Source organism: Syzygium oleosum, unplaced genomic scaffold (genome assembly GCF_021117445.2).
Source record: "Syzygium oleosum isolate NSW1041296 unplaced genomic scaffold, Sole_v2.1 Sole_v2.42, whole genome shotgun sequence".
NCBI lineage: Eukaryota > Viridiplantae > Streptophyta > Magnoliopsida > Myrtales > Myrtaceae > Syzygium > Syzygium oleosum.
In genome coordinates, this window is record NW_026607526.1 from 1,604,429 (window position 1) to 1,706,532 (window position 102,104).

Sequence of the window (102,104 nt, forward strand, 5' to 3'; positions counted from 1 at the left end):
ATGCCTTGATGTATGAATTCTTGTAGAGACTTCTTCTTGCTCTAGCTGAGCTGATGCTATTTGCTGAACATAGGATGTGTGCGAGGCACATATATGCAAACTGGGCAAAGATCTACAAAGGGGAGAAACTACAGAAGCAATTTTGGATGATAGCTAAGAGCACTAACATGGCTGATTTTAGAATTCACAAATAGTAGCTGCTTGACTTGACGAAGAACGATTATGAAGCACTTTTCCAAACTGAACTCAAGCATTGGTGCAAGACCTTCTTTAGTGAAGAATTCAAGAGTGATATCATCGATAACAATCTCAGTGAAGCCTTCAATGGCAGAATTTTAGAGGCGAGGTGCAAACCAATCATCAGCATGCTTGAGGATATTCGAGTGATAGTCATGATAAGGCTGCAAAAATATAGAGATGAGGCTGCGAAGTGGACTAGACAGTGTGGTCCTGGGATTGCTAAAAGATTGGATGACAACTTGGCGAGTAGTAGGTTCTGTCATCCTATCTGGAATAGAGATAATGGCTATGAGGTCATGGAAAAGACAAACAAGTATGTTGTCTAATTAGACAAAAGAAATTACTAATGTCGAGCTTGGCAACTTTCTGGAATTCCCTGCGCACGTTCCATTTGTGCCATCCAAGCGAAGTACCAAAATCCCAAGGAATACCTGCATGGTTGCTACCACAAAAGCACATATCTTGCTGCATACCAATACATGATGCAGCCTATTAGAAGTACAAAATTCTGGGAGCCGACAAATCATGAAGTTCCTCATCCTTTGCCACTTAAAAAGCAAATAGGAAGGCCTAAAAGGAGACGGAGAAAGCAAGAGGGAGAGTCTGGAAGTAAGAAGATGAGCAAGTCAGGTGCAAAGGTGAGATGCTCATATTGTCGTGAGGAAGGTCACAACAAAGGTGGTTGTCATTTGAAAAAGCAACTGATGTTGCTTCAACAGCCAAGTAGAGAGACTCAAATTGGATCAAGTGTAGCGCCAGCACAAGAACCAGCTGAAGGGCCTATTGAAGGGGTTGCTAAAATGCCTGCTGGAGGGCCAGTTGATAGACATGCTAATTGTCTAGCTGAAGGGCCTACCGAAGGCCAAGTTCAAGAACCAGCTGAAAAGCCAACTGGAGGCCCGGGTTCAAGGGCAACCTCCTCCTTGACTGTTGCACAGGCTAGGAGAAAATATCCAGTAAGCTATACAATATATGTATTTGTATTAATCTTTAGTGAGCAAACTTTGGCTTTAGTTGATATTATTTTGTCATTATCGGGTGAGAAGAAGACCAACTGAACAAGCAGCTCAAGTTACTCAAAGTGAGGCACCATATCAAACAAGAGGGGTCCTCGGCAGAAGATTAAGGCAATATGATTATGGAATTTATACGGACTTCGATACTGGAATGACTATTTTGCATGTAAATTTTGTACATCTCATGCATTTCATTTTTGAGTTTTTCACTTTCATGACAATATTGCTTCTTCTCATCCATGATTATGTTGTTATAGCTTGGGAGGAGTTCAAAGCTTCTTATATCTCAAGTTGGCCCAAGTCAAAAGTCAAGGGTTGCACCAAAAACAACCCAACCAACGTCGCAAGCGGCTGGTCCGAAGAGAAAAATGGTGGCTATAGAGAAGAGTGTTCGTAAACGGCCACCAACAAAGAACCCAACACTAGTTCCTGATCAATCAGCACATGTTGACAGCTCCAAAATAGCCACCAACACCAGTAAGAGGAAGACAATTGCTGTACCAAAGAAGAAATCTTGAGCAAGAAGACCAGTAAAACAACCTGCTGGTCCAGCAGTTGAAAAAGATGCAGCTGGAGCAGTTCAAGAAGAAATAGCTCTAGCTGTTGAAGAAGATGCAGCTCAAGCAGTTTAAGAAGAAGCAGCTCCAGTTGTTGAAGAAGATGCAGCTCCATTAATTCAAGAAGAAGCAGCTCCAGCAGTTCAAGAAGAAGCAACTCTAGCTATTGAAGAACCTACATCTTCAGAAGAACAACTTGTAGCTCCTCTAATTCGAAAGATTCAAAGAATTATGAACCAATTCAAGAAACTATCGAAAGGAAAAGAAAATTGTGGACTTATCACTATTGACTAATGGGAGGGTGTTGAGGTAGTTGTTAGTTTTTGGAAAATTAGGGAGGTTTACCATATTGACTAATGGAACGTTGATTTTTTGTGGTTCTGGAATGTTATTGACTAATGGGATGTTGTGCATAAAGACTAAATTCTATGTTTACCATGGTTAATGTGGTTGTGATTTCCATATTTTTGCACACGTGTTTATTCTGTTTTAGTATAGTACTGGTATAGTGGGATGCTTGCAAGTTGCACAAGTAAGTTAATATTCAAAGAAACTGGTTCAGTATGTGCTGTTTGACACTAAAATTCAGTTGGTGGAGAGGGTGGGAATTGGTGCTACCAGTGCTGATTTTTTGTGCTATTTTCAAGTGCAGTATGGTGCTTGCACCAACTGCTGATTTTGTTCTGTTTGGGAGTGCAGTATGGTATTTGCACCAACTGCTGATTTTGTACTGTTTGGGAGTGCAGTATGGCAATTGCTGATTTTGTCATATTTAGGAGTGTAGTATGGTGCTGGCACCAGCACGCCAGCACGTGCTGGTGCAAGCATTTTGAACCGGTTTTTTGAAATGGTTTGGGGGCTGTTTCGTGCTGGTGATTGAATATGGTTTGGGAGCTGTTTGAACCAGTTTATGAGTATGGTTTGGGGTGGTTTGGTGCTGGTGAGCAGTGCTGGTACAGTTACTGCTTTGGTCCTGGAATGATCTGGTTTAAAGATTGGTTTGTTGGAACCAAAGTCTCCCCTTTTCAAAGAAACACATGGCATGACACTTAAGTGATCCACTTTCGGTTTCAATCTAATCTATGAATAATTTTATTTGGACGGAGTAGCTTGTAAGCACAATAAAAAAATAAAATGAATCTGTCATGCCTCGAACCCCACGAGCGCGCAACATCCTGCAATAGTCATTATGATGCGACGTCCCAAGATGCGTCGCCGACCCAACATTTTATCTTTTGATTACGCATGCGGAAGCTAAACAAAGATTCGCCCGGACAATAACAATAAACAAGGATAGATAGGAAAATGGTTTACAACATTGAAATCAAAATACCATTTTAACATTTACTTGATTAACCCCTGGGAATATTTTTTTACAAGCCCATTTCGGGCATTTCCATAAAAGTCGACAAAAAGATGTCAGGCTGGGGTCAATCTACTTCACCAAAAGTCAGCTTCCAGGCACCCCGAACCATACCGGATGCATCAACATGCTAAGGGCCTGAAAAATGTTTAATAACCACAAATGAGATAAAAAAAATCTCAATAAGTTAACGTCTAAGCCCCGTTTAGAAGGCCAACTCACCTCGGGCGTCCCTAATCACGCGACCATGCACTGGACACAAATCATTAACCAATCACAGGCATCCTTACCTTGCCTTGGCACACATATTATGCACAACATAGATAGTCATATGTCACAGCGATGCATCAAACATATCACATACCCAGAACGTGTAATGAGATTTCCCATGCATCAATGCATCACAGTCGCGCGTGTCTCAATTATAAGGCAAAATTCACTTGGGCACGTCCCATACCATGCCTAGCAGTTTCTACCCCATAATCAAGTACTATGCATCACACGTATTCCATTTGTTACAACCCCTCTTGGCCACTACACATCAAGCGATACGCAGCGAGATGGCAGTCTTCTGGCATAACCGGGCATCGTCCCGCCCCGTCGGGCACGATAACGTCAAACGATACATAGGATAATACTGCAACATCAAACGATAAACAGTAAGATAGCATCCCGTAAGGAGCATCGGATCCACCCTCGGGCCATAATCCGGCATCCGGAGTATCGGTAATCCAGATAATCTCCAGGCATCTGATAAATCGAGTATTGTCAAGCGATCTACAGCAAGACCCCGATAAATCAGGCATCGTCAAACGATCTACAGCAAGACGGCTCCAACGTGTGATCACACGAGCACACGAGCATTCATGCCAATTCTTATCTTTTCATTTAGCCAATGCATCCATGAATCGTGCTCACATCAATGCCACGCAACAATAACAAGTGGTCACACATGCAAATGGTCAATCGACTTTGTTAACCTCATTTTAAAACATGAATTTACAAAAGCATTCAACATCGGATCACAGCCAAATAAACATTATTGAAAAGCTAGGTAATTGTGGTTACTGTCTCCATTAGGCCGGAAATCGAAAGCCAAAGATTTCAAGTAAAGACCGGCAGATTATGGAATTCTAGTAAAACTGGACAGATTTGCATGATTTGGGAAATCAACTTCAAAAGCATAGCAAATAGTTCCCAAAAATTATAAAATTCAAATATGTTATAAAAAAGACCTTCACAAATATTTTCCATGAAGAACACAATCCCAAAATCCATATACAAAGATCACTTTTGATGGCTCGGAAACAACCCAGAACTGGTCTGCCGGAACAGGGGAACTGAACCACAAGAAATACTCGTTTTACAAACCAAATCCTTTCAAAACACTTTGAAATTTTTATACGTTGTAGACATGGATTTCATTTACAAATCTTGTGAAGGAAGTATGATCGAAATCGAACTGAAAATTTTTATAAAAATCTGAGAAGGCACGAAGGTCACGGAATCCACAGTATAAAACAGTTCTGATTCGGTAAGAAATTGGACCTTCGTGTAACCCATTTAAGCTCAGAAAAATATGAAATTTAATTATGTTATATATCAAGATCTTGTGAACAACTTTTATGAAGAACACTTTTCAATATTCTAACCACAAAATGCTCTATAAAAATGGAAAACCAGGGACATACAGTAAAATCAGTTCTAAAATCAAGATAAAAACTCCAAGACACACCTTCAACTTTGAGATCCACCACTTCTCAGCCATGAAAATACCACACCAAGAGTTCGAATCACATCCAACATCTATTTCAACTTAGTCCAGCAATCAAGACTCACCAATGCTCATCCTAGAAATTCAAACACACTAAAACAATAACTAGCTAAACTACCCTACGCAAGTTAAACATCCTAAACAAGGGATTAGATGTTAACTTACTCGTCTTAAAAACGACGACAACGCGAGGACGACGGCAACGACATGAGTTGTCCGTGGTGGCCTCGGCTTGACACGGCAAGCGGCAAACGGCGGTGAATGGCACACGGCGATCCACGGGGCTCAAGGGTGGTGGCGTGAGGATGAGGAGAGAGTGGCGTGAGATGAGGAGAGAGTAGCGTGAGAACTCTCTCTCTCTCTCTCTCTCTCTCTCTCTCTCTCTCTCTCTCTCTCTCTCTCTCCCTATTTATAATAGCCCAAGCAACGAAGAGACAAAATAGCATCATTACCAAATCTTCCTAGATTTTATCATCATTATCAAATCTTCCTTCATTAATGGCTAGATTTGGCCATCGTTACCAAATCTTCTTAAAATCTTAGCCATTAATGAATATGAGTCAAAAGTCATGATCAAATAATGTGAAAATCTTGGCCATTAATGAAATGATCTTGAAAATCTTTGCATTAATGAATAAGAGCCAAAATATCATCATGAAATGCCATTAATAACTTGATCTTGAAAATATTTGTATTAATGGACAATGGACAAAATAACATGATGAGATGCCCCTAAAGTCCTATGGCCATTAATGCATGTCATGATGGTGGTGCCTCCAAAGTCCAACTAATTAATGCAAGTCATGATAAAGGGGGTCTCAAAGTCCAAGTTCCATCCAACGGCCAAGATCAAGCCATGCTCTCCAAGTTCCATCCAACGGCCAAGATTTAATCTAACAAAGAGGTTTCTAGAAGGGCAAGTTAGCAAAAAAATTTCGATGGCCAATTCGTAAAAATTATGAGGTGACGTCCTAAGCACTCGACACGCAAAATCTGATCATAATTTGTGGCTGAAATCGATCAATCGCAACTATAGTTTATCTTGAACTAACGGACGGCTACTAGAAATAAATTATTCGATAGCCTTTCCACTTTGGTTAGTATTTCCTGGGTGATCAGGCCAGAGTAAAAATTAACTAATAGAGCGTCGATGAAATCACTATTCCATAAATTCACTAAATTTGATCGAATTTTCAGGATATCACAGAATCTTTTTGTAGAGATTTCGTTTGGAAAGCAACCAATTGAAACTCCATAACATAAAATACTGAGAGAGATAATTGATATTTTTGAAACTTGAACATTTACTTAGCAAATATACTCGACAAGTTATCCGAGAACACTAACCGGCGTCATCTATTTCCAAAAAAAAATTAAAAGAAGAATGCATATCAATTAATTTAATTTTCACTATCCTTTGCAAAGTCGAATGCAAGCAAATAATCTTAGTACTCAGTAAAAACTTCCATAGTTACAATTTAATGTAGGGTAAATGACACAAACAGTCTTTGAACTTTGGCTCATTGTATAATATCGTCTCCGAACTTTAAATTTGTTCAATATGGTCTGTGAATTTTAGCCTAATGTGCAATATCATCCATTAACTTATAATTCAATGTGATCCATGGACTTTTGATATATACTCAATTTAATCAGTGCTAATAGTTTAGGGACTATATGAAACAAATCAAAAGTTCATAAATAATATTACATATTAAATTAAAATTTAATAATCATGTGGTATATTTGAAGATTAATTGTATCATTACCCTTTTAATGCATAGGCACCTTTAGATTACGTACGAGGGAGACATAAGATGAAGCCAATCAGCCTCGTCATCAAGATTGCCGTACACGTGTCCCTGTTTCTTATCCCAATCACCTTATCCTTTGCCCGAGAATAATGGTACTTATGTCGAGTGGATTGCGGTAATCAAAAGGCATCTTCAAGGTGCCCCCCCATGAGAGAATTTGCGAAACGATTCTGCTAATGACAAGTGTGCGGCGAGAGGCCATGATTATATCATCCTTTGGAAGACAGGAATCGCGCGATCTCCTACGGCCGTCGCATTATTAGATTTAGCCCTGCGGAAAGAGCAAAGAAGAAGACAATGACGCACTCCTCGCCTTTTCGAATAATCACGTGTTAGCAGCCTCGCCGCTCGCTTGTCTTTGGCCTCGGATTATTCTTCAGTATCTGATCCTAATAGTGGCACGGACCAAGTCACTCCACGATTCGAAAGCTTATGGATCACTTTACAAGGTCATTGGCACGTGCCAGTGACCCCGATTTATAATAATTTACGTGTAATTGATGGAATTTGAACGTAAATATCCGATATGCCAAATCGTCTTTCTTAAGCAAGAATTGTGGTCTCTAGTAGATACCGGTGGTCACGATGTGACATCACGGATCGATTGTCTTTACCCCACATGCCAAGAGTCCGCTCGCTTGGCGACATGTGTGTATGCATCTTGGTTTTGATTAGTCATTTATGCCTAGTGTGATTGTTGCATGATGTATTCGTCACATATAACACGTTCTTCTTGTTAGAAAGGTATTGGATCTAAATTGATGTAGAGTTAATCTGACAAATAGGGATTGGGAAAACAAACGAAAGCCTGTTCTTGGTTCCAACTCAATAACAAAGTGATCAAAGTTTCACCAAAAAAAGTTCTTTGAAAATGGATCGAGTGTGGATGTGTGTGTAAAGGGCGTGCCAGCTCTTCAAATCAAAATATTACGTAGAAAATGCTAGTCGATCTAATTCTAGATTTGGGAGTTATTTTCTCCCGATCTAGATTTGCGAGTTTAATAAATATGCTTTCGGGGATTCCATACTCACGTGCTCTCTTCGTGTATAAGTCCTTAACGGTGATTATAGGAGTTCTGATGTCTTGCTAAACCATGAAGATTTGCTTTCAAATATTAGATATGTGTTTGTTTAACATGTTTTGGTTCTCTTTCGTACGGCGATGATATAGAGGAAGCTGAACCTAGATGCGCATGGCAAACTCGCCGTACTTATCGGAGAATGAATTTCCAACAGATGCTCACTGCTGACGAAGATACGAGATTCAGTAATCAGCCACCGATTATTTTACTTGACTAATCCGTTCTTGTGGAGCAAATGTGTGCTTTACATCGCTGGTTCTTTGTTAATCCTCCTTATTTTCTGAATTTGACTTTGTTTTACAGTATTCTAGGTGTTGTTCTATTTTATTTGCTCTGTTATGAAATTTATGTACTTTATATTCTCTTTTTTAAGTAATAAATACAATTTTCTTTCAACAAAAAAAAAATAGTTAAAACTGAAATCGAAGTACATTGCTTCGAAAGGACAATGCTTCGTAGGAAAATTGGTATGGTTTCAACATAGTTTGAGCGACTCTTTTCTCTTGGTGTTTTTCATATTCATGCTCCTCGGGTTTTCTCTAACGGTTACGTGAATCCTTCCTCGTGCATTGGTCGATGTTTCCATGATTTCCTTCGTTTTCCACTATTTTGCTAACTTCCATGGCCATCGTGCATTTTGCAACAGCTGCCTCTTCTCGTACAAAGCCAATTCAACTTTATAATTGCTCCCATTCCCGTTCAAAAAGATCAAAGGTCATGTTTCTCTCCTTTGGGCAAGATATTCATTAACATGCTTCAGGTCAGAGCAAAGTGAAGCAAGCTTCAGATCGAAATTAGACCGGTTGAACTCGATGTGACGTGACCATATATACGTCGCTCTACTTCCTGAAATAAACCCAGGCATCTTTGCATACTTCAGACGCGGATATATGATTGGATTCGTCTCTTTGGAAAGTGAACACGTAACATGTCATAGTTTTGGAGTTTGTCTCCTGGGCTGAAGATTCGCGATTGTAGGTTAGAAGCAGTATCATGTCTAGTAGGACTACCGTGTCTGGACCAAACAAAGGTCCCGCAGGCACAAACCTAGTGACATATATGCACGTAGACATATGGCTGTACTTGTCGCTATGGGAACTGGTTTAGCCGACATTGTCAAGACCCAAGAAGTAAATAGCCACCAGCTCCAGTGCAGCTCCGAAGCCCCCGTGTGGACGTGCGCCCTGCCTGCACAAAAATCATATCATTACAATGTCTCGTCAGAATGGAGAGAAATAATCTTCACCTTGATCAACTAGCTGACCAAGCACTGAAACACAACGATTTCAACAACAATTGCAAAAGAAACCGACCGATTTCAAGAGAACAATGGTGACAAATTGGATTACCTAAAAGACTCGATGTATTCTTCACAGGCCTTTACTTTAGTTCCACATGCCTCTGCACGCTTGGCGAGAAGTTCATAATCATGGACACGCTGAGCTCCTGATATGATCTGCCCGCCTGGGACAGAATAATACAAATCAGAAGTTAGGAGCCGAATATAGGTTGAATGCAAGGTTTGCTGGTCAACTATATCACAATTCATGTGTAGAGACACATGAGATTTACTGGGTGTTGGTAAGGGGCGTCCGGATGCAACTTTATAATAGGGTCCATGCAAAAGAGAAACGAGAATGCATGGAACAAGTTTTAAACCATCTGAGAGCTATGAAAGATACGTCTCCATATAGGACTTCTTGGTATACAAGAATCAATTGGAACATATAGTTGTCATTGTCCTGAGATTTCAGGACTTCCCTTCCAACCGATTCCCTCCCTATGTCTCTTTTTTGACAATTTGAACATCCATTTTATATAATTTCGAACCAACTGCAAGACCAAATAATCAAGACAGCGGCATAATTTCCAAACCATCAGTCAGAAAAATTTAGTGAAGGTATAGAATGGCCCAAAACTTTACCTCTAAGAAAGACATTAAATTAATTACTGTAGGCAGGATCATCATAGCATGGCATTGTGCTGAACGGCCTAACAGCCAAAGGATAACGGTGAAGTATATAAAACTCCATGCCATACCTAAGAATAAAGGAAAGCTCGGTAAGTTAACCAAACCAAAAAATAATTGCAATAACAATCAAAACCCTAACTTAAGACTTTAGGCACATCAAAGATTATTTAACTTATTACTTTTCAAGAACCAGCTGACCCAGTTTTCTCTCTACTTCCACGCTCAAGTGATCAAGAGGCTCAATCTCAATGCCAGCATCCTGTACAAGCATAGTAATGTCAGAGCAGCAAGCGAAAAGTTTAGCAATGCAGGCATGTAGGTTCACAGCCAGACCGACTACTTCAAGAGCACTCATCCACAAAAAAGTAACTATTACAAAGATATAAACAAACGTAACCTGCATTTAATGGAAAAAGCAACCTCAAGGATTTTGGACCAAAAGCAATTAGAGTCAGGATGCTACTATCTTTATGTATTCAATCTGTAAGTTGATCCGATCTATACATGCTATTGGATAATGAAATGACTCCAGAAACCCTATGCCCTCATTTCGAGGGAGACAAGAAATCAAACTCCAAACAGCAAAAACTAAGAAGCAACCAACCCTTTGCTGACTAGGTAAAATATCAGTGTGAGGGTGATTCTTTAGATTTAGCTAATCATAGGAGCTTCCTGCTTAATGGACATGATTTTCCCAACAGATTCTATACTAAATTTCACAAAGTCCAAAGTTCCAGCAGAAAAAATATCCATCAGAAAATATATGCTGAAATATGGATCAAAATAAATGCTGGAACCCAAAAATATAAACTGCATCCGTCGGATCCAGAGCAAATTATTTATTAATGAGCATGCATTAGGAATGCTTTGACATTTGGAAAGCACATATAAAGAAGGGGCTTTGAGTGCATCCGCTCGAAGTAGGTGGAGTGTTTAGTAAATAGTATTCTCCAAGCCCATTCCAAAGAAACTTTTGTTTGGTGAAAACTATACTTACAATAATCTTTGTTCATTTCTATTAAGAAATAGCTACTAATTTAAGAATCATCTCAAGGTTGGTATTATCTTCAACACAATTCAGGTCCTGCATTGAGAAAACCACCTTTACAAAACAAAACTTTGGAGTAAAAGGACTTCATATTTCTCAAAGCAGAATGTCTATTTTTAAAAATAGACTCCTGGTATTGAGCCCCTTAATATACATAAGGAATGCAGAGATGCCTATGATTGTGGGAGGATGGACCTACTAAGTAGCTGATGATTACTAAGCTATTCAAATTTACTTGACCAAGCCAATGGTCTACCCCAACTGACTTACACCGCATATCATTGCAATTCTCACTTTATCACGGTTCCTCTTCCAACGGAACAAGTCATTAGGTAAGAGGAATGATACCACATTCTGTCAATTTCATTCAGAAGCAACAAAGGAAAAATCAGTTAAGAGCACCCATGCTCCTACTTTGACAGCTATGATTCTCGGGATTACGGAAAAAATATAGACCATATAACCTTCAAAGGTTTAAAATGATATCCGCTTCCAACAGCTTCGAGTTCCTTCTTGCAATTCGCATTCAAAGAGTCGAACATTGTAACGAACATACGGTCCACAATGTCCATTACCTGCACATAGACGTCTATTTCACAGAACTGAACTAAAGCACAAAAAGAAATCCAAAAGTACCCAATCCCACCTCATAATAGTGTTTCTTAATCTCCATTTCAACATCAACACCAGTATATTCACAAATGTAGGAGTCTTCTACCCTAAACGCAGGGCCAATCTCATAAACACGCCCATAATTGGCATGAACATACATTTGCATGTACAGCTCAGGTAACTGAGCCATGCATGCGGGATAGTTCAGCTTAAGAACGGCAGAACCTCCTTCAGTGAACGCAAGTACGGGTTTCGGCGTAGTGACTTGATCAAAGCCCTCAGAAACCAAGAACCGCCAAAACAATGAGCTTGTGAATTTCGTCGGGAATGGGATATGGAAAGCTCACAGTTTCAACTTGACTCTGTATTACAATCGATTCTGTCCTATGAGGCGTGCGCGGGTCGAGGGCTACGAAATTTAAACTCCTGAAACGAAGGAGCTGCTCTCCTGCCTGCAAATTTTGCAAACACGGAACATAAACAGGATAGCCACCACACACACAAGCCGACGGATGAAATGATTCGACAGAGAGACCTGGGGAGCCCTCTCGATCTCGGCTTCGTCCTCAAGATTGAAGGGAAGGCTGGGCAAGGGATTGCTGATGCAATAGAGCTAGTTGACTTGAATCTCCACCTGCTGGGAAACGCCCACGATGGGGGAGGAAGGGACCGTGACTGATCCACGGACGTCGATGATGGATCCCGGAGTCACGGAGGCCACGAACTCCACCATCTGCCTGCTGACCGAACCCTCCCGCTCGGTCACTACGCACCGCACCTTGTACGAGTTGTACCCCTTCCCCCTCACCAGCACGCTCCTCCCCTTCATCCCCTCCGCCAGCGCATCGACCTCCGTGTACGGCTCCCCCACCGCCTCCTCCTTCGACTGCAGCTCCGGCAGCGCCACCTCCCCGTAGTTCTCAGCCAGCGGATCCTCCGCATCCGGCGGCGATGATGAGCCCATCTTGCTTGCCCTGGGTTGCTCCGGCGACTTGGTGGAAAGAGGGATTCGAACGCGGGAGAATGTTCTGGAAGGGCGGGAACTGATCGATGGACCGTGATGCGTCTTAGGGATTTTAATCATTTTATACGAGGGATTGTTCTCAGGGGTATTTTAGGCAACCTAGGTGTATATTTTAACGATGATATAGGCGGCGCTACAATCACAAAAAATAAATAAAATAAAATAAAATAAAAAGTATCCAAACTTGTTTTTATTCAGAAAATTAAAAGTAATCTCTTCTTCGTCATCATTGCAATTAGGAAAAATTCTAACTAAGCATCGAAGCCATTTTCTTTATAAAAAAATTTAAATAAATCTTTTTTTCAAATAAGAGGTTGAAATGATAAATTCAATTTCAAATAAATATTTGAGCTTACCGACTTGATTTTTTCGATGATCGGAAAACTTTTGTCACATTAAAGATTTTGAAAAAATTACAATCCCTAAAAAAATAAAAAACCACGTATTGCTTTTTCTTCTTTCTTTCCAACTTTCCTCTTTTTTTTTTTTCTTTCCCATCCGTTTCTTAAAGTTTCCCTTCTCTATCTTCTCGTTTCCATGACTCTGTATTTCGATTGCGTATGTCATTGAAGGGATGGGTGCCGGTTCCGTTTGCATGCTTGAGTAAGATTGTGTCAAGATTGGGGAAATCTGATTGTTAAAATGTTTAGAACTAAATTTATCACATTGAAAATTTTAAGACTAAATTAGACGCTTTACAATAGGTTTACAACTTTTTTGGATAATTTTCCCAATAAAAAGAAGATGGAATTTTAGATTGCAGAGCTAGTTGAGGCCTACGATGTCTGTGATCCACATTTCACTGCATTTGGCCGCGTGATAGGGAAGCAAACCCAAATGCTTGTGTTCTATGTTGATTGTGTACTTGAGAATCCTGTCGGATCGAACTCAAGTTTGCCAATTCTCAGCTCGCGAGCACAATTTGACAAGTTACCGAGTTTAATTCTGTTATGAAAGACATTTATCAATCAAAAAGTGACATTGATATCATCAAAATTACATCGTACACCTACGTTATTCAAGCCTTTCCGAGCTCAAGCTCGAATTCCTTTTCATATTGGTTGTAATCAAGGCGAGTTGAGTTTCGTGCATAGAATATGCGAGTCCAATCAAGCTCGAACTTGGACAATATCGGCTCAATCACACCCCTAGTAACATCTTTATTTTTCTTTGGCTCTCTCAATGTTGAGATCATTAAAGTAATTTTCACGCGGATAGGGATTTTGCATGCTGGTTAGTTAACATGCTACCAATTAATTTGCGTGTTGCCCTGATGTTATTCATTTCAAACAAACCAAATCAATCATGAACCCAAGTCATAGGTTTGGTTTGGATTGCGATTTGTTTTGGGTCGAGATTTTTCGAAATGTATAATAGTTTGATTTGGGTTGAAAGTACCTTGAAAGCAAATCAGACAGAACCAAGAACATCCTACAAATAGCTGCGAGCCTCCAAGGGTTCAAATTCAAATCACAACGCTTCTTTCAATTTGACATTACCAAAAATGTTCGCACTTTTCAAAGAATCTCACACAAACACTATGGCGAATTCTAACCCCCCAAAACCCTTCTATCTTGTCTTTCTCTCTCCTCTCTTTGGTTTGCACCTCAACATGTCACGGACCGGATGTTTTCAAGGTGCAACGTTCACTGGTGGGGGTTGAACACCAGTTCCCGCACATGTTCATTTGTGACTCGAGAGGATTACCAGGAGGGCTATGTGTGTTGTGGAATGGAAATGTGGATGTGGAGTTACAAGTCTTGACATCGGGCATTGCTCGTAACAAGGCTAGTCCTAGTCCTAAACCCTGATAAGTCGTAAACCGGTATTTTGATAATTAGTATATAGATGTGCAGGTAGACGTAAATAACAAAAGAACTGCATTCAGATAAACGTTACCTCATGCTCCTATGAATTACCAAAATCGATTGCATCTGTGGCATCATCTGAAGAATTTAAATGCACCTTGAAAACTAGCCTAGGCCATGGTGGGAAATTTTAAATAAGTATTGTATCATTGGGAGAAGGATGGGAGGAAAGAAGCATAGAACTTTTGTCTGGAAATATTAAGACAGTTCTTAGATAGTTGTCAGTGATGGACCTAGAGAACAAGGTATGCTGCTTCATGCCATCGAATAATAGGGATGGGTTGGCAAATGTTCGAGAAAGAATGGATCAAGCAGTTGGCTTGGATCATAGCCCTCTAACCTTGACTCACTCTATTGAACCACCCGGGAGGGAAGAGGAGTTTCAATTGAAGAGTTTTGGCAGGAACACGACGAGCCTCCAGGTTTAATGGCAAAGGAATGGAATGATACTGCTGATTCTTCTCACGACATTCATGATATAATCAAAAGAATCTCCTTGACGCTGACGTTCTAGAGTAGAAAAAGGAAGTTCAAGAATGCTAGGAAGGAGATTGAAAGCTTACAATGACAGCTTTACTTGGTTGGCAAACAACAGAGCAGACCAGCTCGATAGGGAGAGACCGAAATCTATTCAAGCAAGAATCGACCAGCTTTGGAGGCAAGAGGAACAGTATTGGCATTTGAGGTCTAGGGTTTGATAGCTGTAATTGAGTGATCACTATAGCAAATCCTTCCATGCTTGAGCTATCTAAAGACTGTCTACGGAATAAGATTTCTCTAATCACAAGACGCCGAAGGGACTTGGTGTGCTACGCCTGAAAGACCAAAAGAAATGATAACCTGAGTTCTTCAGTGATTTGTACTGGACATAGGGGTGATTTTGACGCGATTAACGGTCAATGCCCTCGGGTGGTTGTTTTTGGGATGGGAGCGGCGAAACAACGGGACTTGACATGAATGGATCGTTCTATTAAAGAAATTGGGAGACTGTTCAAGCGGAACTATTCTCAACAACATGAGTTATTTTTGGTATGGGCAGTGTGATAGCAGATTGAACCGATATCCGGGAATTAGCCTCCGCAATTTTGCTTATAAAGTGATAGCAAAAGTATTAGCTAAACGATTAAAATCATTAAAGCCTCAATTGAATTCTCCGTTGTTTGGAGACTATTGCAACATCGGAACACCTATTCCGCCAGTTACTATATGCCCAATGACCTTGAAGGTCCCAAAGAGTTTTGGCGAAATGTGGCCAAATGGACCTTAAGATTTTATTGTTAGCCCTTTTTTTTCAGATTCCCTTGGCATATTCCTCTTGAGAATTTTTTTTTTTGGGTAAAAAAACTCTTAAGATTCACTTGGCATATTCCGCTGTCTTTTTCAGATTCCTTTTTTTTTTAATATTAAAAATTCACTAGCTTGTTTGATATTTCTTAAGATTCTATTTCCACGTAGGATGTGTACAATTGAACAAAACAAATCTTGAATTGCCAAATTTCGGGAATCCTCGAAATAATTTTTGTTGGGAGTCACCAAGCAAGAGGCGATTAGGGCAATACCAGAGCGCTTGCCATCCTCCTCGTTCTGATCCTGCAATGAATAGGGGGAAGGGCTCAGCAGATGCAGCAGTGATGGGCGGAGACGCCGCCTCGGGTAGCAGCGACTACTACTACGATGTGTACCTGAGTTTCAGAGGACCCGACACTCGCCATTTATTCGTGGACTTCCTGTACCAGAGCTTGGTTGATGCTGGAATCCGCTTATTCAGAGACGAGGAAGAACTTCTATTCGGTAAAGATGTTGGCGAGGAGATTCTGAGAGCGATCAACAGCGCCAAGATCTGCATCCCCATCTTCTCCAGAAACTACGCTTCCAGCAAGTGGTGTCTCCGGGAGCTCGCGGCAATGGTGGAGCTCAAGGCGAAATCGGGTGGTGGGAAAACGATCATCCCCATATTCTACGACGTGAGCCCTTCGGATGTTAGGCTTGGAACCCCTCTGTACCGCGAGGCCCTATCGAGGCACGAGGAGAGACACGGGTCCGAGGAAGTAAGCGCGTGGGAAGATGCTCTTAAACTGGTTGCTTCATTACGTGGATGGGAAACGGGATCTAGCAGGTAAAAAGGCCCAGACTTTGTTACAGGATGGTATGCAATCCTAAATCGTTTTCTAGAATAGCAATGCTAAACTTGAATAGAACAAACCGATTACTTCGTTTCTGATGTTGCGCTTTTAGTAGAAATAAACTTCAAATAGTTGATCCGCAGTTCAATAGTAGTGGCTTTTGCTTTGTCGGATAGTATCGGGCCAAATGTTAAACTAGCGCCCTTTCTTTTCTAACTGAAATGGTTTACTTCTGTTGCAGGCCGTCTCACATTGTCAGAGAAGTCACAGGAATCGTGGTCAAGCTGAAGGTAAACCTTGTACATGTGAATAAGCTCTTACTTATCTCTCATTTCTAATTATCCGTAGTTGATCATGGGAATTGCTTGAATATATTTCCTTGGTAGATTGTTCACCTTAAGTATGGGATGTAAGACTATTCACAGTGGTCTTATATATAGGAGATTCATGGCATGTGAGACAAAAAAACCTTAGAGATCCGGTTATGGATGGAATTAGTCACGATTTTTTATGGTTTTTGTATCTCTAGAGAGATTGGGATAATATCGCAATGAAGAAGGGGAAGGACTCAGCAGATGCAGCAGCGAAGGGCGGAGACATTGCCTTGGGTACCAACTATGGCGATGTGTACGTGAGTTTCAGAGGACCAGACACTCGCTCTGTATTTGTTGACTTCCTATACCATAGCTTGGCTGATGCTGGAATCCACTTCTTCAAAGACGAAGAACTTCAACCCGGTGAAAATATTGGCCAGGAGCTGCTGAGAGCAATTAACAATGCCAAGATCTACATCCCCATCTTCTCCAGAAGCTATGCTTATAGTGCATGGTGTCTCCGGGAGCTTGCGGCAGTGGTGAATGCATATAAGAGTGGTGGGAAGATAATTTGCCCCATATTCTACGACGTGAAACCTGCTGATGTTAAGCTTAGAACCACTCTGTACTACAATGCCCTAGAGGAGCACAAGAAGAGGCGTGGGTCCGAGGAAGTAAGCATGTGGGAAGATGCTCTTAGAGAGGTTGCTTTATTACGTGGATGGGAAAACGGATGTAGCAGGTAAAAGGCCCAGATTTTGTTACAGGATGGTTTGCAACTCATAAATTTTTTTCTCGCATGTCAATGCAAAACTCCAATTGAACAAACTGATTACTTTGTTTTTGATGTTGCGTTTCAAGTAGAAATAAACTTCAAATAGTTGATCCACAGTTCAATAGGGGTGGTTATTGCTTTGTCCTATAGGATCAACCCAAATGTTAAACCCGCGGCCTTTCTTTTCTGATTGAAACAGTTCACTTCTGTTGCAGGCCGTCTCACGTTATCAGACAAGTCGTTGGAGAAATCGTGGTCAAGCTGAAGGTAAACTGTGTGCATGTGAATAAACTCATATGTAGCTCTCATTTATATTTGACAGCAGTTTATCACGGAAACTGCTCGAGTATATTTCCTTGGTAGAGTGTTCACCTTCAGTATGAGATGTAAGAATATTCACACTAGTCTTATATATAGGAGTATGCATGGCATGGCAAACAACCTTACCTTAGAGGTCCAGTTATGGAAGTAAACAGTCATGATTTTTGATGATTTTTGTATCTCTAGAGAGACTGGGATAAAATTGCCAACGGAGTATAATTATCCAAAGGTTGATTACATTCCATTTAATGCTATATCCTAACTTGTTGAACGGTTGAAGTGTCGTATCAACATAGGTGGGATCATTTACTAGTATATGACTGGTGAATTTCTGTGTTGTTTCTGAAGTGCAGCAAGAAATAAAAGGAAAGTTCAATCCAATTGTTACACTTTTTCATTTCCCGCAGCAGCTTTCTTGTTCATAATTTATTTGCTCGCGTAGGAGGTTCAAAAGAAAGATGAAGCAAAAGAACCAGTGGTACTTATTGACAAACAAGTGGGAATTGACAAACAAGTGGAGGACATGATGGACTTACTTAATTTAGAAGTCAGTGATGTACGAATAGTTGGAATCTGGGGGAAGGGTGGGGTTGGCAAGACGACTCTTGCCAAGGTCATTTATGAGCAAATTTCCTCTCAGTTCGACAGTTGTAGTTTCCTTGCAGATATTGGGGCAACCGCGAAACAACTTGGAGGTGTTCAGCTTTTGCAAAGAAAGTTTATGTCTGATATCCTAAACCGAGAATACGAGGTTGATCAAGTTGCGAAAGGAATTGATTTTTTTAAAGGAATATTACGAAATATGAAAGTCCTAATTGTTCTGGATGATGTGGAGGTACGGTTGCATCTCCACGAAGTTGTTGGAGAGAAGCTTGATTGGTTTGGTTATGGATCTAGGATAATTGTCACCACTAGTGTCATATCTGTTCTTCCAGAGTTCATATCTCGAGGGTTGGCTCATGTTTACGGTATCAACGTGATGAATAATGATCAAGCTCTTGAGCTTTTCAGAAAGCATGCACTGCAAAGATATCTTTTAGTTCCAGCTTTTGATGAAATTGCAAAGGGTATAGTCAACTCTGTGAATGGGATCCCATTACTTATCGAACTAATTGGTTCACTCTTGTCCAGAAAAGTAGTAGAAGAACAGATTGCACTTAAGGAGCTAATTTTGCAATTTAGCGTGGATATTGAAAAGATTTTGATGGTTAGTTATGAAGAATTGAGCAAAGAGCAAAGAGAGATATTTCTTGATATTGCATACCTCCCTGCTGATGTGGATTATCGAATTGCTTCATTTATGTGGCATAATCCCAAATTTCCCCCCTCCGATGGAGTTGCTGCACTCCATGTCATGTCCCTGGTAAAAATTGGAAAAAATCATGAACTAGGGATGCACAGGCTGTTAAGGGAGTTTGGCCAACAAATCATACGAAAAGAGGATGATCTAGATCCAGGAACGCGAGGCAGGTTATGCAATTTGGAATTGGCCTGGAATACAGAGAAGATGGAGGTACAGTATCTTGTGTAATTCTATAGCGGAATGCATGCCTTACCCTGTTCTCGAGCCTTGGAGTGTTGAGAAATTGTCCTTTCTCTTTAATGTTGACTTATTTAGCTCTTTCTCATTTTTTTCTTCACTTGATATTTTTCCATTATAGGGGACAGACCACCTCAACTTTTTCGCAGAAGATTTTAAGAGCATGCCAAACATAAGGTTTCTTATCTTGGATTGTGCAAAAGTTGTTGGTGATTTTGCCAATGTTTTTCCAAATTTAAAGTGGCTCCAGTGGCAAGGATGCACCAGAGATTTTGAAGCTACTAATTTTCATGTCGAGAAATTAGTCATTCTTGATCTTTCATGGAGCAAAGTCACTGAAGACTGGGGAGGTTGGAGAGGAATCAAGGTAGATTAAGTTTTGTTTATTTCATTAAACTGTTTCCCTGCTGAATAAGTTTTCACCAGAGCTTTTTATGAAGACTGATTTAAGATATGACACTTTCCGGCATATGGCATGTACAGAACTGAATATTACTCTTGAAATATTTAAGGAAATAATTGGTTGCCTGCCAGGTTGCCTGCCAGCAACAATTAGAGGGTGTGTGGACAATGTTGGTGGTGGAATCTTAGGTTGGAGTGAGTCAAGGGAAATGATTTTCTGGTTGTCGAAAGGGCAAGCCATTCTTCAGAATCTAAATAAGCATCTTCTTTGACTATGAAAAGATTTTCCATCAGAAATCTTCCTAAACTATGCCAGGATTGTAAGGTCGGAAAAGATATTTTCAAAAATTGTTTTTCTTCAAAACAAGCAGAGCCTTGGACTTTATTTCCTATAAAGATTTGTTCAGCGTATGAACTAATGTTTCTGTGTTATTTTTGCAGATGCCGCAGTTGAAAGTCTTGAATCTTACTGGTTGTGCTGACCTATTAATAAGCCCCAACTTGTCCTCTTTCCCAGACTTGGAGATATTGATACTCGAACGATGTTCTCAACTAATGAAGTTAGATCCTTCCATCCATCATCTAAAACGCTTGACTTCCTTAAATTTGAGGTTCTGCAATGAACTCAATATGTTGCCAATTGAACTGGGTCACATGAAAGCTCTTAAGAAGCTCCTTATTGATGGGACTTCGGTACAAGATATTCCTGTGTCGATGGGTTGCATGGAGAAACTGGAGATTTTTAGTGCCACCAACTGTCTCCAATTAATTCACCTGCCTGATTCAGTTGGTGACTTGACAGCTCTTTTAGAACTCTCACTGGAAAATGCAGAAATTACTCGAATCCCTGACTCAGTTGCAAAGCTGGTGAAACTTCAGACCCTGTCTTTAAAGGATTGTCGTTGGATAGGAAGACTTCCGGATACAATTCGCAATTTGGGAAACTCATTAGAGAAATTGGATATGACAGGGACATGCATATCTGAATTGCCCAATTCAATAACTTGCTTGGAGCGTTTAAAAGTTTTAAAAATAGATTCTTGCTTCATTAGAGAATTGCCTAGAGAAATTGGAAATTTAGTCAACCTTGAAGAATTACATGCTTCCCATTGTAGGAGTTTGAAGGGAGCCATTCCAACTGCTATTAAGAGTCTAGATCATCTGAGGATACTGAGATTGGCACATTCCAGTATTTCTGGCATTCCTTTGGAAATTGGAAGTCTTTCTTGTCTTCAGACACTTGATTTACTTCAATGCAACGAGATTCAAGCGCTGCCAGAGCTTCCCTCCAGTTTAACTTGTCTACGTGTAAGTTCTGAAAGGATGAAGACCTTGCCAGATCTTAAGGATTTAGTGAAGTTGGAGGAGATATGTCTGGGTGATAAAGATCCTAAGGATCTCATATGTGCCTCAACACGGATGAAGCGAACATCCAGATCAAGAGATCTCTTCGTTGTGCCCATTGTACTTCCAAAACTGAAGATGTTAGAGTTGTCTCATTCTCGAATCAGGGAACTGAAACTCGGGCATGATTCCCGCTCATGTACACATCTTAAGAAGCTAGTTCTATCTGGTGTGAATCTAGAAATAGTGCCGGAACTTCCCTCGTCATTGTCCGTTTTATCTATTCGACGTTGTTCGTCTTTGAGACAACTGCCAGCAGTTCACCATCTGAGGAAACTATCCGAACTAAATCTCATCCAATCCGTGGTAGAAGAGATTAAGGGGCTTCAAGGACTAACTGCTCTGGAAATCTTGAATATAACGCACTGTGAAATACGTAATCTCAATGGGCTTGGCCAATTAAGAGATTTACGAAGTTTGATTTTGTCAGACTGTGATTCACTTGGTGGATTGCCTGATATATCAAACTTGAAGATGTTGAATGTCCTAGTAGTCCAAAGATGCAGGATGATCCCTGATGTTAAAGGCCTCATGGAGTTAACCTCCTTGGAAGTGCTGCATGTTAGTGAATGCGAGGCAGAAAGCACACAGCAAGTACAGGAAGCATTAAAGCTCGCGATGGAGCGTTCAATAAACAGTTGATGTCTTGTGCTCCTGGAGTGGACACAATCAAAACCATACAGCTGTGGACGGCAGCATCATTGAAGTCCACTGCGCAAATGAGTTGGCAAACTGGCTCCAAAATTGCTGGAGCTGCAATTGGAAATTTGGCACCAAAAGTTTTTCAAGTGCTCCATCTGTCAAAAGTGGAACCAAGTGCCCTAAACATGCACCCTTGCACGACCTCAAAGGTGATCAGATCCTTCATATTCCTTCCTCTTTTACCAATCCATCTTTCTGTCCAGTCTCTCTCATTCGACTGGTGACTTAGTCATTTCTGTAAATTCGGAATGATCTAACTAACTCCAAAGAGATCTGGAAAATCTGGAGGCACTGCAAGGAATTTTCCTTTGTCAAAGGCATCTCCAATTCTTACACGGTATACATCAGCACAATTTAGGGGTACAGTTGATAGCTTTCACATGTGAACGAAGCACCCCACCGGCCCCCCCCACCACCACATCATACAGCTGGTTGTCTGACATGTCATGCAGGAGATGTAGATACAAATACTGCATTTAGTGCAAGACATGCTCAGTCGAGGTAATAATACCAAACGATTTTCTCGAGATTAATCATCTTGGTCTATAGTACCCAAATTTACAATTCATTTAACTGTAAGATGTGCACCTCTTTTGCTCAAGCGCAGTTAGTAGTTAAGCAAAGCACCTAGTTACCGATGTTCTTTTACTCATCACCTGTGGAGAAAGAATTATGAGCCTTGTATGTTTCATACAGACTCTTCTTCATGAAAAGATGTTGCTTCTTGGGTTCAGATTAATCTGAGAGGTAGCCTACAGTGGATGTCTATTACAGCTGGAGAACCTGAAAACATCAGTTCCATCGTGCTGGGACTCACATTTGTATCGAGAACATTTCAATTGTTTTCTTGCTGATGTAATGCGTATGACACACCCCAGATGACATGGATGACCCTACTCAAATGAAAGCATCGTCACAATAACTACCAAGAGGGACATTTATCTCAAAACACAGATGGCAGAGAGGGCAAGCTGGTTAGAAAGGATCTAGTAGTGATTGTAAGTGGTTATTGATTTCGGCTTCTTACCTCATCTTGGTTTAAGATCATCAATAGGTTGTTTTAGGTAACTTTCGTTTAGCTTGAGCTTTTTGAGTTGGTATTGGACATCGGCACACAATTTTGTTGATCCTATGTCTGCTTCTCCCCTTCAACCTAATATGGCTTTTCTCAATCTAGTCATTTCCAAGTGCCCGCTGTCTTTGGCAGAAGCTTTTGTAATTTGACTCCATGAGTAAATGTGAATGGAGAGAGTGAATGGAGAGCAGGGAATTCTAGTATCCAGGTTAAGAGCGAGAAGCGTGCATTAAGCCTGTGAGGGAAAGGTGTTCTCTGAAAGGAAGAGCTTGCCTGGTTAAGTTTGGCTTGCGGCTACAGGGAATTCAGAACAGATGAAATCTGAATGAAAGTTGGTAACTGGAACATCTCATTGGTTTTTGCTGGGGGGACAATAATAAACATGTCATAATCAGCAGCTTCTCGCCTGTTATTAGGGAAGAAGCTTCAGCATTATGTAGCAGCCTAGGAGGACATGGTGGAACTGGAGATGGAACTTTTGGGTGAGTTTTCACTGGCCGGTGGAGAGAGAGAGAGAGAGAGAGAGAGAGAGAGAGAGAGAGAGAGAGAGAGAGAGCATAAAATATGGCTAATTTAATGAAAAATTTGGTCCTTGAGGTTCCTCCCAAGCTTTTAAATTATAGTAGAAATACAAAGATCTTGGATATCTTTGACAAATATGGTGCCGGTTTGTTTATCATTTCAAAATCCATACCGATGCGGAGAGTTTCTTATCATTAAGGGCTTGTTTGGTTATCAGGAGTAAAAGCAGCTGAGTGAAATTAGAATCACGATTCTCTTTCTTGTCTTGTTTGGTGAATTTGAAAGAGACTGATTGGAAATGAAACTTGATAAAGAAAATTGTTGCAATGTTGCATTTTCATTACCATGTAGGAAGGTCGTGGAGGAAGGTGGGGATAAGTGAGAACAATAACATGCCCAAAAAACGACAAGTAGATGATGGATCATTAGCTGAAGTCCTTGGTTCGGTAACTTTTAAATGAACAATGTGACTTGCTGAGCACACTTAGCTCATCTGCTTATGTCTTTAGAAATGCGAAACAATCAAATTCAAATTATATAAAGCTATATTCCAATTTCGATCTTTCACCAATGCCAGAAATTTCAAATTAATATAAATTCTCATCTGTCGTAATGCATTTCGATTTCCTTAAAATCTTATTTTGATTGTCTCCTCCAAAAGATTCCAGAAGTCAAATAAACCATGGCCGGCACCATTTCCACAGCTTGAATGTCTAAACACAAAGCATTTGATGGTGATCAGACGAAAATACCCTTAGAAACCACCCCCTTTTTGTTGGGCACGACGAGGACGACCACACCGTAACGAGCAGAACTTAAATGTGCGTCTTCCTGGACCACTCTGCTTTGTTTCTCTCCCGGATCTCTTTCCATTGATAATTTGATATGAAGAATCCTCATCTGTGCGATCTTCTCTGCTCAATCCATGAATGTCGGCTTCGAACACATGTATGGTCAGAGTCTCCTTCCAATCGACCAAACCTTGCATGAACGACAACACCTCAGAATCAGAGGGAGTCTTCATATCTAGAAAGGTAGATTTTATAGAGTTAATACCACAAAAAATTTTCAAATTGGTACTGTTGACACCTAAATTTTGGCTCACCATTTAGAAATAATTGCATTAAAAATTAGGGATCGACGCCGACCCCTAAACAAAAATATTCATTAAATTGCATATAGTTTTTAGGAGTATTTATCATATGGTCTAATTGCATTTTGCATACTAATTGGACCGGTGTCGGATGGACTTGAATGAATAGTTATGCACTTAATCAAGCTAATTGAACTAAGCCCGCAAGAGCTAAAAAGGTTGGCAAAAAGCCCATGCTATGACCGAAAGTTTGATGGACTTAGAAAATTCTTCCCCACGGCATGGTCAGATAAATGAAAAGAAAGAATAGTATGCAGGGCACGTATCGTCTTCACACGTATCTTTGATTTAAGGGCACAAGTGGATGGATGATGCAAAGAATAAAAGAAAATATTTGGCTGAGCTGGTGCTGTGCGGACAAAGGGAATAAAAGGAAGGCAAGAAAAGATCTTTAGCATTATTCACATATAATAAATATTGAATAAGAGGTAACATTGCGCGTGGGACATATAGTTGATCTTAAGCAATATATCTTTTTGACAATATTTGTTATACACAAAGAAGGTAGTCGATAGGTGACTTTTCATTCATATATTCATTTTTCCTCTTTTGAAGAACAAAGGAAGACATTACAAAAGAGAACCAAAAAGCGAAAGAGGGGACTCTCTTTCGATACAGACAAAAAAGAGAGGAGAAAACGGGAGAGAGTAAAAAAGGGAGAGAAGAGTCGTCCCCTTTCTTGGGCGTGCGTCTTCACCGCCAAGACCGAATTCCTCCAACTCCACGACTCGGTGCTGCTTCCTTGGCGACAATCCAACGTAGACGAGCTCCCTGTTCCGGCGACGACGTTGCTGTTCTCTGCTACTGATCCGTGATGCCCCCAGTTGAAGAGTCTCGCCTTTGTTGTTGCACCAGCGCTGACGAACCCGCGCTGGATCGTGAAGACAACTGCTGTTCTGATTTTCACCAGTGCGACGTCAGCTGCTCGCCCGTCTAGCCCCGATTCACGACGCTTGCACCCAACCGCGACGACGAGCCGTTGTTGTTAGCTCGACGATGCTGCTGTCCCGAAGCCCTGCCGACGACCAGTTGCCTCAATCCGACGATTCCCTTTTGCTGTTGCTGTTCTTCGTGAGTCGTCCAGATCGTCGGCATCCCGTGCTGCACTACCCAGCCACGACTTCTGCAGGCTTGGCGAGAGACCAGTCACTGGGTCCTTGTTTAGCAGGTTCAGTGACGCCCTGCTCCTCACCGACACGTCAAGCAAGCCCTAACATTCCATGGTCAATATCCGAGGAGTCAACCTACACAAAAATCATTCAGCAAGTTTCCCAGAGAAATCAAGCGACCCGCGCTACCGCGAGCTTTGGCCGAAACACTACTGAGCCGAGTCCCGTTAGTGATCCGCAGGCCACCGTCCTCCTGTCCAAACTTGAAAAGCAAATATTCGAATTAGGTAAAAATCTCATCTAATTTGATTTTCGAGTATATTATTTTCTTGTTTGAAATATTATAATCTTGTGTGAATCTTTAAGCGATACTACCGTATTCACGAAATTCCCGAGTAAACTTTAAATTAGAAATTATTTCTTGATTTCATAATGTACATATGATCCTTAGTCCGATTTTATGCCTGACATATGACTCGCGATCGCACGGAAAATCGTCAATCCAATTTCCCGCCCGAGATATGATTCGCGATTGCCTGAAAAATTGGCCAATCCGATCCTCATGCTCGGGATACGATTCGTCAATATATTGTTTCTAAATTTAAATGGATATGGATACTATTGATTTGGTGTCGTGTTAATTTGATTGCTATTTCTTTCCCTTTTTTTTGTTGTTTGAATGGAATTGATTGTGTTTCCATAAAAAAAATCAAAAAAAGATTAGTCAATAATTCGAAATCTATTTTTTATATAATATTGCATATTTAGAGTAATTTTCTCATTCCGAATTTAATAAAATACCAAAAATATATTCTTAGAATAAATTAGATTTTCATTGCTAGGATAGATTGTAGGTTTAAATTAAAGTATTTAATTAATTTCGAATTTCATGAAAAATACAAAAATATCATATGCACGTCATATAGATTAATTGCATCATGCTTGCATGTCATCTTGCCACGTTATTCATACCTTGCCATGTGTCATTGCTTGCATGCCATTAGAAATCCTACGTCTAGGTTCATTTGCGTGCCATATTAGAGATAGTACATTTAATTGTTGTTAGAATTTAGGCATTTAAATAAATCGTATGTCGCATGTCATACTAGACGTAGAATGCATTGCATAAAGTTTAGTTTTCGTTAAATCAGAGAAAACCCTAAAAACAAATTTGAGTGAATTTGTGTGTTAATTAGAAATTATATTAGAGTTGTTAGTGTGATTTTCTAACTAACATTACATATGCTTTCATTGCTTTGAGGTAAGTCCCTATCGTGCAATTTATTTATTGCTATGCATTATTGATTGTTATTTTATTGGTTGTGCACTCACATGATCACCTCATATGTTAGTAGATAGGTTTAAAATCAATCCAAGCTGCCTGCAAATATTTTTTTTTAATAAAAGAGAAAATGTATCGAAAGGGCATTGGAGTAATCTAATGTAATCAAGTCCCTGAATCCATAATCTCTGGTTCGTAGGAGTAAAGTAATTCTCCCGATACTTTACTTGGGTTTCTAACCGACCCACCAAAAAATATATTAGTGGCGATTCCTGATCGAAACGATTTGCATGTTAAGGCTCCGTTCGTTTGGTGGAAAATATTCTCTTTTTGGAAAATATTTTCCCGGAAGTCATTTTCCTGAAAAATGTTTTCCTGGAACACAATTTTCTGGTGTTCGGTTAAAATCTGAAAAAATTTCGGAAAATATTTTCTGGTGTTCGGCGACCGCCAATCCGGCGGCGACCGGCGGCTGCGATCGGCGGCGGCGATCGGCAACCGGCGGTTGCGATCGGTGGCGACGATCGGCAACCGGTGGCGGTCGGCGACGGCGGCAGGCGACGGGCGACGGGCGGCTATCTCCCGGCAGAACCGGCGGCGCGCGATCAGCGTGGCAACCGACGACCGATGGTCGGCGGCGGCCGACGACCGATGGTGATCGGCGACGATGATGATCGACAGCGGCGATTAGCGACCGGCGGCGGTGATCGGCGACCAACGGCCAGCGGCCGCGGCGACGGCCGACGACCGAGCAGTGACCGGCGATCGAAGATCCAGCGGTGGTGACAGCGGCGGCGGCAGCCAGCGGCAGCCGGCGGCCGATCGGCTGCCGGCAGCCGGCGGCATTATCGACGCGGGGGCCGGCAGCCGACCGGCCGGCCGGTGGCGGCCGGCTGCCCGGGGACGGCGGTGGCGACCGGCTGCGGGGACCGGTGGCGGCGGCCGGTGGCGGGCGGCCGTGGCCGGCAGCGGCGACCGGCGGCCGACGGCGGTGACCGGCGATCAACTTCCTCTCCCACGGAAAACATTTTCCCTCCCATGGGCAATTTTGCCTTCACCTTGGGGGAAAATGATTTCCTCTTTGTGAAAAGAGGAAATCATTTTCCTTAAAACATTGAAGGATTTGGGAGTGGGGAAGGAAAATGTTTTCCCATGGAAAACATTTTCCGCCCCCAAACACTGGAAAACGGGGAAAATATTTTCCGAAAAAATATTTTTCCGGAAACAAACACAGCCTAAGAACTTAAACCTTAAGTCGCAAATTTGTAAGAGTTTAGGAGAGCCCGAGTTAAGCTTAGACTTAATCCCTAGGTGGTGCACCCAAAGGTTAGGTCGCGACAGGTACACTCGAGGGTACCAACCTATGCTTACGACTACATCACGGGCACGGGCTACTATGCCCAAGGTCATCATCTTGCGTTTTTTTTTTTTTTAGTCTCACAATTGCTTCTACTTGAACTTCATCATCGAGTTAAAGGATGACGTATCCATTTCAACAAAAAAAATGATAACCAATAACATGGAATTCAAATTTCTTGATTCCATACTTAATGGCTAAAATTTCCTTAAAAGTGGAGTGATAAAACCTTCCACTTGTAAATCCACAAATACGCCTCTTGCCTTCAATTTCTTCTAAAAGAATAGCTGCCTAATATTTATCACTAGCATTTATCTGGAGGATCCTTTGGCCATCGGAAGGGATTTGCAATGGCGGCAAATCTTGAAGTTTCTCTTTGAGAGCTTTGACTGTAGTAGTCTGAAATTTTCCCCGAGGAGGACGATCTTTCTTGAGCATCTTTTGAAGTGGATGTGCAAGCTTTGAAACTTTTGGCACAAACTCCCTTAAGTAATTAATAATATCAAAAAGATTCTTATCAGGAAATTTCAGCAATTATCTTGCAATATGCTCCCTTTTATAGTAAGAACCATCCTTGAGGTGCATTCCAAGGAACTCAATTTCTTTCTGAGCTATTACCATCTTCCTTTGTGGAAACATTATGCCATACTGCTTGACAATATTAGCAAACTGGGCTAGTAATTTATAGTGAGATACCTTACCGGGACTGAATAAGAGGATATCATCAATGTAAATTTGGGAACTAGCACTAATAGGTTGGAAAATCCTGCACATGACTTTCTGGAAGAGAGAAGGTATAGTCTTTAGACCAAAAGGGAATATCTTCCATTGATAATGCTGACTAGGAATACAGAACATTGTCTTGTGGTGATCTTCTGGTTGAATTCCAAACTGCCAAAATCTTGCTTTGAGATCGAACTTAGAATAGATCCTTGCATTTATCAGGCACGAAAATAAGTCTTTTCTGTTGGGTAGAGGAAACTTATCATCTTGTAGAAAATGATTAAGAGGCTTTATTACCAATATCTTTTTTCCTCTATTTTGCTTAGCTCTTTTGTTGACGTAGAACGCTTCGGATGCCCACTGAGAGTGAGAGGGCTCAATTAGTCCTTGCTGAATCAATTGATGGCATTCTTGATGGGCTAGAGCAGCATCTTCAGGATTCATTCTTGAATGGGTCACCTTTGTTGGATTGATATCTTCATTTTGCTCGAAAGGCAATCTGACAAAGAACTCAAAATTCTGCCATAATGGATTAGAAAATTTCTCTAGAAACTCGGAGTGAGTTTTTGCACAAGAACTCAACAACTATTGTAAAATTGGTTCCACGTGGGCTAGCTGCAAAGAATACATTATTTTGCTATCGACAAACTTCTTGAACTGGTCTTTAAAGCATAGACCATTCGGAAGTATCTAGAGAGCAGGGAGTTGATTGAGAATATCCCATCCAACTATGAGGTCTTTGTTTGGATATGAGTAATCAAGGATTCTAGTAGTAATGGAGCATTTAGGGAAAAAATGAATTTTTATGGGCTTGCTTTTTACTTTTGTAGAGAATCCCATTCCAAATGCAGACTGAAAGTGTTTGATATGTGGTTCCCAAAATTCATCAGGAAGAATTTTAAGATCAAGGATAAATGCACTATCTTCAGTATCAATAAGTACGATAACCTGGATAGGCATATCATACTTAGTGGGTATGATATATATGGGTATGTATGGATCATGAGATGAGGTGATTTTGAAGCTTTCAAGGGTTTCGGAGTTTGGATTGTTAGGGTTGGCTTCAATTGGTGGGTCTGTTGGCTCTAGAGGAAGTTCTGTATTAAGGAAGTACAGACTATCGGTGTCACTAGATATTTCATCCTCACTGTCAAAAGTTCAAATAGCACACATGGTATTCTCTAATTGTTCATCTTCAAGAGAGAAGACGGATTCAAGATCATCATTGTCAAGAGAAATACCTGTTATTTTCTCAAGCTTCTGGATCATCTAGATATGTTTTTTTTTTGGCTGCTTTGGGATACCTTTTAACAAAATGCCCTTTCTGTCCGCAAATAAAGCATCTGTTTCATTTCTTCTTTCTCTTTGGAAACTTCGACTTGCGGAGAAACTTGTATCTCTTCTTCCTGGAAGATTTGAATTTAATCTTCTTGAAATGCTTCTGCTTCTTGTAGAGCACTCACAGTTGGTATTTTCTTTTGGACATTTAATTTGCAGCTTAGGCTTTTGGCAAGCTTTATCAAATTGGGCATTGGCTTGAAGATAGGACTTGATGATCTGCCTCTTTTAGCACAGATCATCAATGGCTAAATGAACTTCTTGCTGAATTTCTCCAAGTGTAGCATCTAAAGTTCTTCTTATTTTAATTTGAAAATTTCTTTCAATAGCTGTGTCAAGGTCTTTTTGGAATAGACATCCAGAAGACTGTCTTCAGGGCTGGATCAGCTCCTATATCATAGAAGATCTTTATCATTGCTTTGAAGTGTCGATCTAGATCTTTTCTTATATAGGAACATCATTTCCTATCAAAGAATTCTCGTCGTTTCAATTCTTTATGGTCATTGATATCACCAATACAGTTTTGGTGAATCAAACTTAGGGCATGGTAGAAGTTTTCAAATGCCAGAAAATGATTCTAATTAGTTGGGGTAAGGCAGTTCCACCAACCTTTTAGACATCCAGTAAACCCAATAACAAATTCATATAGAATATCCCATTTTGATAGTTCTAGGATTAATGATATGGTAGTCATCAGGCATGAAATTCTTGTAGTCGATCTATCCACTTTGAGTATGGAAGATCATCCAAAGTAAATCCAACCTTTGAGGCTGTGTTTTTACTTTCTCCTTGAAACACATTAGACAAGCTCAGTGCAATTGACTCCATATCATCATCTTCATCTGTCATCATCACTCCATGCTAAACTGGAGTATCTTCTAAAGGTAATGCTATGGATGGTTCGAATAAAGTATCCGAATCATCATTGGAACTCTCTTCAGTTTTATCTAGTTCAACTACAATTGTTACTACAACTGGAAGAGCTTGCTGGTGCTGTTGTTGTAAAAAAGACATAATGGGATTAGAGATCATGAATGCTAAAGGAGGATCTCCATCCTTGGATTCTGAAGTTTTTCCTTTCTTTTTCGAGTCTTGAACATGATCTCGCAAAGTTCTAATATCTGGAGGCACCAAGTTCTGCCTAACTGAGATCTCTGCAAATATACTCCTAGTAGAACTCAAAGGGGCACTAGTTAGCTGCAGAGTTGGAGCAAAAGGATTAGCTAGTTGCCTTGGATGCTTGGGAAGACCATGCTCTTTAAGTTCAGCAATTTGCTGTTTCACCTTTACTATTTCTTCCATTGGGTTGTCCAAGTAGTGATGCTAGATTCGTCCGGCTTCAAGATTAGAAAGCCTTTTTTCAAGATTTCTAATCATTCCTTCTATCTTGATGAAAGTTTCTGCACCCTGGTCAACTAGCTAGTATACACGACCAAGTCATTCGTGTATAGCACCAAAACCTTCATGCATTGTTCCAAGAGTTGAGCCAATTTGCTGAAGAGCAGTAGTATGAGAAGCAAGCACCTTGTCCTGGATAAGTGCATTCTCAGTTTACCAATTAAGGCCAGCTTCTCTTGTAGAAATCTTCTTGGAATTTCCACTAGCATCAACTTCCGAAGGATTTGGCACCTTAGCAACATGTTTGTACCTTTGACTAGAACTAGTTATCTCAAATTCTTGCTCTATTTGAGGTATATGTGTCAAAAGGGGAAACTCGACGGGAGGGAACATACACACGGCCAAAAGTTGTGTGGCCATATTATGTTCAAGCTTTTGGATTTTTTGGTCATTTGGCACTAGATCAATAGGAGGATAGGCTTTTCCTAGCTTGAGTGGTTTTAGATTACAAGAGAAAATTTTCTTAACCCACATTGTAAATGGGCTTGTAACATGGGGAAATGGGTTGCCGATTTGGCTTTATTTTTTGGGGCTTTGGTTTTGGTGGTTCTTTAGGTTTATGGTTAGGAGGCGGTGGTCAAGAAACTGGAGATAATATTGGAGTAGGGTTAGGCACTGCGTAGGATACCATAAACTGCTACCTTCCATTGTCTTCACCAAGAGAACCTATGGAAGAATCTCTATCGAGGTATCTCTAGTAGAAAGGATCTTGGGCTTTTCTCTTTTTCTTCCTTGCTGAAGGATGATCATTTTCTTCTTCTTCCAGAGGGGCTGTACAAAGTTCACACTGACAATCCACATCCCAGTAACAATGTCCTGTAATCGGATTTTTGAAGTAGTAAATAGGATTACCACTTGCATCAAACGAGTGCACCGGAGGACCTGTTTGGAGTTTGTGGCTAGGTCTACCTTTTTCATCTTTATGGTGGTCCTGGATAAGTTGGACCATAAAAGAGTGGAGAAAATAGATCTAGACGCTTCTGTCTTTTGTTCCATGCGGTCAAATTTAATAACCACATTGCCATCTTTCTTCTTGGTAAACTTTGGCTTAGTAGATTGGACTAGACGAACATCCTTGTGGAGCTTTTCGTAGTTAGTTACCCAGGTTTCTGGGAGAAGTTTAACAACTCATCTCTGGAAATTTGTCTAGGAACATAAACACATGATGTTGTATGGTTGTTATCCACGGAGATCATTAAGGCTTCTTCTGATGCCGGCAGAGAAAGATTTATGGCATGGTTCTGGACCCTATACACCATTTGATAGTGCAAGGTAGCAACAACAGAATCTGCTACCTGAGGAGCTCCGATAATTTGAAGTTGGACTTTCAAGGCAGTAAAAAGTTGAGGATCGAAAAGTGCCATATTAAATTTGGAAAGAGGGTGACAAACACCGTTCCAGCATTCAAGGTTGTCTCGACTGTCCCAATATAGGTGTGTTGGTAGTCAAGAAACCTTGTATCTAGAAGAGCCATTTGTGTAACAACGGGAAGACCTTTTCGACCATGGAATGACAAAGCAAGATGGATTGCATCATAGTGCAGATGAGTATATCCTTCCTGAATCCACTGTTGAAGGAATTTAGGAGGAATTTGGAGAGTAACAAACTATTCTTGTTGAGTAGCAGGAATACGATGTTGATCAAACCAGGTAGACTGAACATATTCCTTCACCTCTTTTGGAGTGTGGTGGATTAACTGTCTAATAGAGCGAATAGGAGAAAAGGAGGACGGCTGTTTAGCAAAAGCAGCATAAGGATTTACAAGAGGGAGGGTAGTAGGCGAGATCTTCTCAGCTTCATTGAGGTAAGTTACCTCATAAAGCCAATTGATCTTAGATGCTTCAGATTTACGAAATGGACTAGATGGAACTAAGGAGACTATAACATCTACTAGTGGCGCAAAAGTTTCTACTTGGTTGTTTTCACTCATGGTATGGTAATGTTTCCCCTTCAAACACTGTTGGTATGACAAAGTTCAAGAGTTAAGTGCATTGGAAGTCCTAAAACTTATCATGAATTACAATTGAATTCTAAAACTTAGAAAAAGTGTAATCAATTCCTAAAACTTAATTAGTGCAGTTGAAATTCTTCCGTTAACTTCGTCCAACTTGGCTAACGAAAAATATTATTTTTAATATTTCCCCTATTCTATGTGGCGATGACATGGCTAAAACTAGTCATGTTAGTCCAAATCTGATTTTTAATACATAATTTATTTAAATTAAATTAAAAATAACCTAAATTCTTTTTTTTGTCATAAAAAATTTAAATAACCTAAATTCAAAAAGAAAAAGAAAAAAGAGAGGAAGGTTTGAACAAGGCCCTCGCTGCTGCCGTACTACAATTGTTAGGAAGGGCCGGCGATGGTGGGGGGAATGGTTGGTGGAGGTCGCCAAGCCCCGACCAGAGGCCGGTGACCACGCCGACCTCAGGCGAGGGCTTGAAGGCCCTCGTCTAGGTCTGGTCGACCTCCACCAATGGCAGCCCTTAGCAGACCTAGGTGAGGGCTGGCGAGACCTGCCGATCGAAGGCGAGGGCCTAGGATTACTAGCATAGATTTGGGCAAGGATTGCCCGCCACTGGTCAGGGCCCGACGACCCTCGCCAGCCTTCCCCCCACCATCACCGGACCTTCTTGGAATGATAGGATGGCGGTAGCAAGGCCTACGAGTTCTCGTCGCCTGTTCTCACGTTCCCTTTTTAAAAAAAAATATTTAGGTTATTTTTTAATTTAAGTTATATAAATTTTGTATTACAAATTAGGTTTGGACAAAAACGACGTCGTTTTAATTTTATATTTCGTGTTTTAGCCACGTCATCGCTATGTAGGAGAGTAAAAAAATTAAAAAAAGCCAAGTGGGTGTTTTTCGTTAGCTAAGTTAGATGAAGTTAACAGAATGACTCGATTGCACAAATTTGATATGTTTTAGGATTTAATTGCACTTTTTATAAATTTTAGGACTCAACTGCACTTTTGTGATAAATTTGAGAAAGTCGATAGGCTCTGCTTTCCGTGTTTGCGAGTCTCTTTCTCTTGTTTTTTTGGGGGGGCTTATGTCTGTGTGAGGACTTTTGATTTAGCTAGTATATGCTTAGCTCTGCATCTTCACTGCGAATTTTTCTTTGGACTGCAATAAAGGATTTACTGGAACATTTCTTGGTCTTGATTTGGTCTTCAAATCAGCTGGATCTCATCTCCTTTTAAGGACATCATCAATGAGCCTAGATTGAATACGGCCTAACTCTTTTTCTTTTGTTGTTGGGAAAATGACACAAATAGTTCATGAACTTTGGCCCAATATGCATTTTGGTCCATGAACTTTTAATTTTTTCAATATAGTCCATCAACTTTAATCTAATGTGCAATGTGGTCCCTGAATTTTTAATTTGTTCAATATTATCCCTGAACTTTTAGTATATATTCAATTTAGTCCACGAACTATATGAAAATATTCAATGTAGTCATTTCTATTAATTCAAATTTAAGAACTATATTGAACATTTTTATATAGTTCAAGGACTGAATTGAACATGTACCAAAAGTTCAGGGATTACATTGAATAAATTAAAAATTCAGGGACAATATTGAATATTAACCTAAAGTTCAGGGATTACATTGAATAAATTAAAAATTCATGAATTAAATTATATATTGAGCTAAAATTCAGGGATTGTTTATGTCATTATCTCTTTATTGTTTTTTTAATCTAAAGCAACTTTATTGTCTCGTATCAGAACATCCTAGTCAAACCAGTCGGCCTTATGCTTCACACTTTTTGCTTTCGCTATCCACACCCACGTTCTCCACTACCCTTCCCCTTCTATCTCTCCGAGAGAAAAAGTTCAGAACATAGAAACTCCCCCTAACATAATTCAGGGCAAATTGACTTTTCAACCCTTTCTTCCACCCTCTAACATTGACTTCCAATCAATTTTTGAGATAATGTCGCGGAAAATAAAATTCTAAACAAATCCAAATGTCATCTATTATTGAAGGTTTATTCTCTGAAAAGCATACGTTTTTACGAAAAGTCTGAGAGGTGTGTGATGTTAGAAAATTCGGAGGTGAATACTACTTTCAAAGCCCCGGAGGACGGGGGTTGTGTAATTTTATTTGGGATACATTTATTTTGCGAAAAAAATAATTTTTAAAATTGATTTTTTTTGTTATAAAAATGAATGAATGAAGAATATTTTTCTTGTCCACGAATATGTTTAGATGTGGATTGTTATTAATAATGAAAATATTTTTCATTGACTAATTATTTCAAGCGATATATGCTACCATCTTAAGAAAATTTTTCAAATCATTTATTTTCCACGAAAGAAATGGAGAGAAAGGGGCGATTTTCTAACACTTGACTAATCCGTATCACAATCAAACACACGAAGGTGTATGTTATTTTGGTGCACTTCGCTCTTCAGCATTCACTCTCAAGCATATCTGGGAAAAGTGTTAAAAAAAGTCTTAAACTTATTGCATTGATGCCAATTCAGTCATAAATCTTTCAATTATACCGATTTGCTTCTAAACTTTTTACATTTGTGCCAATTGAGTCTATCTATTTCATTTTGACCGGAAATTGTTGACGTGAATGCTGGTGCGACACTAATGTGGATATTTTTTTAATAATTCTTTGAATTTTTAAATAAGTTTTTTTGGCTTTTTTCTTTTCTTTTCTTTACTTTTTTTTTTCGTTTGGTTGTCGACCGGCCCTAGCCGGCCATAGGCGAGGGCCAGCGACCCTCGCCATCATTGGGCGAGGGCATCGCGGCCCTCGACAGATCTAGGCATCGCGGCCCTCACTAGATTTGGGCGACGACTTGCGTGCCCTCACTTTGGCTAGTGAGGGCATCACGGTCCTCGCTCAACGCCCTCACAGAGTCATAGGCCACAGTGAAGGCGTAAAGGCCCTTGCCAACATCTAGCGATGGTTGCCAGCCCTTACTTGTGGGTGGCAAGGGTAAGATAGTCCAAAGGAAAAAAAATAAAGAAAAGAAAAGAAAAATAGAAAAATATTTTAAAATTATTCACGTCAGTGCCGGTTGTATCACGTAGAATAACCTCAATGTAAAAGTTGTGGTCATAGGAATATTAGTTGCGGAAATAGTCGTATCATTTTTAATTTTCTTTACACAAAAATTGAAGAAGGTTACATTTTAACTTAAATTGTCTGGATAACCTCCATAAGCTATTTTGAAAATGGCAAAATAATCTAATATTACTAATGCATTAGTAATGTTGGATTATTTTTGTATAAAGAAAATTAAAAATGATACGACTGTTTCCGCAACTAATATTACTAAGAAGTCCTTCATTAGAAAAGAAGAAGAAGAAGAAGAAGTGCTTCATTGTTTGATAGATGCACATCGTGTCATAAATAGGGTCGTTGAAACAGGAGTGCTATGCTGTTATCAAGGACGAACATGCTATTGGGAGTCAAGGTGCCTAAAAGTTAGATGAGCATGCGGAGAAGGCGAACAAGTCCAATAGAACGAGGAGTTCATGGGAACTTCAATGGTCCATGCAAAGATAAACAACTGAGGAGAACTAAGATCGCCAATAAGCTTGAAATGACTAAATGATGGTAGGTAAACAGTCACATTTCAGCGTAAAGCGTGAAAACCTTGGAAGAACCGGTGACAGAGGCTGCTCCTTCTATCAATAGAGTGGAAGACGGGTCCGCGGAGATTGCTTCTATTACCTGAATAAGAAAACCTAGACCTCTTTTGAATTGATTAGAAATTCGAATTACAGGCAAATGACTAGTTTCAGAGTCTGGAGGCTCACCTCAGAAAGCCTGGAGGCTCATCTCAGAAAGCCTGGAGTTGAATCAAGGCAGTTTACTTCTTTTGTGCAAACAGCCAGATGGTCAAACGGTGGACAGACGTAGAAAAATCCATTTAGGGAAACGTCACCTTTGTCAAAGAGCAGCCTGCATGCCGGCGATCGTGATTCCACATCCAACGACTCTTGGATGACCTCGAGGAGTGTCCAACGGCAACTTTGAAGATTGGAAGTCTTTAAGAAAGGATTCAGAGCTTGCTGAAGGACTTGGAGGAACTTCTGAAAGTCATCTTGCTCTCTTATTGTCTTGAATTCCTCTCGTGCTCCCAAAATGCACCCGTTTGTATTTGTGATTCTCTCTAAAAGCTCTTTCTTGCTTATTGTAATGAGTGATCAGAAAGTGTTGAAGTATGATAAAGGTGCTTGCAACTTCATAAATTTATCTGCTAGCTTTTTAGCTAAAGCAACATCTACTTCTATTTGTAATATCCTGAAGATTACTAGTCGACACCCGATTGATTCAAGTATATTAATTCGGGAGAGTGACTAGACTTAATATGAGCTGGAACACCATAAATTTGCTTGCATACTTCTGAATCTCAACGCTTTATCTGTTTGATAGAAGTATTTGCCATGCATAAATTGTGTTTGCTCGTGCCAAAGTTTATTCGCAAGTATTTTGCAAAAAAAAATTAAATTTATTTAAGATCACCTATTTACTCCTCTAAGTTGTCGTGTGAGCCTTATAAAAACCACATATGTCACATATGTCAATGGAAAAAGGAAAAGAAAAAAAATAAATGGAATGTCAACATTTGTAGAAGTGAAATTCAAGAGAACAAGGTGTAGGCTTAAAGTTTGGGGTAGTTGCGAAACCAAAAGGTGAGTGGATTTGCACAATTTTTTCAGATCTTATTAATGAGTGTATTGAAAAACTAATTAAATATATTTGATAATGATATATTTCATTTTGGTCGGATAAAAAAAACAAGACCTTTTTTTTTTGGTCAGATTAAAAAAACAAAAGACCTAATGACGAAGTCTTTTCTAATGTTTTTTTCTCTGTCGTATGGTGTATTCCTCGCATGAAAGTCCTTCCCGTCAACGCGGCTAATAACCTGGAATCGCTTCTGCAGAGCAGGCCAGATTTCGTCTGTCAGTGAGCTAGAGAAGGAGGTGATGGACTGTTTGCGTTGCCTGTGTTTTACAGGCAAAAGGAGAAGGCCGGTTAGTTCCGCTTCCCGTGTTTGTGAATTTCATTGTTTGTTTTTGGGTTATGTCTGTGTGGGGAGGACTGTTGATTTAGATGATATATGCTTAGATCTGCATCATCAGTGCAATTTTTTTCTTTGGACTGCAATCAAAGGATTTACTGGATGGAACATTTCTTGATCTTGATTTGGTCTTCAAATCAGCTCTTGATCTTGATTTGGTCTTCAAATCAGCTAGATCTCATCTCCTTTCAAGAACATCATCAATGAGCCTAGATCGGATGGGGTCAACTCTTCTTCTTGATTCTTTCCTTTTTTTACTCTTTCTGAAGCAACTTCATTGTCTCAGATCAGAACATCCTAGTCAAGGCTTTATGCCTCCACTTTTTGCTTTTACTACTCTGAGGAAATTATCTAAAACGAAGTGGCAACTTTGTGATAGAGTTCGCCTTTTTCATTTTACTACAGGGGTCGGTCTCTTCACTGCCTCCTCCACCCCCCCCTCCGTCGCTGCCCCCGCCACCATCGTCGCCGCCGCATCCGTCGCCCCTGCCTCTGTCTCCACCGCATCCAACGCCCCTGCCTCTGTCTCAGCCGCTGCCGCCCCCCCTGCCGCCGCCGCCACCCCTGCCACCACCTCCGCCTCCACCTCTGCCTCCCTCATCAAGAAACAATTACGAAGTTTTCTTGAGTTTTAGAGGTCCCGATACTCGCCAGGGATTTGCAGATTGCCTCTACAGCAGCCTGATTAATGCAAGGATCATTGTCTTTAGAGACGATAATGAACTTGATCCTGGAGATAATATCCCTGATGCATTGGTTCAATCCATAAAGCAATCCAAGATATCAATACCTATTATCTCCAAGAATTATGCATCCAGTAAGAGTTGTCTCATGGAATTGGCCCAAATGGTGGAATGCAACGAAGCAGACGCTCAAATGATCGTGCCCATTTTCTATGATATTGACCCCGCTGATTTAAAATACCAACGTGGATGTGTTGGGGAGTCCTTCAGCAAGCACGAGCGCCGTGGAATTGACCGCGAGGTCATTACAAAATGGAAGGAGGCTCTCGAAAAGATTGCTGATATGAAGGGCCATGATCTGCAGAAAACAAAAATTGGGTAATCAACTTTTTACTGTCCTTTTAAAGTTATTAGCTTTAGCTCTATGAGAATTTTGCCAAGCACAATGTTTTTGAACTCATTAATTGGATAGGACTAGATTTGATAATGAGGTAAATGTACTTTCCGTGCCGTTTTTGTTGTCCACTGCATCGTCTTTGTTGGTCAATTTAGTACGGTTTATCTGGATTATTTCCTTCGTAATTTTCAAAGACTGTTGTTAATTATTCTGTAATCTCATCACGATTCCTTATTTTCATCATCACATTTGGCAGTCAGGGTGCAATCATAGAGAGAGTTGTTTCATATTTTCTGGACTGGTTGAAGAAGAATGATTTAGATGTGACTGACGGTTTAGTGGGCATGGAACCCCACGTACGGGAGGTTATGAAAAAGCTTGGTGTCATCTATGTCAATGAGCAGGCAACCGGAGTATATGACAAAGATGTACGTGTACTTGGAATATGCGGCATGCCAGGGATTGGCAAGACTACCCTTGCAAAGGCTGTGTACAACAAAATCCATCGTCTCTTTCAACGTTGTAGTTTTCTTTCAATTATTGGAGAAAATGGTGCATCCAATGGACTCATCATGGGCCTCCAAGAACAGCTAATCTCAGACCTCCTAAGGAAAGAACGTAGAAGGCTAGGAACTCTTGACGAAGGGACTAACGTCATAAAAACTTCATTTAGGGAAATGAAAGTTCTCATTCTCCTTGATGATGTGTATAGTTTTGACCAAATCAAGCATTTAGTTAGGGAATTCAAATGGTTTGGCCCAGGAAGCAGGATTCTCATGACAGTTAGAAGAATTGACGTTCTTGATGGTTACCGAGATGGAGTGGCTGATAAGTATGAGGTTGGAGAAATGGGGCTTCGTCAAGCTCTTCAACTTTTCCGCATGCATGCTTTTAGTACTCGCGAAGAGGAGGATGAGTATGATTCTTTGTCCAGAGATATTGTTGACACTATTGGAGGGATTCCTTTGGCAATTGAAGTAATAGCGTCATACTTGCATAAGGATAAGGGGGAGGGGGAAAGACAAACATGGGAAGCTACATTTGATAGCTTAACAAGGCCGCCAGAAGATAAATTTCAAAAAGTGATCCAGTTAAGCTATGACTCTTTGCATGAAGAGACGAAAGAGATATTTCTCGATATAGCATGTTTTTTCATTGGAGTGGATCAGAGAATTCCCCCATACATGTGGCGTGCATGTGAATGTGATCCAAGACGAATCAAAATTCTCCGTGACATGAGTTTGGTCAAAATAAGAGAAAACAACGAATTATGGATGCATAGTCAAATAAGAGAGTTTGGCAAGGAAACCGTTAGGATGCAAGATCGCCACGAGCCTCAAAACCGAAGTAGGTTATGGAATCACACTGATGCACTTTCCACGCTTAATGGAGAGGAGGTATACTTTTCAAGCATAAAATCTTTTAGCCTAAACACAGTCAACAATCTTTTAAGATACCACCTTTCCTTAATTTTTCTTTCCCAAAATGAAGTGTGAATGGCTATATTTCATTTCCCGTTTTACTTATTCAGTTCCCTCAATTTGCAGGGTCCTAGTAAGGTGGAAGCCCTTGGTCTCACGTTTGATAAGGGACAAAGTGAGTGTTCTAGATGTGAAAGATTTAGCCATCTACGGCTCTTGAGGTTCTTGAGATTGGACCAGGCTACTGTAGGAGGGAGTTCTGAGAATGTTCTTTCAAATTTAAGGTGGCTTGATTGGCAAGGGTGCAGCCACATCTCTGAACTACTTATTTTCCATATGGAGAAACTGGTCATTCTTGATCTATCTCGCAGTAAGGTCACTGGAGGTTCACAAGAATGGGGACAAGTCCTGAAGGTAAAGTGCATATTTGTTTATGTATCCTGGGATTATTAGAATAGCTAGCACCAATTGAGCCTATTCTGTCCTCTTTTCTCGCAGAAGGCAAAGGAATTGAAAGTTTTGAACCTAAGTAGCTGTCGCGACCTGAATACTTTTCCAGACTTCCGTGCTTCAATGTACTTAGAGAGATTAATCCTGGAACATTGTTCGGCACTATCCCAAATTGGTCCATTGATAGGTAATCTAAAGAAATTAGTCTCCTTAAATCTTAAGTTCTGCACATTCATCAGCGCCTTGCCGCAAGAACTGTGTCATATGAAAGATTTGAAAGAACTTCTGATTGATGGAACTGCCATTAGTGAGATTGATTTCAAACCAGCCTCCATGGAGAAACTTAAAATTCTGAGCGCTTGCCAATGTAAACGTTTGGCTCATATATCAGACTCTATTGGTCACTTGGAATCTCTTGAGCATCTTCGACTGGATGGTGCCGCTATTCATAGGCTACCAAATTCTATTGGATCCTTAAAGAAACTTCAGAGCCTGCTTCTAGGAAATTGTCGGAATTTACCTCGGCTTCCTTATTCCATTGGGAATCTCGAGTCACTGGAAGTCATGGATCTATCAGGCACCAAGATTGCTAGATTACCCAGGTCTGTCAAGCATCTGAAAAATTTGAAGGTGCTGAAGATGCGGAAAACTGACTTAAGAGAATTCCCCAAAGATATAAAAAATCTAGAACGGCTGGAAGAGATAGATCTTTCACAATGCAGGAATCTGAAGGGGCAGATTCAGTGTGATATCAGTGAATTATCCTCTTTGAAGATCTTGAGATTATCATCTACCGGGGTTTCTGGCCTACCCTGGAGTGATGGCAGGATTTGTGATGAAGAAACACTTTCATTGCTCTCTTGTCTCCAACAACTAGATCTAAGTGAATGTGACCAAGTTCGGACTCTGCGAAGACTTCCATCTAGTTTAAGCATTCTTCGCTGGGGATCAAAAAAAATGAGGATGATGCCAGACCTTTCCTACTTGAGAAACTTGAAAGAGCTGTGCTTGGGTGATAACTTGGGTGATGTTACTGATCCAATGCAGAATTCTTCCTCTGAGCCACCACAAATTGGATGGTTAACAAGACTAGTGAATCTAGAAATCTTGGAGTTGTGCCTCTCAAAGATTACCACGCTACCTGAAAATTTTAGTGAACTTCAACTTAGAAAACTTGTTTTGCACTACCCAAACTTGCTTGACCTCCGACAGCTACCCTCTAGCCTATCAGTATTGTGCCTTCAGCACTGCAAGATTGATGATTCACAATTTTCTATGGTGAGAGGTCTATCTGAATTAGAACTCAAACACTGTCACTTGGCAGAGACTGCAGAGACTGTCACTCTTGGAGATTTGGGGCGATTGGAACTTCTGAAAATATCCAACTGCAATGTGCGAGCACTTGATGGGCTGGAAATTTTGCCTCGTTTTAGAAGGCTCACTTTGTTCAACTGCCTTTCATTGACCGGATTACCAGATCGAACAAAACGTACATTTGAAATCGATGGGAAAAATTTCCCAGAAGAACAAATAGTCGGCAGTTATGATTCCGACTTATGAGTGAAGATCTTACTGCAGCAACGGATATCCGGTCTATCTTCAATAAAAAGTTGGAGGCTTTTCTGAAAGATGCATATTGCTACTTTCTGCTGTCCTCGACTTGAACATCTGTACAACTCCATGAAGCACCAGTTGGTCTTTTTCTCTTTTGGCTAAAACAGTTCCTGCAGTCAAATTTCTGGGTAGTGTCCTCTTCACCTCGTGGGCTTGGAACTTCTCTGTTGGAAGGCCTGACCTTGCGAGCTTGGACAGGCAAGTTTGTGCTATGAAATCTTTTTTTTTGGTCATAAACTATGAAATCTTTTACTAGCTTTTGATTGTAATTTCTCAATTCTTTTAATTTTTTTAATTCTTTTAGTGAAAACGCATAAACAGTAACCGGAGCACAGAATCCAACATTAAACTAACAGAAGAAACATTGATATTAGAAAATTCAATTTGCCAGAGCTTTGTGCATGAAATCACGAAACATTCTTGGCATTTTAATTTCTCTATTGTTCGCTCGTTTTTGTCATTCAGAAGTAGGTTGGGACAGATTTACTAGCAATATACCGGGTGGGCTGGGATGGATACTCAATATCAGAATGCTGATTGGGCAAAAGACTCTACTTGGTGGAGGAGGAGAGATGGCTGGCTCTTTTGTTTGAATGGAGATTTGTAGCCTTGAAGTCCGGGGGATGCACGTTGAGAAGATAAGCCGATGGGACTTGAGCGCGCACGCGTGGAGTCGTATACTGCTCCTTCCTTTCTGGGCGGAGGCTTAAAAGATTGACAGGGGAGTTGCAGCTGCAGTGTAGCAGAGTTTAACTCTCGATCTGGATCAATGTCGGTAACTTTAAAGTAGCAATAAGAGCGCTTTTCCCCTACCCATGTGTCGGTGTTGCAGCGAGCGTCAAATGGGTAATCATTGTCTCATAGCTGTTCTAATCAGTACACCGATCCCGAGTCCGTATTGTGCAACTTCCATCAGGCACTGCATATTTCCAACAAACATTGCTGTGCTGCATTATCCGCTGTGCTTGAGCTCTCTTATTCGAAGGCTTATTATGCGACGGTCATACGATGTTAGCACTTCCACAAGCCAAAATAATTCGGTTTGTGTTTTTCAAAAATGATTCTCCACCATAAAAGCTTATTATACTTCATTTGGCCATGTGATAGGGAGGAGAACCCACATGCTTGTGTTCTATGATGATCATTTTCTTTCTCTTTCTTTTTTTCTTTGCTACTGAGAACGGTGATTCGTGGATGATTTTCCTGAGGAAGCCTCCAAGATGTAACTGGAACTAGAATACATCGTAGGGTCATCTTGTCATCTTAGACTTCTGCTCTAATGAGGACTGTACATGTAGACGATAACTAGATATAGAGAAAGTGAAAAGACATGGGAACTCTTCTTGTAGGAGAGAGGAAATGCAGAGTGCTTTCAGGTATCCTTTCGAATATGTTGTTTGATATGGATTTCGATTATGGATATTTACTGTGTCGCGAAAATATTGGAACATCTTGAATATTACCATCTGTCCGTCATTAAGAGACATTTGGCCTCGGAGACACCCTAAATATTTTCGCGTTCCCTTCGAGCAACAGCCTTTGGCCGCCGAGAACACTGTCTGTCATGACAGCCTTTGGCCGCGCAAACTCCTCCAAATTGTCTGAGTGACTGTAGTTTGGCTTTTGGCTCTGCTCAGAGCGACGAATATGTGCATGGAAGCTCCACGGGGTCGAAATAACTACGCAAGTAAACCTTGCTAGCAGTAGATTCATTTAATCGCGAACAATTGGTCGAGAACATCTCCGGCACTCGCATTTAGCTGCGTCAATGAATGTGCCGACTGTGCCAATCTATAGCTTATGCCGGAGTAACCTCACTTTCATTTTCCCTAACGTCTTTTTACCTTTAGCGATTAGATTTATTCCATAAGCAAAATTTGTATATTATTTTTTAGATTACTTGCCTGATAAAATATTAGTCCTTTATAACGACCTCCACGGTTTGGCTCACTCGCATTGCAGCCGTCCAACCTCCCTGCGCACCGTCGCCCTCCACTGCTCGCCTCCAGTCCCTTCAACGACGAACCTCTCGCCGCTGCTGCCGCCGCCGCTGCCGCCGCCGCTGCCAGGTCCGTTCTCTCTCTCTCTACGCCAAGCTCAGAATGTCGCAATTTAGGGGTTCCGATAACCGAAAACCCCCAGGAGAAATCTCGTACTGCCGGTGACGAGGGCGGTCGAGAAATGGAGCGGAGCTTGTATTTTTTTTTGGGGGGTTTCTAGCTTTATTTTTGTTAGGGTTTTTTAGTGGCGTATCGACAGGGACTGTTGGAATTGGAGTGTGGCATGGAGTTGTTCGGTGCTTCATTCTGAAGAAGTGTGGTGGAAGAAGGTATGGCGGAGCGCAAATGTAGTGGAGATGCTTTTGGGGGCAAGAGGGCATTGGACCGTGACGATGTTCGTTTCATATTATTTCGAATTGATGAGCAAGAGCGAATGTTGAGATCAGGAATAAAAAAAGGACTTGATGTGTAGGATGCTTTCCTTCAGATGTAGCGCGGCAAGAATTGATGTTAGGTTTTAATGTGTGCGAACGAGCGAACTAAAAGTAGGTTGTGGAAGCATTTCTCCGAGACTATGTGGGGAGTGTTCTCAGAGGGCTTTCGCGTCGTGAATGCTGAATTCTAATTGAAAGTTGTGTACGACGAGAGTCGATTTGTTTGCTGTTGCCGCAATCTTCGTCGAATCGGACAATCGGTTTTTTGGCCTTTACTTTTTATATGTTGATTTTCTTTGCTGTTATTTCATAGCATGTTGTCTGTTAATTGCTTTGCCGAGGCAGCATTTCTCCGAGATTATGTTGAATTCTAATGCCCCAATACCCCTCCATCTCGTCTTTCTCTACCCACTCTTTGGTTTGTACCTCTACATATCACGGACCGGAGGTTTTCAAGGTGTAATGTTCACTAGTCGGGGTTGAACTAAGCACATGTTCATTTGTGACTCGAGAGGATCACTAGGAGGGCCGCGCGTGTTGTGGAATGGAAATGTGGATACGGAGATACAAGTCCTGGCATCGGATAGTGCTCGTAACAAGGCTAGTCCTAGTCCTAAACCCTGATAAGTCTTGAGCGGGTCTTTTGATGATTAGTACATAGATGTGTTGGTAGACAAAAATGACAGAAGAAATGCATTCAGATTAACGTTACCTCATGCTCCTATGGATTGCCAGAATCGTCTGCATCTGTGGCGTCATCTGGAGAACTCAAATGCACCTTCAAACCCAGCCTAGGCCGCGGCGGGAGATTTTAAAGTAGTGCTGTATCATCGGGAGAAGAAAGGGAGGAGAGATGCACAAACTTCCGCCCGGATATTTTCAGACAGTTCTTAGATAGTTGTCTGTAATGGACCTAGAGAGTGAGCTATGCTGCTTCGGGTGGTCGAATAATAGGGATGGGTTGGCAAATGTTCGAGAATGAATCAATCGGGCAGTGGCGAACGTAGAACAGGAAAACCTCCTTCCCAAATGCTGAAATCTGGGCTCTTCCTACAGTGGGCTCCGAACGTAGCCCTCTGTCTTAACTCGCTCTGTTGAACCAACTAGGAGGAAAGAGGAGTCTGAAGAGTTATGGCAGGAATAAGATGAGTGTCCAGGTTTAATAGCAAAGCAATGGAGCGATACTATTGATTCTTCCAACGACATCTATGATAAATTAAAAGAGTCTCCTCGGCACTGACATCCTGGAGTAGAAAAAGAAGTTCAAGAATGCTAGGAAGGAGATTGAAAGCTTACAATAACAGCTTACTCAGTTGGTAAGCAACAGAGCAGGCAAGCTTGATAGGGCGAGACCGAAATTTATTCAATCAAGAATCGACCTGCTTCGGAGGCAAGAGGACCAGTATTGGCATTTGAGGTCTAGGTTTTAATAGCTGAAATTGAGTGATCACTGTAGCAAATTCTTCCATGCTTGAGCTATCTGAAGATTTCTCTATCACAAGACATCGAAGGGACTTGGTGTGCTATGCCTGGAAGACTAAAAGAAATAATAACCAAGTTCTTCAGCGATTTGCTCTCAACATAGGAGTACAGAAATTTCGACGTGATTATAGATCAATGCCCTTGGGTGGTATCAATTGAGATGAACGCTGGACTCATTAGACCTTTGTTGATGGAAGAGATCCGATATTTGGGATGGGAGCGACAAAAGCACCTGACGGAATGAATGGATTGTTCTACCAAAGAAATCGGGAGACAAGAGTTATTTTCATATGGGCAGTTTGATATCTCAGATTGAACCAACCCCAGATTACATTAGTTCTCATAGTGCCACTGTGGAATGTATAACTCAATATCGCCAAATTAGCCTATGCAATTTTGCTTTTAAAGTGATAGCAAAAGTATTAGCTGACCGATTAAAAAACATTAATGCCTCAATTGATTTCTCTGGTGTAAGGCGCCTTTGTTCCGGGGAGTGAAATTCAAAATAATTTTTTGTTGTGCATGAAGTGTTGCACCATTTACCAAGGTGAAGGAAGATGAAATTTATTGCTGTGCTCAAATTAGACATGAGGCCTATGGTCGGGGCTTATTGGATGAAGCTAGGATTCTGCTCTGTATGTTTCTACTGGATCACACATTGCGTGACTGGTTCTGGTGTTTCTTTCGGCATCGAGTTCAATGGAGAACTACTCCCGTATTTCCTACGTTGCGAGGTTCATGACAAGAAGATCCATTCTCTACTCGTCTGTTTATCCTAGTTGCAGAATCCCTATCAATCTTAATCATAGGTTGGCTCAAAGGAATAAGATTGACCTCGGAATGCCCTGTTTTGTCCCACTTATTGTTTGCTGAAGACCTGATCTTCTTCCTTGAGAGATCTATCGGAGAACGTTAGGAGCTGTTGAACATTTTGAATCAATATTGTCATGCGTCTGCGCAAGCAACTAACCTAAACAAATCTAGGGTTCCCTTGAGTAAGGCTTGTCCAGAGAGTCATCAGATAAATGTTGCAGAAACTCTCGGAGTACCGCTTTTACAAGGTGCCAGACGATATTTAGGAGTGCCATCCCATGTTAAGCTGTGTTTTGTTTCAAAATACCAATATTTGTCTGTGGAATGATTGAAAAGAAGATTGCGAACTACTGGTGGTCCTCTCCAAAAGGCATAAATGGAGTCCATTGGAGAAGCTGGAAAGTTATGATGCTATCTCTGAGCATTTCCTTGAACACGTTGCCCACAAGATTTTGGCAATTCCTTTAAGTTCGAATGCAATTGAAGATAGCCAAATTTGGCCCTTTAATCGAATAGGAAGATCCGGCATAAAAAGTAGGGAAAATGACATAAATGATTAATCGTCACAGAGGCGACTGTGACGGTGCCGAGATCGCGGACGCCGACAGCGGCATTGCTGATGCCGCGACTATAGCTTCCAAGTGTTCCACCAAAGTTGCTTCCCCCTTGTCTCTCTCTCTCTTTCTCTCTCTCTCTTTCACTTGGCCTATTCCTTTCTATTTCTCCAGATTCCCTCTTTTTTTTTGTTTTGATAAAAGCAATAAGTTTTGTTCTATGATATTTTTTGGAGAGCTTATTTCCACGTCGGATATCGCATGGATGTCAGCGGGGGCCACGGACCAACTTTGAACAAATGAGACAGACAGACTGGCTAGCTATATGTTGTAGATCGAGGATTCGATTACAAAGATTTGGACTTTGCCAAAAAAACAGAGAGGGGATCAGGGCAAATCCCAGAGCGCGCTTGCCATCCTCCTCGTTCTGATCCTTGCAATGAAGAAGAAGGCGGAGGAGGACTCAGCAGGTGATGCAGCAGCAGCACCACCGATGGGCGGAGACGCCGCGAAGGGGAAGTACTCAGCAGCTGATGCTGCAGCAGCACCACCGATGGGCGGAGACGACGCGAAGGGGAAGTACTCAGCAGCTGATGCTGCAGCAGCACCACCGATGGGCGGAGACGACGCGAAGGGGAAGTACTCAGCAGCTGATGCTGCAGCAGCACCACCACCGATGGGCGGAGACGACGCGAAGGGGAAGTACTCAGCAGCTGATGCTGCAGCAGCACCACCACCGATGGGCGGAGACGACGCGAAGGGGAAGTACTCAGCAGCTGATGCTGCAGCAGCACCACCGATGGGCGGAGACGCCGCGAAGGGGAAGTACTCAGCAGCTGATGCTGCAGCAGCACCACCGATGGGCGGAGACGACGCGAAGGGGAAGTACTCAGCAGCTGATGCTGCAGCAGCACCACCACCGATGGGCGGAGACGACGCGAAGGGGAAGTACTCAGCAGCTGATGCTGCAGCAGCACCACCGATGGGCGGAGACGCCGCCGCCTCGGATACCGACTGCCACGATGTGCACCTGAGTTTCGGTGGAGTCGACGGTCGCTACTCCCGCTTGCCATTCTCCTCCTCGGATACCGACTGCCCCGATGTGTTCCTGAGTTTCGGTGGATTCTACGCTCGCTATTTTTTCGTCGAATCCCTGTACCAGAGATTCGTTGATGCCGGGATCCGCGTCTTCGGAGACGACGATGTATTTCGAATCGGTGAAGAAATTGGCGAGGAGATTCTGAGAGCGATCGACGGGGCCAAGATCTGCATCCCCATCTTCTCCGGATACTACGCTTTCAGTGTGCGGTGTCTCCTGGAGCTCGCGGCAATGGTGGAAAGCAAGGCCAAGTCGGGTGGTGGGAAAACGATATTCCCCATATTCTACGACGTGGATCCTCGTGATGTTAGGCTTGAAACCTCTCTGTACCGCGACGCCCTATCTATACACGAGGAGATATACGGGTCCAAGGGGACAAGCGCGTGGGAAGATGCTCTTAAAAAGGTTGGTTCATTACCTGGATGGATCACGGGATATAGCAGGTAAAAGGCCGAGACTTTATCACAGGAGGGTTTGCAACTCATAAATCGTTTTCTAGTATAGCAACGCTAAACTCTAAATAGAAACAACTGATCACTTCGTTTTTTGATGTTGCGCTTTAAGTAGAAATAAACTTCAAATTGTTGTTCCGCAGTTCAATAGGAGTGGTTATTGCTTTTGTCATATAGTATCAGCCCAACTGTTAAACTCGTGCCCTTTCTTTTCTAACTGAAACGGATTACTTCTGTGGCAGCTCGGCTGACGACATCAGAAAACTTGTTGAAGCAATCACGGTCAAGCTGAAGGTAAACCGTGTGCATGTGAATAAACTCATATGTGACTCTCACTTTCTTACTTATCAGTAGTTGATAACAGAGTGCTTGATTATATTTCCTTGCTAGAGTTCACCTTAAGTATGAGATGTAAGACTATACATGCTAGTCTTATATGTAGTAGTGGGCATGGCATGGCATGGCAAACAACCTCACCTTAGAGGTCCAGTTATGGAAGTAATCAGCCATCGTTTTTGATGAATTTTGTATCGCTAGAGAGATTGGGACATTATTGCAAATGGAGTATAATCATCCGAAGGTTGATTGCCTTCCAATTAATGCTATATCCTAACTTGTTGAACAGTCCAAGTGTTGTATCAACATAGGTGGGATCACTTACTTGGATATGATTGGTGGGTTTTCTGTGTTGTTTCTGAGGCGCAGCAAGATATAAAAGGAAAACTAAATCCAATTGTTACACTTTTTCATTTCCTGCAGCAGCTTTCTTGTTTACAATTTATTTGCTCTTGTAGGTGGTTCTAAGGAAAGACAAAGAAAAAGAACTAGTGGGAATTGACAAACAAGTGGAGGACATGATGGACTTACTTGATTTAGAAGTCAGTGATGTACGAATAGTTGGAATCTGGGGGGAGGGTGGGGTCGGCAAGACGACTCTTGCCAAGGTCATTTATGAGCAAATTTCCTCTCGTTTCGACAGTTGTAGTTTCCTTGCAGATATTGGGGCAACAGCGAAACAACTTGGAGGTGTTCGGCGTTTGCAAAGCAAGTTGATGTCTGATATCCTAAACCGAGAATACGAGGTTGATCAAGTTGCGAAAGGAATCGACTTTTTTAAAGGAATATTGCGGAATATGAAAGTGCTAATTGTTCTTGATGATGTGGAGGTACAGTCGCATCTCCACGAAATTGTTGGAGAGAAGCTTGATTGGTTTGGTTATGGATCTAGGATAATTGTCACCACTAGTATCAAATCTGTTCTTCCAGAATTCATACCTCGAGGGTTGGCTCATGTTTACGGTATCAGCGTGATGAATAATGATCAAGCTCTTGAGCTTTTGAGAAAGCATGCACTGCTAAGAGAATTTTCAATTCTATATCTTGATGAAATCGCAACAGGTATAATCAACTCTGTGAATGGGATCCCATTACATATCGAAGTAATTGGTTCACTCTTGTCCAGAAAAGTAGTAGAAGAATGGACTGCACTTGAGGAGCTAATTTTGCAATCTGGCCAGGATATTGAAAAGATTTTGATGTTTAGTTATGAAGAATTGAGCAAAGAGCAAAAGGAGATATTTCTTGATATTGCATGCCTCCCTGCTGATGTGGATGGTCGAATTGCTTCATTTATGTTGCATAATCCCAATTTTCCCCCCTCCGATGGAGTTGATGCGCTCCATGTCATGTCCCTGGTAAAAATTGGAAAAAATCGTGAACTAGGGATGCACAGGCTGTTAAGGGAGTTTGGCCGTCAAATCATACGAAAAGAGGATGATCTAGATCCAGGAATGCGAGGCAGGTTATGCAATTTGCAATTGGTCTGGAAAACAGAGAAGGTACAGTAACTTGTGTAATTCTATGGCGGAATGCTTGCCTGACCCTGTTCTCGAGCCTTGGAGTATTTTTTAAATTGTCCTCTCTCTAATGTTGACTTATTTAGCTCTTTCTCATTTTTTCTCCACTTAATACTTTTTCCATTATAGGGGACAGACCACCTCAACTTTGACGCAAGAGATTTTAAGAGCATGCCAAACACAAGGTTTGTTATCTTGGATTGTGCAAAAGTTGTTGGCGATTTTGCCAATGTTTTTCCAAATTTAAAGTGGCTTCAATGGCAAGGATGCACCAGAGATTTTGAAGCTACTAATTTTCATGTCGAGAAATTAGTCATTCTTGATCTTTCATGGAGCAAAGTCACTGAAAACTGGGGAGGTTGGAGAAAAATCAAGGTAGGTTAAGCTTTGTTTATTTCATGAAACTGTTTCCCTGAGGAATAAGTTTTCACTAGAAAGCTTTTTATGAAGACTGATTTAAGACATGACACTTTCCGGCATATGGCATGTACAGAACTGAATGTTACTCTTGAAATACTTAAGGAAATAATCGGTTGCCTGCCAACAATAATTAGAGGGTGTGTGGACAATGGTGGTGCTGGAATTCCTAGGTTGAGTGAGTTAAGGGGAATGATTTTCTGGTTGTCGAAAGGGTAAGTCATTCTTTAGAATCTAGATAAGCATCTTCTTTGACCATGAATACATTTTCCATTAGAAATCTGCCTAAACTATGCCAGGATTGTATGGAAAACATATTTTCAGAAATTGTTTTTCTTCAAAACAAACAGAGCTCTAGACTTTATTTCCTCTAAAGATTTGTTCAGTGTACGAATTAATGTTTCTGTGCTATTTTTGCAGATGCCACAGTTGAAAGTCTTGAATCTTACTGGTTGTGCTGACCTATTGATAAGCCCAGACTTGTCCACTTTCCCAGACTTGGAGGTATTGATTCTCGAACGATGTTCTCGACTAATGAAATTAGATCCTTCCATCAGTCATCTAAGACGCTTAACTACCTTAAATTTGAGGTTCTGCGATGAACTCAATATGTTGCCAATTGAACTGGGTCACATGAAAGCTCTTAAGGAGCTCTTTATTGATGGGACTTCGGTACAAGAAATTCCTACGTCAATGGGTTACATGGAGAAACTTGAGATTTTTAGTGCTTCCAACTGTCTCCAGTTAAGTCACCTGCCTGATTCAGTTCGTGGCTTGACAGCTCTTTCAGTACTCTCACTGGAAAATGCAAAAATTACTCGAATCCCTGCCTCAGTTAAAAAGCTGGCGAAACTTCGGATCCTATCTCTAAAGGATTGTCATTGGATAGGAAGACTTCCTGATTCAATTTGGAATTTAAGAAACTCATTAGAGGAGTTGGATATAACAGGGACAGGCATTTCTGAATTGCCCAATTCAATTACTTGCTTGGGGCGTTTAAAAGTGTTAAAGATGGATTCTTGCTTCATTAGGGAATTGCCTAGAGAAATTGGAAATTTGGTCAACCTTGAAGAGTTGCATGCTTCCCATTGTAGGAGTTTGAAGGGAGCCATTCCAACTGCTATTAAGAGTCTAGATCGTCTGAAGATACTGAGATTGGGACATTCCAGTATTTCTGGCATTCCTTCGGAAATTGGAAGTCTTTCTTGCCTTCAGACTCTTGATTTACTTCGGTGCAACGAGATTCAAGCGCTGCCAGAGCTTCCCTCCAGTTTAACTTGTCTACGTGTGAGTTCTGAAAGGATGGAGGCCTTGCCAGATCTTAAGGATCTAGTGAAGTTGGAGGAGATATGTCTGAGTGATAAAGATCCTATGGAGCTCATGTGTCCCTTAACACGGATGGAGCCAAAATCCAGATAGAGTGATTTCTTAGTTGCGCGCATAGTACTTCCGAAACTGAAGATGTTAGAGTTGTCTCATTCTCGAGTTAGTGAACTGCAACTTGGGATTGACCCAAAAAAAAAAGATGTGCAACTTGGGCATGGTTCCCTGTCATGTACACATCTTAAGAAGCTAGTTCTATCTGGTGTGAATCTTGAAAATGTGCCGGAACTTCCCTCATCATTGTCCGTTTTATCTATTCAACGTTGTTCATCTTTGAGACAATTGCCAGCAGTTCACCATCTGAGCAAACTTGCAGAACTAAATCTCGACCAATCTGCGGTAGAAGAGATTAAGGGGCTTCAAGGACTAACTGCTCTTGAAATCTTGAATATGACGCACTGTGAAATGCGCAATCTCAATGGGCTTGGCCAATTAACAAATTTACGAAGTTTGATTTTGTCAGACTGTGATTCACTTGGTGGATTGCCCGATATATCAAACTTGAAGATGTTGAATGTCTTAGTAGTCCAAAGATGCAGGATGATTTCTGATATTGAAGGCCTCATGGAGTTAACCTCCTTGGAAGTGCTGCATGTTAGTGAATGCGAGGCAGAAAGCACACAGCAAGTACAGGATGCATCAAAACTCGTGATGGAACGTTCAATAAACAGTTGATGTCCCGTTCTCCTGGAGTGGACATTCATTAATTTACATGGCTCTTCAGACACAATCAAAACCATACAGCTGTGGGGGGTGACATCATTGAAGTCCACTGAGAATTGAGTTGGCAAACTGGTGCCAAAATTGCTGGAGCTGCAATTTGAAATTTGGCACCAAAAGTTTTTTGAGTCCTTTTATCTATCAAACCAAGTGCCATGAACAAGCACCCTTGTACGACCTCACAGGTCATCAGATCCTTCATATTCTTCTCTCCCTCACCAATCCATCTTTCTGTCCAGTCTCTCATTCAACTGGCGACTTAGTTGTTTCCTGCAAATTTGGAATGATCTAACTCCGAAGATATCTGGAAAATCTGGAGGCACTGCAAGGAATTTTCTTGTGTCAAAGGCATCTCCAATTCTTAGACGGTATACAAAAGCACAATATCAGGGGCACAGTTGGTAGCTCTCACATGTGAACGAACCCCCCATACAGCTGGTTGTCTGGCATGTCATGCAGGAGATGTAGATACAAATATTGCTTTTAGTGCAAGACATGCTCAGTCGAGGTAATAATTTTCTCCTGAGGTTTCTCATCATAAACAGGTGTCTATAGTTCCCAAATTTACAATTCATTTGACTGTAAGAAGTGCACCTCTTTTGCTCAAGCTCAGTGGGTAGTTAAGAAATGCACCTATTTTCCAATGATCTTTTACTCATCACCCGTGGAGAAAGACTCATGAGCCTTGTATGTTTCATACAGACTCTTCTTCATGGAATGATGTTGTTTCTTGGGTTCAGATTAATCTGAGAGGCAACACTATACAGATTTTAGTCTTTAAACTAGCCCAGAATGCATGAGTTTATTACAGTTGGAGAACTCGAAATTATCGGTTCCATTGTCCTGGGACTCACATTTGTATTGAGAACATTTCAATTGTTTCCTTGCCGATGTAATGCGTACGACACACCCGAGATGACATGGATGCCCCTCTACTCAAATGAAAGCATCCTCACAATAACTACCAAAAGTGACATTTATATCAAAACACGGATGGCAGAGAGGGCGAGCTGGTTAGAAAGGATCTTGTAATGATTGTAAGTGGTTATTGATTTTGGCATCTTACTTCATCTTGGTTTAAGATCGCAAATAGGTTGTTTTAGGTAACTTTTGTTCAGCTTGAGCATTTTGCATTGGTACGGCACATCAATGCACAATTCTATTGATCCTAGGTGCACTTCTCACCTTTAACCTAATATGGCTTATCCCAATCCAATCATTTCCGAGTGCCCGCTGTTTTTGGCAGAATCGTTTGTAATTCGACTCCATGAATAAATGTGAGTCGAGATAGTGAATGGAGAGCAGGGAATTCTAGTGTCCAGGTTCAGAGTGGGAATTGTGCGTTGAGCTTGTGAGGGAAAGGTGTTCTATGAAAGGAAGAGCTTGCCGGGTTAAGTTTGGCTTGCGGCTACAGGGAATTCAGAACGGATGAAATCTGAATGAAAGTTGGCGACTGGAAGATCTCATTGGTTTGTGCTGGGGGGACAAGAATAAATATGTAATCATCAGCAGCTTCTCGCCTGTTATAAGGGAAGAAGCTTCAGCATTATGTAGCAGCCTAGGAGGACTCGGTGGAACTGGCGTTTTTGGTCGATGGTTTATGAAATACCATAAAGAGATGGAACTTTTGGGTAGGTTTTCACTGGCCAGTGGGCAGAGAGAGAGAGAGAGAGAGAGAGTCGCGACACCATAAACTATGGCTGGTTTAATAAAAAATTTGTTCCTCGAAGTTCCTCCCAAGCTTTCAAATTATAGTAGAAATGCACAGATTTTGGATATCTTTGACAATTATGGTATCCGTTTGTTTACCATTTCAAAATTTACACTGATGCAAAGAGTTTTGTATCATTAAAGGGCTTGTTTGGTTATCGGGAGTAAAACCCGCTGAATGAAATTATGATCATGATTATTTTTCAGGAAAATTGTCCAAAAAGTCCTAAATCTATTGTACGGCGGCTAATTTAGTCTTAAACTTTTTAATTTTGCTAATTTAGTCCTAAACCTTTTAAAAGGTTATCAATTCAATTCTCAACCTTTCAATTATGCCAATTTAGTCATCAATTTATTGACTATTTGCTAATTTAGTTTTAAACCTTTTAACGAATTGCCAATTTAGCCTTTCTGGCTAATTTTGGCTGGAAATTGCTGACATGACGGTCTAGTCGGCATCGGCCGTCATACATAGCGCTAATGTGGATAATTTTTTTAAAAAAAATCTATTTTTTTATTGATTGTTTTATTTTTATTCTTTTCTTTTCTTTTCTTTCTTTTTTTTTTCCTTTCTTCTTGGTTGAGTCGGTGAGTCGCCGGTCAAGGGCTGGCGGAGGTGGTCGACCACTAGGCAACGCCGGCCCCAAGGTGAGGGCTGCAAAGCCCTTGCCGGCCGTGGGCGAGGGCGTCGCGGCCCTTGCCAAATCTGAGCGAGGGCATCGTGAGCCTTCGTCGATCACAGTGAGGGCGTCGCAACCCTCGCCCGCCCTTGCTGTGGTTGGCGAGGGCTTGGGCGAGGGCTGGCGACGCCCTCGCCCAAGGGCAGGCAGGGGTTGCTAGTCAAAATTCGAATAAAAATAAAATAATCAATAAAAATTAAATTAATCAATAAAAAGTTTGAATTTTTTTAAAATAAAAAAATTATCCACGTCAGCGATTTCCGAACAAAATTAGCTGGAATGACTAAATTAGCAATTCGTTAAAAGGTTTAGGACTAAATTGACAAATAGTCAATAAGTTTAGGACTAAATTGGCACAATTAAAAAGTTTAGGACTGAATTGACAAGTTTTTAAAAATAAAATAACCAATAAAAAAATTATCCATGTATGCGTTACGTCAGCGATTTCCAGTCAAAATTAGCTGGAATAACTAAATTAACAGTTCGTTAAACGGTTTAGGACTAAATTGGCAAATAGTTAATAAGTTTAAGACTAAATTGGCACAATTGAAAGATTTAGAAATGAACTGACAACTTTTTAAAAGGTTTAGGACTGAATTGACAAAATTAAAAGGTTTAGGACTGAATTGGCTGTCGTACAATAGGTCTAGGACTTTTTGGACAAATTTCCCATTCTCTTTCTTGCCAATGTTTTGTGAATTAGAATGAGACTGAATGGAAATGAAACTCGAGAAGGAAAATCGTTTGCATTGTTGCATTTTCATTACTATGGAGGAAAAGAACAAGGACAAGTCAAAAAAAAGAAAAAGAAAGTGGATAATGGATCATTAGCCACTGCCTTTTTTTTCTTGTTCGACACGACGTGGATGACCACGCGTAGGCCTCCTTACCTCCTCCTCCGGCACCGTAACGAGCAGAAGTCAAACGTGCGTCTTCCAAAGCCACTCTGTTGTGTCTCTCCCGGCTCTCTTTCCATTGATCCGTAGAATCCTTCTCTGCTCGACCTTTCCACCTTCTCTTTGCTCAATCCAAGCATGTTGGCTTTGAACACATGTACGGTCGGAGTCTCCTCCCAATTGACGAAACCTTGCGTGAACGGCCTCACCGTGGAGTCACTTTTGGCTTTCGAGTCTGTCTTTGAGATTGACTTCCCCCATCTGACCTCGCCAAGATGGTGTAAGGTTATACTATCTTTGAAATGGATAAATATAATTTATAGAAACTTCTGTCTACTTATTAATATAATAAAAATTGTAAATTGTGTTATTATACTAAAATAAAAAAAATGTTTTTTAAGTACAAATGAGTTACAATTAAATAATAAAATAACAAAGAGAGAGGACGGTATGGATTGTTTGTATCCGTAGGAACTAGTCAAACCCAATATTTGAATACCCCGTGTTATTAAAAAAAAGAAAAGAAAAGATAAATGAGGGGCAATAAATTAATGCATAAATGTCTAGCGATGTCAGGACAAATTAAAAATTAACATTGGCCACAAAAAGTTGCAGCCGTATTCTTTTCTTTTTGTGACCCCCGGATTTAATATTCACATAATAACTAGATGCAAGAGAAAACAAATGAATTTTTCATATTTGAATGTTAAGGTCTATCAACAAAACAAAATCATATTGATACCCGGTGAATCGTAATGCAAGCTAAGGGCCTTTCTATCTTGGTATACCACATCGATGTTTTTAAAGATTTCAAAAAGATAAAAAGGAAAGAAAGAAAAAAAATCGAACTGGAAAATCTATAAACCAAACGAAAATTGATGTTTGTTTTCTTTTTGGTGATCTCTCACTTGGGTTTAGCTTAGTTTAGCTTCCCAATTAATACTATTAGAAATTCCAAATTGGTACCCCAAAAACTAATTTTCATCTCACTAAAAATTTTAATTTGGTACCCCAATAATACATTTACCCAAAACTAATTTTTGCTCATAAAAAATCCCAAACTAATATCCCACAATACAATTACCCAAATCTAATTTTCGTCTTACGAAAAAATTCAAATGGGTACTCCTTACCAAATTCTGCCTTCCATTGGCATTCCATTCAATAGCATATTTGTCAATACATGTGGCAAATAATTACTATACGGATCTACCATGGAGCGTGATAGATCTGATATAAAAATTCATGTGTGTTGACAAATATGTATTTCAAAGGAGGGTAATTTTGGGTCAGGAGTACCAGTTTGGGGGTTTTTTTTTGTGAGATTGAGGTAAATGTGTCATAGGGTGTACTAGTTTGGGATTTTACTGGTATTAACCTCTTTTTTTTTTAATGAAAATCTCAAAACTAATTATTTTCTTTAGATGGATCTCAAAAACTATTAACCTGTGGAAGGTGATAAAGTACTTATGGACAATGGGAAAATTATCCAACAACTCCCAAACATGTTGTACTTTTTCTAATCCAGTTCTAAATCTTTCAATTTTGCTAATTGAGTATTAAATCTTTTTACGTTTTGCCAATTGAGTCAATCCGATCAATTTTGGCAAGAAATTACTAACATGGACGCTGACCATCATACGTGGTGCGACAGGTGTTGACATGGATAATTTTTAATAAGATTTTAATATTTTTTCGAATTCATTTAATCTTTTATTTATTTATTTTTTCTTCCCTTCTTCATCTAGCTGGTCGCCACGCCTCACTGATGGCTGACGACTGACCAAAGGCAAGGTCGACCTCACCGGTCCTTGCCAATGGAAGAAAAAAAAGAAAGAAAAGAAAAAGAAAAAGAAAAAAGAAAAAAGAAAAACATAATAAATAAATTCAAAAAAAATATTAAAATGTTATTTAAAAAATTCTACGTTAGTGCCGGCTGGGCCACATAGGATGGTTGGCATTTATGTCAGCGATCAAAATTGGCCGGATGGATTCAATTGGCAAAATGTGAAAATGTTTAGGATTCAATCGAAAAAATTGAAAGGTTTAAAACTGAATTGGCAAAAGTGCAATAGTTTTAGGACTTCTTGGACAATTTTCCCTATGGACAGTACTCAGTGATAGAGCTAGAATTTTAGTGGAGGGGGCGAAATATTCAACGTGATTGATTTGAAGGTTTAATTAATTTTTTTTATCATATTAATTGTAGGAAAGAGAACCATGTAATAGCTTAGAAGAAAAATGTAAAATAATAAAAGATAGTTTGTTTTGGACTGAGATAAAAATACTAAACAGCACTATTGAAATAATCGTAGTTAATGGTGTATTTTAAGTTTATTTTACGAAAATTCATCATTTTTAAGGACACCAAAAAGCTAATAATAAGAAAATCAGTATCCATAAGAAAAATGCACACGTTACCTGGGTGCAAGAGAAAACGACAATTAATTTGATGCTGTAGAATTATTTTGCTTTATATACATTCTAATGTAGCAGCATCTTAATGTCCATGTTGTACATAGAAAGGATCTAATATCAAGAAAACTTAAATTTCCGCATCAACTTCAGTAGATAAACAATAATGCTAGTGAGGATAAAATGAAAATGATGCTTTTAAGCTCCATTGTTTATGAGAAAATAACTTTCAGGAAAATATTTTCCGTATTTTCCGACGTTCGATTTATGGAAAATAAACTACTCAAGGAAAATATTTTCCCTCAATGGAAAAAACACCTTCAAAAGTGAGGGAAAATATTTTTATCTTTTATGAAAAGAGGAAATTATTTTCCCTCCTTCTTTCACCATTCATTTTAATTATTTTAATAATTTTTATTAAACTTCTAATTTTTAATTATTTGTTCTTTTTTTTTACTTCTTTGCCATGGTTGGTTGCCGGCCATGGCGAAGGCCGGCGACCGGCCGAAGAAGAAGGTGAAAAAAAAAAGAACAAAAAATAAAGAAAAATAAAAGAAAAAGGTAATTAAAAATAATTAAAAATCAATTTTAAAAAAAAAATAAAAAAAATATTAAAAGTAGTGCATGGAGGAAAATCTATTCCATACCAAATAGCGGAAAGTATTTTCAGGATCTTTTTTAGATTTTAGCAGAATATCGAAAACTTGTGTTATTTTCCTTAAAGGTAGCTTTCTGAAAACGTTACATATTTCGCGAAACGATCGGATACTTAGGCTCCGTTCGTTTCCGGAAAAATATTTTCCCGGAAAACATTTTCCGCTTTTTCCGGTGTTCGGGGGCGGAAAATATTTTCCGTGGGAAAACATTTTCCTTCCCCACCCCCAAATCCTTCATTATTTTGAGGAAAATGATTTCCTCTTTTCACAAAGAGGAAATCATTTTCCCCCAAAGTGAAGGCAAAATTGGCCATGGGAGAGAAAATGTTTTCCGTGGGAGAGGAAGTTGATCGCCGGTCACCGCCGTCGGCCGCCGGTCGCCGGCCGCCGCCGCCGGTCACCCGCCGCCGATCGCCCGCCGCCGGTCGCCCGCCGCCGCCGGTCGCCAATCGCCGGACGCCGCCGGATCGGCGGTCGCCGAACACCAGGAAATATTTTCCGAAACTTTTTCAGATTTTAGCCGAACACTAGAAAATTGTGTTCTAGAAAAATATTTTTCAGGAAAATAACTTCCGGAAAAATATTTTCCAAAAGGAGAATATTTTCCGCCAAACGATCGGATACTTAGTTCCTATGTTTTTCTTTAGTTTTCTCTTCTTCTTTTTTTCAGTCAAAATGCCTGCTAACGGAATTGAACGTGGTTGAGAAAGTGACTATCAAAATAAAGCTATTTTGATCGTTTTAAAATTGGACTTTATAAAATGAAAAGGACGGGCAATTTATTTAAAATCAGACTTTATGTATAATATGGACGTGGGACTTTTGCCCCACTTTCGGTCATTCATCATAGAGGTTAGTGTGGTAATTTCCGTTACCTCATTTTCTATGCTTTCCGTACCCACTTTCTCTACCACCGGACCTTTCTCGCTCCCCCGATACAAATTTTTAATGAAAGGCTAATTTCTTAAAAAAATCCTAACTTTAAGTTATATATTAATTTTATCTCGAATTTTTTTTTAAAAAAAATTCAAGCTTTTACTTTAATCCCAAATTTATTCACGCGTCCAAAAATCGCAACAAGTTTTTTTAAAATTATTAATATCAAAGCCAGTTAGAAATTTATTATTGTGAGTTGCGTCTTTATCAATACTCTAGAACAACAACAGTCTCGTGTGGACATATATGAGATTATAGTGAAAATTAGGGATTTTTAAATAAAAAGAAACTTCGGGACAAAATTGAAAGTAGACCTAAAATTTAGGATTTTTTAGGGAATCAATCTTTTTGATCCATTTTTAGTCCCCTTTCGCTTGACTTTTCAACCATTGCATCTTCCACTGGCATTGACTTGGCGAGTCTTGCATCTTCCCCTGGCATTCTCTTCTGATCAATTTTTGATCTGATATCCTAAGATCCAACTTCGGAAGGTGATCCAAATGAAGCGAGAGATCTCTTCCCGTAGCATTGACAGTGAGCGAGAGAGGGAGGCGACGGCCTCCAACTCGTCTGTGAGAAAGCTGGTTAGTTCCGCTTCCCCGTGTTTGTGGGTTTCTTTCGTTCTTTTGATTTTTTGGGTTATGTCTGTGTGAGGACGAGGACGAGGACTGTTGATTTAGCTGGTATATGCTCAGATCTGCATCTTCAGTCCAAACGTTATCTTTGGACTGCAATAAAGGATAATACTTCTTGATCTTGATTTGGTATTCAAATCGGCTAGATCTCATATCCTTTTCAGAACATCGTCAATGAGCCTAGATCGGATGGGATCAACTCTTTTTCTTTCCTTTTCTTTTGGTTTTTTTTTGTACTTTCTAAAGCAACTTCATTGTCTCAGATCAGAACATCCTAGTCAAGGCCTTTATGCCTCCACTTTTTGCTTTTGTTACTCTGCCGAAATTATCCAGAACGAAGTGGCAACTTGTGATAGAGTTCGCCTTTTTCATTTTACAGGGGTTGGTCTCTTCACCGCCTTCTCCGTCCCCGCTGTCGCTGCCCTCTCCGTCGCCGCGGCCGCCTCCTCCATCCCTGCCTCCGCCCTCGCTGCCTCCGTCATCATCGCGGCCGCCGTCATCCATCTCTACCTCATCAAGAAACAATTACGAAGTGTTCTTGAGTTTTAGAGGTCCCGATACTCGCAAGGGATTTGCAGATTGCCTCTACACCAGCCTGATTAATGCAAGGATCATTGTCTTTAGAGACGATAATGAACTTCATCCTGGAGATAATATCCCTGATGCATTGGTTCAATCCATAAAGCAATCCAAGATATGAATACCCATTATCTCCAAGGATTATGCATCCAGTAAGAGTTGTCTCATGGAATTGGCACAAATGGTGGAATGCAACGAAGCAGACGCTCAACTGATCGTGCCCATTTTCTATGATATTGACCCTGCTGATTTAAAATACCAACGTGGATGTGTTGGGGAGTCCTTCAGTAAGCACGAGAGCCGTGGAATTGACCGCGAGGTCATTAAAAAATGGAAGGAGGCTCTCGAAAAGATTACTGTGACGAAGGGTCATGACCTGCAGAATACAGAAATTAAGTAATCATCTTTTTACTGTCCTTTTAATTTTATTAGCTTTATCTTTATGAGAATTTTGCCAAGCACAATTTTTTTGAAATCATTAATTGGATGGGACTGGATTTTTTTTTGATAATGTGGTAAATGTGCTTTCCGTGTCCTTCTTGTTGCCCACTGCATCGTCCTTGTTGGTCAATTTAGTACGGTTTAACTGGATAATTTCCTTCGTAATTTTCGTGGACTGTTATTAATTATTTTGTAATCTCTTCATGATTCCTTATTTTCATCATCACATTTGGCAGTCATGGTGCACTCATAAAGAAAGTTGTTTCGAATATTCTGGAGTGGTTGAAGAAGAATGATTTAGATGTGACTGACGGTTTAGTGGGCATGGAACCCCGCGTACGGGAGGTTATGAAAACGCTTGGTGTCATCTATGGGCCTGTTTGGTTCGGCTTTGGGGGAATGTATTTGGTAAAATGCAAATACCTTTGAGTTAAAGGGGTTTTCCGAAATGCAAGTAGTGTTTGGTAACGTGTCTTTTAAAATCACATTTGAAAACAACTTTGGTCTAAATACCGTTTGGTAAAATCTTAATTTTGTAAAGGACTTTTGCTAATATTTTTTTAAAAATTTTTTTTGGCTCGAACCAACACCGCCGGCGTATCTGTCCGTGAGGCCAAAACGGCCGCCGGCCAACCTCCGGCGGTCTGATCTGGCCGCCGCCCGCCTCGCTGAGGTCGGCCGACCTCCGGCGACCACCGCACGGGGTCGCCCGACCCCGGCGACCATCGCACAGGGTCGCCCAGGAGCCTCACGCGGCGCTTGGGTCGCGCGATCGGATCCGGGTCGCGACCGCGCCGCCCGAGGCCGGGCGACCCCGAGCGGTGGTCAGCCGGGCTCAGCGACCTCGGCGGCGCCACTGGGGGTCGGGCGACCTCGGCGACCGCCGCCACTGAAGGGTCGCGACCCGGCGACCGCACTCGCTGGATCCGCCGACCTCGGGCGGTGCTCGGGTCGCGCGACCCGGATCTGGGTCGCGCGACCGACCGCCACTGAGGGATCCGGCGGCCGCCGCTGGGGGTCGGCCGACCTCCGGCGACCACCGCCCGAGGGTCGCCCGACCCCGGGCGGCGGTCGCCCGGACCCCTCGGGCGGCCTCCGGTGCGGCTCCTTGGGCGCGATGAACAGTAGCGGAATGAACAGTGCCACTTGCATTCCGAAAATGCAATTTCCCCAAGGGACCTCAGGAGGTGCATTCAGCCAAAGGCCCTTGGGGAGCTTTGGAGATGCAATTGCATCTCCTCAAAGCTTGCAAAAAAAATTACCAAACAACTTTGCATTTGCCCAAGGACCTTCAGAGCCCCAAAGCAGCTTTGAAATGCTGAACCAAACAGGCCCTATGTCAACGGGCAGGCAACCGGAGTATATGGCAAAGATGTACGTGTACTTGGGATATGCGGCATGCCAGGGATTGGCAAGACTACCCTTGCAAAGGTTGTGTACAACAAAATCCATAGTCTCTTTCAACGTTGTAGTTTTCTTTCAAATATTCACGAAAATGTTGCATTTAATGGACTCATGGGCCTCCAAGAACAGTTAATCTCAGACCTCCGAAGGCAAGAGTTTACAAGGCTAGAAACTCTTGACAAAAAAACTGAAGCCATAAAAATTTCATTGAGAGGAATGAAAGTTCTCATTCTCCTTGATGACGTGCATCATTTTGACCAAATCAAGCATTTAGTTGGGGATCTAAGTTGGTTCGGCCCAGGAAGCAGGATTCTCATGACAGTTGGAAATAGTAATGTTCTTGATGGTTACGGAAATGGAGTGGCTTATAAGTATGAGGTTGGAGAAATGGGGCCTCCTCAAGCTCTTAAACTTTTCCACATACATGCTTTTCGTGAGTATACTCGCGAAGATGAGGATGAGTATGATTCTCTGTCCAAAGTCATTGTTGACATTATTGGAGGTATTCCATTTGCTATTGAAGTAACGGCTTCATTCTTGCATAAGAATAAAGGGGAAAGACAAATATGGCAACATACATTGGATACCTTAAGAAGGAGGCCAGAAGATAAAGTCCAAAAAGTGATCCAGTTCAGCTATGACTCTTTGCATGAAAAGACGAAAGAGATATTTCTCGATATAGCATGTTTTTTCATTGGAACGGATCACAGAATTCCCCCTACATGTGGTGTGCATGTAACTATGATCCAAGAGGAATCATGATTCTGTGACATGGGTTTAGTCAAAATAGGAGAAAACAATTAATTATGGATGCATAATCTACTAAGAGAGTTTGGCAGGGAAACTGTTAGGAAGCAAGATTGTCATGAGCCTCGAAACCGAAATAGGTTATGGAATCACATTGATGCACTTTCCACGCTTAATGGAGAGCAGGTATACTTTTCAAGCATAAGATCTTTTAGTTTAAACACAGTCAACAATCTTTGAAGATACTTCCTTTCCTTAATTTTTCTTTCCTAAAATGAAGCGTGAATGGCTATATTTCATTTCCCTTTCTACTTATTCAGTTCCCTCGATTTGCAGAGTCCTAGTAAGGTGGAAGCCCTTGGTCTCACATTTGACGAGGGACAAAGTGAATGTTTTAGACGTGAAAGATTTAGCCATCTAGGGCGCTTGAGGTTCTTGAGATTGGACAGGGCTACTATTAGAGGGAGTTCTTGGGATGTATTCGGCTATCTAGGGCGCTTGTGTTTGCAGATATTGGACCCGGCCACTGTTGGAGGGAGTTCTCAGAATGTTCTTTCAAATTTAAGGTGGCTTGATTGGCAAGGGTGCAGTCAGATCTCTGAACTACTTATTTTCCATTTAGAGAAACTGGTCGTTCTTGATCTATCTCGCAGTAAAGTCACTGGAGGTTCACAAGTATGGGAACAAATCCTGAAGGTAAAGTGCATATTTGTCTATGTATCCTGGGATTATTAGGATAGCTAGCACCAACTGAGCCTATTCTGTCCACTTTTCTCGCAGAAGGCAAAGGAATTGAAAGTTTTGGACCTCAGTAGCTGTCGTGACCTGAATGCTTTTCCAGACTTCCGTGCTTCGATGTACTTAGAGAGATTAGTCCTGGAACGTTGTTCGGCACTATCCCAAATTGGTCCATTGATAGGTAATCTAGAGAACTTAGTCTACTTAAATCTTAAGTTCTGCAGATTCGTCAGCGACTTGCCGCAAGAACTGTGTCATATGAAAGATTTGGAAGAACTTCTGATTGATGGAACTGCCATTAAAAGGATTGATTTCGAACTAGCCTCCGTGAAGAAACTTAAGATTCTGAGCGCTTGCCAATGTGGAAGTTTGGCTCATGTATCACCCTCTATTGGTCACTTGGAATCTCTTGAGCATCTTCGATTGGATGGTGCCGCTATTGAACGCCTACCAGAATCTATTAAGTCCTTAAAGAAACTTCGGAGCCTGCTTCTAGGAAATTGTCAGAATTTACTTGAGCTTCCTGGTTCCATTGGGAATCTTGAGTCACTGGAAGTCATGGATCTATCTAGCACCAAGATTGCTAGTTTACCTAGGTCCGTCAAGCATTTGAAAAATTTGAAATTGCTGAAGATGGAGAATACACACTTAGAAAAATTCCCAAAGATATAAAAAATCTAGAAAAGCTGGAAGAGATAGATCTTTCAAAACGCTGGAATCTGAGGGGGTGGATTATCTGGGATGTTAGAGGATTATCCTCTTTGAAAATCTTGAGATTATCATCTACCAAGATTTCTGGCCTACCCTGGACCCTTCCATTGCTCTCTGATCTCCAACAACTAGATTTAAGTGAATGTGACCAACTTTGGGATTTGCAAAGACTTCCATCTGGTTTAAGCATTCTTCGCTGGGGATCCAAAAAAATGCAGACGGTGCCAGACCTTTCTTTCTTAAGAAACTTGAAAGAGCTGTACTTGGGTGATAACTTTGATCCTACTGATCCAATGCAGAATTCTTCCTCTGAGCCACCAGAAATTGGATGGTTAACAAGACTAGCGAATCTAGAAATCTTGGAGTTGTGCCTCTCAAACATCACCAAGCCACCTGAACATTTTAATAAACTTCAACTTAGAAAACTTGTTTTGCACCACGCAAAATTGCATGACCTCGGAGAGCTACCCTCTAGCTTATCGGTATTGTGCCTCCAGCGCTGTGTGATTCAATATTCACAATTTTCTACGGTGAGAGGTCTATCTGAATTAGAACTCGAAAACTGTCTCCTGGCAGAGACTGTCAGTCTTGATAATTTGAGGCGGTCGGAACTTCTGAAAATATCCTACTGCTATGTGCGAACACTTGATGGGCTGGAAAATTTGCCTCGTTTTAGAAGGCTCACTTTAGACGACTGCCCTTCATTGACCGATTACCTGATCGTACAAATCGTACATTCGAAATCGATGGGTATGGTTTCCCAGAAGAACAAATAGTCGGCAGTTATGTTGCTCGCACCTAGGGTCAGAATATTGTGGGAATGCTTCAATGAGTGAAGATCTTGCTGCACAACGGATCTTCGGTCTATCTTCAATGACAAGTCGGAGGCTTTTCTGGAAGGTAAATATTGCTACTTTTTGCTTTCCTCGACTTGAACATCTGTACAACTCCATGATGCACCAGTTGGTCTTCTCCTCTTTCGGCTAAGACACTGCGTGCAGTCAAATTTCTGTGCGGTGTCCTCTCCACCTCGTGTGGGCTTGGAACTTCTCTGTTGGAAGGCCCGACCTTGTGGGTTTGGACAGGCAAGTTTGTGCTTTGAAATCTTCTACTAGCTTTTGATTCTAATTTCTCAATTCTTTTATTTTTTTTAATTCTTTTAGTGAAAACGCATAAACGGTAACTGGATCACAGAACCAACATAAAACTAACAAAAAAAGATTGTTATTAGATAATTCAATTTGCCAGTGCTTTGTGCATGAAAACATGAAACATTCTTGGCATTTTAATTTCTTTATTGTTCGCTCGTTTTGTCATTCAGAAGAAGTTTGTGACAGATTTACTACCAATTTACCGGGTGGGCTGGGATGGATACTCAATATCAGAACGATGATTGGGCAAAGACTACTTGGTGGAGGAGGAGAGATGGCTGGCTCTTTTGTTTGAATGGGAGATTTGTAGCCTTGAAGTCCGGGGGATGCACGTGGAGAAGATAAGCCGATGGGACTCGAGTGCGGACGCGTGGAGTCGCATACTGCTCCTTCCTTTTTAGGCTGAGGCTTGAAAGATTGACAGGCGAGTTGCAGCTGCAGTGTTGCAGAGTTTTAACTCTCAATCTGGGACGATGTCGGTAACTTTAAAGTAGCAATAATAGCGCATTCTCCCTACCCGCGTGTCGGTGTTGCAACGAGCGTCAAATGGGTAATCATTGCCTCATATCTGTTCTAATCAGTACACTGATCCCGAGTCTGTATTCTGCAACTTCCATCAGGCACTGCATTTTTCCATCAAACATTGTTTTGCTGCATTATCCGCTGTGCTCGTGCTCTCTTATTTGAAGGCTTATTATGCGACGGTCATACGATGTTAAGCACTTCCACAGGCCAAAATAATTCGTTCGTGCTTCTCAAAAAGGATTCTCCACCATAAAAGCTTATTATACTACATTTGGCCATATGTGATAAGTAGAAGAACCCACATGCTTCTGTTCTACGATGATCATTTTCTTTCTCTTTCTGTTTTCTTCGCTATTGAGAATGGGGATTCGTGGGTGATTTTCCTGAGGAAGCCTCCAAGATGTAACTGGAACTAGAATACATCATGGGGTTTTCTTATCATCTTAAGCTACACTTGTCAAACGGGTTGGTCGGGTCGGGTCGGGTCATAAATGATCCGACCCAAATTGACCTATTAGCCCGTTTATGATCAATTTGTTTGTAATGTAAATTTTTCGACCCATACCCAACCCAACTTGACTCCATCCATATTATTAAAACATTTCCATATTTAATCAAATTTAGGAAAACTTGTTAACTTATGATTTTTTTTTAAATTTATATCACTATAACACTTTCATGCAATACAAATTTAGTGGACAATTTTTATTATTTTTTTTTAAATTGAGTCTTTGTTTGTTTCGAGGAAAATGTGATATTTCTAAAGTCATTTTCTTTCACAATATTTTTCGGTATCTGGTTGAAACTTGAAAATGAATTAGAAAATATTTTCCGCCATTTAGTATGGAAAATTTGATTTGATTTTCCTCCGTGAACTCATTTTAATAATTTTTATTTTTATTTTTTTATTTTTAAAAAAATCAACATTTTTATTTTTTTATTTTCTTTTTCCTTCTTCTTCGGCCGGTTGTTGGTGACTAGCCATAGGTGAGGGATGAGCTCGCTCATCCGATGAGGTCGCGCTTGCCCGAGGCCGGAGGGCTCGAGCTTCACCGGCAGTCGCTGTGGCCTACCATTGGCCAAGGAAGAAAGAAAAAAAAAGAAAGAAAAGTAAAAAAAGGATAGAAAAAGAAAATAAAAATAAAAATAAAAATAAAAAATAAAAAATTATACAAAATTCAGAAATTTTTTTAAAAAATAAAAATCAGAAAATTTTAAAAAAATAAAATCCAGTTAAGTTTTTAGGTAACCCATTTATGACCTATGTAATACATATTTAAGACCTAGTTAAACCGTTTATGACTCATTTAAGTATGTTTTGAAAATTTAAGGCAACCCATTTATGTTCCACATTATTTAATATGAGTTGTAATGTGGGTTCTAGACCTATTTTGCCACCTCTATCTTAAACTTCTGCTCTGACGGGGACACTACATGCAGACTATAACTATATGTAAAGTGAAAAACCTCGAACTCTTCTTGTAGGAGAGGGGAAATGCAGGGTGCTTCCACGTATCCTTTGGAAGATGTTGTTTGATATGGATTTCAAGTATGGATATTTACTGTGTCACGAGAAATATTGGAGCATCTTGAATATTACCGTGTGTCTATCATTGTATTCTTTGGTCACACAGACGCCTTAAATATTTTCGTGTTCCCTTCAAGCAACAGCCAAGAACACTGGCTGTCATGACAGCCTTTGGCTGCGCAAACTCCTTCAAATTTTCTGAGTGACTATAGTTTGGCTTTTGGCTATCCTCAGAGTGACGAATATGTGCATGGAAGCTCCACCTGGTCGAAATAACTACATAAGTAAGCCTTACTAGCAGTAGATTCCTTTGATTGCGAATGATTCATCGAGAAGATCTCCGGCACTTGCATTTAGCTGCGTCAATGAATGTACTGACCGTACCAATCTCTAGCTTATGCAGGAGTAACCTTACTTTATCATGTACTGTTCTATTGTGGTAGTACGTGAAGAAGAATCGCTCCTCTAAGCTGAAGACTGCTTCATGAAACCCTGCAGAGTGAGTCTCCTGAATGATGTTGGATATCTTCTTCCTGTTGATAATATGCATTCGGAGTTCTGAAAAATATAATAGATTGCGCAAAGCTAGTTCGATAATCAAGGATGAAACCCTAAAGAGTGAGTCTCTTGAATATACTCACCGTGTCACGCAGGACGGTCAGCATCTACGTTAACGATTTCCGGTCAAAATGAGCTGGATGAACTCAATGACATAAATGCCAAAATGTTTAGGATTAAATTGACCCAATTGAAAGGTTTAGGACTGAATTGATATCAATACAATAGGATTATGACTTTTTTAGTACTTTTACCCGTATATTTCAAACGTGGATAGATGATTGGATTCGTCTCTTTGGAAAGTGAATACGTAACACGTTTTCATTTTGGACTTTGTCTCTTGGGCTGAAGATTTGCTATTATGGGTTGGAAGCATTATCGCGTCTAGTACTACCATGTCTGGCCCAAACAAAGGTCCTGCAGGCGCAAACCTAGTGACCTATGCACGAAGACTCACTTACTCTTCTAATTTTTTGTCATTTAGCTTAATCGAATTGCGCTGTTAACATGAAGGTTAAGAAACTAACAGTTATTGGATGTGTTGGTCCTGTTGAAGGGGTGAAGAAATTTAAGGAAGGGCATACGGAGATTTCAACGGTTGGACCGGCTAATGAACCGGGAAAGAAGGAGAACCCAGATGCATGGCATTCTATGTCGATTGTCTGCTCGAAGATCTTGTTGAATCAAACTCAAGCTCGCCGATTCTCAAGCTCGCGAGCACAACTTGACGGGTGCAGGAGCTAATAGAGTTTCTGTTATAAACGTTAATTACTAGTTAAAAATAGAAATTGGTATCATCAAAAGTGCACAATAAACATATGTTATTCAAGCTTTTTCGAGCTCGAGCTCGAGCAAATTGATTGTAATCGAGTCCGGTCAAGTTTCGGTCATCAAATATATGAGTCCAGTTGAGCTCGAGCTTGGACAATATGACTCAACTCGGTTATACCCCTAGTAACATCTTTATTTTTCTTTGGCTCTCTCAATGTTGAGATCATTAAAGTAATTTTCATAGGGATGGGGATATTGCATACCGGTTAGTTAACATATTACTAATCTATTTGGGTGTTGGCCTGATGTTATTTATTTGAAACAAACCAAATCGAACATGAACCGAAGTTATCGGTTTGGTTTTAATTGTGATTTGGTTTGGGTTGAGATTTTTCGAAATCTATAATAGTTCGATTAGGGTTGAAAGTACCTTGAAAGCAAATCAGACAGAACCAAGAACATCCTACGAATAGCTGCGAGCTTCAAAGGGTTCAAATTCAAAATCACAACGCTTCTTTCAATTTGACATTTCCAAAAATTTCGCACTTTTCAAAGAATCTCAGACAAACACGATGACGAATTCTAGTCCCCCAATACCCCTCCATCTCGTCTTTCTCTCCCCTCTCTTTGGTTTGCACCTCGACATGTCATGGACCGGAGGTTTTCGAGGTGCAACGTTCATTAGTGGGGGTTGAACACCAGTCCCAGCACATGTTCATTTGTGACTCGAGAGGATTACCAAGACCAGGAGGGCTATGCGTGTTGTGGAATGGAAATATGGATGTGGAGGTGCCAGTCCTGGCAGCGGGTAGTGCTCATAACAAGGCTAGTCCTAGTCCTAAACCCTGATAAGTCTTAAGCCAGTCTTTTGATGATTAGTATATAGATGTGCAGGTAGACATAAATGACAGAAGAACTGCATTCAGATTAACGTTACCTCATGCTCCTATGGATTGCCAGAATCTTTTGCATCTGTGGCATCATATGAAGAATTTAAATGCACCTTCAGACCTAGCCTAGGCCATGGTAGGAGGTTTTAAAGAAGTGTTATATCATTGGGAGAAGGATGGGAGGAGTCAAGCACAGAACTTTCGTCTGGACAAAATATTTAGACAGTTCTTGTATAGTTGTCAGTAATGGACCTAGAGAATAAGGTATGCTGCTTCACACTGTCCAATAATAGGGATGGGTTGGCGAATGTTCGAGAATGGATCAAGCCGTTGTGGCTTGGATCATAGCCCTCTAACCTTGACTCGCTCTATTGAACCACCCGGGAGGGAAGAGGAGTTTCAGTTTGAAGAGTTATGGCAGGAACATGATGAGTGTCCAGGTTAAATAACAAAGAAATAGAGTGATACTACCGATTCTTCCAACGACATCTGTGATAAATTAACAGTCTCCTCGGCATTGACATCCTGGAGTAAGAAGAAGTTCAAGAATGCTAGGACGGAGGTTGTAAGCTTACAATAATAGCTTACTCAGTTGGTAAGCAACAGAGCAGACCAGCTTGATAGGGAGAGACCAAAATCTATTTAAGCAAGATTCAACTAGCTTCGGAGTCAAGAGGAGCAGTATTGGCATTTGAGGTCTAGGATTTGATAGCTGAAATTGAGTGATCACTATAGCAAATTCTTCCATGCTTGAGCTATCTAAAGACGTCAACGGAATAAGATTTCTCAATCACAAGTCACTGAAGGGACTTGGTGTGCTATGCCTGGAAGACTAAAAGAAATAATAACCAAGTTCTTCAGCGATTTGCTCTCAACATAGGAGTACAGAAATTTCGACACGATTATAGATCAATGCCCACGGGTGGTATCAATTGAGATGAACACTGGACTCATTAGACCTCTGTTGATGGAAGAGATCAGATAATTGGGATGGGAGCGACAAAAGCACCCGACGGAATGAATGGATTGTTCTACCAAAGAAATCAGGAGACAAGAGTTATTTTCATATGGGCAGTTTGATATCTCAGATTGAACCAACCCTAGATTACATTAGTTCTCATAGTGCCACCGTGGAATGTATAACTCAATATCGCCAAATTAGCCTCTGCAATTTTGCTTTTAAAGTGATAGCAGAAGTATTAGCTGACCGATTAAAAAACATTAATGCCTCAATTGATTTCTCTGGTGCAAGGCGCCTTTGTTCCGGGGCGTGAAATTCAAAATAATTTTTTGTTGTGCATGAAGTGTTGCACCATTTACGAAGAAGGTGAAGGAAGATGAAATCTATTGCTGTGCTCAAATTAGACATGAGGCCTATGGTCGGGTGGAGTCGGACTTTGTAAGGGCTTATTAGATGAAGCTAGGATTCTGCTCTGTATGTTTCTACTGGATCACACATTGCGTGATTGGTTCTAGTGTTTCTTTCGGCAACAAGTTCAATGGAGAACTACTCCCGTATTTCATACGTTGCGAGGTTCACGACAAGAAGATCCATTCTCTACTCGTCTGTTTATCCTAGTTGCAGAATCCCTATCAATCTTAATTGTAGGTTGGCTCAAAGGAATAAGATTGACCTCGGAATGCCCTGTTTTGTCCCACTTATTGTTTGCTGAAGACCTGATCTTCTTCCTGGAGAGATCTATCGGAGAATGTTAGGAACTGTTGAACATTTTGAATCAATATCGTCATGCGTCTGCACAAGCAACTAACCTAAACAAATCCGGGGTTCCCTTGAGTAAGGCTTGTCCAGAAAGTCATCAGATAAATGTTGCAGAAATTCTCGGAGTACAGCTTTTACAAGGTGCAAGAGGATATTTAGGAGTGCCATCCCATGTTAAGCTGTGTTTTGTTTCAAAATACCAATATCTGTCTGTGGAATGATTGAAAAGAAGATTGCGAACTACTGGTGGTCCTCTGCAGAAGGCATAAATGGAGTCCATTGGAGAAGCTAGAAAGTTATGATGCTATCTCTGATCATTTTCCTGAGCACGTTGCCCACAAGATTTTGGCAATTCCTTTAAGTTTGAATGCAATTGAAGATAGCCAAATTTGGCCCTTGAATCGAATAGGAAGATCCGGTGTAAAAAGTGGGGAAAATGACATAAATGATTAATTAACTTCGGCCCAATGTGCAATTTCATCCCTAAACTTTTAATTTATTCAATGTAGTCCTTTAACTTTAGTTTAATGTACAATATCGTCCTTTAACTTTTAATTTGTTCAATGCGATCCCATTTTTTTTATAAATGTTCAATCTAGTCCCTAAAGTTTATGAAAACATCCAATTTTATCCTTCAATTAATTCAAGTTCACGGAATTTATTGATTTGGCTTTTAATCCGGTATGTTTGAACTATAAAAAAAAAAAAACGCCACACGTGATTATTCACGTAAGATAATCAACTTAAATTAGAATATAATAATCTTTTTAATTTATTCAATTTGATGGCATGGATTATTATATCTTGATTGGAGTTGAATATCTTATGTTGATAATTCATGTGCAACTTTATTTTTTTGCCCACCATTCGAACTTGTCGGATTAGAAACCAAATGAGCAAATTCCGTTAACTTGAATTAATGGAAGGATAAAATTAGATGTTTTTGTATAATATATGGATTAGATTGGAAACCAAATGAGCAAATTCCGTTAAATTGAATTAATGGAAGGATAAAATTAGATGTTTTTGTATAATATATGGATTCAAACGAACATTTACCAAAAGTTAGGGACCGCATTGAAAAGTTAAAAATTCAGAGATGACATTGTACATTGGGTTAAAGTTTATGGACAATTTGTGTCATTTTTCCTAAAAGGTGGCTATGGATCAAGAACTTATGGAGTGTTTTATGGGGCAACTCAAGACATAACCTACGGTTAAGTTTTTCCTACAAACTCTATTTTAGAACGCGTCACCAACGAAAGAGATTTACTGTTGAAAGATGTTGCCAACCTGCATTTTTACATTTAGTCAATGAAAGTTAAGAGTACCATTAAAATAAAAAAAGAAGCTCTTCAAAACTTGTAAAATCTTGTGTTAATGCTAATGTCCCCCGTTTCCTGTTTATTATACATTCACAAATTTTGTGAGATAAAAGAGGATTTTGATATATGTCGAATATCATCTTGGATGTATTGAGCGAACAAAAATGATTTATCTAATTTCAGAGAGAGAGAGATTCGACATGAGTCATGCGATGCTAGATTCGAGCACGGCAAAGAGATAGAGAATGTGTGTGCTTGCGACAACGGAGGCAACTGTGACGGCGCCGAGATCTTGGCCGGCGGCGGCGGCACTGCTGAGGCCGCGACTACAGCTTCCAAGCGTTCCACCAAAGTTGCTTCCTCCCTGTCTCTCTCTCTCTCTTTCACTTGGCCTATACCTTTCTATTTCTCCAGATTCCCTCTTTTTTTTTTTTTGATAGAAGCAATAAGTTTTGTCCTATAATATGTTGTAGATCGAGGATTCGATTACAAAGATTTGGACTTTGCCAAAAAAACCAGAGAGGCGATCAGGGCAAATCCCAGAGCGCGCTTGCCATCCTCCTCGTTCTGATCCTTGCGATGAAGAAGAAGGCGGAGGAGGACTCAGCAGATGATGCTGCAGCAGCAGCACCACCGATGGGCGGAGACGCTGCCGCCTCGGATACCGACTGTCACGATGTGTTCCTGAGTTTCGGTGGAGCCGACGTTGGCTATTCATTCTCCGACTACCTGTACCAGAGATTGGTTAATGCCGGGATCCGCATCTTCAGAGACGACGATAGATTTCGAATCGGTGAAGAAATTGGCGAGGAGATTCTGAGAGCGATCGACGGGGCCAAGATCTGCATCCCCATCTTCTCTAAATACTACGCTCACAGCGTTCGGTGTCTCCGGATGCTTGCGGCAATGGTGGAAAGCAAGGCCAAATCGGGTGGTGGGAAAACGATCATCCCCATATTCTACAACGTGGAACCTCGTGCTGTTACGCTTGAAACCCTTCCGGACCACGACGCCCTAGAGAGGTACAAGAATAGACACGGGTCCAAGGAAGTAAGCGCGTGGGAAGATGCTCTTAAACAGGTTGCTTCATTACCTGGATGGGTCACGGGATCTAGCAGGTAAAAAGGCCCAGACTTTATCACAGGAGGGTTTGCAACTCATAAATCGTTTTCTAGTATAGCAACGCTAAACTCCAAATAGAAACAACTGATCACTTCGTTTTTTGATGTTGCGCTTTAAGTAGGAATAAACTTCAAATAGTTGTTTCGCAGTTCAATAGGAGTGGTTATTGCTTTGTCATGTAGTTTCAGCCCAAATGTTCAACTCGCGCCCTTTCTTTTCTAACTGAAACGGTTTACTTCTGTGGCAGCTCGACTGACGACATCAGAAAACTCATTGGAGCAATCACGGTCCAGCTGAAGGTAAACCGTGCGCATGTGAATAAACTCATATGTGACTCTCACTTTCTACTTATCAGGAGTAGTTGCTAACAGAAACTGCTTGATTATATTTTGTTGGTAGAGTTCACCTTAAGAATGAGATGTAAGACTATTTACACTAGTCCAATATATAGGAGTATGCATGGCATGTCATGGCAAACAACCTCACCTTAGAGGTCCAGTTATGGAAGTAATCAGCCATAGTTTTTGATGAATTTTGTATCTCTAGAGAGATTGGGACATTATTGCAAATGGAGCATAATCATCCGAAGGTTGATTGCCTTCCATTTAATGCTATATCCTAACTTGTTGAACAGTACAAGTGTTGTATCGACATAGGTGGGATCATTTACTAGGATATGACTGGTGGGTTTTCTGTGTTGTTTCTGAAGTGCAGCAAGATATAAAAGGAAAACTAAATCCAATTGTTACACTTTTTCATTTCCCGCAGCAGCTTTCTTGTTTACAATTTATTTGCTCTTGTAGGTGGTTCTAAGGAAAGATAAAGAAAAAGAACTAGTGGGAATTGACAAACAAGTGGAGGACATGATGGACTTACTTGATTTAGAAGTCAGTGATATACGAATAGTTGGAATCTGGGGGGAGGGTGGGGTCGGCAAGACGACTCTTGCCAAGGTCATTTATGAACAAATTTCCTCTCATTTCGACAGTTGTAGTTTCCTTGCAGATATTGGGGCAACAGTGAAACAACTTGGAGGTGTTCGGCTTTTGCAAAGCAAGTTGATGTCTGATATCCTAAACCGAGAATACGAGGTTGATCAAGTTGCAAAAGGAATCAACTTTTTTGAAGGAATATTGCGGAATAGGAAAGTCCTAATTGTTCTTGATGATGTGGAGGTACGGTTGCAGCTCCACGAAATTGTTGGAGAGAAGCTTGATTGGTTTGGTTATGGATCTAGGATAATTGTCACCACTAGTATCAAATCTGTTCTTCCAGAATTCATACCTCGAGGGTTGGCTCATGTTTACGGTATCAAAGTGATGAATAATAATCAAGCTCTCGAGCTTTTCAGAAAGCATGCACTGCGAAAAAATCTTCCAATTCCAGATTTTGATGAAATTGCAACAGGTATAATCAACTCTGTGAATGGGATCCCATTACTTATCGAAGTAATTGGTTCACTCTTGTCCAGAAAAGTAGTAGAAGAATGGACTGCACTTGAGGAGCTAATTTTGCAATCTGGCCAGGATATTGAAAAGATTTTGATGGTTAGTTATGAAGAATTGAGCAAAGAGCAAAAGGAGATATTTCTTGATATTGCATGCCTCCCTGCTGATGTGGATGGTCGAATTGCTTTATTTATGTGGCATAATCCCAATTTTTCCCCCTCCGATGGTGTTGATGCGCTCCATGTCATGTCCCTGTTAAAAATTGAAAAAAATCATGAACTAGGGATGCACAGGCTGTTAAGGGAGTTTGGCCAACAAATCATACGAAAAGAGGATGATCTAGATCCAGGAATGCGAGGCAGGTTATGCAATTTGGAATTGGTCTGGAAAACAGAGAAGGTACAGTAACTTGTGTAATTCTATGGCAGAATGCTTGCCTGACCCTGTTCTCGAGCCTTGGAGTATTGAGAAATTGTCCTCTCTCTTTAATGTTGACTTATTTAGCTCTTTCGCATTTTTTCTCCACTTAATACTTTTTCCATTGTAGGGGACAGACCACCTCAACTTTGACGCAAGAGATTTTAAGAGCATGCCAAACACAAGGTTTCTTATCTTGGATTGTGCAAAAGTTGTTGGTGATTTTGCCAATGTTTTTCCAAATTTAAAGTGGCTTCAATGGCAAGGATGCACCAGAGATTTTGAAGCTACTAATTTTCATGTCGAGAAATTAGTCATTCTTGATCTTTCATGGAGCAAAGTCACTGAAAACTGGGGAGGTTGGAGAAAAATCAAGGTAGGTTAAGCTTTGTTTATTTCATGAAACTGTTTCCTTGATGAGTAAGTTTTCACTAGAAAGCTTTTTATGAAGACTGATTTAAGACATGACACTTTCTGGCATATGGCATGTACAGAACTGAATGTTACTCTTGAAATACTTAAGGAAATAATTGGTTACCTGCCAACAATAATTAGAGGGTGTGTGGACAATGGTGGTGGTGGAATTCCTAGGTTGAGTGAGTTAAGGAGAATGATTTTCTGGTTGTCGAAAGGGTAAGTCATTCTTTAGAATCTAGATAAGCATCTTCTTTGACCATGAATACATTTTCCATTAGAAATCTGCCTAAACTATGCCAGGATTGTATGGAAAACACATTTTCAGAAATTGTTTTTCTTCAAAACAAACAGAGCTCTAGACTTTATTTCCTCTAAAGATTTGTTCAGTGTACGAATTAATGTTTCTGTTCTATTTTTGCAGATGCCACAGTTGAAAGTCTTGAATCTTACTGGTTGTGCTGACCTATTGATAAGCCCAGACTTGTCCACTTTCCCAGACTTGGAAGTATTGATTCTCGAACGATGCTCTCGACTAATGAAATTAGATCCTTCCATCCGTCATCTAAGACGCTTAACTACCTTAAATTTGAGGTTCTGCAATGAACTCAATATGTTGCCAATTGAACTGGGTCACATGAAAGCTCTTAAGGAGCTCCTTATTGATGGGACTTCGGTACAAGAAATTCCTATGTCAATGGGTTACATGGAGAAACTTGAGATTTTTAGTGCTTCCAACTGTCTCCAGTTAAGTCACCTGCCTGATTCAGTCTGTGGCTTGACAGCTCTTTCAGTACTCTCACTGGAAAATGCAAAAATTACTCGAATCCCTGCCTCAGTTGAAAAGCTGGTGAAACTTCGGATCCTGTCTCTAAAGGATTGTCGTTGGATAGGAAGACTTCCGGATTCAATTTGCAATTTAAGAAACTCATTAGAGGAGTTGGATATAACAGGGACAGGCATATCTGAATTGCCCAATTCAATTACTTGCTTGGGGCGTTTAAAAGTGTTAAAGATGGATTCTTGCTTCATTAGGGAATTGCCTAGAGAAATTGGAAATTTGGTCAACCTTGAAGAGTTACATGCTTCCCATTGTAGGAGTTTGAAGGGAGCCATTCCAACTGCTATTAAGAGTCTAGATCGTCTGAGGATACTGAGATTGGGACATTCCAGTATTTCTGGCATTCCTTTGGAAATTGGAAGTCTTTCTTGTCTTCAGACTCTTGATTTACTTCGGTGCAACGAGATTCAAGCGCTGCCAGAGCTTCCCTCCAGTTTAATTTGTCTACGTGTGAGTTCTGAAAGGATGGAGGCCTTGCCAGATCTTAAGGATTTAGTGGAGTTGGAGGAGATATGTCTGAGTGATAAAGATCCTATGGATCTCATATGTCCCTTAACACGGATGGAGCCAAAATCCAGATCGAGTGATTTCTTAGTTGTGCGCATAGTACTTCCAAAACTGAAGATGTTAGAGTTGTCTCATTCTCGAGTCAGTGAACTGCAACTTGGGATTGACCTAAAAAAAACAGAAGTGCAACTTGGGTATGGTCCCCTGTCATGTACACATCTTAAGAAGCTAATTCTATCTGGTGTGAATCTTGAAAATGTGCCGGAACTTCCCTCGTCATTGTCCATTTTATCTATTCGACATTGTTCGTCTTTGAGACAATTGACAGCTGTTCACCATCTGAGCAAACTATCAGAACTAAATATTATCCAATCTGCAGTAGAAAAGATAAAGGGGCTTGGAGGACTAATTGCCCTGGAAATCTTGAATATATCACACTGTGAAATACGTAATCTCAATGGGCTTGGCCAATTAACAAATTTACGAAGTTTGATTTTGTCAGACTGTGATTCACTTGGTGGATTGCCCGATATATCAAACTTGAAGATGTTGAATGTCCTTGAAGTCCAAAGATGCAGGATGATTTCTGATATTGAAGGCCTCATGGAGTTAACCTACTTGGAAGTGCTGCATGTTAGTGAATGCGAGGCAGAAAGCACGCAGCAAGTACAGGATGCATCAAAGCTTGTGATGGAACGTTCAATAAACAGTTGATGTCCCGTGCTTCTGGAGTGGACATCCATTAATTTACATGACTCTTCAGACACATTCAAAACCATACAGCTGTGGAGGGTGACATCATTGAAGTCCACTGAGAATTGAGTTGGCAAACTGGCGCCAAAATTGCTGGAGCTGCAATTTGAAATTTGGCACCAAAAGTTTTTTGAGTCCTTTCATCTATCAAACCAAGTGCCATGAACAAGTACCCTTGCACGACCTCACAGGTCATCAGATCCTTCATATTCTTCTCTCCCTCACCAATCCATCTTTCTGTCCAGTCTCTCATTCAACTGGCGACTTAGTCGTTTCCTGTAAATTTGGAATGATCTAACTCCAAAGGTATCTGGAAAATCTGGAGGCACTGCAAGGAATTTTCTTGTCTCAAAGGCATCTCCAATTCTTAGACAGTATACATGAGCACAATATCAGGGGCACAGTTGGTAGCTCTCACATGTGAACGAACCCCCCATACAGCTGGTTGTCTGGCATGTCATGCAGGAGATGTAGATACAAATATTGCATTTAGTGCAAGACATGCTCAGTCCAGGTAATAATTTTCTTCTGAGGTTTCTCATCATAAACAGGTGTCTATAGTTCCCAAATTTACAATTCATTTGACTGTAAGAAGTGCACCTCTTTTGCTCAAGCTCAGTGGGTAGTTAAGAAATGCACCTATTTTCCAATGATCTTTTACTCATCACCCGTGGAGAAAGACTCATGAGCCTTGCATGTTTCATACAGACTCTTCTTCATGGAATGATGTTGTTTCTTGGGTTCAGATTAATCTGAGAGGCAACACTATACAGATTTTACTCTTTAAACAGCCCAGAATGCATGAGTTTATTACAGTTGGAGAACTCGAAATTGTCGGTTCCATTGTCCTGGGACTCACATTTGTATTGAGAACATTTCAATTGTTTTCTTGCTGATGTAATGCGTACGACACACCCGAGATGACATGGATGCCCCTCTACTCAAATGAAAGCATCCTCACAATAACTACCAAAAGTGACATTTATATCAAAACACGGATGGCAGAGAGGGCGAGCTGGTTAGAAAGGATCTTGTAATGATTGTAAGTGGTTTTTGATTTTGGCATCTTACTTCATCTTGGTTTAAGATTGCAAATACGTTGTTTTAGGTAACTTCTGTTCAGCTTGAGCATTTTGCATTGGTATGGCACATCAATGCACAATTCTATTTATCCTAGGTCCACTTCTCACCTTTAACCTAATATGGCTTATCCCAATCCAATCATTTCCGAGTGCCCGCTGTTTTTGGCAGAATCGTTTGTAATTCGACTCCATGAATAAATGTGAGTGGAGAGAGTGAATGGAGAGCGGGGAATTCTAGCGTCCAGGTTCAGAGTGGGAATTGTGCGTGGAGCCTGTGAGGGAAAGGTATTCCATGAAAGGAAGAGCTTGCCGGGTTAAGTTTGGCTTGTGGCTACACGGAATTCAGAACGGATGAAATCTGAATGAAAGTTGGCGACGGAAGATCTCACTGGTTTGTGCTGGGGGGACAAGAATAAATATGTAATCATCAGCAGCTTCTCGCCTGTTATAAGGGAAGAAGCTTCAGCATTATGTAGCAGCCTAGGAGGACATGGTGGAACTGGCGTTTTAGTTCAATGGTTTATGAAATACCATACGGAGATGGAACTTTTGGGTAGGCTTTCACTGGCCAGTGGGCAGAGAGAGAGAGAGAGAGAGAGAGAGAGAGTCGCGACACCATAAAATATGGCTGGTTTAATGAAAAGTTTGTTCCTCGAAGTTCCTCCCAAGCTTTCAAATTATTGTAGAAATACACAGATCTTGGATACCTTTGACAATTGTGGTATCGGTTTGTTTACCATTTCAAAATTTACACTGATGCAAAGAGTTTCATATCATTAAAGGGCTTGTTTGGTTGTCGGGAGTAAAACCAGCTGAATGAAATTATGATCATGATTATCTTTCGGAAAAATTGTCCAAAAAGTCCTAAACCTATTGTACGGCGGCTAATTTAGTTTTAAACCTTTCAAGTTTGCCAATTTAGTCATAAACCTTTTAAAAAGTTGTCAATTCAGTTCTAAACCTTTCAATTATACCAATTTAGTCATAAACCTATTGACTACTTGCTAATTTAGTTCTAAACCTTTTAACGAATTGTCAATTTAGTCTTTTCGGCTAATTTTGGTCAGAAATTGATGACGTAGCGGTCTAGTTGGCGCCGGCCGTTCTACATGGCGCTGACGTGGATAATTTTTTTTAAAAAATCTATTTTTTATTGATTATTTTATTTTTATTCTTTTCTTTTCTTTTCTTTCTTTTTATTTTTATTCTTTTCTTTTCTTTTCATTTTTTGTTTTACTTTCTTCTTGGTTGAGCCGGCGACTGCTGGCGGAGTTGGTCGGCCACTAGGCAAGGGTTGGCGACCCCCGCCGGCCCCAAGATGAGGGCTGTAAAGCCCTCGCCAGCCGTGGGCAAGGGCATCGCAGCCCTTGCCGGATCTAGGAGAGGGCATCGCGAGCCCTCGCCAACCACAGTGAGGGCATCGCAGCCCTCGCCCACCCTCGCTATGGTTGGCGAGGGCTTGGGCGAGGGCTGGCGACGCCCTTGCCCAGGGTCCGGCAGGGGTCCCTGGCCAAAATTCGAATAAAAATAAAATAATCAATAAAACATAAAATAATCAATAAAAAGTTTGAATTTTTTTAAAAAAAATAAAAAAATTATCCACGTCGTGATTTCCGACCAAAATTAGCTGGAATGATTAAATTAGCAATTCGTTAAAAGGTTTATGACTAAATTGACAAATAGTCAATAAGTTTATAATTAAATTGGCACAATTAAAAGTTTTAGGATTGAATTGATAATTTTTTAAAAATGAAATAATCAATAAAAAATATAAAAATTATCCATGTCAGCGTCACGTCAGCGATTTTCAGCCAAAATTAGCCGGAATGACTAAATTAGCAATTCGTTAAACGGTTTAGGACTAAATTGGCAAATAATTAATAAATTTAAAACTAAATTGACACAATTGAAAGGTTTAGGATTGAATTGGTAACTTTTTAAAAGATTTAGGACTGAATTGGCAAAATTGAAAGGTTTAGGACTGAATTGGCTGCCGTACAATAGCTTTAGGACTTTTTGGACAAATTTCCCATTCTCTTTCTTGCCAATGTTTGGTGAATTAGAATGATACCGAATGGAAATGAAACTTGAGGAGGAAAATCATTTGCATTGTTGCATTTTCATTACTATGGAGGAATAGAACAAGGACAGGTCAAAAAAAAAAATGGGGATAATGGATCATTAGCCATTGCCTTTTTTTTCTTGTTCGACACGCCGTGGATGACCACGCGTGGCCCTCCTTACCTCCTCCTCCGGCACCGTAACGAGCAGAAGTCAAACGTGCGTCTTCCAGAGCCACTCTGTTGTGTCTCTCTCGGCTCTCTGTCCATTGATCCGAAGAATCCTTCTCTGCTCGACCTTTCCACCTTCTCTTTGCTCACTCCAAGAATGTCGGCTTTGAACACATGTACGGTCGGAGTCTCCTCCCAATTGACGAAACCTTGCGTGAACGACATCACCGTGGAGTCACTTTTGGCTTTCGAGTCTGTCTTTGAGATCGAATTCCCCCATCTGATCTCGCCAAGATGGTGTAAGGTTATACTATCTTTGAAATGGATAAATATAATTTATAGAAATTTCTGTCTACTGATTAATATAAATAAAATTGTAAATTGTGTAATTATACGAAAATAAAAAATTATTTTTTAAGTACAAATGAGTGACAATTAAATAGTAAAACAATAAAGGGCGAGGACGGTATGGATTGTTTGTATCCGTAGGAACTAGTCAAACCGTAATATTTGAATACCCCGTGTTATTAAAAAAAAGAAAAGAAAAGAGAAATGAGGAGCAATAAATTAATGCATAAATGACTAGCGATGTCAGGACAAATTATAAATTAACATTGGCCACAAAAAGTTGCAGCCGTATTCTTTTCTTTTTGTGACCCCCGGATTTAATATTCACATAATAACTAGATGCAAGAGAAAACAAATGAATTTTTCATATTTGAATGTTATTGCAAAAGGTCTATCAACAAAACAAAATCATATTGATACCCGGTGAATCGTAATGCAAGCTAAGGGCCTTTCTATCTTGGTATACCACATCGATGTTTTTAAAGATTTCAAAAAGAAAAAAAGGAAAGAAAGAAAAAAATCAAACTGGAAAATCTGTAAACCAAACGAAAATTGATGTTTGTTTTCTTTTTGGTGATCTCTCACTTGGGTTTAGCTTAGTTTAGCTTCCCAATTAATACTATTAGAAATTCCAAATTGGTACCCCAAAAACTAATTTTCATCTCACTAAAAATTTTAATTTGGTACCCTAATAACACATTTACCCAAAACTAATGTTTGCTCATAAAAAATCCCAAACTGATATCCCACAATACAATTACCCAAATCTAATTTTTGTCTTACGAAAAACTTCAAATGGGTACTCCTTACCAAATTTTGCCTTCCATTGGCATTCCGTTCAATAGCATATTTTTCAATACATGTGGCAAATAATTACTATACGGATCTAACGTGGAGCGCGATAGATCATATAAAAATTCATGTGTGTTGACAAATATGCATTTCAAAGGAGGATAATTTTGGGTCAGGGATACCAGTTTGGGGGGTTTTTTGTGAGATTGGGGTAAATGTGTTATGGGGTGTACTAGTTTGGGATTTTACTGATATTAACCTCTCTTTTTTTTTAATGAAATACTCAAAACTAATTATTTTCTTTAGATGGATATCAAAAACTATTAACCTGTGGAAGGTGATAAAGTACTTATGGACAATGGGAAAATTATCCAGCAAGTCCCAAACATGTGGTGCTTTTTCCAACCCAGTTCTAAATCTTTCAATTTTGCTAATTGAGTATTAAATCTTTTTACGTTTTGCCAATTGAGTCCATCCGGTCAATTTTGGTAGGAAATTGCTAACATGGACACTGGCCGTCGTACGTGGTGCGACAGGTGCTGACATGGATAATTTTTAATACGATTTTAATATTTTTTCGAATTTATTTAATCTTTTATTTATTTATTTATTTCTTCCCTTCTTCATCTAGCCGGTCACCAGGCCTCAGCAATGGCCAACGACCAACCAGAGGCGAGGTCGACCTCACTGGCCCTTGCCAATGGAAGAAAAAAAAAGAAAGAAAAGAAAAAGAAAAAGAAAAAAGAAAAACATCATAAATAAATTCGAAAATAATATTAAAAAAATATTAAAAAAATTCCACATCAGTGCCCACTGGGTCACATAGGATGGCTGGCTTCTATGTCACGATCAAAATTGGCCGGATGGACTCAATTGGCAAAATGTGAAAATGTTTAAAATCCAATCGAAAAAATTGAAAGGTTTAAAACTGAATTAGTAAAAGTGCAATAGTTTTAGGACTTCTAGGACAATTTTCCCTATGGACAGTACTCAGTGATAGAGCTAGAATTTTAGTGGAGGGGGCGAAATATTCAACGTGATTGATTTAAAGGTTTAATTAATATTTTTTATCATATTAATTGTAGGAAAGAGAACCATGTAATAGCTTAGCTTAGAAGAAAAATGTAAAATAATAAAAGATAGTTTGTTTTGGACTGAGATAAAAATACTAAACAGCACTATTGAAATAATCGTAGTTAATGGTGTATTTTAAGTTTATTTTACGAAAATTCATAATTTTTAAGGACACCAAAAAGTTAATAATAAGAAAATCAGTATCCACAAGAAAAATGTACACGTTACCTGGGCGCAAGAGAAAACGACAATTAATATCATGCTGTAGAATTATTTTGCTTTATATACATTCTAATGTAGCAGCATCTTAATGTCCATGTTGTGCATAGAAACGATCTAATATCAAGAAAACTTAAATTTGCGCATCAACTTCAGTAGATAAACAATAATGCTAGTGAGGGTAAAATGAAAATGATGCTTTTAAGCTCCGTTCATTTCGCAAAAAATAACTTCCAGAAAAATGTTTTTCGGATTTTTCGACGTTCGATTTATGGAAATATTTTCCCTCAATGGAAAAAACACCTTCAAAAGTGAGGGAAATGTTTTTCTCTTTTTTTAAAAAGAGGAACTTATTACCCTCCTTCTTTCACCATTCATTTTAATTATTTTAATAATTTTTATTAAAATTCTAATTTTTAATTATTATTTATTTTTTTTTCTTCTTTTTTTTTTACTTTTTCGCCATGGCCGGCGACCGGTCGAAGAAGAAGGTAAAAAATAAAAAATAAAAAAGGTTATTAAAAATAATTAAAAATCAATTTTAAAAAATAAAAAAATTTATTAAAAGTAGTGCATTAAAGAAAATATATTCCATACCAAACAGAGGAAAATATTTTCCGGGTCCTTTTTAGATTTCAGCCGAATACTGGAAATTTATGTCATTTTCCTTGAAGATAGCTTCTTGAAAACGTCACATATTTCGCGAAACGATCGGATCCTTAATTCCTATGTTTTTCCTTAGTTTTCTCTTCTTCTTTTTTCAGTCAAAATGCCTGCTAATGGAATTGAACGTGGTTGAGAAAGTGACTACCAAAATAAAGCTATTTTGATCGTTTTAAAATTGGACTTTATAAAATGAAAAGGACGGGCAATATATTTAAAATCAGACTTTATGTATAATATGGACGTGGGACTTTTGCCCCACTTTCGGTCATTCATCATAGAGGTTAGTGTGGTAATTTCCATTACCTCATTTTCTATGCTTTCCGTACCCACTTTCTCTACCACCATACCTTTCTCGCTCCCCTGATACAAATTTTTAACGAAAGGCTAATTTCCTAAAAAAATCCTAACTTTAAGTTAAATATTAATTTTATCTCGAATTTTTTTTAAAAAAAATTCAAGCTTTTACTCTAATCCCGAATTTGCTCACGGATCCAAAAATCGCAACAAGTTTCTTCAAAATTATTAATATCAAGGCCAGTTAGAAATTTATTATTGTGAGTTGCGTCTTCATCAATACTCTAGAACAACAACAGTCTCGTGTGGACATATATGAGATTATAGTGAAAATTGAGGACTTTTAAATAAAAAGAAACTTCAGGACAAAATTGAAAGTAGACCTAAAATTTAGGATTTTTTTAGGGAATTAATCTTTTTGATCCATTTTTAATCCCCTTTCGCTTGACTTTTCAACTCTTGCATCTTCCACTGGCATTGACTTGGCGAGTCTTGCATCTTCCCCTGGCATTCACTTCTGATCAATTTTTTATCTGATATTCTAAGATCCAACTTCGGGAGGTGATTCAAATGGAGCGAGAGATCTCTTGCCGTAGCATCGACAGTGAGCGAGAGAGGGAGGCGACGGCCCCCAGCTCGTCTGTGAGAAAGCTGGTTAGTTCCGCTTCCCCGTGTTTGTGGGTTTCTTTCGTTCTTTTGATTTTTTGGGTGATGTCTGTGTGAGGATGAGGACTGTTGATTCAGCTGGTGTATGCTCAGAGCTGCATCTTCGGTGCAAACGTTATCTTTGGACTGCAATAAAGGATAACACTTCTTGATCTTGATTTGGTATTCAAATCGGCTAGATCTCATATCCTTTTCAGAACATCGTCAATGAGCCTAGATCGGATGGGATCAACTCTTTTTCTTTCCTTTTCTTTTGGTTTTTTTTTGTACTTTCTAAAGCAACTTCATTGTCTCAGATCAGAACATCCTAGTCAAGGCCTTTATGCCTCCACTTTTTGCTTTTGTTACTCTGCCGAAATTATCCAGAACGAAGTGGCAACTTGTGATAGAGTTCGCCTTTTTCATTTTACAGGGGTTGGTCTCTTCACCGCCTTCTCCGTCCCCGCTGTCGCTGCCCTCTCCGTCGCCGCGGCCGCCTCCTCCATCCCTGCCTCCGCCTCCGCCTCCGCCCTCGCTGCCTCCGTCATCATCGCGGTCGCCGTCATCCATCTCTACCTCATCAAGAAACAATTACGAAGTGTTCTTGAGTTTTAGATGTCCCGATACTCCCAAGGGATTTGCAGATTGCCTCTACACCAGCCTGATTAATGCAAGGATCATTGTCTTTAGAGACGATAATGAACTTCATCCTGGAGATAATATCCCTGATGCATTGGTTCAATCCATAAAGCAATCCAAGATATCAATACCTATTATTGTTGCGGAAGCCAAGCGATCGAACAATAAAATTGACAGAATAAGAAAATAAATCGGACAACAGATTTACGTGGTTCGGTCGTAGTGACCTACGTCCACGGGGAGAGCAGCACGGAATTCCACTATAGATCAAGCGATACAACGGAGATTACAACCACACTCGAGTCACTCAAACATTCTCGGTGTTTCCCAAGCCCCAATTACACCCAGTAACGCACACAGTGTTTAGCCCCAATTTCTCACGAAATAATCTTTCAATCTCACGAAGGAATTATACACAAATCTTATCACAAGATTTACGCTTGAACACTAATTCTTCTTGGATGTAATTCACGAACGAGAATCCACGGAAACACCCACCGCCAAGCACTCACGAATGCGGCGCTTCCTTCTTCGTGCACAATAGCTTCTGGATCACTTGCACGGCACACCAAGCACTCGCATTAGGCGCTTCATGACTTCTTCTGTCTATTGACCAACTGAGCAACTCGCTAATATATATGAACATGCTCATATATCCACCGTCTGAAGAAGTGCAACAAATCGCTACGCGTACTGCAGAGGGAAACATAATCAAGTGGGATTCGGTCAACGAAAGTCAACTTTCCTCTTTTCTATCTTTCTTTGACCGACTCTTCAATGCACTCAGCAAGGAAATTGACTCACGTAATCTCCTTTTTTTTATTATTTCTTTCCTTGGACGATTTGCTTTCCTTTCGTATTTGCTTGCCGACTCTTGCACGTTAGGAAAGCAAATTTCCAATATTTCCTTTTGCTCGATTTCGGAGATCCGCAAAATATTCAATTCGGAATATTTAGATTTCGCTTTGAGCTCAAACTCGAGACATATTTTCAACAATTATCTCCAAGGATTATGCATCCAGTAAGAGTTGTCTCATGGAATTGGCAAAAATGGTGGAATGCAACGAAGTAGACGGTCAATTGATCGTGCCCATTTTCTATGATATTGACCCCGCTGATTTAAAACACCAACGTGGATGTGTTGGGGAGTCCTTCAGTAAGCACGAGAGCCGTGGAATTAACCGCGAGGTCATTAAAAAATGGAAGGAGGCTCTCGAAAAGATTACTGTGACGAAGGGTCATGATCTGCGGAATACAGAAATTGGGTAATCATCTTTTTACTGTCCTTTTAATTTTATTAGCTTTATCTTTATGAGAATTTTGCCAAGCACAATGTTTTTGAAATCATTAATTGGATGGGACTGGATTTTTTTTTGATGATGAGGTAAATGTGCTTTCCGTGTCCTTCTTGTTGCCCACTGCAGCGTCCTTGTTGGTCAATTTAGTACGGTTTAACTGGATAATTTCCTTCGTAATTTTCGTAGACTGTTATTAATTATTTTGTAATCTCATCATGATTCCTTATTTTCATCTTCACATTTGGCAGTCATGGTGCACTCATAGAGAGAGTTGTTTCGGATATTCTAGAGTGGTTGAAGAAGAATGATTTAGATGTGACTGACAGTTTAGTGGACATGGAACCCCGCGTACGGGAGGTTATGAAAAAGCTTGGTGTCATCTATGTCAATGAGCAGGCAACTGGAGTATATGACAAAGATGTACGTGTACTTGGGATACATGGCACGCCGGGGATTGGCAAGACTACCCTTGCAAAGGCTGTGTACAACAAAATCCATCGTCTCTTTCAACGTTGTAGTTTTCTTTCAATTATTGGAGAAAATGCTGCATCCAATGGACTCATCATGGGCCTCCAAGAACAGTTAATCTCAGACCTCCGAAGGAAAGAACGTAGAAGGCTAGGAACTCTTGACGAAGGGACTAACGTCATAAAAACTTCATTTAGGGAAATGAAAGTTCTCATTCTCCTTGATGGTGTGTATAGTTCTGACCAAATCAAGCATTTAGTTAGGGAATTCAAATGGTTCGGACCAGGAAGCAGGATTCTCATGACAGTTAGAGAAATTGACGTTCTTGATGGTTACCGAGATGGAGTGGCTGATAAGTATGAGGTTGGAGAAATGGGGCCTGCTCAAGCTCTTCAACTTTTCCGCATGCATGCTTTTCGTGAGTGTACTCACGAAGAGGAGGATGAGTATGATTCTCTGTCCAGCGACATTGTTGGCATTATTGGAGGTATTCCATTTGCTATTGAAGTAACAGCTTCATTCTTGCATAAGAATAAGGGGGAAAGACAAATATGGCAACATACATTGGATACCTTAAGAAGGAGGCCAGAAGATAAATTTCAAAAAGTGATCCAGTTAAGCTATGACTCTTTGCAAGACGAGACGAAAGAGATATTTCTCGATATAGCATGTTTTTTCATTGGAACGGATCACAGAATTCCCCCGTACATGTGGTGTGCACGTAACTATGATCCAAGTGGAATCTTGACTCTCTGTAACATGGGTTTAGTCAAAATAGGAGAAAACAATGAATTATTGATGCATAATCAACTAAGAGAGTGTGGCAGGGAAACTGTTAGGACGCAAGATCCCCTCGAGCCTCGAAACCGAAATAGGTTATGGAATCACATTGATGCACTTTCCACGTTTAATGGAGAGCAGGTATACTTTTCAAGCATAAGATCTTTTAGTTTAAACACAGTCAACAATCTTTGAAGATACTTCCTTTCCTTAATTTTCTTTCCCAAAATGAAGCGTGAATGGCTATATTTCATTTCCCTTTCTACTTATTCAGTTCCCTCGATTTGCAGAGTCCTAGTAGGGTGGAAGCCCTTGGTCTCACATTTGACGGGGGACAAAGTGAATGTTTTAGATGTGAAAGATTTAGCGATCTAGGGTGCTTGAGGTTCTTGAGATTGGATAGGGCTACTGTTGGAGGGAGTTCTTGGGATGTATTCGGCTATCTAGGGCGCTTGCGTTTGCAGATATTGGACCCGGCCACTATTGCAGGGAGTTCTCAGAATGTTCTTTCAAAATTAAGGTGGCTTGATTGGCAAGGGTGCAGCCACATCTCTGAACTACTTATTTTCCATTTAGAGAAACTGGTCATTCTTGATCTATCTCGCAGTAAGGTCACTGGAGGTTCACAAGAATGGGAACGAATCCTGAAGGTAAAGTGCATATTTGTCTATGTATCCTGGGATTATTCGGATAGCTAGCACCAACTGAGCCTATTCTGTCCTCTTTTCTCGCAGGAGGCAAAGGAATTGAAAGTTTTGAACCTCAGTAGCTGTTGTGACCTGAATGCTTTTCCAGACTTCCGTGCTTCGATGTACTTAGAGAGATTAGTCCTGGAGCGTTGTTCGGCACTCTCCCAAATTGGTCCATTGATAGGTAATCTAAAGAACTTAGTCTCCTTAAATCTTAAGTTCTGCACATTCGTCAGCGCCTTGCCGCAAGAACTGTGTCATATGAAAGATTTGGAAGAACTTCTGATTGATGGAACTGCCATTAAGAGGATTGGTTTCGAACTAGCCTCCATGAAGAAACTTAAGATTCTGAGCGCTTGCCAATGTGGAAGTTTGGCTCATGTATCACCCTCTATTGGTCACTTGGAATCTCTTGAGCATCTTCGATTGGATGGTGCCGCTATTGAACGCCTACCAGAATCTATTAAGTCCTTAAAGAAACTTCGGAGCCTGCTTCTAGGAAATTGTCAGAATTTACTTGAGCTTCCTGGTTCCATTGGGAATCTTGAGTCCCTGGAAGTCATGGATCTATCCAGCACCAAGATTGCTAGTTTATCTAGGTCTGTCAAGCATTTGAAAAATTTGAAAGTGCTGAAGATGGAGAATACACACTTAGAAAAATTCCCCAAAGATATAAAAAATCTAGAAAAGCTGGAAGAGATAGATCTTTCAAAATGCTGGAATCTGAAGGGGTGGATTATCTGGGATGTTAGAGGATTATCCTCTTTGAAAATCTTGAGATTATCATCTACCAAGATTTCTGGCCTACCCTGGACCCTTCCATTGCTCTCTGATCTCCAACAATTAGATTTAAGTGAATGTGACCAACGTTGGGATTTGCAAAGACTTCCATCTGGTTTAAGCATTCTTCGCTGGGGATCCAAAAAAATGCGGACGGTGCCAGACCTTTCTTTCTTAAGAAACTTGAAAGAGCTGTACTTGGGTGATAACTTTGATCCAACTGATCCAATGCAGAATTCTTCCTCTGAGCCACCAGAAATTGGATGGTTAACAAGACTAGCGAATCTAGAAATCTTGGAGTTGTGCCTCTCAAACATCACCAAGCCACCTGAACATTTTAATAAACTTCAACTTAGAAAACTTGTTTTGCACCACGCAAAATTGCGTGACCTCGGAGAGCTACCCTCTAGCTTATCGGTATTGTGCCTCCAGCGCCGTGTGATTCAATATTCACAATTTTCTACGGTGAGAGGTCTATCTGAATTAGAACTCGAAAACTGTCTCCTGGCAGAGACTGTCAGTCTTGATAATTTGAGGTGGTTGGAACTTCTGAAAATATCCCACTACTATGTGCGAACACTTGATGGGCTGGAAAATTTGCCTCGTTTTAGAAGGCTCACTTTAGACGACTGCCCTTCATTGACCGGATTACCTGATCGAACAAATCGTACATTCGAAATCGATGGGTATAGTTTCCCAGAAGAACAAATAGTCGGCAGTTATGTTGCTCGCACCTAGGGTCAGAATATTGTGGGAATGCTTCAAGAATGATTCCGACTTATGAGTGAAGATCTTGCTGCACAACGGATCTTCGGTCTATCTTCAATGACAAGTCAGAGGCTTTTCTGGAAGGTAAATATTGCTACTTTTTGCTTTCCTCGACTTGAACATCTGTACACTCCATGATGCACCAGTTGGTCTTCTTCTCTTTTGGCTAAGACGCTGCATGCAGTCAAATTTCTGTGCAGTGTCCTCTTGATGTAGAACAGTTAGCCTGTGACTATCTTGAACAATGTGATCGCCGTAATCATCGGAAATCTCGGCAGTTTTTCTGATTTTGGGGAAAACAACCATTCAAGCAGTTTCCTATATTATCATTTAGGCAGTTTCCTATATTATCAGTTAGGCAGTTTCCTATATTACCAGTAAGGCAGTTTCCTATATTATCATTTAGGCAGTTTCCTATATTACCATTTAGGCAGTTTCTTTAATTATTCGGTTTCCATTAGTATTAGGAGTCCTATCTCTATATATAAGATGTCCGTCTTGTAATCAAGAGCACAGTATTATTGAATAAAAATTTCGAGTTTTTTGGAGTTGTTCCAAATTTACGCTTCTCTCTGCGTCATTTGGTATCAAAGCAGGTTTCTCCTGTGACGATGGTGAATAACGTGAATGTCAATCTCCCCGCTGCTGAGGGCCGTGAGAACGAGCCTATTACGCGGGCTGAGTTCAATCAGTTCGTGGATCAAACCGATCGGAGGTTTCAAGAGATCCTTGATGCCATCGAGCGTTTGTCCACAAACCATGCGCCTGGCGTTCTTCCAGCCGAGCGAATTCCTGTCGTTCGTGATCCCGAAGATGCTATGGGGCGTGGAGGAATTCCCCGACATAGGCGTCAAGACTATGTCGAGGATATGGAAGACGAAGATGATGATTTCCAGGAGATGCAGATTCGTGGTGGTCGCCGATACAGGGGACTCCAGGAGGAGCATGTTCGTGGGAATCGACATCAGGGAGGATATCGACGAGATCCTAAGCAATATCAACTAAAGGTAGATCTCCCTACTTTCAATGGGAATTTGGATATTGAAGATTTCCTTGATTGGCTTTGGGAGGTCGAGAAATTCTTCGACGCTATGGATATTGACGAGGATCGCCAAGTGAAACTTGTGGCGTACAAGTTGAAGGGTGGCGCTTCAGCTTGGTGGGAACAAACTCAATTGACGCGATGTCGACAAGGCAAGGCTCCTATTCGATCTTGGGGTCAGATGAAACAGAAGTTGAAGAAGAGGTTCCTCCCAACGGACTATGAGCAACTGTTATTTCAGCAATTCCAAAATTGCCGACAATCGAATAGATCGGTCCAAGCTTATACGGAAGAGTTCCTTCGACTCTCCGCTCGTAATAACCTGGATGAGTCCGAGGCACAACAAACTGCTAGGTACATTAATGGTTTGCGACTTAATATTCAGGATCGGGTTTCTTTGCATCGACTATTCTCTGTCAAAGACGCCCAGGATATGGCGCGAAAAATTGAGGTGCAATTGGAGAGGACTAGCCTTAGCACTCGTGGTAGCAATTATTCGGGTCGTGGGTCATTCGGGAAAGGAAGACAGCCTGATATTGCAAGTTCTAGTCAACAAACACCTGATTCGAGCCGAGTTCCAGGGGGTACTAGTGAGACGCCTAAGGAAGCAGTCGCAACAAACAATCGCACTCCCAATTATAATACCCAGAATCCATATGCCAAGCCCCAACCGATCAGGTGCTACAAGTGTAACGAGTTAGGCCATCGTTCCAGCGATTGTCCTCGTCGTAGAATGGCCAATATCGTTGAACATGACGAAGATGTGTATGAGGAAGATTGGGAAAAGGAAGAAGAAGTGGGAGTGGAAGATGAAGTGGGTGAGCAAGTTAATTGTGTAGTGCGTCGTCTATTGCTTACTCCGCGGACAGAAGATACCCAGCGGAATCAGCTTTTCCGCGCTCGCTGTACTGTCAACAACAAAGTATGCGATATCATTATTGACAGCGGAAGTTGCGAGAACATAGTGTCAAAGGCCTTGGTGGATCACTTGCAACTAAAGACGGAGCCGCATCCCGCGCCCTACACAATCGGGTGGATACGCAAGGGAGCAGAACTTAAGGTAAACCAATTATGCCGTTTGCCTATTTCAATCGGAAAATCATATCAAGATACTATTGTCTGTGATGTTGTGGAGATGGATGCGTGTCATGTTTTACTGGGTCGACCATGGCAATATGATGTTGATGCTACACACCAAGCTAGGGAGAATACGTATTCTTTTGTGTGGAAAAGGACTAAAATTACTTTGAGACCGAAGAGTAATTCAAAGTATAAGGAGGATGTTGACAAACGGCGATGTTCGAAAATTTTTGAGGTAGACGATGAGGTAATGATTTTCCTACGAAAGGAGCATTTTCCTGTAGGTACCTATAATAAACTGAAGCACAAGAAGATTGGTCCTTGCCGCATCCTGAAGAAGATCAACGACAATGCCTATATAGTCGAACTTCCAGGTGATCTCAACATTTCCCCTACATTTAATGTGGCAGACTTATTTGAGTATCGTGCTTCTGATACACCCCTCTATCCTGATCATAACTCGAGGGCGAGTTTTTCCGAAGAGGGAGGGAATGATGTAGAACAGTTAGCCTGTGATTATCTTGAACAATGTGATCGCCGTAATCATCGGAAATCTCGGCAGTTTTTCTGATTTTGGGGAAAACAACCATTCAAGCAGTTTCCTATATTATCATTTAGGCAGTTTTCTATATTATCAGTTAGGCAGTTTCCTATATTACCAGTAAGGCAATTTCTTATATTATCATTTAGGCAGTTTCCTATATTACCATTTAGGCAGTTTCTTTAATTATTCGGTTTCCATTAGTATTAGGAGTCCTATCTCTATATATAAGATGTCCGTCTTGTAATCAAGAGCACAGTATTATTGAATAAAAATTTCGAGTTTTTTGGAGTTGTTCCAAATTTACGCTTCTCTCTGCGTCACCTCTCCACCTCGTGTGGGCTTGGAACTTCTCTGTTGGAAGGCCCGACCTTGTGGGTTTGGACGGGCAAGTTTGTGCTTTGAAATCTTCTACTAGCTTTTGATTCTAATTTCTCAATTCTTATATTTTTTTTATTCTTTTAGTGAAAACGCATAAACGGTAACTGGATCACAGAACCAACATAAAACTAACAAAAAAAAGAATGTTATTAGATAATTCAATTTGGCAGTGCTTTGTGCATGAAATCGTGAAACATTCTTGGCATTTTAATTTCTTTATTGTTCGCTTGTTTTTGTCATTCAGAAGAAGTTTGGGACAGATTTACTAGCAATTTATCGGGTGGGCTGGGATGGATACTCAATATCAGAACGATACTTGGTGGAGGAGGAGAGACGGCTGGCTCTTTTGTTTGAATGGGAGATTTGTGGCCTTGAAGTCCGGGGGATGCAAGTGGAGAAGATAAGCCGATGGGACTCGAGTGCGGATGCGTGGAGTCTCATACTGCTCCTTCCCTTTTGGGCTGAGGCTTGAAAGATTGACAGGGGAGTTGCAGCTGCAGTGTTGCAGAGTTTGACTCTCAATCTGGGACGATGTCGGTAACTTTAAAGTAGCAATAATAGCGCATTTCCCCTACCCGTGTGTCGGGTGTTGCAACGAGCGTCAAATGGGTAATCATCGTCTCATATCTGTTCTAATCAGTACACCGATCCCGAGTCCGTATTCTGCAACTTCCATCAGGCACTGCATTTTTCCATCAAACATTGTTTTGCTTCATTGTCCGCTGTGCTCGTGCTCTCTTATTTGAAGGCTTATTATGCGACGGTCATACGCTTCCACAGGCCAAAATAATTCGTTCGTGTTTCTCAAAAAGGATTGTCCACCATAAAAGCTTATTATACTACATTTGGCCATGTGATAATGAGAAGAACCCACATGCTTCTGTTCTACGATGATCATTTTCTTTCTCTTTCTGTTTTCTTCGCTATTGAGAATGGGGATTCGTGGCTGATTTTCCGGAGGAAGCCTCCAAGATGTAACTGGAACTAGAGTACATCATGGGGTTTTCTTATCATCTTAAGCTACACTTGTCAAATGGGTGGGTCGGGTCGGGTCATAAATTATCCGACCCAAATTGACCTATTAGCCCGTTTATGACCAATTTATTTGGAATGTAAATTTTTCGACCCATACCCAACCCGACTTGACTCCATCCATATTGTTAAAACACTTTCATATTTAACTAAATTTAGGAAAACTTGTTAACTTATGATTTTTTTTTAATTTATATCACTAAAACACTTTCATGCAATACAGATTTAGTGGACAATTTTTATAATTTTTTTTAAATTGAGTCTTTGTTTGTTTCGAGGAAAATGTGATATTTCTGAAGTCATTTTCTTTCACAATATTTTTCGGTGTCTGGTTGAAACTTGAAAATGAATTAGAAAATATTTTCCGCCGTTTAGTATGAAAAATTTGATTTGATTTTCCTCCGTGCACTCATTTTAATAATTTTTATTTTTATTTTTTTAAAAAAAATCAAAATTTTTATTTTTTTATTTTCCTCCGTGCACTCATTTTATACTCATTTCTTCGGCCGGTTGCTGGTGACCAGCCATAGGTGAGGGATGAGCTCGCTGATTCGGTGAGGTCGCGCTTGCCCAAGGCCGAAGGGTTCGAGCTTCACTGCCAGTCGCCATGGCCTACCATTGGCCGAGGAAGAAGGAAAAAAAAAAGAAAGAAAAGAAAAAAAAAGGATAGAACAAGAAAATAAAAAGTAAAATATAAAATACAAAATTATACAAAATTCAGAAAATTTTTAAAAAAATAAAAATCAGAAAATTTTTAAAAAATAAAATTCAGTTAAGTTTTTAGGTAACCCATTTATGACCTATGTAATACATATTTAAGACCTAGTTAACCCATATATGACTCATTTAAGTATGTTTTTAAAATTTAAGGCAACCCATTTATGTTCCACATTATTGAATATGAGTTGTAATGTGGGTTCTAGACCTATTTTGCCACCTCCATCTTAAACTTCTGCTCTGACGGGGACACTACATGCAGACTATAACTATATATAAAGTGAAAAACCTCGAACTCTTCTTGTAGGAGAGGGGAAATGCAGAGTGCTTCCACGTATCCTTTGGAAGATGTTGTTTGATATGGATTTCAAGTATGGATATTTACTGTGTCACGAGAAATATTGGAGCATCTTGAATATTACCGTGTCTATCATTGTATTCTTTGGTCACACAGACGCCTTAAATATTTTCGTGTTCCCTTCAAGCAACAGCCAAGAACACTGGCTGTCATGACTGCCTTTGGCCGCGCAAACTCCTTCAAATTTTCTGAGTGACTATAGTTTGGCTTTTGGCTATCCACAGAGTGACGAATATGTGCATGGAAGCTCCACCTGGTCGAAATAACTACATAAGTAAGCCTTACTAGCAGTAGATTCCTTTGATTGCGAATGATTCATCGAGAAGATCTTCGGCACTTGCATTTAGCTGCGTCAATGAATGTACTGACTGTACCAATCTCTAGCTTATGCAGGAGTAACCTCACTTTATCATGTACTGTTCTATTGTGGTGGTACGTGAAGAAGAATCGCTCCTCTAAGCTGAAGACTGCTTCATGAAACCCTGCAGAGTGAGTCTCTTGAATGAAGTTGGATATCTTCTTCCTGTTGATAATATACGTTCGGAGTTCTGAAAAATATAATAGATTGCGCAAAGCTAGTTCGATAATAAAGGATGAAACCCTAAAGAGTGAGTCTCTTGAATGAACTCACCGTGTCACGTAGGATGGTCGGCATCCACGTTAACGATTTCTGGTCAAAATGAGCTGGATGGACTCAATGACATAAATGCCAAAATGTTTAGGATTAAATTGGCCCAATTGAAAGGTTTAAGACTGAATTGGTATCAATGCAATATGTTTATGACTTTTTTAGTACTTTTACCCGTATATTTCAAACATGGATATATGATTGGATTCGTCTCTTTGGAAAGTGAATACGTAACACGTCTTCAGTTTGGACTTCGTCTCTAGCTTGGGCTGAAGATTTGCTATTATGGGTTGGAAGCATTATCGCGTCTAGTACTACCATGTCTGGCCCAAACAAAGGTCCCGCAGGCGCAAACCTAGTGACCTATGGACGTAGACTCACTTACTCTTCTAATTTTTTGTCATTTAGCTTAATCGAATTGCGCTGTTAACATGAAGGTTAAGAAACTAACAGTTATTGGATGTGTTGGTCCTGTTGAAGGGATGAAGAAATTCAAGGAAGGGCATACGGAGATTTCAACGGTTGGACCGGCTAATGAACCGGGAAAGAAGGAGAACCCAGATGCATGGCGTTCTATGTCGATTGTCTGCTCGAAGATTTTGTTGAATTGAACTCAAGCTCGCCAATTCCCAAGCTCGCGAGCACAACTTGACCGGTGCAGGAGCTAATAGAGTTTCTGTTATAAACGTTAATTACTAGTTAAAAATAGACATTGGTATCATCAAAAGTGCACAATAAACATATGTTATTCAAGCTTTTTCGAGCTTGAGCTCGAGCAAATTGATTGTAATCGAGTCGGGCGAGTTTCAGTCATCAAATATATGAGTCCAGCTGAGCTCGAGCTTGGACAATATGACTCAACTCGGTTATACCCCTAGTAACATCTTTATTTTTCTTTGGCTCTCTCAATGTTGAGATCATTAAAGTAATTTTCATAGGGATGGGGATATTGCATACCGGTTAGTTAACATATTACTAATCTATTTGGGTGTTGGCCTGATGTTATTTATTTGAAACAAACCAAATCAATCATGAACCGAAGTTATCGGTTTGGTTTTAATTGTGATTTGGTTTGGGTTGAGATTTTTCGAAATCTATAATAGTTCGATTAGGGTTGAAAGTACCTTGAAAGCAAATCAGACAGAACCAAGAACATCCTACAAATAGCTGCGAGCTTCAAAGGGTTCAAATTCAAAATCACAATGCTTCTTTCAATTTGACATTTCCAAAAATTTCGCACATTTCAAAGAATCTCAAACAAACACGATGACGAATTCTAGTCCCCCAATACCCCTCCATTTCGTCTTTCTCTCCTCTCTCTTTGGTTTGCACCTCGACATGTCACGGACCGGAGGTTTTCGAGGTGCAATGTTCATTAGTGGGGGTTGAACACTAGTCCTAGCACATGTTCATTTGTGACTCGAGAGGATTACCAGGACCAGGAGGGCTATGCGTGTTGTGGAATGGAAATATGGATGCGGAGGTGCCAGTCCTGGCATCGGGTAGTGCTCATAACAAGGCTAGTCCTAGTCCTAAACCCTAATAAGTCTTAAGCCGGTCTTTTGATGATTAGTATATAGATGTGCAGGTAGACATAAATGACAGAAGAACTGCATTCAGATTAACGTTACCTCATGCTCCTATGGATTGCCGGAATCTTTTGCATCTGTGGCATCATCTAAAGAATTTAAATGCACCTTCAGACCTAGCCTAGGCCATGGTAGGAGGTTTTAAAGAAGTGTTATATCATTGGGAGAAGGATGGGAGGAGTGAAGCACAGAACTTTCGTCTGGAAATATTCAGACAGTTCTTGTATAGTTGTCAGTAATGGACCTAGAGAATAAGGTATGCTGCTTCACACTGTCCAATAATAGGGATGTGTTGGCGAATGTTCGAGAAAGAATGGATCAAGCCGTTGTGGCTTGGATCATAGCCCTCTAACCTTGACTTGCTCTATTGAATCACCCGGGAGGGAAGAGGAGTTTCAGTTTGAAGAGTTATGGCAGGAACAAGATGAGTGTCCAGGTTAAATAACAAAGAAATAGAGTGATACTACCGATTCTTCAAATGACATCTGTGATAAATTAACAGAGTCTCCTCGGCACTGACATCCTGGAGTAAGAAGAAGTTCAAGAATGCTAGGAAGGAGGTTGTAAGCTTACAGTAATAGCTTACTCAGTTGGTAAGCAACAGAGCAGACCAGCTTGATAGGGAGAGACCGAAATCTATTTAAGCAAGATTCGACAAGCTTTAGAGGCAAGAGGAGCAGTATTGGCATTTGAGGTCTAGG

At 40.5% G+C, this 102,104-nt stretch overlaps 3 protein-coding genes and 4 pseudogenes across 4 annotated transcripts; 6 read left to right on the top strand and 1 right to left on the bottom strand.

Annotated features, from left to right (window-relative positions):
* Positions 1-8,693: 8,693 nt before the first annotated feature.
* LOC115661873 (aspartate--tRNA ligase 2, cytoplasmic-like) lies at positions 8,694-12,522 on the bottom strand (annotated as a pseudogene).
* A 3,428-nt stretch (positions 12,523-15,950) lies between these two features.
* Positions 15,951-55,669, top strand: LOC115661874 (disease resistance protein L6-like; annotated as a pseudogene).
* LOC115663723 (disease resistance protein L6-like) lies at positions 38,723-43,726 on the top strand. The gene is made up of 5 exons (XM_030585709.2): positions 38,723-38,922; positions 39,375-40,030; positions 40,306-41,446; positions 41,597-41,884; positions 41,969-43,726. The coding sequence occupies exons 1-5, from the start codon at positions 38,875-38,877 to the stop codon at positions 43,478-43,480; spliced, it is 3,645 nt and encodes a 1,214-aa protein (XP_030441569.2). The 5' UTR covers positions 38,723-38,874; the 3' UTR covers positions 43,481-43,726.
* Positions 55,670-62,475: 6,806 nt separating the features above from the next.
* On the top strand, positions 62,476-63,651 carry LOC130136117 (disease resistance protein L6-like; annotated as a pseudogene).
* Positions 63,652-63,761: 110 nt separating this feature from the next.
* Positions 63,762-68,068, top strand: LOC130136118 (disease resistance protein RPV1-like; annotated as a pseudogene).
* An 8,203-nt stretch (positions 68,069-76,271) lies between these two features.
* Positions 76,272-81,632, top strand: LOC115668131 (disease resistance protein RPV1-like). 2 transcript variants are annotated; one of them, XM_056306279.1, is made up of 5 exons: positions 76,272-76,878; positions 77,130-77,181; positions 77,686-78,729; positions 78,878-79,123; positions 79,586-81,632. In XM_056306279.1, the coding sequence occupies exons 1-5, from the start codon at positions 76,340-76,342 to the stop codon at positions 81,221-81,223; spliced, it is 3,519 nt and encodes a 1,172-aa protein (XP_056162254.1). In that variant the 5' UTR covers positions 76,272-76,339; the 3' UTR covers positions 81,224-81,632. The 2 variants fall into 2 exon arrangements, with proteins under 2 accessions (XP_056162254.1, XP_056162255.1); XM_056306280.1 differs by having other exon boundaries at positions 76,798-76,840.
* Positions 81,633-88,385: 6,753 nt separating this feature from the next.
* Positions 88,386-97,818, top strand: LOC130136166 (disease resistance protein L6-like). The gene is made up of 7 exons (XM_056306295.1): positions 88,386-88,622; positions 89,047-89,391; positions 90,261-90,517; positions 90,799-91,939; positions 92,089-92,448; positions 92,533-94,119; positions 97,324-97,818. Exons 1-6 carry the CDS (start codon positions 88,539-88,541, stop codon positions 94,003-94,005), a joined length of 3,660 nt encoding a protein of 1,219 aa, XP_056162270.1. The 5' UTR covers positions 88,386-88,538; the 3' UTR covers positions 94,006-94,119; positions 97,324-97,818.
* Positions 97,819-102,104: the final 4,286 nt, after the last annotated feature.

Coding starts and splice junctions, on each gene's coding strand:
- LOC130136166 (XM_056306295.1), top strand. CDS start 88,539: ATGGAGCGAGAGATCTCTTGCCGTAGCATCGACAGTGAGCGAGAGAGG. Junction 91,940..92,088: donor CCACGTTTAATGGAGAGCAG/GTATACTTTTCA, acceptor CTCGATTTGCAG/AGTCCTAGTAGGGTGGAAGC. Junction 92,449..92,532: donor AATGGGAACGAATCCTGAAG/GTAAAGTGCATA, acceptor CTTTTCTCGCAG/GAGGCAAAGGAATTGAAAGT.
- LOC115668131 (XM_056306279.1), top strand. CDS start 76,340: ATGAAGAAGAAGGCGGAGGAGGACTCAGCAGATGATGCTGCAGCAGCA. Junction 76,879..77,129: donor TGGGTCACGGGATCTAGCAG/GTAAAAAGGCCC, acceptor CTTCTGTGGCAG/CTCGACTGACGACATCAGAA. Junction 77,182..77,685: donor CAATCACGGTCCAGCTGAAG/GTAAACCGTGCG, acceptor TTGCTCTTGTAG/GTGGTTCTAAGGAAAGATAA.
- LOC115663723 (XM_030585709.2), top strand. CDS start 38,875: ATGGACTGTTTGCGTTGCCTGTGTTTTACAGGCAAAAGGAGAAGGCCG. Junction 40,031..40,305: donor CTGCAGAAAACAAAAATTGG/GTAATCAACTTT, acceptor CACATTTGGCAG/TCAGGGTGCAATCATAGAGA. Junction 41,447..41,596: donor CCACGCTTAATGGAGAGGAG/GTATACTTTTCA, acceptor CTCAATTTGCAG/GGTCCTAGTAAGGTGGAAGC.